The sequence below is a fragment of the Coregonus lavaretus genome, assembly GCF_964263955.1.
Source record: "Coregonus lavaretus genome assembly, chromosome: 13".
Taxonomy (NCBI): domain Eukaryota; kingdom Metazoa; phylum Chordata; class Actinopteri; order Salmoniformes; family Salmonidae; genus Coregonus; species Coregonus lavaretus.
In genome coordinates this window covers 22,313,272-22,416,353 of record NC_140000.1, presented here as the reverse complement: position 1 = coordinate 22,416,353, position 103,082 = coordinate 22,313,272, and the positions used below count along the sequence as shown (strand labels likewise).

General features: G+C 42.3%; 7 protein-coding genes across 9 annotated transcripts in view; 2 read left to right on the top strand and 5 right to left on the bottom strand.

Annotated features, from left to right (window-relative positions):
- Positions 1-13,875: 13,875 nt before the first annotated feature.
- Positions 13,876-17,166, top strand: LOC311139914 (hyaluronan and proteoglycan link protein 2-like). Its single transcript, XM_084174911.1, has 6 exons — positions 13,876-14,111; positions 14,272-14,376; positions 14,641-14,997; positions 15,177-15,293; positions 15,413-15,595; positions 16,337-17,166. The coding sequence occupies exons 2-6, from the start codon at positions 14,298-14,300 to the stop codon at positions 16,612-16,614; spliced, it is 1,014 nt and encodes a 337-aa protein (XP_084031037.1). The 5' UTR covers positions 13,876-14,111; positions 14,272-14,297; the 3' UTR covers positions 16,615-17,166.
- A 1,193-nt stretch (positions 17,167-18,359) lies between these two features.
- On the bottom strand, positions 18,360-38,739 carry LOC311139972 (neurocan core protein-like; the record flags this gene model as incomplete). The annotated part of the gene is made up of 14 exons (XM_084174959.1): positions 18,360-18,490; positions 18,644-18,826; positions 18,934-19,078; positions 19,343-19,425; positions 20,044-20,202; positions 21,935-22,042; positions 26,655-28,229; positions 29,279-30,904; positions 31,034-31,327; positions 31,416-31,543; positions 31,885-32,059; positions 32,920-33,306; positions 33,725-33,807; positions 38,723-38,739. 14 exons carry the CDS (start codon positions 38,737-38,739, stop codon positions 18,360-18,362), a joined length of 5,094 nt encoding a protein of 1,697 aa, XP_084031085.1.
- Positions 38,740-45,885: 7,146 nt separating this feature from the next.
- Positions 45,886-50,269, bottom strand: LOC311139438 (interferon-stimulated 20 kDa exonuclease-like 2). Of its 3 annotated transcripts, none has more exons than XM_084174315.1 (4): positions 50,019-50,218; positions 48,788-49,592; positions 46,682-46,882; positions 45,886-46,504 (listed from the first exon to the last, which is right to left on the bottom strand). In XM_084174315.1, the coding sequence occupies exons 2-4, from the start codon at positions 49,493-49,495 to the stop codon at positions 46,403-46,405; spliced, it is 1,011 nt and encodes a 336-aa protein (XP_084030441.1). In that variant the 5' UTR covers positions 49,496-49,592; positions 50,019-50,218; the 3' UTR covers positions 45,886-46,402. The 3 variants fall into 3 exon arrangements, with proteins under 3 accessions (XP_084030441.1, XP_084030439.1, XP_084030440.1); XM_084174314.1 differs by having other exon boundaries at positions 45,893-46,504; positions 48,788-49,681; positions 50,019-50,269; XM_084174313.1 differs by having other exon boundaries at positions 48,788-50,218.
- A 1,416-nt stretch (positions 50,270-51,685) lies between these two features.
- Positions 51,686-61,556, top strand: LOC311139197 (methyltransferase-like protein 25B; the record flags this gene model as incomplete). Its single annotated transcript, XM_084174092.1, is given in 9 exon segments — positions 51,686-51,790; positions 52,134-52,252; positions 52,350-52,566; positions 59,407-59,469; positions 59,592-59,729; positions 59,891-60,509; positions 60,512-60,794; positions 61,071-61,258; positions 61,396-61,556. Coding segments are annotated over 9 exon segments (1,848 nt in total). The 3' UTR covers positions 61,512-61,556.
- A 2,620-nt stretch (positions 61,557-64,176) lies between these two features.
- LOC311140749 (protein S100-A1) lies at positions 64,177-64,891 on the bottom strand (the record flags this gene model as incomplete). The annotated part of the gene is made up of 2 exons (XM_084175963.1): positions 64,177-64,326; positions 64,751-64,891. 2 exons carry the CDS (start codon positions 64,889-64,891, stop codon positions 64,177-64,179), a joined length of 291 nt encoding a protein of 96 aa, XP_084032089.1.
- A 7,141-nt stretch (positions 64,892-72,032) lies between these two features.
- On the bottom strand, positions 72,033-75,956 carry LOC311139150 (toll-like receptor 2 type-2; the record flags this gene model as incomplete). Its single annotated transcript, XM_084174041.1, has 3 exons — positions 72,033-73,360; positions 73,560-74,742; positions 74,962-75,956. The coding sequence occupies 3 exons, from the start codon at positions 75,954-75,956 to the stop codon at positions 72,917-72,919; spliced, it is 2,622 nt and encodes an 873-aa protein (XP_084030167.1). The 3' UTR covers positions 72,033-72,916.
- A 24,694-nt stretch (positions 75,957-100,650) lies between these two features.
- Positions 100,651-103,082, bottom strand: part of LOC311139773 (semaphorin-7A-like) — a gene marked incomplete at both ends in the record, with an annotated part of 10,111 nt that continues 7,679 nt past the window's right edge. The window contains 4 exons of the mRNA XM_084174721.1: positions 100,651-100,997; positions 101,820-101,875; positions 102,115-102,287; positions 102,458-102,573. Of these exons, the coding sequence (XP_084030847.1) occupies positions 100,651-100,997; positions 101,820-101,875; positions 102,115-102,287; positions 102,458-102,573 (692 nt within the window). The remainder of the gene's footprint in view (positions 100,998-101,819; positions 101,876-102,114; positions 102,288-102,457; positions 102,574-103,082) is intronic.

Genomic DNA, 103,082 nt, shown 5'->3' with positions numbered 1-103,082 from the left:
ATGTGAAAAACAAACTGTCCGGGATCTTAAGCACAACAAATTTGTAACATATTATACAAATTGGATCTGTAACATATCATACGAATGACAAAACATATATCTATATACAGTATATTTTCTATTAATTTTTTGGGGCAGGACCTAACATATCATACGATATGGATGATGTAGTACACAATTGAATGACGTAGTGCACAAAAAACGGGGACCTGTTTTGGCTCGTGAGCACCACTTTCAAAACTACTGGCTGAAATTATACAAAAGTTCTGGAGCATCACTTTAAAAATACTATCTGGTACTTTTGTATACTTTTTAGCCAGTAGTTCTAAAAGTAGCGCTCACTAGCCAACAGTGGCCTCCGAAAATTGCGAACTACGTCACATATGTGCAGATATGTGCCCTACGTCATTGCTCTCTCTCTTTCTCTGCTGTGTGTGCATTTTGCTAGCTGTCACTCAAATGGTGAGGGGCTGAAGCCAGTGGCGGTCAGTGCCGTTTAAGATGAGGGAGGACGATATTTTTTTTGATGAGCATGGCCTTATTTCTATTAACTGTCATTCATATTCCATTCACCCAGCTCAGTGTAGCATCGATAGGTTTAGGCTATTACATGATACTCACATTTTCTCAAACAAGAGTTTCTATTGGACAAATTTAGGTCTGTTTATCCCCGTTTCGTTCCCTTTGCTACCGTTTAAGAAACATTTTTCAACAGAATCGGCGGAATGAATACACCCCTGATCACACGCAAACACAGTTCACTTTCATAGCAGCTGGAGTTGGGAGTTATTTTCATGAAATAAACACACACAGTGATTTATTAGACATACAGTGATAATTTAAAAATAAAAATTTAAAGACTGCATGGGGACATTAACAAAATGGCATGGTAAAAAAGAGCATGGAAGCATATCTGCTCCACCTCATATAGGCCATCTGAAAACATTTGAAAAGGTCATCTACAGTACCAGTCAAAAGTTTGGACACACCTACTCATTCAAGCGTTTTTCTTTATTTTTACTATTTTCTACATTGTAGAATAACAGTGAAGACATCAACACAATGAAATAACACATATGGAATCATGTAGTAATCAAAAAAGTGTTAAACAAATCAAAATATATTTTATATTTGAGATTCTTCAAATAGCCACCCTTTGCCTTGATGACAGCTTTGCACACTCTTGGCATTCTCTCAACCAGCTTCACCTGGAATGCTTTTCCAACAGTCTTGAAGGAGTTCCCACATATGCTGAGCACTTGTTGGCTGCTTTTCCTTCACTCTGCGGTCCGACTCATCCCAAACCATCTCAATTGGGTTGAGGTCGGGGGATTGTGGAGGCCATTTTGAATTGAATAACATTGTTTGTGAACTTCAGAGCTGTAACGATTTGATACTTTGGCTTTGGTTAAAGCATGGTTTCCCAAACTCGGTCTTGGTTTTCGCTCTAGCATTACACAACTGATTCAAATAATCAACTAATCATCAAGCTTTGATCAGTTGAATCAGCTGCGTAGTTTTGGGCAAAAACAAAAACGTGCACCCCTTGGGGTCGCAAGGACTGAGTTTGCGAAACACTGGGTTAAAGGCAAGTACAAATGCATACTAGTAATAGTCCTCTCTCCTGCTCGAGAGTCTACACATTCTGGGTGATGCGAAACAACGTCATCATCTCACTGGCTTCTTCTCTGGCCAGCTCTCATTGGCTATTGCTGATCACCGTTCTCAAAACTTGTCATTGCACATCTCACACTACAAGAGCATTGCAGATTTTGTGTGCCGATAAATATCGGGACATCTGGGACTGCTCAAAGACAAGATCGGTGGACCTTAGATTGCGTCTCTGACCTGCTCACATTAAACGAGAGTCGGTGACGGCCGCACGCCCCGAGTAGGCAACGACATGAGAATTTTGTCTCCGACCTCAAAAACTTGTCTGGGACAGCTAAATCGGGGCCAAAATCGTGTAGTGTACACCCAGCTTTAGAGAAGAACACGTTAACCTCACCTCTGACACCAGGCCTGACCTATGACATCAACTGATGAGATTAAAGGAGTTTCTGGAGGTATTGATGTGCATCTCTAATTTAATTGAGTACAGGCTTAACTGAATGACAACAAAGACAGAATACAATATGGCATTTTATTGAATAGTTTGGGGTAGGCCTCGTCTCCGAGGAACGCTCCTCAGAGCCAGATGCTGATGACAGGTTGCCCTATGCTGGGCAGCTGTCATCGAACCCCCCCCCCCCCCCCCCCCCCCCCTATAAATACCGGCTATACTGATGAGGTAACGTAGACAGAATACAATATGGCATTTTATTGAATAGTTTGGGGTAGGCCTCGTCTCCGAGGAACGCTCCTCAGAGCCAGATGCTGATGACAGGTTGCCCTTTGCTGGGCAGCTGTCATCGAACCCCCCCCCCCCTATAAATACCGGCTATACTGATGAGGTAACGTGAACTTTCATAATAACATTACAAATATGCACTAGAGAGCAGCGTTTCACTGACTCACAGCACTGAGGAGTAGGTATTGATTGTGTGTCTCTTATACAAATATGCACCAGAGGGCAGCGTTTAATTGACTCACAGCAGAGAGGAGTATTTTTTTACATTCAGAAGTGATTTCAAAGAAAGGGGGGTTATGGAGCTGGTGAGACAGAGGAAAGCAACTGAGAAAGTGAGTTAGAGACAGATGATCAGGATGGCGAAAGCTCTTTCTTTTATTGATTGAGAACAACAAAAAGGAGATGGAGAGAGACGGAAATTGGAAAGAGCAAGCATAACTCCACCATGTCCAACTCTCCTACCTGCATATACCTACCTACAAATTTCGCCTGAACACCTATAATTCATTCCACGGAGGGCTGAGTGCCTGCGGGTTTTCGCTCCTCCCTTTTACCTGATTGATAAATTAAGATCACTGATTAGTTAGAAACACCCCTCAACTGGTTGTCTTAGTTGTACACTCTTAGAAAAAAGGGTTCCAAAAGGGTTCTTCGGCTGTCCCAATAGGAGAACCCTTTTGGGTTCCATATGGAAAGGGTTCTACATGGAACCAAAAATGGTTCTACCTAGAACCAAATAGGGTTTGTCAAAGGGTTCTCCTATGGGGACAGCCGAAGAACCCTTTTAGGTTCTAGAGAGCACCTTTTTTACACAAATTGTAAGGAAACAGTGGAGTGTATTCATGGATGCCAAGGGAAGCCAGACCTCCCCAAATATTTGACCAATAAAAACATATAAATTATAAAATCATTTATCTTTCGTCTCTCTCTGTGTTTTCATAATTTTCCGTCAATTCGCTTAGTGACTGAATTTCACCAGAGAAATCATCCAAGCGAGAGAAATGGTGCCCCTCTATTTCAGTGTGTGTAGCCCATATATCTGATGCTGTCTGGACAAAAATAGTATGACATGTTGCGGCCATGGCATTTGATTGATTGATGCCAGCAATCATTTGGCCTCTCTTGATAAAACAATTATAAAATAATTAGCCAATTAGCGTTGAGCTGAGCTCAACTGTGGGTTGTCCTGGTGCAGCAAAACGTCCCCAAGGGAGGCCAGTTTGGATTTGGCCTCACCCTAATCAAATCTCACACTACATTTTCGTTTCTGGTCTGCTTGTGTTGATGTCCTGCAGTAGCTATCAACCCTTTCCTAAGCCATGGATGGAGATGGGGATTTGGACTTGTGGTTTTGACTTAATTCTCTGTACAGGCCAATGATTATGACACAATTCTGATCTAACCATGAATGAATATGCTGTGCCACTGGCCTGAGATGATTGAAGTTCAATATGTAGCCTAGATGTAGCCTAGCCCTTTTAGGCTCACGTTAACTAGCTAGCTAACTTAGCTGGTTCATTTTTGCCCATGCGAGGAAGTTAGGCTAGCAAGTATTTTAGCTAGGTAGCCTATGACAACAAAAACTAAAAGCGTACTAACTGTATGACAGAGCCATAGACCATTTTGCCAGCATAAAAGAGAGGAGGAGGGCATTGGAGTTCAACTAGTCTACAATTAGGGTGAGTCAAAAAAAACGTTTTGCTTGCTCGAACACGCACTCACACACACACTCACACACACACACACACACACACACAACATTGATTGGACTAAATCATTTTTGGTATCTTTAAGTTTGTTTTCAGTGTATAAAACTAAGCATATACCGTGCATATTTCATTTATTTATTTTATATAACTTTGCAAAAATTTCTAAAAACCTGTTTGTGCTTTGTCATTATGGGGCATTGTGTGTAGATTTATGTTTTTTAAATTATTTTTTTATCCATTTTAGAATAAGGCTGTAACGTAACAAAATGTGGAAAAAGTAAAGGGGTCTGAATACTTTCCGAATGCACTGTATAGCCTTGTTGATTTGTTGATGTTTAAATGTTTATGTTGAAATGGTGCTGAAATAGTGGAGGCAGAGCTCCTGTTGTCTTTGTGCAGACTTGTGGTAACTCTGTGGTTCTAAATCATTAGTTGTTTAGTAAACTGTCAAACATTAACTTGCTTGACCATGCAGCAGGTGATATAACGGTTTGTTACATGCAATATTTGCTTTGTGGACTTCACCGGACAGATGTTGCTCTCCGGTTTTGTGATGAAACAAATGTATGTGTAGTTGAATTTATTCCGCCACTGTGTGACTCTTGTGTTTTTGTTGTCACGGCCTTGTTGTATATCACGGTGGCATATGTGGCGAGTGGCACAGTGGTATAATGCACTGCATCGCAGTGCTAGCTGTGCCACCAGAGATCCTGGTTCGAATCCAGTCTCTGTCGTAGCCGGCCGCGACCGGGAAACCCATGGGGCGGCGCACAATTGGCCCAGCGTCGTCCAGGGTAAGGGAGGGAATGGCCGGCAGGGATGTAGCTCAGTTGGTAGAGCATGGCATTTGCAACGCTAGGGTTGTGGGTTCGATTCCAGTATGAAAAAAATAAATAATAATGTATGCACTCACTAACTGTAAGTCGCTCTGGATAAGAGCGTCTGCTAAATGACTAAAATGAACAAATAGGTTATAGAGCCAACAATCCAATTATCACAACATAGTTTGTAATATGGATTTTTTACTGACTTGGCTTGGCTTCCTCAGTGATTTAACACACGCACCGCTACTGAACGGAAATAACAAAAAACAGCAAACACTCTTCGCTCCATGGAATGAGTTTGATGCTATCGTATCTGAAGATTATGCCTTTGTTAAATGTTTTTCGTGAAGAAATGGAATGTTGTTTGTGTTAGTATCAAGAGGGAATGTTTTGGGTGTGACGTCACATATGACAGACAGGAAGTGTGTTGTAGACACGGGGATTGGACAGTAGAGGGAGCCACTCACATCTTGGAAGGTTATATATAAGGGGGGAACAACGACGGAGGGGCAGAACGAGCAGCTATTCTGAGGCGTCGCTCTCCGGGTGTCATGTCACCTGTCATTTATGCTGTAACCTCGTGATTTTAATAAAAGCCTCTAACACGATGCAGCATAGACGGACTCTTTGTTGACAGCAATAATGGCCAGCATTCACCCGATACGACATAATGGCGCCCAACGTGGGGCTGGGTTTGCGTCTCTTCCTTGTTTCAGTCAACCGCCAGGCTAACTCGCTTTGAAGCATGGCCAAAAAGGGTGAGTTTTTTCTTACCGCTTCGGAGTTTGTTAGATTGGATACGACTTATGTACACTGGAGAGATGTACCATACGACCTTGCCTCGGGTGGCGTTATTGCGGTCGACTAGAGTCTGCTATAATTTATTCCATTGGAACCGGCAGATAATTGGAAGTTTTTAGAGCATTAAACTGTAGGATTTAAGTATTGAAGTGACGATTAAGGCAGATATGCGCATTCTTTAGAGCACTGTACCATTTAAGACCTCCAGGGGGGGCCATTTTAGATGTTGGGCCGGCAAATCCGTTTACACGATAGAATGGGTGGACGGTGGGTGTCTTTTTTTTAAAGAGAGCTCGGATTAATGAGGTTTATCTGATTGTGATTATGATTTGACTTTCGTCCGACGGGATGTCTGATTGGGTTTGATTTCTCGGTGTAATGCTCATTAGTCCCGGTAGCAAAAACGGTAGGATAAATATGTTTAAAATTGATAGGGCAGTGCAGGGTATGTCTCTGTGTAGTAGGCCGCAGTTAGCTAAAGGCTAAGGCTAATGTTAATGCTAAATGGGAGTGTGTTTCATGCTACATGGTACAGGGCGGCTAATGCTAAATGCTAATTGTGTGGTGTGCTACATGCTAATGTATCCTTAGAGACTCCATTGCGATGGATTAAAGTCTCTTAAACTTGTCTCTGTGTGTAAGTCAGGTTATATGTTTTGTGAGCGCTGTTAATTGTTGTTTGACTATAAGGGGGAAACGGGAGTTACAGCTGGACTGTTAATCGTCTGTTTGGGGAGAGAGTCCACGGTGAAAAAGCATGGGGTTAAATGGAGGTGCGCATGCGCTTGATTTTACGGGGCTAAAACTACGACATGCGGTCGCGCTGAGCCTACAAAACAAAATGGTGGCTTAAGGTCATAGGTCTTTGGGGTTTCCCTGCAGGGGTGAGATAGCTACAGAGAAAGGGAAGGTGGTCACGAATCTTTTAAATCGTTAAAGTAACTGTTATTCGAACGTGAAACTAGTTGTTGAGATGTAGTAAATTTATAAATTAAATATATGTTGGCGAAGTATAATGAATTGAATTAAATGACGGATTAAAATTAAATAAAAATGTTTTTGAGCGATCTATTTAGTTCTGGGTTAGTCTTAGAGGGAATAATAGAACGAAGGAATATTGAATATGGTTGAAATAACTCAGTGATTGCATTAACTACTAAAATGTGATTCTGTGTCTCTGTTTTTATGTCATATGAGTGGAGCAATACGATACGACAGGAGAGAGGAGGGGCTAACGTGTGACTGACGTGCGTCACGTGACAAGGTGTGACGAGGCAGAGTCAGACGAGAGGATCAGATATCAGGCTAGTTCACAAAAATCATCCCTTACAAAATATGTGATGTTATGACAATTTTACATAGGCTTGGCAAATGATTCATTAAAAATTGCATTTTGCAGGCTCTGTGTATCACTGGGGTTTGATTGGAATTGGGTTGGGAATCAGGTACTGACATTATTCGGCAATTAAGATACTTGGGTGCATATTAAACAATGGAATTTATAAAAATCAAAGGGTTGTAAGGTTAGAAGGCTTTGTTTATGGGTATTTTAGTTTGAAGTTGACTACTTGCATTTGATGGGTTGTGGTAAGATAGCCAACACTAATTGATAAGTTAGGATATAGAAATAAAAAATTGGTTTTAATTATTCAGGATTTTTAATTGATTTAAAAAAAAAAAATATGCTATATATATTATTATTATTATTATTATTATTATTATTATTTTTTTTGGAGTTGTTAGTTTTATATTAATAATTAGAGGGGGGGAAGCCATAGGCTATACAGTCTAAAATAAGCTAATTCATAATAAAGGAATATAAAAGAGTAGTTACAATGGGGAGAAAGGACAGCAAGGCTAGAGGAAGGTGATTACACCGATTGATATAGGGAAAAATAGTAATCCTTTAACTAAAGTAGTGTTAGAAAGTAGTGTTGGAAAAACTAATGGCAGAAGTTAGTACACCTTTCTCACATACGGATTCAGCAAAAAGTACAGCTTAGGGATGTTTATCCTCAGCTTTCAGTGATCATCCAGCAGGGTGATTGTTACATCAGAGATGAAGACGAATAATAGATAGAGGACAAGAAGAAACGACGATGAAGATGAATCCAGAACTCCAGAAGGAAGGAAATGAGATGTCTGGAAGAGAAGAGGAAGGTTAAGGAGGATGGAACTTAAAGAAGATGAGGATGATGAAGAGGTCATGGGTGGATATGACTCTGTGATCAGAAGGAAGTTGGCAAGAGGAAAAAGAAGAAGGATACACGAGATTTGATCTCTGATGGAAGTTGAAAATGAAGAAAGCGATGAAGATTTGGAGATTAAAGGTGCTTTATGTTCAAGAGGATTTTATCCTACAATGACTAGCAAAGAAGAAATAGAGATATAGACCGATGCTTATCATGCCTGGATAAAGCAAATAGTTTAGAAGTAACACAGCTGAAGATACAGAAGAGGAGAAACTGCTGAGAAAAGGATCCCAAGAATTGGAGAAGAAGAAAGAACAGGACGAAGAAGCTCTGAGAAAACTCAATCATACAACTGGTGGAGAAGATAAGGTTTGGTTATGAAGAATCAGAGTGAACCAAATCAACAATCACTGTTACAGCTTCAACTGAACAATATCAAATGCAATTGTATCAGCCACCAAGGGCGGCACCAGTTGATTCATAACCCCAGTCAATTTCTGGACAGACACAGAATGGGAGAGGAAGAGGACGAGAAGAAATAGGAGGAGGAAGATTTCAGCTACACTTTCAGCAACTTTCAGAAGACTGTTATAATTGTGGACAGATTGGGTACTTTACCTGTGATGAAAATGCGTCAGGAGGAAACAACAGAGGAAGATATAGGAGCAAGTGAAGATTACCTGTTAGTGCCTAGAAGATCCGGAAGGGGGGTATCAGCTGAGAGCATCGATGAGAGAAGAAGAGAAAATAGCTAACAATTGAAGTAAAAACAACCGACCATTAGAAGTGATAGTGAATAGGGGAAAACTTATCTGGGTTCAGCCTAAAGAGGTTAAACATCTCACTAATTGATAACTAATTAGGATAGGGATTTGAGGTAGTAAAACAGTTAATTACTCTTAAGGTACTAATATTAGAAGATACTGTTATTGCAGTGTTGGGAAGAGATGCATTGTTTAAATTGAATTGTACAATAAGATGTACACTAAACGACTGTCTATTAGACAATCTGTCTGAAAAGTTAAAAGGGGTGACTGTTTATTCTGGGTTACATTCTTACACTAAGAGGTTTCAGGCTAGGCTAAAAGGTGTTTAGTCGTTTGCCAAGTCTGTGTGTAATGAGTCAGAAGCAGGTGGGGAACTTTCCCAATCACATATTCTAAAAATTTGGTGGTAAAGGGATTTTGTGAATAAATCAGTGGAAAAAGTTTTAAATGGTATGAGAGAAAAGATTGGATTAAAATAAGTTAGGAGGACTAGGTTGAAGGAACTCTAAGACAGTAAGCTAAGTTTCAAAGTTAGTAGTGAGAGAGAGAGAGAGAACAGTAGTGAAGGACATTTTTAAGTTTAGTGGGAAGATATGGTAGGAGTTTAGATCTGTTAGGAGCCGATGCATTGATAAAAGAAGATTGAGGGTGATTGAGTATCTATAGTTACAGTTCCCAGCAGGGAGATCAAGGTAATTATAGGTGTATTTTTTATAATCAAACGTTTGAAAGTCAGGAATTAGAGATAGGACTGAGAGTGGGAAAAAGTGACACTAGTGGTGATAGATGGAAGTACAAGCAGAAACAACTTTTCTTTGGGGAAAACTAGGAGTAACTAAGGACATTAACACTTCAGTTTATTAGAACAACAGGGAGAAGCAATTTAACTCTTTCAACATTGATAGTTATTAAAGCCATAAATATATCGCATTTGGTTATAAGGGAACCAATACAGCACCAATTTTAGGGGAAAGAATACTTATTAGGGTTAGGATGGGGACGTTTCTCCCATATGGAGAGATAATTATGGAGAATAAGTATTGTTATCAGGACCAGGAGTAGAAGCTGTTGCCCCTAGTCAAAGGAGGGATAGTTTGTACAACGATATGAAGTGGAAGAGGTTAGGAGTGACTGTTCACTTATTTGGCGTAATGTTACAGAGAAAGGTCAGGAAGTGGAAGAGGTTAGGAGTGACTGTTCACTTATGTTGCGTAATGTTACAGAGAAAGGTCAGGGAGAATATATGTGTACTTATCTAGGGCAAGCATTAGAAGTTGTTCCGGTTAAGAATTATTGGTTAAAAGGCTATGTAATTCGTAAAGTGACGCTTATGATGGAAGATTTCAAATCTGTTGAAGTTTCACAGTCACCAAGGGAGTTCAGGAAGAATATGTTACAGTAGTCACTCCAACAGTAGATAATACACAGAGGATAATGGGAACTGTTGCACTAGAAGTAATTAGGGTTGATACAGCAATTAAGTCAACTACTTTAATGGTAACTTTGGAAGGGATTAGTGATACAATGGCAATAGCAAATGTAGGAAGTATGACACCGACAACAACTTTTCTGAAATTAAAGGGGGTAGCAAGAAGGACTCATGGGTTATGTTACGGATGGAGAGTGCTGTCAATGATAGTACGAATAGGGTTAAAATAGGAGTCAGATAGTAGTAGAGAGAATATAGATCCATCATGGAGGACAGGATGAGGTCTTTGATTTTAATGACAGACAAGGAGAGGTATCTGATCAGTACCGCTCGTTCTTCTGTTGTGGAAATTAGAGATAGATTAACTCATTCTGTAAGATCAGTGAGGAATCTTGAGGGTCCATGTCTGTTGAGAATTCCAGCACCAAACATGTTAGACGGTCGCGCGGCCTCTATCAGGTATGGGTCAGTCTTATGCTTTGTCATGACTGTGGTATCAGCAACAGTCATTGACAGATAAAATAATGTCGTTGTCAGAACAGTGGTTTAAGCCTAGGTTTAAGTGTTCTTGGTTAAATGAATTACCCTATGGGAATTGTTAAATGGGAAAGGAAAATCAGGTAACAACGGAACCCTGAAGTATTCAGGTGAAACATTGAGGGCTAAAAGTTGTTTTTGTTCTAATAAAACATATGGATAAGCATGACATTAAGGGTAGTAATGAGAAATATAAGGTTACTTTTTAATATACCAGGTAGTAAGAAGAGCAGGACTTTGATGGTTAAACGATTAGCTTTTGACTGACAATGTGACTATTGGGAATTTTAGAGATATTTGGTGGGTAAGACTTGGTTGCAAGATCAGTTAGGCCAGTAGGGGCAGTGATGGGTTACATTTTAATGGCAGCTTTGATAGCACTGTGAATTTGTTACTTACCTTTGAGAAAGTTATGATATTGAGATAGGTTGGAGAGTGATGCCTGGAGACAACACTCAGATGCCGGTGTTTACTGTTCCTGATCTGGAGGAAGATGGATGGACTACTGATGGATAAATATCATTTTTTTATGAGTTCATTATTTTTCAATTTTTTTCAATATTGGGGTGATGTTGGTATGATTTATGAATCAAAGGGGGGAATAGGTTTATGTGATTCATGCATCATTTATATATCAGTTTTATATTCTTAGTTGATATTCATGTTTAATTTGAAAGTGTTTGTTTTGCAAAAAGATACTGTTTGGTCGTTTCTTTTCTTTTCTTCCAGAAGCATTTGGGGGAACATGTGACTCAAACAAGGACAATATGAAGGGACAATATGAAACGACAATGACTGGAGGAGATGAAACAAGGAGGGTGTGGCCGATTCCATCAACAGTCCATTGGAAGAGGAGACTACAGGGAGATGAAGTGTAGTGGACTACATTCCAGTGTTTGCAATGGAATATAGACATGTGTAATACATAATTGTGTCATATTTTTAGGTATTAATTTTTGTAGAATGATGTTTGATGTTATTGAATACATGTGAGGATCTTAGATGTTTTTGTTTATTTCGTGAATGCTTAGGGACAGGGAATTTAGGCAGGGAGAGTTCCACTTTACGGTCCAATGGGTTGACCAGCCTTAGAGTGGATGTTTTTGGATAGGATTTTGTTTGCAGGGGCTTACATGTGTATTTAATTGCATCATACTTTCAAGTGCATTTACATGGGTTATGAGGTTATCTGGAGTACCGAAGGTGGTTGCCTGGGGCAGAGGGACCGTGAGAGAATTTTACTGTCTTGATTGATGGATGGAAGGTTGCCGGACAGTTTTTCGCTCTTACACTCCATAGAGATTTGTTCATATTTCATAGTAATGTATTCACACTTCATAAACAGTTATTTCATAGAAAGGTATTTACACTCTAGAGGAGAATGTTTTTGGTTTAATGTTAAAGATACTCAATAAGATAAATTGTTACTAGTCATAATCCTATTCTGTTTGTTTTCGAGACGTTTAGTTCGTCTCGAAGGGGGGAATATCGTATCTGAAGATTATGCCTTTGTTAAATGTTTTTCGTGAAGAAATGGAATGTTGTTTGTGTTAGTATCAAGAGGGAATGTTTTGGGTGTGACGTCACATATGACAGACAGGAAGTGTGTTGTAGACACGGGGATTGGACAGTAGAGGGAGCCACTCACATCTTGGAAGGTTATATATAAGGGGGGAACAACGACGGAGGGGCAGAACGAGCAGCTATTCTGAGGCGTCGCTCTCCGGGTGTCATGTCACCTGTCATTTATGCTGTAACCTCGTGATTTTAATAAAAGCCTCTAACACGATGCAGCATAGACGGACTCTTTGTTGACAGCAATAATGGCCACCATTCACCCGATACGACAATGCCCCTGATCTAACCTCTGCACAACTCAAATATATCAATAAGACCAACACATACAGTGTGATAGAAAATAAAGAGAGAGCTGGGGTCGAAGTACAGTGAGAGAGGGAGTGAGAGAAAGAGATAGAGTTGGATGGGAAGAGGGAGGGACAGAGAGGGGACAGTTGTCACTTAAGTGTGTCCTGATGAATACTAATTGCTGTGAACTAAAGAGCCAGAAAGAGTTCCATTGATGGCTGAGCACAATGGAGAAGGAACAGGGGAAGCAGAGGAATTATATTATTTCATTTTCCCCTTCTTCTTGTGTTTGTACGCCCGTCCGCCGCCTGTTGTCTTTGGGGGGAAAGGAGACCGTGGCTCTCACAATGCTGCCCTTGTGTCTGGGGCCACAGGGCCAGAGTAAGCCAGGGCACACACAGCTTCCAACCTCCCTGCAAGATGGCAAGGGCCTCAGCGTACAGGCAGGCTTGCCATCAATAGGGGTTTTGAGATGATAAATTGAGCTCACTGGCGTAGTGAAACCCCCTTAGACCCCATAAGGAGGGGGTCCCACGAGCTCTGGGTGCCCATTATCTCACACCTACAGTAGGTCTACATTTTATTATATTTTTAAATAAATAATTTTGACAGTAACCCTCCTTTTTAATGTCCACATGTAGCAAGGGAAGTGTTTGTGCTGTCCAATCTACATCAGGGCTGTTACATCGAAAATTCATTTTACAATCTGCAATATTTGAAATTCCCACTTTAACTGCCGAACAAGTAAATACAATATTGCCGCCAGCCATCATTCTAAATAGCAGCATTGTGACACCATAGGCCTATAGCTTTGTGAAAGATAAACATTAGGCTTAACATGAGAAAATTACGACCAAATAAAAATAAACATGAATCCATTAAATCAAAGCTATAGGCTACAACAAGCACTAGCGCCACATAATCTGATAGGCAGCCGTGTAGACGTCGCAATTTAAGAACCATGGACAGCAATCAGTAAGTAGTCTAGACTTTGTGAGTGGCTGACGCGTTTGATTTTTCTGGGGTCCAGAAAACTCTGACTTTTCTGGGGTCCAAAGAAACTGCGCTACGCCAGTGGTTGAGCTAGCAGTAGGCTACAACCTTGCTACTGAAAGTCACAGCATGGACTAGCAACATGGTTACTTCCATGGGGATATATTGCTGTTTTACCCATACACAATACCAGGCTCAAAACTAAGTATGTATAAATATCCCTTTCTCTAACTGTCTCTCTATTACATAAATACAGTAAACAGGCACATTCTAGGTTCAAACCCTTTGAAAATGGGTAACTCTTCCTCACTTCCTCTCACGTGTCCCTTATTGAGAAGTAGAGGATGGAGGCAGAGAGAGACACAATGGCAGCCTGTCACATCACATCCTCATTAACATCTGGAGCAGAAAGGGGGGGGGGAGCAAGAGAGAGAGTGAGAGAGAGAGAGAGAGAGATCTTGGGGGTCAGAGGGAGAGATCGCAGTGGCAGAAAGGGGCTCAGAGATAAAGAAAGAAGATATATTTGCTTCCGAACTATCCCACCAATGGGAAACGGTCATGTTTGACTGAACAACCCTCAAAGGTGATCAGTCACCACTGTTTTGAAGAGAAAAATAAATCTGCATCTCATTAACTGCTGCAGGTAAGAGCTTTTGGATTTTCTTTTGGTGTCTCTTGAACTGTTTTGGTCCTCCTAGAGGCAAATGTTCTATGTATAAAACTGTTCTTCGTAGTACAATCAAAAATGCCCTACCACATTATGTAAACATTCTAAATCAGATAATGTTGTTATTCTATTGCAGGGACAAGGAGGGTGACTTGTTTCATTATGAACTGTGCTGCTATTTTGATACTAACTGCAAGTTGTTTCAGTTGGACGTCTGCTATTTATATTCCAAAAAGACAAGGTATGTTTTATAATTTTCTGAGTATACAAGTTATTTCAGCTTATGACAGGAGAGTATGCAGAATTATATCCATCTATTTAATGTTAATGTATTGAATCTGGTCAATTTAGTTCATATGAAGGTCACTGACTATAGGCCAGTGACATTGCTTAATGATGACCATAAAATAATTCTAACTTAATGTAATGTATGAGACTTTCATTGTTGTATAATGGAGGACTATGGAGGAATAATCTTACAAGGAACCTATTTTAAATCCCTCAGCAACAAAGACACTGAAGTATCTGCTTGAGCCACCTGTTTATGCTGAAGTAACCAGCCCTCGGGGAGGAAATGCCACTTTGCCATGTATACTGCGATTCAAACCAAGCCATTACAAGGTGAAGTGGACAAAACTGGAACCTCTTCTTCGTGGAAGCGAGAACATTGTCATGATCACAAACGGTTATGCCCACAAACCCTATGGCCTGCTTGGGCCACGGGCCTCGCTTCGTAATGCTCATGCCATGGATGCCTCACTACGACTCAGCAACCTGGAACTAGAAGACGATGGTAGATATCGCTGTGAGCTGATCAACGGTATTGATGATGAGAGCGTCATCATTACATTGAGGATAGAAGGTAGATTATGGTGATTCTTGTAACCTTTATAAACATTTCAAATGTTGTAAAGAAACCATATTGCTTGCTATTCAGACTAAAATATATTTGGAGAATAAAAAGGCAAATCAGACAAGGTTTTTGATATGTTGTGTGACTTAACATCAACATAAGAAGAGACAACTTGTATTTACTTTTAGGGATGGTGTTTCCATATCAGAGCAAAAATGGCCGCTACAAATTCACCTACCAGGAAGCTAAGGAGGCCTGTGCTGAACAGGATGGCACATTGGCCACATTCAAGCAACTATACAGAGGTATTCAATATTCAATCAGCAAAACATTGACAGTTTACTCTGTACCTTTACTGATACCATAGAGGTTTATGTATGGCTAACTTTCACTAAGCAAACAGTAACACATTGTCATTGTGTAGCATGGACAGAGGGTCTCGATTGGTGCAACGCGGGATGGCTCATCGATGGGACAGTCCACTACCCCATCCTGCACCCACGACCAGAATGTGGGGGGGAGCTGCTGCCTGGCATTCGCAGCTATGGCCCCCGGGACAGGATCCGGGACCACTTTGATGCCTTCTGTTTCACCTCTAGAACCACAGGTCAGCTGAATGGGTTTTGGTGCTTTGTGAAGCTGTCAAATAGCAATGTCAGTATAGTATTCATGTGTCAAATTAGTTCCATCCTTTTTAATTCGGAATGCTGCTTATCGAAAATGAATAAAAGGAGTTCAATTGGATTTGGGCGATGTGGTACATTTAAAAATAGTCTGGAACCAACATATAATCAAACATTAATAAGGATGCAATTACATTATAGTATTGAAAAAAGTGTGTTCAGAACAGTGTTCAGAACAGTCTTATGTTATTCTGACTGTAAACCTTCCATAGCAACAGGGTGACTTTTGGCAATACATAGGAAGTGGGCTCGTTAAAGGTCCTGAGAGGATGGGGATGGACAATAAAGGCTGTTGTTCAGAACCACTTGTAAACAAGTCCATCTGTGGGAAACTAGTTGCCCTTTAGTGGCATTGGAACATCCACTGTAATCGGAAAATAAAAACCTCAGTGGAAATGTTAAATTATAAAGATAGTGGGTGGTTTTACCATATAGCACGGTTCCCCAAGAAGTTTAAATGTTTTATTGGAATACTTAGGAACAGATTTCCAAAATTGAAATCACTTGGAGTTGATTTGCTGGTGTTTTTACAGTATTTTATGTCCAACAATTTAAAAAAATGCTCAGAAAACTTGGGGGGCCAAATACAATTACGTGCAGGCCAAATTCGGACCACGGGTCGCCAGTTGGGAAACTGAACTTGTATTCCCCTTCCTCTCTTCCAGGCTTTGTGTTCTTCGTTGGAGGGCCACTCACATTTGGGGAGTCAGTGCAGGCGTGTAGGGGTGAGGGAGCAGAGTTAGCTCTGGTTGGCCAGCTCTATTCGGCCTGGCGTTTCCTGAGCTATGATCGCTGTGATGGAGGTTGGTTGAAGGACGGCAGTGTGCGCTTCCCTATCACCACCCCTAGAGAGCGCTGTGGCGGTATTCCCGGGGCTGGTGTGCGCACCATTGGGTACCCCAACAAGACCCTGCGTCTCTATGGTGCCTTCTGCTACAGGTAGCTTCCATGAGACCCATAGCGTGTGGAGCCTACTACCACTGACTTCATAGATCCAAGACGCAGAACCTTTGTGAAGAATACCAGTGACCCCTACAGGTTTTAGCATGCAGGGCTTGCAGATACAGGTAGTCAAAAGGCTGGGAACTGGTTCCTCAACATCGCCAAAAGATACAAGTAGCTCTGTGCTTTTCTGCAATACTACAATATGTTATTACAGGAGACCTCAAAGGCTTAATGCCTTTTTTCATGGGACACATCAACAAAAACCTGCCACTCTTATGAGCTTTACTGCTACAGGTAACAACTACATAGCTTCCTGCGTTTGTGTAACATTAGTTTTGTGATCTTTGTTATCCAAGAAGCACTATTCTAATGTAACAGGATAGTTATTACACAATGACAAGTTCATAGAATGCTGTTATCTTCTTAGATGATGTAAGGGAGTGTGTGATTAGCAGAATGGGAGAAAGTACACGCATTGAGCATAACTGTAATACAATAAAAGATCTTGAAAGTGTATTTGATCAATGGCATTAAAATATAATTGAAATGCAACCATATTCACCTGGATAATTACATTGTAATCAATTCATTTTAATAGATATTTATTTTCTACTCTCCAAAAACTCAGACTACATTACAGAATTAAGTTATATTTTTCTTCTTTTCACTTAATCCATCTCCTTTTTAATTAGTTTTACAATTACCTTTTTTTCTTTCATAACAAGTTCATTATGTAATTGTGCAGTCACAAATGGGATTAACAATTAGCATTATTTGATTACTGTTAAACACTACCAACCTACAATAGTACTTCCACTGGAACTAAGACAATGGCATCATTGATGCATGAAAACTGAAATACCATTGTGGACATTTTCACAAGTTCTTCCTAGTATCTTAGTGATTACGTTTTTATGAGAGTATAAAATAACAAACTTTGGATTCTGGCTATTTTCAAACCAGTACTTTAAAGTGGATATTGGCTTCTAATATTGGGTCCAAAGTTCGTAAGACACCTGAAAAACAAAGCACCAGATAAGAGGACATGTTGAGAAAAAGCTCTGGGTTGTGGGAATTGAGAAGATATGGATTGAGGAGATTTTCTTATACAAAAGCATACAAAAGTGGAAATCTTAATTCTGTCTTTGTGGCAGAGAGTGGGAAAGTGGCTTCAGTTAATGTCAGACCAGCTGAGGTTGAGATTTAGGTTGCACTTTACTAAAACTCTCCATCAAAATCATATTGTATACCGTCATAAACATGTCATAATATATGTTACTAGCAGTCAAATACTGTAATCCAACAGTGTGGTAGCACAGGTAGATATAAAAGTACTTCACTAGTACTTTGTCACAGTAATTCACTAGTCAACAATCACATATCATTATACAACAAACAAGCCCAATGATGGATGGGACAGCTTCGTTAAAGCTCATTCCAATGACAAACTGTACTGTGCAAATTTGGTCCAATTCCTCTAATCGTGGGCTTATGTTGGAATGTACTCTTTTTCTAAGTGTGATCGATCGGCACTAGGTCCGAGTAACATCAAGTCTGTTGATGTTCTAAATGGGTTTATTCTGGAAAGAGCTGGTGACAGGAATGTGATGACTCGTTCTCAGGGAGAACATTTATTTTACAAGGCTCCACCTTGTTGGAGGGACAAGGTTGGACAGTCTTTGAGTGGAACATAGGATACCAGGGAAGGGGGCAGAGGGAATGGGCATATTGAGTTTGATGAGCTTAGTAGTTCCACTTAATGTCCCAGAACTCTGAAGTGGCTTTCTCCGTGGCTGTGTGCACCACCTCCACCCCCTCGTTCTGATAGGGTGGCGTCGTGACCTTCTGCTCTCCCTCTGCCAAGTTGGTCAGGGCTGGAAAAACATAGCAGGTACATCATGTCATTATCACAGTAGAGCATAAAATAACTAAAGAGAGTCATACAATGATAACATTAGAGACCCATCACACACATCATACATTTATTTAGTTTTATGTCAGTCAACAGAATGAATGTCTGTCCTCACCAGGGTGACAGGTGATCAAAGCCTCCTCCCATTGGCCGTTGGATAGGCACTTAATGACGGGGTTCTGTGTCTGGAGGAATCCTTCTTCACAGTAGTAGCGCACCTTGGAGTTGGTCTCGTAGCGCAGATGCGACTTACCAAACACCTTGGCATTGGCAATGACGGGGGGCTGGCCACAGAAAGCTAAACAGAAAAATGTGGTTAGGGGTGCAAATATATTAAAACCTTACTGAGAGATTGAGGACAGCTTCTATGCTACACTACTGTGGTGGTTATGGTTGTGTACTCACACGTGCCCTTCTTGCAGGTGTAGGAGAGATGGTAGTTACAGGGCACATCACTCCAGTGCCCCCCGTCATGCCATACCATCACCACACAGTCCTCTCCAGACAGGAAGTAACTGTCAGGCTGGCCCCGGTACCAGTTCTCATACAACTGGCAGAAAAAGATGGGAAGGAGGATGAAGAAGTAGGAGAGTTTTAATACTGTTAGTTCACATATACAGTAGCTGAGAAGTAGTATGAGAAGCAGATCACATACCAGGAGGAGGTTATTTTTGCATCAGGTCTTACAAAACATAAGTGAGGATGTTCTGTATACCAACGGGATACAATCCCAGAGGCAAGTTCATGCAAATAACATTATGTTTATGGAGAACCTAGAAATATTTGATGGGAACACAGACTATGTGAGACTCACCAGAGGATTCCCGTCAGACCAGCGGAAGTCTCCCTCTATGGTTCTGTCATTCAGTCCTGTCCACTGGTACTCTCTGTACTTATCTAAAGGGAAAGAGAGAGCTCACTGTGTAAATTTGGCCCTGCAAACACTCGCTCACCAGCAAGAAGGGGCTGGTGTAAGACTACAGGCCGTGGGAAACAACTAAGGAATGCTAGATAATCATCTCCTCCATACTTCCAGACACAATACTAACACTGGCATCAAAGCCCTCCCATGTTTCATGGTAAAATGAGTGAATGGCAGGTAAGACATGAAAGAAGATGTTATGTCTTCCCTGGACCATAAAACCTTAAACAGAAAGCATTCTGTTTAAACAAATAAATAAATTAGTTTCCTAAATATTCCTCACAGATGGCACTGGGGTTACAGAGGGGTCTGAAAAATGTATGCACTCACTAACTGTAAGTCTCTCTGGATAAGAGCGTCTGCTAAATTACTTAAAATGTAAAATGTAAATTACACATTCAGTTTATGCATTTTAGGACTGTAAGTTCTGTTCACACTGAATGAAAAATTGTTACGTTAACTCATTTCCCCATTTAAATTATTGAATTACACCTTTTTAACAATCCACGGATGAGGGTTACACAGGTCAAGTTATGCAGAGCACTTGGAGCTGTCTGTTACAAGATCAAAGGACGTTTTCAGGTCTGCTGTACCATTGATGTAGTCCTGTTCCTCAGGGGTCATGACCGAGATCAGGTGACCGCCACACATACGACAGTGCTGCTCTGCCACCTCCCAGCCCTGACGCTTGGTGAAATGTTGGTAACAGAAGCCCATGAACTTCTCCCAACCCGGCTCACACACCTCCAGGTCTGACCAACATGAAGAGGAAGAGGTGAGATGCACACAGAGGAAACAAAAATATACATAAGGGGGAGAGATACACTACCGTTCAAAAGTTTGGGGTCACTTAGAAATGTCCTTGTTTTCCATGAAAACATACATGAAATGAGTTTGAAAAGGAAATATAGCAAAATGCATAGGAAATGTAGTCATTGACAAGGTTAGAAATAATGATTTTTAATAGAAATAATAATTATGTCCTTCAAACTTTGCTTTCGTCAAAGAATCCTCAATTTGCAGCAATTACAGCCTTGCAGACCTTTTGCATTGTAGTTGTCAATTTGTTGAGGTAATCTGAAGATATTTCACCCCATGCTTCCTGAAGCACCTCCCACAAGATGGATTGGCTTGATGGACACTTCTTAAGTACCATACGGTCAAGCTGCTCCCACAACAGCTCAATAGGTTGAGATCTGGTGACTGTGCTGGCCACTCCATTATAGACAGAATACCAGCTGACTGCTTCTTCCCTAAATAGTTCTTGCATAGTTTGGAGTTGTGCTTTGGGTCATTGTCCTGTTGTAGGAGGAAATTGGCTCTAATCAAGCGCGGTCCACAGGGTATGGCATGGCGTTGCAAAATGGAGTGATAGCCTTCCTTCTTCAAGATCCCTTTTACCCTGTACAAATCTCTCACTTTACCACCACCAAAGCACCCCCCAGACCATCACATTGTCTCCACCATGCTTGACAGATGGCATCAAGCACTCCTCCAGCATCTTTTCATTTGGTCTGCGTCTCACAAATGTTCTTCTTTGTGATCCGAACACCTCAAACTTCGATTCGTCTGTCAATAACACTTTTTCCCAATCTTCCTCTGTCCAGTGTCTGTGTTCTTTTGCCCATCTTAATCTTTTATTTTTATTGGCCAGTCTGAGATATGGCTTTTTCTTTGCAACTCTGCCTAGAAGGTCAGCATCCCAGAGTCACCTCTTCACTGTTGACGTTGAGACTGGTGTTTTGCGTGTACTATTTAATGAAGCTGCCAGTTGAGGACCTGTGAGGCGTCTGTTTCTCAAACTAGATACTCTAATGTATTTGTCCTCTTGCTCAGTTGTGCACCGGGGCCTCCCACTCCTCTTTCTATTCTGGTTAGAGCCAGTTTGCACTGTTCTGTGAAGGGAGTAGTACACAGCGTTGTACAAGATCTTCAGTTTCTTGACAATTTCTCGCATGGAATAGCCTTCATTTCTCAGAACAAGAATAGACTGACGAGTTTCAGAAGAAAGTTTTTTGTTTCTGGCCATTTTTATTCTGTAATCGAACCCACAATTGCTGATGCTCCAGATACTCAACTAGTCTCAAGAAGGTCTGTTTTATTTAACAGTTTTCAGCTGTGCTAACATAATTGCAAAAGGGTTTTCTAATGATCAATTAGCCTTTTAAAATGATAAACTTGGATTAGCAAACACAATGTGCCATTGGAACACAGGACTGATGGTTGCTGATAATGGGCCTCTGTACGCCTATGTAGATATTCCATTAAAAATCAGTTGTTTCCAGCTACAATAGCCATTTACAACATTAACAATGTCTAAACTGTATTTCTGATCAATTTGATGTTATTTTAATGGACAAAAAAAATGCTTTTCTTTCGAAAACAAGGACATTTCTAAGTGACCCCAACCTTTTGAACGGTAGTGTATGTTCATTATTTTAACATTATCTTTGAGAAAACAAAATATGAAATCTGTTACTGTACCTGTCTGGCACATGTCTCCTCCATAGGTGGGCAAGCAAAGGCACTTGGTTGAAGACCCACTGTCGACACATGTTCCCCCGTTGGAACAAGGGTTCTCTAGGCAGACATCTGAGACACAAAGGTAGGAGAGGGCAAGCATTGGCACCAATGTACATTTATTTATTTAGATTTATTTAACCTTTATTTAACTAGGTAAGTCAGTAAAGAACCAATTCTTATTTACAATGCCGGCCTATGCAGTAAATCCAGTAACAACATATCTAAAATATATTTTTGTGTGTGTGTTCCATTTTTGAATCCACTCTTTAGTGTCAATGTAAAGGACAGATACTACGTGATCACTTTGTTGATTTACATGGGAATTTATTTGAAAGCCACTGGAGGGAGCCATTATACTAGCAGTACTCACCATCACTGACTGACAAAAGGCCTACAGTGGAATGAGAGGTCAGCTTATAGAAAATATATTTTACCTATTCAAGCCCCTGTGCTGAGGACATTTTTGACATACACTACCAGTCAAAAGTTTGGACACACCTACTCATTCAAGGGTTTTTCTTTATTTTTACTATTTTTTACATTGTAGAATAAAAGTGAAGACATCAAAACTATGAAATAACACATATGAAATCATGTAGTAACCAAAAAAGTGTTAAACAAATCAAAATATATTTGAGATTTGAGATTTTTCAAATAGCCACCATTTGCCTTGATGACAGCTTTGCACACTCTTGGCATTATCTCAACCAGCTTCATGAGGTAGTCACCTGGAATGCATTTCAATGAACAGGTGTGCCTTCTTAAAAGTTAATTTGTGGAATTTTTTTCCTTCTTAATGCGTTTGAGCCAATCAGTTGTGTTGTGACAAGATGGGGAGTGGGGGGTATACAAAAGATAGCCCTATTCGGTAAAAGACCAAGTCCATATTATGGCAAGAACAGCTCAAAAAAGCAAAGAGAAACAACAGTACATCATTCCGGGGGTTTCTTCGGATGGGGCCACAGTGTCTCCGGACCGCTCCTGTCTCAGCCTCCAGTATTTATGCTGCAGTAGTTTATGTGTCGGGGGGCTGGGGTTAGTTGGTTATACCTGGAGTACTTCTCCTGTCTTATCCAGTGTCCTGTGTGAATTTAAGTATGCTCTCTCTAATTCTCTCGTTCTCTCTTTCTCTCTGAGAACCTGAGCCCTAGGACCATACGTCAGGACTACCGGGCATGATGACACCTTGCTGTCCCCAGTCCGCCTGGCCTTGCTGCTATTCCAGTTTCAACTGTTCTGCCTGCGGCTACGAAACCCCTACCTGTCCCAGACCTGCTGTTTTCAACTCTTAATGATCGGCTATGAAAAGCCAACTGAGAGACCTGAGCCCTAGGACCATACGTCGGGACTACCGGCCGTGGTGACTCCTTGCTGTCCCCAGTCCGCCTGGCCTTGCTGCTATTCCAGTTTAAACTGTTCTGCCTGCGGTTATGGAACCCCTACCTGTCCCAGACCTGCTGTTTTCAACTCTTAATGATCGGCTATGAAAAGCCAACTGAGATTTATTCCTGATTATTATTTGACCATGCTTGTCACTTATGAACATTTTTGAACATCTTGGCATGGTTCTGTTATAATCTCCACCCGGCACAGCCAGAAGAGGACTGGCCACCCCTCATAGCCTGGTTCCTCTCTAGGTTTCTTCCTAGGTTTTCGCCTTTCTAGGGAGTTTTTCCTAGCCACCGTGCTTCTACACCTGCATTACTAGCTGTTTGGGGTTTTAGGCTGGGTTTCTGTACAGCACTTCGAGATATTAGCTGATGTAAGAAGGGCTATATAAAATAAAATTGATTGAAAATTGATTGATTACTTTAAGACATGAAGCTCAGTCAATACGGAAAAAGTCAAGAACTTTTAAAGTTTCTTCAAGTGCAGTCGCAAAAACCATCAAGCGCTATGATGAAACTGTCTCTCATGAGGACCGCCACAGGAATGGAAGACCCAAAGTTACCTCTGCTGCAGATGATAATTTCATTAGAGTTACCAGCCTCAGAAATTGCAGCCCAAATAAATGCATCACAGAGTTCAAGTAACAGACACATCTCAACATCAACTGTTCTTAGGAGACTGTGTGAATCAGGCCTTCATGGTCGAATTGCTGCAAAGAATCCACTACTAAAGGACACCAATAATAAGAAGAGACTTGCTTGGGCCAAGAAACACAAGCAATGGACATTAGACCGGTGGAGATTTGTCCTTTGGTCTGGAGTCCAAATTGGAGATTTTTGGTTCCAACCGGTGTGTCTTTGTGAGACGCGGTGTGGATGAACGGATGATCTCCACATGTGTATTTCCCACCGTAAAGTATGGAGGAGGAGGTGTTATGGTGTGGGGGTGCTTTGCTGGTGACACTGTCTGTGATTTATTTAGAATTCAAGGCACACTTAACCAGCATGGCTACCACAGCATTCTGCAGCGATACTCCATTCCTTCTGGTTTGTGCTTAGTGGGACTATAATTTGTTTTTCAACAGGACAATGACCCAACACACCTCCAGGCTGTGTAAGGGTTATTTTTAAGGAGAGTGATGCATTAGATGACTTGGCCTCCACAATCCCCCGACCTCAACTAAATTGAGATGGTTTGGGATGAGTCAGACCGCAGAGTGAAGGAAAAGCAGCCAACAAGTGCTCAGCATATGTGGGAACTCCTTCAAGACTGTTGGAAAAGCATTCCAGGTGAAGCTGGTTGAGAGAATACCAAGAGTGTGCAAAGCTGTCATCAAGGCAAAGGGTGGCTATTTGAAGAATCTCAAATATAAAATATATTTTGTTTAACACTTTTTTGGTTACTACATGATTCCATATGTGTTATTTCATAGTGTTGATGTCTTCACTGTTATTCTACAATGTAGAAAATAGTAAAAATAAAGAAAAACCCTTGAATGAGTAGGTGTGTCCAAACTTTTGACTGGTACTGTAGATGACCTTTTCAAATGTTTTCAGATGGCATATATGAGGTGGAGCAGATATGCTTCCATGCTCTTTTTTACCATGCCATTTTGTTAATGCCCCCATGCAGTCTTTTTAATTTTATTTTTTAATTATCACTGTATGTCTAATAAATCACTGTCTGTGTTTATTTCATGAAAATAACTCCCATAGTCTCCTTTTGCCATTGAAATGATCAATATGGGCGGCAGGTAGCTTAGTAGTTAAGAGCGTTGTGCCAGTAACCGAAAGGTCGCTGGTTCTGAGCCGACTAGGTGAAAAATCTGTCGATGTGCCCTTGAGCAAGGCACTTAACCCTAATTGCTCCTGTAAGTCGCTCTGGATAAGAGCGTCTGGTAAATGACCAAACATAAACATAATATGATCGTGTGGGCATGTTGATACAAATCAAAATATATTTACATATACAGTCCTGCTTGGCGGATAGGATTGTCTAGACTCCAGAGCCCCATCAAAATAAGAGGATACATATGCAAATAAAAGATGGCTGGTCATTGGTCAGAATAATCAGATCAGATTGTGATGTCATGCTGTGGGCCAAAAACACCCTCCCACCTGAACAGGCTGAAATTCCAGGTATAATTTTTTTCTTATTCAAAAAGCTTTTTCCACTAAAAGGGAATTATCATAATTTTTACAATTTCATAGTGTTATTTTGACCTCATAGTGTGGAAATATCCTTTTTTATTATTTTTTTAAAGGAAAATCATGTTTGACTGCACTGACGCTTTATTTATTTTTGTTTTGGCTCTGTACTCAAGCACTTTGAAATGATACAATGACTATGAGGTTAAAGTGCAGACTGTCAGCTTTAATGTAAGGGTATTTTCATCCATATTGGGTGAATTTACAGCACTTTTTGTAGATAGTCCCCCCATTTTAGGGAACCAAAATTATTTGGACAAATTCACTTATATGTGTATTAAAGTAGTTGAAAGTTTAGTATTTGGTCCCATATTCCTAGCACGCAATGACTAAATACTGTTTGTTTTGGTTGTGTTTCAAATTATTTTGTGCCCAAATCAAATTAATGGTAAATCATGTATTGTGTCATTTTGGAGTCACTTTTATTGTAAATAAGAATAGAATATGTTTCAGAACACTTCTACATTAATGTCGATGCTACCATGATTATGGATAATCCTGAGTTTATTGTGAATAATGATCATTGAGAAAGTTATAGAGAAGCAAAGGTTATACCCCCAAGACATGGTAACCTCTCTTTTTGGGGGGGGGGGGTATGTTATCTATGCCTCTGTAACTTTCTGAGTCATCATTATTCACAATTCATTCATGGTTATCCGTAATCAAGGTAGCATCCACTTTAATGTAGAAGTGTTTAGAATTTCATAGTCATGGTATCATTTCAAATCCAAAGTGCTGGAGTACGGAGCCAAAACAAAAACAAAAATGGTCAATGTCCAAATACTTTTGGAACTCACTGTATATTATGTTCCCAATCCTTTGCTGCTATGAACAGAGACAGCACCTCCTGCTGTGTGTTTACCTCCAACAGAAACAATGATAATCCCCTTATTTTGCTGAGTCAGCTGTTTACTCTGACTGCCATGTGAATGCTATTTTTTTCTGATGACTAAGCAGAATGGGGGAAATACAAGAGTCAAGTGGGTAATTTAAGGTGAGGTATATGGTAGAAAGTATGCAATTATGTTTTGCATTAACACATACATTCAAATAATTGTAATGGTTTGAGTTGCATTGAACATTACCTGAAATGTTCCCAAATCTTTCTCTTGGAGTGGTAGGAGTGGTAATCAGTTTCTCCTCATCAACGTCCTCTTGATATAGGGGTGTCGTCATCGTAGTCTGGTCATCGTAGTCCTCTGTGGTGAGCGTCGGGCTGGGGGTCTCCTCAGGCTCCTCAGTGGGTGGAGTGATGGAGTAAGGGTCCTCAGTGACTGAGGTCTCCCCACTGTACTCCAGATCTGCATCGGCCCGGGACTCCTGGGGTACGGTGGGGGAGGGCAGGGGGGTCTGGAACAAGTCAGGGAGCAGCGTGATCTCCATATCAGTAGAGGGCGCATCTGTGCTCGACTCAGGCTCGCTTTCGTCTGTGTCATTGACAGTTGTGCCATTGATGGGTGTAACAGTTTCATTCATGTTTGGGACTTCTGGTTCAAGGATCCCTGAGCTTTCTCCTGAAGACTCTCCTGTTCCTTCGGCGGATTCAGAGTGCTCCTCGCCTGATCCTGATACTGAGCCTGACTCCACTCCCTCTTGGCCACTCACTTCCTGGTCACTGTCCTCGTTTCCACTCTCCTCATCTCCACTCGCCTCCTGACCACTCTCCTTGTCTCCACTCACCTCCTGACCACTCTCCTTGTCTCCACTCACCTCCTGACCACTCTCCTTGTCTCCACTCGCCTCCTGACCACTCTCATTGTCTCCACTCACCTCCTGACCACTCTCCTTGTCTCCACTCGCCTCCTGACCACTCTCCTTGTCTCCACTCGCCTCCTGACCACTCTCCTTGTCTCCACTCACCTCCTGACCACTCTCCTTGTCTCCACTCGCCTCCTGACCACTCTCCTTGTCTCCACTCGCCTCCTGACCACTCTCCTTGTCTCCACTCGCCTCCTGACCACTCTCCTCTTCTCCACTCACCTCCTGACCACTCTCCTTTTCTCCATTCACCTCCTGACCACTCTCCTTGTCTCCACTCGCCTCTTGACCACTCTCCTTGTCTCCACTCGCCTCCTGACCACTCTCCTTGTCTCCACTCGCCTCCTGACCACTCTCCTTGTCTCCACTCACCTCCTGACCACTCTCCTCTTCTCCACTCACCTCCTGACCATTCTCCTCATCTCCACTCCCCTCCTCACCAGAAGCTGTCTCTGGGGTAGTAGTCTCGACTACTTCTGGGATTTCACCCAACCCCTCTTGCTCCACCTTCTCCAGCCCTTCCTCCAGGGGATCAAACCCAGATGGAACGCTGGATTCGGGGATGAAGGTTATGAAGTCACCTGGGGAGCTGGCCTCTGCTTCCACAGATCGCTGGGTCGGGGGGGAATAGGTTATAGGTATGGGGGATGTCAAGAGGGTAACATCAAGCATTCCCTCGTGGACCCCAGAGGCTTCACTGGAGCCAGTGTCATAAGTAACTGTGAGGACTTTGTCAGTTGGAACTGAACCCAGGTCAGTGTGCTCATCCTGGTCAGTGGAGCCCATGGAAACCTTTGGTAATGAGTCCACTGAGGTGCCTCCTGCATCCTGCTCCACATGGTCATCTGGGGTAGAGGAGTTGGGTGACGTGACACCAGACTGCTCCTGAGTGTCGTCATAAGCTGCCAGGAAACAAAAAACAAACATTATTCAAGCCTACAGTTAGTGTAACCCTGTCCACACTTGAGTGTTCAGTTCTTAAAAAAAAAAAATATCACACATTACATATGCACAGATGTTTTTATGTAATTTAATAAAGAGAGTCGCACACTCTATACACTGTACAAGCTGGGTAAACCACCAACGTTTCGTTATCACTGTGCCTTCTTCAAGGTGAAGTGATGAATGCTTGAACCAGGTTATGTAGACATCACGTTCTAGCGTTCATGACATTACCCTGAAGAAGGCACAGTGATGCTGATGTATTGGTGGTTTATCCAATAAATTACTGGGAGCTTGTATGTAGAGTGTGCGACTCTCTCTTTGAAAAATGTTTTTATTGCCTACAATTGTATAGCCTTTTATAGCATACCACCCTGCATCCCACTGCTGGCTTGGCTCTGAAGCTAAGCAGGGTTGGTCCTGGTCAGTCCCTGGATGGGAGACCAGATGCTGCTGGAAGTGGTGTTGGAGGGCCAGTAGGAGGCACTCTTTCCTCTGGTCAAAAAAAATATCCCAATGCCCCAGGGCAGTGATTGGGGACATTGCCCTGTGTAGGGACGTTAAACGGGTGTCTTGACTCTCTGTGGTCACTAAAGCTCCCATGACACTTATCTTAAGAGTATGGGTGTTAACCCCGGTGGCTAAATTCCCAATCTGGCCCTCATACCATCATGGGCACCTAATCATCCCCAGCTTCCAATTGGCTCATTCATCCCCCTCCTCTCCCCTGTAACTATTCCCCAGGTCGTTGCTGTAAATGAGAATGTGCTCTCAGTCAACTTATCTGGTAAAATAAGGGTTAGCTAAAAATAAATAATTAAATAAATACAATTTACTCTCCGTTAGTCAGCACCTCTACCACCTTTTTTGGGTGTGTGCCAGCTCATGCTTTTTATGTCATTTAATACCATTAAATACACATCTGAATATTTACTGCACTAAATCTTCAGTACATGACATAAATAAAAGTGTTTAAAAAATGCACAGAAAGGCTTCTCTATGGACTCACCATATTCAGAGGTAGGGATCAGTTCATAGGGGTCCATCTCCACTGGGCTTAGGGTAACCAGGTCTCCTGACTCAGCAGTAGCAGAGCCACTGTTCTCCCCTGTCTGGATGACCAATGAGTCCAGTGATGTGGTATGCTCCTCAGAGAGAAGGACACTGGCACTGTGGTCCACAGAGTTGGTTAGGCGATATTCAGTTGTTTTCTCAAAGTATGGAGGCTGAGTGGTGGACTGGTCAGGGAAGAGCTCTGTTTCCTCGTGTGGTGAAGTGGAAGATACAGATGTCTCCTCGACACCCCCAGCGATGGCTCCCTCAGGCCTGATGGACCCTCCTGAGAGGTCGTAAGAGGTGCTTGGGTAGCCCAAGTCTGTGTCTGTGACATGCTCCACCTGGATGACACGCTCATCTCCGGAGTCGTCCTCCTCAGGTGTGGGCAGCCCACTTTCCAGTTGCTCCTCTGGAGAGCTGTCATACCTAGTAGTGGCTTCAACTCCGGATACATTGTAACCTGCAGCCTCAGAGGTAAAAGTGTAGTGTTCGATCTCCTGGGTGATCTCTGTTTGCAGATGGCTTTCCTCTGAAATACCATACTGAGATTCTGTTGGCTCACCACTCTTAGGGGTTGTGCCAGGCATGGGCTGTGGATCACTGGACCCATCCACCTCCTCATACCCTGTGGTGGGCACGGGGGCCTCCAGAGAAGTCCCTGGTACACCCTCTACAGAGGGCTCTCCTGATTCCACGTTTGACTCTGACGAGGGCTGGTAGGGATTGGGGCTACCAATGTTGTCTTCATGAGCAGTTGTAAGATCACCTGATTCATCATTTGTCTCGGGAGAAGGTGGATACAGTGTTGGGTTTGCATTTAGCTCATCATAGGTTGTGACTCGGTAGTTTGAGTCTAAGTTTGCCTCAGGGGCAGGCTGATATGATTCTGGGTTGCTGACCTCTTGCACCGGCTGCCAGGTGTCCTCTGTGGGCTCCAGGTCTTGGGAGATGGATGTGGGGGTGAATGGGTCTTGGGGTTCAACCGGAAAGGGTAGCTCCTTGTGATAGACAACAGTAGGGCCCTGGCCATCGACAGCCCCCTGCTCCTCTCCAGGCTTGTCTGGGTACTGCTCCCCAGGAACAACCCCCTGTTCCTCTCCGTGCTCCTCAGGCACAGCCCCCTGCTCCTCTCCATCCTCCTTTGTGTATGCCTCCTCAGTTACAGCCCCCTGCTCCTCTCCATGTTCTCCAGGAACAACCCCCTGTTCCTCTCCGTGCTCCCCAGGGACAGCCACCTGCTCTGGGTACTGCTCCCCAGGGACAGCCCCCTGCTCTGGGTACTGCTCCCCAGGGACAGCCACCTGCTCTGGGTACTGCTCCCCAGGGACAGCCACCTGCTCTGGGTACTGCTCCCCAGCCACAGCCCCCTGCTCCTCTATATGCTCTGATGGGTACTGCTCCTCTGGAACAGGGATGGCAGTCAAGGATCCCTGAGCTTCTTCACTCCCCACCTGCTCCGTCACCTGACCCAGGCTGAATTCCTCCAGAGGCTCAGACAGCGTCACAATGTCCTGGCCGATGTCCTCTGGCTCTGTTGCCAGGTAATCATGGGGAGATTCGGTGTGAGTGTTGCTGTTGCCTGTCAGACGCAAGGGCAATGAATCAAAGTTAGGCCAGAGGATAACTTAGAATACAGTAGGAACCGTGTTGGGATGCCACTACTGAACCCCAGTATAACTTAAATATCTATGCTTTCAAAAGCTCTTACCTCGGAAGCAGTAAGTGTCGTGGCGAGTGTGTGCCTCTGGAAAGCCTGTCTGGTTCAAATGGCGATAGACAGTCCTGACCCCAGGCTCCCCTCCACCACAACGCTCCCTGGGAGTGACAATGGGGTAGCGTACACTCCCATCAGCCAACCACCCCGGGCTGCAGGCGTTCAGTCCGTCATTCCAGGCTGCATACAGCTGACCTGTGGTAGCCAGCTCCGCTCCCTGAGCCAGACAATAGGCCTTAGCTTCCCATAGGGTGAAACTTCGGGGGGCAGAGCCATGGAACACTTCCCCTGTAGATATGGAGGAAGAAGTCAGGTTGTGATAATCTGCACTTGATCAAATTCATGGAATATTCCAATAAATAACATATTTTCTTACCCTCTATGTTCTCCACATAACAGTATACATCGTACAGCTCATCAGGTTCCAGCAGCCCATAGTTCCTAACTCCAGGATGCCCCTCCATGTCTCCAAAACATCCCTCTCGTGGCATCTGGATGGGATATCTGTGGAGAAGAGTGTTGATACTACATTTTTACATTTACATTTTAGTCATTTAGCAGACGCTCTTATCCAGAGCGACTTACAGGAGCAATTAGGGTTAAGTGCCTTGCTTAAGGGCACATCGACAGATTTTTCACCTAGTCGGCTCGGGGATTAGAACCAGCGACCTTTCGGTTACTGTCACAACGCTCTTACCCACTAAGCTACCTGCCGCCCTACATAGTGTTATACAACTGTTATAACAGGGGGGACATCTATTGAAGTGGATGAAAGCATCTCTCTATCTGTGTCCACTTGATATGAGAGAACATTTACAGTGGTCTTTTATCTGCCTGGCCCTTACCTCACTGAGTGGTCTGAGAGCCAGCCTGCATCACACTGCTCATAGCCACTGTGGTAGGCTGCCAAGAGCTGCTCTGGGGTGGCGATGTGAGCCCCGATCTCCTCACAGGCGTCCCGGGCCTGCACAAAAGTAAAGGCATAGCGACTGGAAGCATCCCGGTAGTGGAACACTACCCCTGTTGAAGGTCCACAGTCTTGGCGTTATTTCAGATTCAGTATTTTGTGTGAACTACAGCTACATTCACAAGCGTAGGCTATATCTGATGTATTAGGTTACAAACTGCTCTGGTCAGGTAATCCATAATCTATTACTGGCTGGGTGCATAGGGTGGGACTACCAATTCATCTCAGCAGATTTTTTATGACATTATAAAGGTACAGAAGTGTATAATAAGTATACAAAACATTAAGATCACCTTGCAAATATTGAGTTGCACCCCCTTTTGACCTCAGAACAGCCTCAGTTCGTCAGGCCATGGACTCTACAAGGTGTCAAAAGCGTTCCACAGGGGTTCTGGCCCACGTACACATGGGAAACTGTTGAGCTTGAAAAACTCAGCAGTGTTGCCGTTCTTTACACAAACCGGTGCCTCTGGTACCAGTTCAAAGACACTTAAATCTTTTGTCTTGCCCATTCACAATCTGAATGGCACACGTACACAATCCATGTCTCATTTGTATCAGGCTTAAAAATCCTTCTTTAACCTGTCTCCTCCCTTTCATCTACACTGATTGAAGTGGATTTAACAAGTGACATCATTAAGGGATCATAGCTTTCACCTGGATTCACCTGGTCAGTCTATGTCATGGAAAGAGCAGGTGTTCTTAATGTTTTGTACACTCAGTGTAAGTGGTAATGTACAGTCAGTGTCTATGCTGTGTTTTGTAGGACATTCTCTGTTTCTCCTAGAGCCTGTGACTTACACTTCTGACTGGCTCACTTCCTGCTGAGACACAAGCCTTGACACACGCACTTCTGAGTTGTTAGGAACTCTGACTTATCCCCTACATCTATGACATCAACCCCTGGCCTCACCTTTGACCTTGACCTGAGCCACATCGTCTGCATCCTCCAGGCCCTGCTGCACCTCACAGCGGTAGAAGCCAGAGTCGTTGTACTGCAGACCCTCCAGCCTCAGGGTGAGGTCGGCTGGGGAGGAGGCGTAATGGAGCAGGGAAGCTCGGTCCTTGTAGGCCTCACTGACCTTCACCCTGTCCCCTCGGGCCACCAGGATCTCAGTCTCGTGCCCCTGGGACAGCATGCTCCACTTGACCCTGGGTAGGGAGAGGACGGCGTGGCGGCCATTCGTGTTGGGGGGCGGGTGGGACAGTGACACCAGGCAAGGTAGGGTAAGAGAGCCCCCCAAGACGGCAGATAAGGGAGGGGTCGTAGGGATGGTCACCTGTAGGAGTCTGGAGTCATCTGGAGAGTGCAGAATGAAGGGGTTAAATTGCTGACTTTATACAGTTAAAAAGTTCACAGCTTAAAAACAATTGGGGAGGGGTTGGCGGTGTATTGGGGGTGTGTCTGAGGTTGCAGTTGACGGTATTTGTTAAAGTCTGGAACCCATTTAAAAGTCTTGTCAGTTGCCACTTGCCGTCATGGTGTTGTTGACACAAATACCGGATGAGACACTTCCTCTGTACACCTGGGCACATCAGTTAACCTTGATTTCTGCTGTTAAAGTCACACCTAAAATAGTTTTCAGTGTGTGTGTCAGCGAAAACTATGAATGATCGGGGAGTGATTAAAAAGTGCCCCTCTACCCTTAGAAATCAAAGGTCATAGATAGTTGAATGGATGTCAGTATAGTCGGGGCTGACAGGGGGTAGTCACGCACCTGAGGCTTGGCTGGGGGTAGAGGAGGACGGTAGGATGAGCAGACAGATGGCACACAGCAGCAAAGACGGGAGCATCTCCAATCTGCAATAGAGAGGGAGAGAGAGAGGGGGGGGGGGGGGGGGGGGGAGAGAGACACAAAGAGAGAAAGACATTATCATAGTGAAAGCTTAATAGTAATAAAGTAGAGAAAGTGAGGAAGAGGCAAAAAGGTAGGGATGACTCCCTCAATATCTCTCAGGGCCCTGCGCCATCTTCAGACACCTGGAGACAAAAATATACAAGTATTGATTCATGCTTACAGCCATTCATCAACCTCAGAGTAGATTACTAGACAGTGGCAAGTGGTCAGCTTTCACCAACCACCTCAGCCTCTAGGACCGTAAAATAAAAGCCATGGCTAAGACATCAGCGCTGTCATTTAGCAGAGACCTTGAGAATGGATAGGATGGTGTGTCAATCCATCACATGATCAACCTGAAGACCTTTTGAAATCACAAATTAACAGATATTCAATCTTCATTTTGACAAATTGATTTGTATGTACAGTGTGAGGGATTGTTCTTTAGTTCTGCAGAATTTTGTTGAGCTTCCAATAAGTTAATTGATGAGTCTATGTGTTTGTCTTTGTGGGGTTTTGTGTTTTCACATGTGTATATAAATGTATTTATGTCCGGGAGTGTCATTAGTCAGATTGTGTGTGTGTGTGTGTGTGTGTGTGTGCGTGTGTGTGTGTGTGAATAAAGTAACTGTGTACTGTATGTGCCTTTTTGCATCTGTCAATTAGTGTGTGTTAGAGAGTGACTGTCTGTGTGGCCTTGCTGTTATCCAGCTGGCATGAGTAACTTTGGGAGCTCTCGAGTGTGAGCAGAATTCTGATGTCCCCCAAATTCCCCCAGGATGGCATGGCAAAAAGCCTTTTCTCCAACTCAACTGCTTTATCATCATTACATCCCTTTCAGCAACCTAAATGTTAAATCCAAACCACCCCCACCCCATCAACATTACCCATGCACCAAAGACACACAGACACAGCTACACATTTTCCCGACTGACTCGATAGGACCGCAACATTACCCATTCTGAGCAGGCCAGTGTATTCAAATAAGCAGTGCGATTCTTAGAGGGTGCAAAAATGTATAAGTGAATAGAGTCCCCCACTGGATGTGTTGGTGAATGGAGAATGAACTGTGCAGTCATGCTACAAACCCAGTGCACTGGGCGCTTTAGTGATCACTTTCTCACAGAGAATCTACACTGAGCGGACAAAAAATTAAGAACACCTTCCTATTATTGATCAGAACCCTTTTGCACTCAGAACAGCCTCAATTCGTCGGGGCATGGACTCGACAAGGTGTCGAAAGCGTTCCACAGGAATGCTGGCTCATTTTGACTCCAATGCTTCCCACAGTTTTGTCAAGTTGGCTGGATGTCCTTTGGGTGGTGGACCATTCTTGATACTTACGGGAAACTGTTGAACGTGAAAAACCCAGCAGCGTTGCCGTTTTTGACACAAACTGGCGCGCCTGGCACCTACTACCATACCCTGTTCAAAGGCACCTAAATATTTTGTCTTGCCCATTCACCCTCTGAATGGCACACATACACAATCCATGTCTTTTCTCGAGGCTTAAAAATCCTTCTTTAACTTGTCTCCTCCCCTTCATCTACACTGATTGAAGTGGATTTAACAAGTGACATCAATAGTACGTTTTGTTTATTCCATATGTAACTCTGTGTTGTTGTTGTTTTTATCGCACTGCTTTGCTTTATCTTGGCCAGGTCGCAGTTGTAAATGAGAACTTGTTCTCAACTGGCTTACCTGGTTAAATAAAGGTGAAAAAAATAAATAATAGCTTTCACCTGGATTCACCTGGTCAGTCTATGTCATGGCCAGAGCAGGTGTTCTTAATGTTTTCTATACTCAGTGTACAGTACATTGCCTTTATTCAAATGCAAGTCTAACTTCGGGTGTGTAGTCAATGTGAATTCTTTATTCAACCTAAACTATCTAGTATTGTAGGTGGCATTCATTTATCATTGGGCCAATTATCTTTATAATGACTATTCTATCTGCAGATATAATTCAAATGTCTTGATGTCCTAAAGTCTGTCTTAGGAGGAAGTGATGATTCCGCTAAATGGAGAAGCAGGAGGAAATGTCTACTGACAGCCTACGGTAGATTAAGCCGAATAACTGTAAAAGTTACATCCAGACCCTTTCATCTTTTTTACAAGCTATTTTACAAGCAACCAGTGGTTAGAGGAAGAGAATCTCAACCTATACACTACACTGCCTGTCTGGATTGTTGCTTCACTTTTATACAGAATCCTGATATTGTGGAAAATCACATCAGGCACTGGAATTAGGTCAAGAAGAACTAAATTAACTGGAAATAAAGGCAGAAATTAATGTTGGTTTTGTAGTAATCCGACTGCGCTTAATGATAAATTACCCAATGTTCCCATGTAATACTCTATTTTCATAGTTTGAAGTACAGTGACCTATTGCATAACATAAACTGTAAATCCATTTGTAAACATGGTGATTGTTAGAGTGTGATCTCTGCAAATACATTAGAGGAGTAGTGCTGGAAATGTGTAATGGTGGGTAAATTGCACATGATCAAAACTGTCTCGATTCTGTGAAGAAAATAATTGGGTAAATCATCAACATCATAACTGGCGGTTGAAAAATAGGAAATTGAAAAATGAAATTGGGGAGCTGATAGAGTATATCCGTGGCAGTCTCCATAACAGTAGATGGAGAGAACGTGGACAAACAAATTAACCGTCACACTGGCAGCCTTCCCTCTCCTACTTGTCTAAGCTCCGGTTTCTAGGAAAATCAAGTATTTTTTGTCCAGTTCCTCAATTACCCTCCATTCAATCTTCCTCAAGCCTATGACTGTTAATTAAGTATATAAGCAGACATCATTGATATGTATTCCTTTCCCCCATCACCCCAAACATCACCACCCACCCCCAATATCCATACACACACACACTAGAGCTGGGACAATAAACCCCAAAATAATAGATACTGACTGAACCAACCATTTATCGAGGGCAATGTGAAGTTTGAAATGAAACGGGACAATGGTAGCCACAACATTCAAAGTGGTAGAAGTCGTTTTAAGTGTAATATAAAAAAGTAACTGGTGCACACAAACTTATCGTTCAACTTATCATTATCATGATAATTCAGTAAATGTATCATGATATGGATTTTTATTCATATCGCCAAACTCAAACACACACACACAGTAGTTTTCTTCCCTGCTGTGTTGGGCGCATGGCCCTTAGCCACAACTACATTTCCATACTCCAAGGAGAGAGAGGGAGAGGGCTTCCTCTGGGGAGAGAGAGAGGAGGACACATCCCAGGCAACCTCAGATGTGCTTAGACATGCATCACAAGTGGCTGGAATAACCAATGACTTCACCTTGGTCTGACAAGAAAGGTAATTTCAGGCTGATGGACTGCAGTATATAGTGTTGTTGATGGGCATGATGGTGGTGGGAAGGGGGAAGTGTGTGCATGTGGAAGTACCTCTGTGGTTGAAGTAATGGTATGATACGTCATTCTCTATGGTCAAATAGAATACTGTGAACACGAACACACACACACCTGGCCCACACAGCCTCTCTCTTCTGTAGCTTATCAAACACCAGCTGTCCTAGTCATTATTTTCGTCTTGTTCCCGAATCTGATTGACTCCCCCTCCTTTCATGGAAATGACACCCACCACCACTGCTGCCAGTCTGCCACCCTCCATTACCCGGCCTCGTTCCACCCCACCACCACGCCCACCCTCCAATCCTGCCTCGCGTTGCCTCGATTTACTCCATCTGCCCATCTCTAAGGGCAACCCATACCCCCTCACAGGCCCAGGCTGGCAGGAAGCATAAGGGGGGGGGGGGGGGGTGAGAATGACAAAGAAAGGGGCTATGAGAGAGAGATTGGGGGGCCAAAACTGTACAGAGTGCACTGAGTGCAGTGAGAGAGGAAAGAGAGAGAGAGAAAGAGAGAGAGAAAGTCAGCAGGAAGGAAGCTTTAGTGTGATTCAACAGTCCCCCTCCGGCAGGGCAGGACACAACAGAAGGTCCAGCTGAGGAGTGACATTAGCCATATTGCTATTAGAGTTAGCCATTAGCCACTCCAGCCAAAGGGACTGACTCATGGAGGTGGATGGGGGGGGCGGGGGCCTTGGCCCATTTGTAGCCTGTGCCACAGGCTGATTAGGCAGAAATGCAGGGCTTCTGAGCACTTTAAGGGCTTATGGGAGACTGTCAAGGCAAACTGTGGCAACTCTCACAGCAGTACACCAAATCAGTCCACTCTCATCAGTCAACAACACGAAGATGGTGCAATGACCTATTTAGAAACCAGTGATCTCATATTTGCACTGGACAGTCATATTTGCAAGGTTAGTCAAACTGAGAAGGATAACTCAGGTTCAAAGCATCTGTCTTGACAGTCAGGCTGCAAGGAGGATATAGCTACTTGATTGTACATAGGAACATGATTAAGAGACCAGTAACGTCAGGCTGACAGCTAGGGCAGTATCAGGCCCTGTTAAAACTCAGCTAAGTAGCATCAAAGTGCACCTTATTCTTATATGCCTCTACTTTCTTTATGGAAGAGATAATGGTCCTGTGAGGCTCAGTTGGTAGAGCATGGTGCTTGCAAAGCCAAGGTTTGTGGGTTTGATTCCCGCTGGGGCCACACATACGAAAATACAGTATATGCTTGCATGACTGTAAGTCGCTTTGAATAAAAGTGTCTGCAAAACTGTATATATTATTATGATACAGACCTTATCATTTATCCGGTGACTGGTTGGCTGAATATTCAAATATAAAAGTTTCAAGCTGACAAACAAAAGTTAATTATTCTCTCTTTCTTGGACAGCAGAGTGATATTGTGCACTCCCCCTGCCCTCTCTCTCTGCTACCACTCCATACAGTAGGCCATGCATGTCACTTCCTCTGCTCACCTCACACCCCTCTTCATATTTCAGGGAGCTCCTCATGGCTGTCCCTACCTGAGGCCAGAGTGATGAGTACATCCAAGGGCGAGACTGGGCTTGGGGGTTCTCTCACACGCAAACGCAAATCTCTGATTCTAAGACTTTTACAGTTCCACTTCTCCACGTAAAAGTACAAGGCTTGAGGACATACGTACTGTATCAGGCAAGTCCTGATTGGGGCCATAGTACTAAACTAGGTCAATGTACTGTATGGGTCCATGTTAGCTCTTTTAAAATGACAACATCAACCAGAAACAGAAGTGTTGATAAATTGACAATGAGAGTTCATGTGTGCAACCCATCGCTTGAAATAGCCTATACATTGTAAGTGCCCCTTACTATCAAGAAAACTAGCCAAATATGTATGCTTACTGAGAGGTGTAGAGCAATTAGCTAGCTACCTGTTCCAACATAACTATCACTTACCATTTCACAAAACATCTATGTTAGTCCACTCAAATATCAACAGTCTCTTCCATTCTGTGTCCAAGCCTTTGATGCCCAGTTCAGAGATATCTATGTCTTAATCAATATGTTTAAACAAAGCCACTGTTATTAATGTCAATACAGTAGTTGGTTGGGGGAAATAAACTGTATTCCCTGTCACAGAATGTCCATATGTAGCCAATTTGGAGTACGGTACAACTTGTATTTCTATAGGTACAAGTAGGCCTATAAAAACAGTGTGCATTGCCCAATATGTTATACTTCATCAAATCAGTTTGATCATAAAATCAGTTTGGAGTGAATCATTACACAGCACTGTAGCAGGTGCAATCTGTCTGGATCGTGCTTAACTGTGCTCAGCAAACAATACATGAGAAAAATGTTATTTTAGCTTTATATACCATACATTAATAATTGAGATTGTGGGTTCCTGGTATTTAAATCAAAACAACTTTATATCAAAATAAACTTCCATAAAATTGTCATTTGGATGTACAGAATAGCAATAACAGTAGGCTAAAACAGGTGGTAGAAAATATTTATTCATTTCTGACAAAAAAATATAGGCTATATTGTTTAAAACGTTTTTCGAAAATGTCTCTAATTTGCTCTAATTATGGCAAAATGTATTGAGTATTTTATGTTTGATTTATACAACGAAAAAACATTTGTTGGCTAATTCATGACCAAAACTTGTTATTCTGCGACAGAAATGTATTCTAATATTTATCAAGGACATGCCAAAAATATTTGACTTACAAATCCATCACCTACCTCGTTTAAACGACGCTCTCGAATTGTCCTTTGTGTGTACCTTTGTCTTTTGAATCAGACTCGACAGGTGCAACTTCTAATAATTATTTTTCCAACAAACTTGAATTAAATTAGACAATGTATTGTCAGGTACGAGGATCCCCCACGTTGAATTGAAAAGCGTAAAGAACTACTTGAGCTCCGTCCGCCAGCGAAGGAAGCAAGATAAAGAGGGATTGGAATAGGGGGCAGAGAATTATGCACTGCAAAATCTTGAACAGCCCACTTTCTTCCTCCGACCAAGAACACTTTCCCATTTGCGGGATGATGGAGAAAGGGGGATGTGTGACAGAGATGCTCAGGAGACTACGATCGAAATAACGAAACGGACAAATCAATCACACACAAGGATTCAGGTTGAAGGAATCACTTCAGGGGGAAATAATATCAGAAGTCAATAGCCTGAATTCAACGCTGCAAGTCAGTGTGTCAAAGCAGGACTCAAGATGCTGTGTGGTCCTATAAGCGACACGTGAAGGGCATGATCCCACACCATCTCGCAGCAGAGGGTACCACTGAGGATGCTGAAGTGGGACTACAATAGAGCCCTATAGGCTACCAGCAGCGCCCATTCACATACTCCAGTTATCTATACTACAATTAAAAGAAAACAACACTTCAGTCTGCTGGTTTTTCAATATTTCAATTGTTCAATTTAGAGCAATCATGCATAAATGTTTAATTTGACCAACCATACTTGTAAAACACTGAAATTATTTGTTTCCATGCTCCAAATTCAGTGAGAAGAGAACACATCATGGTAATTTGATTAGGCCTATTCATTGCCTGTCATTAAGAATATGACCAGTTATGACCATTGCTGATCACGCATAATTAGAAGAGGGAATCTTCATTAAAATCCTCCTCCTACAAGCTCCCCTGAAATATTGCAAGGCTCTCAAGAAATTAACAATACATCCAAGACTGAGGGTTAACAGCTAATGGTGAACAATCTAAAATTATCCTCATTATGTGCCCCTGCACAAAGGGATTAATTGAGGGTTAGTAATCTGGGATAATCTTGACTAACATGTGGATGACAGCAGATGTTTTTGCTCAACCTGTCGACAACATGAAACGCCAAACAAAGGTCAAGCGTCACAATCACATTGCTTTGAGTTCCATTTGGATGCTTATGTAATTTCAGTTCCCAACTAAACAACATCTCTATGGGATTCATCAAGACCTGTATTGGATTACTTGCACAACAATATGAGTGTGTGGAGGAACTATTTGTCCTTTCACAGCCATCAGAGTTAACCCAGTTTCCTACAAAAGTCAAACATGACACAGGTTGAAAGGACGTGGGAAACGATCATGTACAGATTTCCGACTAGACACAAAGCAGGACCTTGCTTTCTCGTGGACAGGCTGCAGAGTCAGAGTCACCACTTGTGGACAGAGGGTGGATGCTGGCCACCCACAGAGGTTTTAATGGTCCAAAAGGTATAAACAGACAGAAGTTAGAGAAGTGGGTGTGCCATAGTAGTAGTGCTGAGCAAGAGCTCTTGGTAAGAGGGGAGGGTGAATACGGCTTTGTTCATAGCCTTGCTCAGCTGAGTCGTGGCTGAGTGGCGGGCTGTGGAGGAATTTAACATATAGGCATGGTGCGGGACGGTCAACATGAGTGCTGGGAAGCCAGTGGGACGGACGCCGCTGTTGGACTGCAGGCCCAGAGGCATGGATATGATGGCAGGCTGGCTGGGAGAGAGTCGCCCCATATTCATGTCTGCTTCCTTTTTTTCGCCATGAACTTCCCACCCCCAGTCAAGTTCATTCTTGGTTATTGTGACCATCCATGTCAATGTGTCACGCCCTGGCTCTGGGGACTCTCGTATGTTGAGCCAGGGTGTTAATTTCTAGGTTTTGTAATTCTATGTTGGCCAGGGTGGCTCCCAATCAGAGACGGCTGTAGCTCGTTGTCTCTGATTGGGAGCCATACTTAGGTAGACGTTAGGCATTCTTTTGGTGTGGTTTCTTGTTCCGTATGGTTTATATTGTAGCCAAGGACTTCATGTTTCGTTATCGTTTGTTGTTTTGTTTGTGTGATCATAATAATTAAAGGATGTTCACATTCCACGCTGCGCCTTGGTCCTCTCTTCCCGACGATCGTGACAGAAGAAACCACCATAACTGGACCAAGCAGCGTGTCCAGGAGCCAACGCCAGAGAGGACTTGGAAGCAGAAGAGCGAGAGTTGGGCGAGAACTATGGAGGCCTGGTCCACGAGGAGGAGAGACACCCAGAAATTTTTTAGGGGGGGGCTCACGCTGTGGACGACGGGGCAGCAGGAGGCCGCGATAGAGCGGTTAGTAGAGGAGGCCGCCAGGTTACTGGGGCCACTGGTCACAAAAGGGGAGGAAAGTGTAGAGGCACGGCGAGAGGTACTGGGGTGTGTTACCAGTCCGGTCCGGCCCGTTCCTGATCCCCGCGTAGGGCCAGTGGTGTGTGTCCCCAGTACGGTCCGGCCTGTTCCTGTCCCTCGTACCGAGCCTGTGGTGCGTGTTGCCAGCCCGGTCCGGCCTGCTCCTGCTCCCCGCACCCAGCCAGTGGTGCGCTGCGTTAGCCCAGCTCGGCCCGTTCCTGCTCGCCGCACCAAGTCAGTGGTGCGCTTCGTCAGCCCGGTCCGGCCCGCTCCTGCTCCCCGCACCAAGTCAGTGGTGCGTTTCGTCAGCCCAGCTCGGCCCGTTCCTGCTCCCCGCACCAAGTCAGTGGTGCGCTTCGTCAGCCCGGCTCGGCCCGTTCCTGCTCCCCGCACCAAGTCAGTGGTGCGCCTCGTCAGCCCGGTCCGGCCCGCTCCTGCTCCCCGCACCAACCCAGTGGTGCGTTTCGTCAGCCCGGCTCGGCCCGTTCCTGCTCCCCACACTAAGCCAGTAGTGTGCGTCGTCAGTACGGCACAGCCCGTGCCTGTTCCACCGGTGCCTGGGTCAGCACGGGTCAGCTGCGTCACGCCGGAGCTAGAGCAATCCGCTCCACCAGTGTTCAGTTCAGCTCCGGTCAGCAGGGCCAGACCAGACCAGGGGTACTTTGGGGGGTTAGAGAAGGAGTGGGGGTCATGTCCGGAGCCGGATCCGCCGCCGAGGTGGAGTGCCCACCCGGTCCCTCCCCTGTTGTGTTTGGTTGGCGCGGTCGGAGTCCGCGCCTTTGGGGGGGGGTACTGTCACGCCCTGGCTCTGGGGACTCTCGTATGTTGAGCCAGGGTGTTAATTTCTAGGTTTTGTAATTCTATGTTGGCCAGGGTGGCTCCCAATCAGAGACGGCTGTAGCTCGTTGTCTCTGATTGGGAGCCATACTTAGGTAGACGTTAGGCATTCTTTTGGTGTGGTTTCTTGTTCCGTATGGTTTATATTGTAGCCAAGGACTTCATGTTTCGTTATCGTTTGTTGTTTTGTTTGTGTGATCATAATAATTAAAGGATGTTCACATTCCACGCTGCGCCTTGGTCCTCTCTTCCCGACGATCGTGACACAATGTTATAATTGATAATGTGAGGGCCAAAACATAATTGCAGAAAATAAATGTTACATTTCAAATAGGTCTGTGAAAGGGGCCTATAACTTTGACAACTCTAATAACTTGCTCAGGGGATACTCATTCCAGGCAACGTTTCCCAATTCATTCAGCTATATCCGTTCATGGCACAAATACATGCATTCCACCTGGGATTAAATCTGATCACTGACCTGATTGTTCCACTGCTGTAATACTTTACTGCCTTCAATATTAATGAGAACCTGTTTGGCTCATCTCACAGATGGCATCCTTCTTCAGCTGTGTCACTGATGAATGCGTTGGTAGAAAGTCATTTCTCAACCTTTTGCGATGACTTCTCTGCACGGCGCCTGCAGGCATTTTGTGGCAGAATTTTGAGCTCAAGCTTCTCTGGCATTTGTAAATGTCCACTCTGCGGTGCCTACACCAGTGGGAGTGGAGTTAAAAGAGAATATGCATGAGACACAATTTATTCCTTGACATGAAATGGTAAAAACCATTTGACAAGAGGAAACATTGGAACTACACGGGAGGATCTTGTCAATGATCTCAAGGCAGCTGGGATCATAGTCACCAAGAAAACAATTGGTAACACACTACGCCGTGAAGGACTGAAATCCTGCAGCGCCCGCAAGGTCCCCCTGCTCAAGAAAGCACATATACAGGCCCATCTGAAGTTTGCCAATGAACATCTGAATGATTCAGAGGAGAACTGGGTGAAAGTGTTGTGGTCAGATGAGACCAAAATAGAGCTCTTTGGCATCAACTCAACTCGCCGTGTTTGGAGGAGGAGGAATGCTGCCTATGACCCCAAGAACACCATCCCCACCGTCAAACATGGAGGTGGAAACATTATGCTTTGGGGGTGTTTTTCTGCTAAGGGGACTGGACAACTTCACCGCATCAAAGGGACGATGGACAGGGCCATGTACCGTCAAATCTTGGGTGAGAACCTCCTTCCCTCAGCCAGGCCATTGAAAATGGGTCGTGGATGGGTATTCCAGCATGACAATGACCCAAAACACGGCCAAGGCAACAAAGGAGTGGCTCAAGAAGAAGCACATTAAGGTCCTGGAGTGGCCTAGCCAGTCTCCAGACCTTAATCCCATAGAAAATCTGCGGAGGGAGCTGAAGGTTCGAGTTGCCAAATGTCAGCCTCGAAACCTTAATGACTTGGACTTGGAGAAGATCTGCAAAGAGTGGGACAAAATCCTTCCTGAGATGTGTGCAAACCTGGTGGCCAACTACAAGAAACATCTGACCTCTGTGATTGCCAACAAGGGTTTTGCCACCAAGTACTAAGTCATGTTTTGCAGAGGGGTCAAATACTTATTTCCCTCATTAAAATGCAAATCAATTTATAACATTTTTGACATGCGTTTTTCTGAATTGTTTTGTTCTTATTCTGTCTCTCACTGTTCAAATAAACCTACCATTAAAATTATAGACTGATCATGTCTTTGTCAGTGGGCAAACGTACAAAATCAGCAGGGGATCAAATACTTTTTTCACTCACTGTATGCATACACCACTTTTCCGTATTTTTATTTATTTCACTTCACCAATTTGGACTATTTTGTGTATGTCCATTACATGAAATCCAAATAGAAATCCATTTAAATTACACGTTGTAATGCAACAAAATAGGAAAAACGCCAAGGGGGATGAATACTTTTGCAAGGGACTGTAGAGTGGCATGCCTTCTCAGAATCACTGGTATATTCTGGCGAGAAGGTGTAATGTCCTGGATTTAGCCACCAGGAGCTCTGGCACCGGCGGTGGCGATTACGTGGTTTTCAGTTGCCTGCTCGGTCAATAGAGGTAGGCCAAGGCTGACATGAGAAGAACGGAAAGGTTCTCTGTGAAGACCTAGCATAGGTCTTCGCAGAGGGAGGGGGGGAAACAGAACAGCCAAAGGCAGTAGCACACGGTTCACACCCTGACCTGGGCAGGAGATGGTACAACAGGGGCCTCTCTCTATGGGTCCCGCAGCACTGAAGTATAGGTCTACAGTCAGCTCCAGCAGATAATGTCTACAACAGCAACATGAATCAATGTGATTTCTAGTTTTGACACAAATACTTTTAATTGAGTATTGCCGTTGAGCTAATGCGTCGCTACATTATCCACTGAAAAGAAACAACTGGACGACATAATACATTAGGTTTGTTTAATGACTACTGGGGCCATAGTCTACCCACACCGGTCTGGCACATTTGTGTTGAATGGTGTCTTGGTAACAGTTGTGAGTCAATAGGACCACAATCTACTTCCACAAGAACCCTTTTGGAAAGATTCTGGAAACCCCTGTTCAATCTCAAGTCCCTGGACAGACATACAATTGCCTCTGATAATAACCATTACACAATAAGTAATGTAGGCTTGAAAGTTTGCAACAGTCATTTATTTCTTTATTTTTTCCATGTTTGCCATTACAATGCTTGTTTAAAATCTATTTGTTCATTATACTGCAATATCAGTTGTATTAAAATCGATTTTACTTTCTCCCTTAAATGAACATGGTGTACTGAGATACTGTATGTTAAGAATTTAATATATAAAATAGAAATGTCTGAACAAATAACTCTAGACAATTCAAAGCATTTTTTTTCTTCACAGTACTGTGTTAGGAATTCGTTAATCAAACCGAGGAAATAGACTGCACCCTTGTGGCAGAGGACTGCCATCTTGTGGCATAGGTTATCCACCACAAAATAAACAACTGCAACCCTGAAGGCAACTCTTCTTTTTTTTTTTTTACGGAAGTAGAAAAAGAGACAGAAGTAGCTGAGGTGAGAAGTGGAAGACCCGATAGTGATTTCTGAATGTTCAAATTATGTGAAACCTGATACATCCACACCACCTCTCAACCCTTTCACCACTTTCACTGGCTTTGTTATTTGGAGGCTAAGGTCCTCTCCCACTCCACCTCCACAACTTTGTACAGTTCCATGGTGGCTTTGGCATCCTCCACAGACGAGTGCCCCTTCTTCCCAGTCTGAGAACACAAGGAGAATTCCTTTTAACTACAAAATAACATAACCTACACAATAACAGGTTTATTAGAGGTTTATTAGCTTACTACTTTTGTTGAGACTAGAAACAATAACAACCTCGACAATCACTGCAGACTATATTCAAATCAATCCCCTTTCAATCAGAAGTCTCTTCTCACCTGGATGTTGCGGTTGAACAGGGCCTTGGTGAGTCTTTTCAGTGAGGCAACATCTTTCTCTGGAAAGCCAGCCTTCTGGTTGAGGAGAGGGATGCGGGAGGTGTCCCGCGTTAAGACAGAAGGGTGACTGTAACTCAGGGACTTGAAGTCATTGTGGACAGCATGCCCTATTACCACCTTCCCTGCAAGGATCTTCAGTATCTACAGGAGGAAATACAAATAAGAGATCAAATTATTTCATGGTCATGTTCAAAGTAAAAATTGTATTTAGTAAATATTTTCTTAACCAACAATGCAGTTCAAGAAATATAGTTAAGGGCTTGTAAGTAAGCATTTCACAGTAAGGTTGTATTCGGCGCATGTGACAAATAACATTTGATTTGATTTTAAAGTGAAAGTCCAAATAGAATAGGTTAAGGGGCAATTCCACGGTAACGGATTTACACTTTGACTCAGTTTTTTCACTTGAAAATGTATGCCAAACAAAATGTAACAAACCAATGTTCCCTCAAAATGTTTTTTATCACTGAGCATATTTCAGGTCTGCTGAGCACAAACTTGAATGTTGTGAAAATTCTGTGTAACTTCTGGCGCGTTTACTGTGAACACTGAGGCTGTACACGCTTTAAGATAGTTTTAACAGTGGCCAAGTAGGCTACTGTGGCTATTAGATCATAATGTAGGCCTACCATAGTGGCTTACCATAAAAAACAATGGCAAAAATGCATCCCATAACATTTTAACATGGAAATAGCTGTTCTATCGTTCAGCCTACAGTAGCAGCCAATGTGTGGTGTTAAACGTAGGCCTACATTACATGAGACTTTTGAAAAAAAACATGCAGGACTTGACATTAACCTGTTTATCCACTTGTCCTTCAGACAAGGAGGTGACTGAAAATGTTGTTGTGGTGTTTGATGCAAGAAACCACGTTACAAAATAAAATGCATCATTATTCCCATCAAATTATTACAGAGAATCAGACAAATTATTCTACCCTCTGCCTATTGGCTACTTTGCTTATTCAAGCCTGTCTCAAAATACAACACTGCCCCTTTAAGACAAAAAAAAGCTCTTTACCTGACTCGCTTTTCAAAGATGTCTAGAAATGCACACGTTTTGAGCTCTTGTAGGACGCAATCAATCCCCCATTGCTGATTACAAATTATATATAACTGGGCTAATAACTCACTAACTAGCAAAGGATCTGAACAAATGTACACGTCCCTACATGTAGCTCTCGCTTTGATCTCAAAACAAGCGCATCTACTCACAACCGCTCATGCTGTAAAAACAGTCCAGTTCAAAGTGAATTGCACAGATCCATAGAGAGAGAGACTTGTCCAGACTGTTTTAACACTCTTGATTTGACCACCAATCAACAGAAAGAAAACAGTTATGAGCTGAACATAACAGTATGCCAGTGGATGGGAGGACAGTAGCAGGTAACCCAACTGTGGTTTGTGACTATTATGATTTCCAATTGTAGCCAACTCAGTTGAGGTAATTCCGTAACTGATTATTTTGGTAATTCCGTTAGCCATTTGGTAACAGAATTACAAGTTTGAATAACTGAATAATTGATGTCAGTAAAATCACTATAACTTATTGGTAGGTCAACCACTACTTGTTACTTCGGTGAACTTTCATTATCCTCATGAGGGAGAGAAGTAAAAAAATATTTTAAAGATGTGGGCTTTTGGTAGTGGAATTACAAGGCACAAGTCAATATCTCTTAAACTTACAGAAGGTAAACAATTTACCCAAAACTAAATATAAGTGTTGATATTAGTTGGCAGGGGTCTTTACTTTAACATTACTGTGTTTTGATGTATTTCTGATACGTTTTCAGACTTTCTGGTATATGTTTTCAAAGACCCCTTTTCCATCTGTTTATCCAGAAATCAAAGCCTTTGCTAATACCACATTTTTAAGATGGAAAAATGGTTGAGAAATGTATATATGCCTTAATTTCCCCAAAATATAGACTATTAGCTTTCATTTGATACCCAATTTGATATGCTCTTGGGTCCTTTTCGATTGAAAAAGGTTAAATGGATAAATGTTCCTCGTCCTTCGAACATTCTCCTCCGGGAGCCTTCTTACCTCCTTCCTGGCATGTTGAAATGGCATGGCTTTGACCAGTTGATGCCAGGAGATGCCACTCCAACGGGTCCGGTAGTCAGTGACTGGGTTGGTGGGCTTGATGTACCTGTCATACACCACATCTCCGTCATAGGAGACAATACTGCATCGTGCCAGCTCACTGTTGCGACCCTTGGGGCCTGTGCCGACCATCTCACAGTCCATGGCAAGGTACTTCAGGGGGTTACAAAGGGGGGCTGACCCACCTGGGACAAGGGCGCAGTGGGCAACGGTCCTGGGAGGTGGGGGTTGGTGCCCCGGGGTGGTAGTCGAAGTGGATTGCTCAGGATTGGTGGAATTATTCACAGTGATGGTCAAGGATGTTGAGCTGCTTGTGGATGATGCAGGCTTGGAAGTGAAGTTTCTGGCATGCTCTGAACTGGGTATGTGATATGAAGTTTTACTGTGAGTATTCTGCGTGTGAGCAGAGGTTTTGTTGTGTGCAGCATTGGGTTGAGATGGCCAATTGGCCCCATTGTGCCAGGGAGGTGGCCCCTGATGTTTATTCCCCTGTCTGTGATTGTGCTGGTTCTGCTTCTTGTTGAGGTAACCCTTTTTCTCCAAGAGTCGCCGCCTTTTGATGAACGCCTTGTGTTTGTTGCTTCCCGATGAGTCTTTACAGGGTCCACTGCTGCCAGAACAGTCCAGGTTTAACATCATGTCCGACATCTTGGAGGGGAATCTTCCTCAGCTGGAGCTGGGTTTGTTCTTGGACTAAAACGGTTGACGTCCCACTCCCTTCAACAGGACATGAAGGCCTTCACTGCTGTGTAAGATTAGGGTCAAATATTTGTTTTAATCAAATGTCATTCTGACCCAATTGTCATGACATCAATTGAAGCAGTATTGTGATACCTGGACAAAAATAAAATTGACTTATGTTAACAAAGCAGCTGGTATGTCTGAAATAGTGGGAAACCATTCTAGTCACAAACAAAGAAGCTAGCTAGCCATCTGTTTGATATCATCTAGTTCGTTTAGTACTAGCTTAGCATGGAACACATGAGCCCACGTAGCTAGCTAGCCACAATTAACGTTAGCTGGGTATTTTCGAAAAGTATGTGTATTCCGTGTAGTGCAAACGTTAGCGTGCTAGATAGCTGTCAGGATGATATTAGAATAGAAAATACGGCTTCGGCGAGCTAGCATTGGGTCCTTGGCTAGCTAGCTAACTAGCTACAGTAATACTCACTAGCTAGCTCTGATGCTAAGCTTCCCGAGACAGCGACTCGAACATTAGCCAGCTGGGATTTAAACTCTATTCTCCAGACAGACTAATTTTCCTGTATCATGCTCAAATCAGATTTATACAACAAATTACACATATACGCCGACGTATAAACAAAGCACCATGCTCCTATTTCCTTAGCAGCTACTTTCTTCTTCTTCTGTGGGTTTTATTACGGCTACATCCAAAAGTTGTATTGCCGCCACCAACTGGACGGTTTGAAACCAAAAATAAAATTAATAAATCCATACTTAATAGTGATACTAACAATCCACCCTAATAAAACAAGTACATTGCCAAAACAAACAAAACTACACTTCTTCCAGTTCTCCATATCTTCCTTCTCAGGCTCTAGGACCTGTAGCTCAGTTGGTAGAGCATGGCGCTTGCAACGCCAGGGTTGTGGGTTCGTTTCCCACGGGGGGCAGTATGAAAATATATGCACTCACTAACTGTAAGTCGCTCTGGATAAGAGCGTCTGCTAAATGACTTAAATGTCAAATGTAAGGTCATACTGCTTTTGCTAATATTCCATGTAACTCCTTTGCTGTGAAATCTTTCACCCCCCGGAACCGCTCCGCCGCAATCTCAATTATGTATATCTTCCTAGATCTTTTCTCCACCTTGGCAGTGCCATTTATCACCATTGCGATAAAGGCCAACGTCCACCTTTTTAACCTTTCAAATGTCAGGATCCTCTTGGTGTAAGACAACCCCTGCAGCCTGCAGTAAAGGCCTATCCACTACCATGGACTCTTCTGGTACAACATTCAAACCCTCAACCCTTTTCACAGCTTCTGCATATGACATGCTCTGTACAACCCTGACTTTGGCCACCTCATTCTCTTTTACATTTGTGGGGCATTCAGAATACGTGGCTTCATGATTCCCACTGCAATTAACATTTTCTTCACTTTTATAACACATTATATGATATTTTCCACATCTTGTACATCTCGGCTTCTCCCTTCTGCAAACACTTTCTACATGACCAAAAGCTTTACAATGTTCACACTGCATTGGTCATGGGATAAACGTTCTAACTCTGTAATTAATATACCTTAACCGCACTTCATTAGGGAGAGAATCCATTTAAAAAAACTAAAGAACAGATAAACACATTTTCCTTATTCACCACACGATTCATCCGACGTGCTTCAATCACTCCAGCAATATTTTTCATCTCTTCCACCTCAACTTCCCACGAAACGCCAGAAATAACCCCATTGACGGGTGCCCTGTTCCGAAGAGACACAACACTTGAACTTATCAAATCGATTAAGACAAAATGCACGTTCCTTCTGATCCGCAGAATCACAAAAAAAATCAGATCCTTCACTTTACCCAGCACTCTCTCCACCAGTTTGGATAACTCAACTGGTTTCTTCAAGATTGGTACTCTGCTCAGCTGCTCCGTATTAACAAACCGTACTCCTACTAGATACGAAGGATCATTCTCATCACTGTACCCTACTTTGCTCCGTTTTCCATTCTTTTGAACAATATTCAAATTCTCCTTGATTCTACCGCCATTGTAAAAAATATTATTTCATTCAGAATAGCGTATTGTTGGAATGTTCACAGTTCATAACCGGTTGTTGTAGGCATCCAGTTGCCGATGCGACGGTCGAATGATGTGCTCACCGACACTTTCAGCAAAGCAGCAAAGAGAGTTGGCAAGAAATCTTACCCATTTTCTGTCGACATACAAACACATCTCCGATTCCTTCATAATTGTACGTACAAGCAACTCATTATATTTCTATGTTTTTTAAGTTAAGCTTCTGCACGTTTTTATGAGGTTATACGATGATCACGTGATATATTGCTATCAAGTCTAGAGTCCACCGCTCCAGGTTGAAGTTTCCCCTACAGATCTAGGATCAGCTTCCCCTCCATCAATCCTGACCTAAACCATTATTGGGAAAAATTCTAAACTGACCAAAGGCCAGCGTGTAGAGGCAATTTCACCCTACACGCTCCCATGAAGCTTCATCCCTGGCTCAAATAGCCCCTGAATAGGTTTCTCTAGCTACTCTTCAATTCATGTGTTATTGATAATGTTTTCTACTGCCTTAGGAATTCTTCAGTGAGGATCTATGGGCTACATTGCCTACCAGATGGCAACAGGTCCTCTGTGACCTGTCACCCCCACAAATAGCTGACCTCCTATTGGACAGATTAAATGTGAATAGAAGGTTTTCAGTCATACCAGTGTATTCATTCAATTTGAATTGGATTCTATATCATAAAACAGTTTGTAATAACTTATACAATGTTCCTTTTTTATTTCAGCTACTCTTGTATATGGCCTCTTTCACAATTGGCTTTCCGGGCCACAGCTCATGCCCTGACGTTCCCCAGGACACCCCAGGGCAAGCGGGGACATGAAGTGGGCATGCTGAAGCCCGAGGAGTTCCTGGAGAACAGGAGTCAGAGCTCACTGCTGGGAAACATATTCAGGAAACATGTGAAACCTAAGAAGCAGCATGAGATCCGGAGTCTGGGCACGGTAAAGATGTGCATACTACTTTTCATATAAATGGATGTGCATACTACTTTTTCATACACACACACACACACACACACACACACACACATACACACACACACACACACACACAGTACCAGTCAAAAGTTAGGACACATTAATTCAAGGGTTTTTCTTTAATTTTTACTATTTTCTACATTGTAGAATAATAGTGAAGACATCAAAGCTATGAAATAACACATGGAATCATGTAGTAACCAAAAAAGTGTTAAACAAATCAAAATATATTTTATATTTGAGATTCTTCAAAGTAGCCACCGTTTGCCTTGATGACAGCTTTGCACACTCTTGGCATTCTCTCAACCAGCTTCATGAGGTAGTCTCCTCAAATGCATTTCAATTAACAGGTGTGCCTTGTTCAAAGTTCATTTGTGGAATTTCTTTCCTTCCTAATGCGTTTGAGCCAATCAGTTGTCTTGTGACAAGGTAGGGGTGGTATACAGAAGATAGCCCTATTTGGTAAAATACCAAGTCCATATTATGGTAAGAACAGCTCAAATAAGCAAAGAGAAACTACAGTCCATCATTACTTGAAGATATGAAGGTCAGTCAATCCCGAAAATGTCAAGAACGGAAAGTTTCTTCAAGTGCAGTCACAAAACCCATCAAGCACTATGATGAAACTGGCTCTCATGAGGACCGCCACAGGAAAGGAAGTCCCAGAGTTACCTCTGCTGCAGAGGATAAGTTCATTAGAGTTAACTGCAGCTCAGATTGCAGCCCAAATAAATGCTTCACAGAGTTCAAGTAACAGACACATCTCAACATCAACTGTTCAGAGGAGACTGTGTGGGGCGGCAGGTAGCTTAGTGGGTAAGAGCGTTGTGCCAGTAACCGAAAGGTCGCTGGTTCTAATCCCCGAGCTGACTAGGTGAAAAATCTGTCGATGTGCCCTTAAGCAAGGCACTTAACCCTAATTGCTCATGTAAGTCGCTCTGGATAAGAGCGTCTGCTAAATGACTAAAATGTAAATGTAAAATGAATCAGGCCTTCATGGTCAAATTGCTGCAAAGAAACCACTACTAAAAGGACACCAATAATAAGAAGAGACTTGCTTGGGCCAAGAAACACGAGCAATGGACATTAGACCGGTGGAAATCTGTCCTTTGGTCTGATGAGTCCAAATTAGAGATTTTTCTTTTCAACCGCTGTGTCTTTGTGAGACGCAGAGTAGGTGAACGGATGATCTCTGCATGTGTGGTTCCCACCGTGAAGCATGGAGGAGGAGGTGTGATGGTGTGGGGGTGCTTTTCCGGTGACACTGTTAGTGATTTATTTTGAATTCAAGGCACACTTAACCAGCATGGCTACCACAGCATTCTGCAGCGATATGCCATCCCATCTGGTTTGCGCTTAATGGGACTATAATTCGTTTTTCAACAGGACAATAACCCATCACATCACCAGGCTGTGCAAGGGCTATTTGACCAAGAAGGAGAGTGATGGAGTGCTGCATCAGATGACCTGGCCTCCACAATCACCCGACCTCAACCCATTTGAGATGGTTTGGGATGAGTTGGACTGCTGAGTGAAGGAAAAGCAGCCAACAAGTGCTCAGCATATGTGGGAACTCCTTCAAGACTGTTGGAAAAGCATTCCAGGTGAAGCTTCTTGAGAGAATGCCAAAAGTGTTCAAAGCTGTCATCAAGGCAAATGGTGGCTACTTTGAAGAACCTAAAATATAAAATATATTTTGATTTGTTTAACACTTTTCTGGTTACTACATGATTCCATATGTGTTATTTCATAGTTTTGAGGTCTTCACTATTATTCTACAATGTAGAAAATAGTAAAAATAAAGAAAAACCCTAGAATGAGTAGGTATGTTCAAACTTTTGACTGGTACTGTGTGTGTGTATATATACAGAGAGGGAAAAAAGTATTTGATCCCCTGGTGATTTTGTACGTTTGCCCACTGACAAAGACATGATCAGTCTATAATTTTAAATGGTAGGTTTATTTAAACAGTGAGAGACGGAATAACAACAAAAAAAATACAGAAAAACACATGTAAAAAATGTTATATATTGATTTGCATTTTAATGAGGGAAATAAGTATTTGACCCCTCTGCAAAACATGACTTAGTACTTGGTGGCAAAACCCTTGTTGGCAATCACAGAGGTCAGACGTTTCTTGTAGTTGGCCACCAGGTTTGCACACATCTCAGGAGGGATTTTGTTCCACTCCTCTTTGGAGATCTTCTCCAAGTCATTAAGGTTGAGGCTGACGTTTGGCAACTCGAACCTTCAGCTCCCTCCACAGATTTGATATGGGATTAAGGTCTGGAGACTGGCTAGGCCACTCCAGGACCATAATGTGCTTCTTCTTGAGCCACTCCTTTGTTGCTTTGGCCGTGCGTTTTGGGTCATTGTCATGCTGGTATACCCATCCACGACCCATTTTCAATGCTCTGGCTGAGGGAAGGAGTTTCTCACCCAAGATTTGACGGTACATGGCCCCGTCCATCGTCCCTTTGATGCGGTGAAGTTGTCCTGTCCCCTTAGCATAAAAACACCCCCAAAGCATAATGTTTCCACCTCCATGTTTGACGGTAGGGATGGTGTTCTTGGGGTCATAGGCAGCATTCCTCCTCCTCCAAACACGGCGAGTTGAGTTGATGCCAAAGAGCTCGATTTTGGTCTCATCTGACCACAACACTTTCACCCAGTTCTCATCTGAATCATTCAGATGTTCATTGGCAAACTTCAGACGGCCATGTTTATGTACTTTCTTGAGCAGGGGGACCTTGCGGGCGCTGCAGGATTTCAGTCCTTCACGGCGTACTGTGTTACCAATTGTTTTCTTGGTGACTATGGTCCCAGCTGCCTTGAGATCATTGATAAGATCCTCCCGTGTAGTTCTGGGCTGATTCCTCACCGTTCACATGATCATTGCAACTCCACGAGGTGAGATCTTGCATGGAGCCCCAGGCCGAGGGTGATGAACAGTTATTTTGTGTTTCTTCTATTTGCGAATAATCGCACCAACTGTTGTCACCTTCTCACCAAGCTGCTTGGCGATGGTCTTGTAGCCCATTCCAGCCTTGTGTAGGTCTACAATCTTGTCCCTGACATCCTTGGAGAGCTCTTTGGTCTTGGCCATGGTGGAGAGTTTGGAATCTGATTGATTGATTGCTTCTGTAGACAGGTGTTTTTTATACAGGTAACAAACTGAGATTAGGAGCACTCGCTTTAAGAGTGTGCACATAATCTCAGCTCATAACCTGTACAAAAGACACCTGGGAGCCAGAAATCTTTCTGATTGAGAGGGGGTCAAATACTTATTTCCCTCATTAAAATGCAAATCAATTTATAAAATTTTTGACATGTGTTTTTCTGGATTATTTTGTTGTTATTCTGTCTCTCACTGTTTAAATAAACCTACCATTAAAATTATAGACTGATCATTTCTTTGTCAGTGGGCAAATGTACAAAATCAGCAGGGGATCAAATACTTTTTTCCCCTCACTGTATATATACACATACATACATACATATATACATATATACAACACATACAGTTGAAGTCGGAAGTTTAAATACACTTAGGTTGGAGATATTAAAACTAGTTTTTCAACCACTCTACAAATTTCTTGTTAACAAACTATAGTTTTGGCAAGTCGGTTAGGACATCTACTTTGTGCATGACACAAGTAGTTTTTCCAACAATTGTTTACAGACAGATTATTTCACTTAAAATTCACTCTATCACAATTCCAGTGGGTCAGAAGTGTACATACACTAAGTTGACTGTGCCTTTAAACAGCTTGGAATATTCCAGAAAATGATGTCATGGCTTTAGAAGCTTCTGATAGGCTAATTTAAATTATTTTAGTCAATTGGAGGTGTACCTGTGGATGTATTTCAAGGCCTACCGTCAAACTCAGTGCCTCTTACCTTGACATCATGGGAAAATCAAAAGAAATCAGCCAAGACCTCAGAAAATAAATTGTAGACCTCCACAAGTCTGGTTCATCCTTAGGAGCAATTTCCAAACGCCTGAAGGTACCACGTTCATCTGTATAAACAATAGTAAGCAAGTATAAACACCATGGGACAAAGCAGCCGTCATACCGCTCAGGAAGGAGACACGTTCTGTCTCCTAGAGATGAACGTACTTTGGTGCAAAAAGTGCAAATCAATCCCAGAACAACAGCAAAGGACCTTGTGAAGATGCTGGAGGAAACAGGTACAAAAGTATCTATATCCACAATAAAACAAGTCCTATATCGACATAACCTGAAAGGCCGCCCAGCAAGGAAGAAGCCACTGCTCCAAAACCGCCATAAAAAAGCCAGACTACGGTTTGCAACTGCACATGGGGACAAAGATCATACTTTTTGGAGAAATGTCCTCTGGTCTGATGAAAAAAAATAGAACTGTTTGGTCATAATGACCATAGGCATGTTTGGAGGAAAAAGGGGGTTGCTTGCAAGCCGAAGAACACCATCCCAACCGTGAAGCACGGGGGTGGCAGCATCATGCTGTGGGGTGCTTTGCTGCAGGAGGGACTGGTGCACTTAAAAAAATTGATGGCATCATGAGGAAGGAAAATTATGTGGATATATTGAAGCAACATCTCAAGACATCAGTCAGGAAGTTAAAGCTTGGTCGCAAATGGGTCTTCCAAATGGACAATGACCCCAAGCATACTTCCAAAGTTGTGGCAAAATGGCTTAAGGACAACAAAGTCAAGGTATTGGAGTGGCCATCACAAAGCCCTGACCTCAAGCCTATAGAAAATGTGTGGGCAGAACTGAAAAAGCGTGTGCAAGCAAGGAGGCCTATAAACCTATAAACAGTTACACCAGCTATGTCAGGAGGAATGGGCCAAAATTTACCCAACTTATTATGGGAAGCTTGTGGAAGGCTACCGAAACGTTTGACCCAAGTTAAACAATAAAAAGGCATTACCCTCACTTAGTATTTGGTAACATGTAAACTTCTGACCCACTGGGAATGTGATGAAAGAAATAAAAGCTGAAAGAAATCATTCTCTCTACTATTATTCTGACATTTCACATTTTTTAAATAAAGTGGTGATGCTAACTGACCTAAAACAGGGAATTTTTACTAGGATTAAATGTCAGGAATTGTGAAAAACTGAGTTTAAATGTATTTGGCTAAGGTGTATGTAAACTTCCAACTTCAACTGTATTTACATACAAATTCACACACACACAGTGCCTTCGGAAAGTATTCAGACCCCTAGAATTTTTCCACATTTTGGTACGTTACAGCCTTATTCTGAAATTGATAGTTTTTTTCCCCCTCATCAATTTACACAAAATACCCCATAATGACAAAGCAGAAACAGGTTTAGAAATGTTTGCTAATATTTTTTTATTTTTATGAATGCATTTTTACATTTACAAAAGTATGCAGACCCTTTACTCAGTACTTTGTTGAAGCACCTTTGGCAGTGACTAAAGCCTCGACTCTGGATATGACGCTACAAGCTTGGCACACCTGTATTTGGGAAGTTTCTCCCATTATTCTCTGCAGATCCTCTCAAGCTCTGTCGGGTAGATGGGGAGCGTTGTTGCACAGCTATTTTCAGGTCTCTCCAGAGATGTTCGATCGGGTTCAAGTCCAGGCTCGGCCACTCATGGACATTCAGAGACTTGTCCCGAAGCCACTCCTGCGTTGTCTTGGCTGTGTGCTTAGGGTCGTTGTCCTGTTGGAAAGTGAACCTTCGCCCCACTCTGAGGTCCTGAGGGCTCTGGAGCAGGTTTTCATCAAGGATCTCTCTGTACTTTGCTGTACTCTGTTCATCTTTGTCTCAATCCTGACTAGTCTCCCAGTCCCTGCCACTGAGAAACATCCCCACAGCATGATGCTGCTACCACCATGCTTCACTGTACGGATGGTGCCAGGATTCCTCCAGATGTGAAGCTTGGCATTCAGGCCAAAGAGTTCAATCTTGGTTTCATCAGACCAGAGAATCTTGTTTCTCATGGTCTGAGAGTCTTTAGGTGCCTTTTGGCAAACTCCAAGCAGGCTGTCAAGTGCCTTTTACTGAGGAGTGGCTTTCGTCTGGCCACTGTACCATAAAGGCCTGATTGGTGGAGTGCTGCATAGATGGTTGTCCTTCTGGAAGGTTCTCCCATCTCCAAAGAGGAACTCTAGAGCTCTGTCAGAGTGACCATTGGGTTCTTGGCCACCTCCCTGACCAAGGCCCTTCTCCTACGATTGCTCAGTTTGGTGAGTCTTGGTGGTTCCAAAGTTCTTCCATTTAAGAATGATTGAGGGCATGGTGTTCTTGGGGACTTTCAATACTGCAGACATTTTTTGGTACCCTTCCCCAGATCTGTGCCTTAACACAATCCTGTCTTGGAGCTCTACCGACAATTCCTTCGACCTCATGGCTTGGTTTTTGCTGTGACATGCACTGTCAACTGTGGGACCTTATATAGACAGTTGTGTGCGTTTCCAAATCATGTCCAATCAATGAAATTTACCACAGGTGGACTCCAAGTTGTAGAAACATCTCAAGGATGATCAATGGAAACAGGATTCACCTGAGCTCAATTTCAAGTCTCATAGCAATGGGTCTGAATACTTCTATTTTTAATACATTTGGTAAAATGTATAAAAACCTGTTTTCGCTTTGTCATTATGGAGTATTGTGTGTAGATTTTAGGATTTTTATTTATTTAATCCATTTTAGAATAAGGCTGTAACGTAACAAAATGTGTAAAAAGTCAAGGGGTCTGAATACTTTCCGTAAGCACTGTGTATTATATATATATATTGCATTTCAGTCGTTGTTGATACTGATCTGTTCATGTCTCTCCACAGTTGGTGAAGCAGCTTTGTGACCTGACAGACTGCAATAGTGTGGTAGATGTGGGTTCTGGACAGGTAACCTAATATTCAGTCTTGTTATTAGACCTAGGAATCACACAATAAAAACATTTGTTATCTGCCTAACAATGAGATTTGTCACAGTACATGATGTTGTGTATCCCTACTGGTCTCCCTGGGGCCATTTGACTCGTTTCTTGTCGTTTGGGCTTGGTCTGTCTGTGACTGGAATTGAGGCCGATCCCACTCTAGTTTCCATGGCATCCAAATATGATGGACAGCTTCTGTGGACGCTGGAGAAGGAGCGGCAGAGGAAGGTAATGCACCACAACACTCAGTAGTAAAGTGCAAGAAAGGCCCAGTTGATTGGCTCAGACTAGGCATTTTTTGTAAAACCAGTTATTAAGCAATTTGGTGAATATTGCTAATTAGCAATGTAATGAAGAATTAAATATTTATACTGCTCTGACTCTTTCAGAATGGACCTCAGCTCTCTACATCTGGCCCCTCACCCTGCCATGTGGCTGGCTGGGTCAACCCCAAAGCATCATGGGAAGACTTTGTCAAGCAGGTAGGAAACGGTAAATGTGTCTGTGAGGATCAGACTGCTCCGGCTGGACCCAGTAAGAAGAGACAGTGGGGGTCCATATCAGAAGCTGATCAGCAACATGGGTACGGAGACCAGCCTGTGTTGACTGCAGAATCAGAATGCCTGGGTTGGTCAGACAATGGCCAGCCTGCATCCCCACTCAAGAATAATGACAATGCATGTACAAACTCTTTTACTGGTGTAAAATATGAACCCCGGTCTAGCTCACTCTCATTTCCAAAATGGCTCTGCAAGACTGAAGCCGGGCAAGGCCCATATGTCCACCCACTCTGCCAAGAGATTTCATCCATGGAAGTGGTTGTCTGCCCTGTGGAAGAGGGGCAGAAATGTCCAGATTTCATCCTAACAGGCCTCCATGCCTGCGGGGACCTCAGTGCCACCCTCCTTCGCCACTTTTCCAGCTGCCCTCACGTTCGTGGCATCACCTCAGTGGCATGCTGCTACATGAAGATCACCACCAGCGAGAACCCCAACCCCCCTGGCCTCATAGCCCCTCCCCTTTGCCCACCAATGAGACATCTCACTCAGAGTTCGGCTACCCAATGAGTTCCTGGGTGCAGGAGTTGCCGGGACACCAGTTGTCCTATAAGGCGCGGGAGGGGGCATGTCACGCCATGGAGGACTACATGCACAGGCTGCGGGAGGAGAGTGGGTTGCTAAGGATGCACTGTTATCGGGCAACCCTGGAGACAGTTATCAGGGAGGCGAAGCCGGAGCTGCGCAGGCCAGGAGTCCAGGCGATAAAGAAAGCACATCTACTACCCTTTACAGAGTGAGTGTTTACACCAGTTTGTATCCATACCTCTTCAGTCTGTACCATTAGGCAGCAGCTTTCACTGTATGTTAGGATGAAAACCTAAGAAATCCATCCTTGCATATGTCTCAGAAAAACCTTTACTATTAGGTGTTATCCTTGTGTATAATGATAATCATTTTGATGATCACATTTAGGAATTCAATAGCTACATTCTCTCTATATTGCCTTTTGGTCAAACATGATCACCTATCTTATATGTACCCCTGACCCCCTCTCCACATGTACCCACAGGTATGCCCGTTTGGGTCTGCCCCGCCGCGTTGGCCTGCCCCCTGACCTGCCCCTGGACACCTGCAGAGTGGAGGCCATGCTAAGGCAGGAGGGCCGTGTGGTGGTCTACTTCAGCCTGGCTCTGCTACTGGCACCGGTGGTGGAGACACTGGTGCTGCTGGACAGGATGCTATACCTGCAGGAGAAAGGTGAGGAAATGTACAGAGACTGTGTTTTATCAGATCTTGATGTATACTGATGTTGTATCCGGATTCCATACATATTTTTTGTGGGCCAAGTGCTAACAGTAAAGGTGTTATTTGTTATTGCTTGATTGTTGGTGTAGGTATAAAGGGTCAGCTGGTGCCCCTCTTTGACCCTGCCTTCTCTCCCCGAAACCTGGTACTGGTGGCTTTGAAGCAGCCAACAAGGGACAAAGAGACTGTGTGCACCCTTCCATAACCAAGGACTCCTCTAAAACCGAGTGTTGTGTTCAGAGTTTACTCCCTTACTCATTGGTGCTCAAGGATTTTGGAGTGGAAGTTTAGAAGTGAGTAGCTGTGTCCGAATACTCATACTAGCGTACTACATACTTAAACTGCATACTATGTACTCATTGTCGCAAATAATTTTGCACTACCGTTTAGTAAAAGGTATGCAGTATGCCAGGGCCGCATATTTAGTGAAACCAAAGTGCATATATAAATTAAATCAAATAGCCTAGTGTACACACACACACACACACACCAAAACATTTCAAATGTTCAAATCAATAGGCTATTGTACAGAAAAGCGTAAACAGTCAGGTGCATCGCAAATTCAAAACCGCTGGACAGCAACATAAAACTAAAGCACTGATAGTTGGGAACGAGATCAGAATGACTGCTAAGGCTTGATACATAAATTAAATAAATAGGTAGCCTACAAAACTAAAACAATCCATATGTTCAAATCAAAAGGCCTGATTAACATGACATCAATAACGCAGCCACATCCCGAGTCCCCGTTGCTGACACATTCAGAAATCAAAAGATGGTTTCGTTTAAAAGCTCTGACGAACACCACTGTAATGAGAACAGAAATCCACTTTGGGTTTAATTTTGTTTGGCTACTTGAAGAGAGCTAGGTCAGATCACTCGCAGCCCACCTTTTCCAATACATTGTGGAAAAGTGTGCATCGAATTCTACTAGATGAAGACCCGAAATGAGTAACATCCTGGCATTTAAACCACACTAAACATTTTTCAATTCACATCCTATAAAACTATATTTTTCGCATACTGAGAATGCGTCATGCACAATTGCATTATTTCGCATTCTTGGTTAATTTTAGTAGCACATCCCCATATCTGGTTGTCAAGGCTGAAATGAGTATGACATCCAGGCATTTAAAGTATACTTGATTTTCAAAATGTCACATACCTTAAAACTTTTTTTGCATACTCAAAATGGCCTACTATTTAGGACGCAAGTATGGGTATTCGGACACGGCCAGGAGAGTCAAATTACTATTTCATCACATAGAATGTGGAAAGAAGTGGAGGACACTCAACCAACTTGAGTCAATACACATGTAATGCAATTCCTTTTTCATATTCATGTCTGGACAAAATTGCTTTTGAAAGGGAGAGAATGTGCACCTTTTCTGGCAAAATTGTATAATGAATAAAGAATAGTATTTAGTTTTCACCTGATGAATCCTTAGTTATTTTCCAAAGCCTGTTTCCAGTGGTCATTAATTGTTAATGCATTTTCTCAGGGATTGACACATCACTGACACTCAAATCGACCTGTACAGTAGTTTTGAAGGCTGCTATCGAAGGATTAGTCTACCTTTTGGACAGTCTATTTTACACAGCAGAAGTCATCCATGAAACCATGACGTCTTTGCTCTGGGCACGCTCATATTTTAAGCCAGCAAGCTCTAGACGTCATAACCTTTTCCACAGACCTACTTTGATGGTACAGGGTGGTGCCATTGTTCGATTTAATCAACCCACTAGAGTTGCACCAAGTCCTCTGCATCAGTATATCATCAAGCAAGAACAGTTGCAACATACCATTGGTCGTATCCTACTTTGGTGTCCATGACTAATGACCATTACAATTTGCTTTCTAGACAGTCTCTTGATGCACCTCCGACTCAAACCATTGAACCACATCAAATGGTTTGAGTTTTACAGTCTGCACCACGTGACATCAGTTTGTGTTACAGGGAGTGTTTAATGCAAATGACTGAAGCATCCAGACTTTGGCCACAGACTCCAGTATTAAGTTGCCAGACTGCATTGTGTTCTGTTGCTTCCAACACATTGTCACACAGGATCTAAAGCAGTTTCTCTTGTGCATGTTGGATTTCATTAAGATTGGCTGGCTGCATTCTAATCCATTTGTCTGCTTCGTGGGCACTTGTGCCCCCCCCCCCCCAATCTTTCTGGAGACATGTATAGTACACACCAATAATCCTCATGCATTAATGTCATGAGAGGAAGTCATTTTGGAAATTGGTTTAGAACTGGGTTTGGCTAAAAGGTGTGTATTTCAGTATAAATCCTCCATTAAAATTATGTTGGGTGCAGTTTGCCATGTTTAAACATATGAAGAGTCTTAGTACAAGTGCTGTTCTAGAATCAAGTCCCTCCTGTCCATGTAATCTTATTCACTGTGATCAAAAAGGCAAAACTGATCCTAAATCAGCACTCCTACTCAAGAGACAATTGATTCATACGGTCCCAGATTTCACATGCAGAAGACATGTACCAGTAATGTGCATTCAAGTCTACCAGCTGATTCAGTCACAATGAGCTGAGTTTAACATATTTAGACAGACGGCAATGATTACCTTTATTGATCCGAGCAGAACCTAAACTACTAGTGTAATGACAGTGATCTTACACTGAAACTACCCAGTCCATTGCAGTATTCTCTACAGCAGCAATCATTTTACAACAGTCAAGAGCCTTTGTTAGAAATAACCATTATGTGCCAACAATCCTGAAACCGTCCCCTGTTTCTGTCAACAAGTATCAAAATGATAGTTCTCTCAATCAAATTAAACCATACATGTTTATGTTTTATTAACAAGGAATAATGAGTAGAAAGGTGAGGTCACAGATTGTTTCCAAACTCATTCATTCAGGCTCTCTACAAAGAACTCGTTACAGGCCACCGTCAGCGCAGCAACCAAGATGACAAACTCCTGAAAGTCCACTTCGCCATCTTTGTTTTCATCCAGATCACTCATGATCTTCTCTACTACCATAGGGTCCTTACTTGCCTGAGGGAGAGGAGTAGAAATGGTTCATGCATTGAAATGTAGGCCCAGACCAGAAGCAGCCGCATGACTCTGAACATTTGTAGATATGAAAGAATTGGAATAGGCAATACGCAGAAAATTGCACAAAGAAAAATCAGATGGAAAGATCGATCTCCTGCCATATTGTTATACCCATCAAATCATTTCAGATCTATGAAATGCCTAGGTGATAAGCGTAGTTTCTAGGCCAGGCCATAGTACAATATGTCTTGAAGGTGATGGGTCCCACAACTGTTCAATAAATCAAGACTGCTCCAATGCTTGCCTTTATGAATTGCTTTGGGGCAGTTTTCATTTTGTTTATGTACATAAAAATAGAATTGAACAAAATATAATATTGAAACCACATATCCCTCCCCTGGACAGCACTAAGAATCAAACTCACCGCCAGGAAGTCACTCAGTTCGCCCTGCAACAGATTCTTCAGCTCAACTTTGCTCAGCTTGTACTTGTCCCCTTCTTTTGAGGAGTACGAGTGGAACACTCGAATTAGCCCCTCCATTGCACTCTCAAGTTTGGAACCCATTTTACAGTGCTGTGAATACCTAAAAAAAAAAAAAAAAAAAAGGGTTAGGGATAGGTCAATCCATGAGTGGACAATTAATAGATTTTACTGTAAATTAAGTGAAGTTGCATGAAGTTAACTCATTGGTTCCTGTTTATTTGGATATAATCTTAACATTTGTCAGTGTATAGAATATTGTAAACTCTATGCAACAGCCACTGGGGACAGTTTCAGAGCATTTCATCCAGTTTCAAAATGATCATGTGGGTTAAATTCCATCCCCCTTTCAAATTGTCTCTGAAAAACTAATTAAATTCTCAATTATGATCTAGACAGGCATCCGATAACTAGCAACCCATGAATTAAAAGCTTTAAATAATACATTGACTCCAGCAGCAACTAGAATTGAAAAATATTGATAAAAGGAGAATGAGACATTGCCATTGGTTGCTCAGGTGGGTACACGTCACCAATACTGCCCTGGTGGGCCTACACAGAGGAAACAGTCAGACCTTGCTGTTCTCAGGGGTCCAGGATAAACCTAAATGATCGGGTGTCTCAGAAAGGTGATAGATGGTTTGGCAAGCTATAGATTGTCATCCCCAGAGACACATAAATAATGTAGCCCATTCTTGTGTGTGTGTGGGGGGGGATGAGTGTAGCTATCCTAGTAATTCAAGCTCTGAAGTGGGTAGGCCTAATGTCTGATGCATCTAAAGCACACCATACCCCCGAATCAAGCTTAAAACAATCAGGCATTTGATCAGTTTAGATTGTGGGGTTCTTTCCTTACAAATATGATATCAGCTATATGAAAACACCCTCAAGGACATGTGATTACATGAACTCTAAGGGCTGTTGAGGCAATTTGACTGAAAGTACACGGTGTACAAAACATTAGGAATGGCTCTTTCCATGACAGACTGACCAGATGAACGCTATGATCCCTTAGATGTAATTTGTTAAATATACTTCAAAATCAGGTAGCCTATATGGCACAGAAATGTACATATGCTCAACAAGAAATATGCATGCAGGTAAAAAAAAAAAATCTATTGAACACAAACACGTTCCCTACTCACCTCAACGCTGATGACAAACGAAGGAGAAGTGGCGTCTACCCTCATCTCACCTGTTTTATGCATTTCACCTGTGAGCCTACATTTAAATCAGGCGCCTCCCACCGGTGAAATCTGCAATATCACAGATGCAAATGGCACAGGAAGGCCTAATTAATTTGACCATGTAAGGTAACCTTACATAATTATTATTATACAGAATGTATTAGCCTACCGCAGAATCAATACAGTATCAGTAGACTATTGTATTGGATGTTTTTAACAACGACGTCTTCAAACCTATGATAGGACCTATTGGCTTAAAGCAACTAAAATTACGGAAATTCCATTCCGAGTTTATTAGCAGGGGTGTATTCATTACGTCTTGAGGTCGCAATGGAAATCGTTTACCGTTAAAGAACCAAACGGATGCAAACAGAGGAAACGGGGAGGGACCTACCGAAATTTGTCCAATAGAAACTCTTGCTAAACATTTTCCGTTTGGAGTAGGCTAAACGGTTTCTTTTGCAAAACAGACTAAACGTTTTGCAACAGAATCGGCGTAATGAATGAATACACGATTCCATTGCGTTTCATGAGCCATTGGACGTACCCTGTAGCCTTGTGAGGGAAATACCCTGACGCTTCGAAGCTTCCCAAATGCTCTGTCTAAACGCAAATAGGCCTACGCCTTGCACGAACAGATACCGTTTTGGAAACATTTGGACTTTCACATCAGTGAGAAAGAATTTTGGGGAAAAAAAACAAAAGGTTAAATGACTACACACCTTTTTAGGATTAGGGTTCCAATGCCGTGCGGCCATATTTCCATGTTAGAGCGCTTGTTTAGGCCTACGGAAGACAGAGGCGACCGTGAGAAGTGTGCAGGAGGGCATGAGACAAAGGAATGTGTAGTATTGGCGGAAACAGTTGTGTGTAGCTTAGTTGGTAGAGCATGACGTTTGCTACGCCAGGGTTGTGGGTTCGTTTCCCACGGGGGACCAGTATGAAAAAAAAAAATGTATGTACTCACTAACTGTAAGTCGCTCTGGATAAGTGCGTCTGCTAAAATTATTAAAATGTAAAAATGTGTTAACTGTAGGGGCACCCATGGTGCTGAAGTTCAGAAGTGTCCAGTGACAGGCAGGCTGAGGTTGCCCGGATCAGAGTAGTACAGAAGGTGTGGTATGCTGAGGCAGTGAAGAAAGAAGTAGAGGAAGATGTGTACAGGTTGAGGGATCTTGAGAGGATCCCTGTGAGGAGGCTGAGGCCAATAGAGAGTGAGGCATAGCCATGGGTATCAACTGTACCACAGAAATGGAACCTAAATCACAGAAAATAGAAGTTGTGGTGGCAGCTGCAGAGAAGTACTTGGGTGTACGAGATTTTACTTCAGAAGAGTTACAAGGTGTGTTGAACGACAGTGTCCCCCCCTGGTGTAGGATCAAATAGGGCCAAGGAGTGGAATAGTGGTGATGTTTTTAATGGGTGTAGGGTTAGTTGGTCCCTTTTCCCCATCCTTTTCCCTTCCCTTTTTGTGTTACAGTGTAATGAATTCACACTCCAGAATAGTAGGCGGAAACACAGGGCTAGATAAGAGAAATAGATTAATAGGGATGCTGTGACCGGCCTCATACTCCAGTACAGTTGGTGGCGGTGTATGCACCTTTCAGTTTGTTGCGATCCTCCAACACAAATTTGAAGAAGAAGACGACAGAGACGAACACCTGTTCTAATTAGCTATCAAAGCATCTCCTAACACTGTGCAATAGTGTTGTAACTGAAAAATACTGTTGGTTGCAACTGTGTTAAAACCGGTTAAAACAGTGTACAGTAAGTGTTTATTTTGCATTTGTGAATAATCTTGAATGGAAAGTGGAAGGCTTTATGTTTCCAAAACCGTATCACACGGGAGGATTATTAACGTTTCTAAATGTTAAAACAGAGCATCGGGATTGTAGTTCACATAGAGCCAGCTGTCTTCCATACCATCTGCTGAGAACCCAAGACAGGGACCAGCTGGAAGCAGAGAGGAATAGGCGAAGCAAGAGGTTTTACTCCTCCCTAAATCTATCCACAAAAAAATAAGGCCACGAATTTCTGCACAAACTGTCAGAAACTGTCTCAAGGAAGCTCATCTGCATGCTCGTCGTCCTCACCAGGGTATTGACCTGACTGCAGTTTGGCGTCGTAACCGACTTCAGTGGGCCACTGGCACGCTGGAGAAGTGTGCTCTACACGGATGAATCCCGGTTTCAACTGTACCGGGCAGACGGCGTGTATGGCGTTGTGTGGGCGACCGGTTTGCTGATGTCAACGTTGTGAGCAGTGTGCCCCATGGTGGCGGTGGGGTTATGGTATGGGCAGGCATAAGCTTCGGACAACTAACACAATTGCATTTTATCTATGGCAATTTGAATACACAGAGATACTGTGACGAGATCCTGAGGCCCATTGCCGCCTCCATCACCTCAAGTTTCAGCATGATAATGCACAGCCCCATGTTGTAAGGATCTGTACACAATTCCTGGAAGCTAAAAATGTCCCAGTTCTCCCATGGCCTGAATTCATGTCACTCATTGAGCATGTTTCGGATGCTCTGGATCGACGTGTATGACAGCGTGTTCCAGTTCCTGCCAATATCCAGCATCTTCGCACAGCCATTGAAGAGGAGTGGGACAACATTCCACAGGCCACAATCAACAGCCTGATCAACTCTATGCGAAGGAGATGTGTCGCGCTGCATGAGGCAAATGGTGGTCACACCAGATACTGACTGGTTTTCCACGCCCCTACCTTTTCTTTAAGGTATCTGTGACCAACAGATGCATATCTATATTCCCAGTCATGTGAAATTACATAGATTAGGGCATAGTTTGTTTATTTAAATTGACTGATTTCCTTATATGAACTGTAACTCGGTAAAATCTTTGAAACTGTTGCATGTTGTGTTTATATTTTTGTTCAGTGTAATTTGAATCATAATTTAGGGAATAGGCCTACATTAGCCATGGGATGTCACAGCAGCAGGTCAGATACGTGTAGGCCTACTACAGTCGCTCTCTCTCACCATTGTCCCTTGCTAGGCACCCAAAATGGCTTGCCAGCATTTATCACCTCAAATGACATCACATGGAAATAATCTCCCTCTGTATGCTCCTGCACTCATATCAGATGCTAACTGCCAATTCAAATCAGCTGTAGCCGATGAATGAGCCATCTTTCATCACACATGCTCTATTCTATGAGATTATAATTCGTTCAATGTCCATGTTGACATACAGCATCTGTCCTTCTGTCCTTTTTCAAGATTACATGCTTTTATGCTATGACTATGGTAGATTAGACAAACACATGCAATAAAACTAACACTAATTGAAATGTATATTTGCAGAATACAAAACCAAGGGGTCAATTAAGTGATAATGCCTGAGAAGCCGTGGTTTATAGGATATCCTGGCAAAGGTGTTAGGCCTGATATGTGGTAACTATCCATGTGGTCAGAATAAAGACCTCTGTCATAAGTATTTACATGTCATATACTTTGCGTATTACTTTGTAGGCTATACTTAACTTAACCTTCCAAGATTAGACAGCTCCAGGACAAATACTGTAAATCTGGTGGAAGTCATTCATCGAGGCTTGGCCATGTCAAGGCCACAAAAGCCCACTCTGCGGAGTGCGTTTCCGAGGTGATCTCACTTAAGTAGATGTCAACCTGAGTGACCCAGAAAAAGAGCACTCACCTTTCCCTTTTGTGTGGGAAACTAAAGCCGCCATCTCGCATTACTGTGCAGAGAAGCATCAGGACCAACTGTTAGAATCTCTTACAGCCTGTGCAATCTTCAACTTAATCGTACCTTCAATTATCTTGTTGATGAACACAGTTCACACTTATTATTCAAGAATACTGGAAATACATGGAGCAATGATAATGCATATGGGATTGAAAAATGCATGCAGTTATAACATGTTTTCTTCTTATGTTCTGTGCTCACATGGCAATTTCTGTAAATAACCAGCACATAATACATTTTGATTTCGTCTGGGTAGTGATTTTCTCATTTAACAATTGGAAAAACACAAAAGGAGACATACTAGAATAGGAACAACCATATTTAATACTGTACATCAAGTCAACCTTCAAATATTCAGATATTGAATCTGGCAGCATTGCAAGATATCAAAATACTTTTGAAATATATACACCCAGATAGTAATAGAGCATGCGAAAGGATCTCAGCATTTTCTTCCCAGAATCATGATTAAAATCAATCTGAACTCTGTGACCCCTGTGGCATTATGTTTGTTGTCTTGCTGGGCAAATAACTACAGGCAGATGCTGTTTGTTATATCATGTCTAACATCTGCCAGTTTCTGTGATATAAGTCTGATCTCTTCCTGAAAAAAAACACACACACACACACACACACACACACACACACACACACACACACACAAACTAAATGTGACTTCCAGAAAATGTAAAAGGGTGTCATCTATTGGTCAGTTGTAAATATTGCCAGGTTTCACAAAGTAGCCCTTCACACTGATATTGTAAAACAGAATTACACTGCATTTTAACACATCCCTATTTCTAAATACCCAACTAAACAGTCAAGTATATAACACAACATTGTTTTATTAGAGTTTAAGGGTTAAATTCATTTACATTAGGCAATCAATGTAATGATAAGCAATGAACTCATTTGTTATTTACTTAATTAGTAAATAACATTCATATTAACAATAACATTCACATGTACATTAAAGCATTTAAAGAGTGTAGAAAAGTAAAATATTTAGAAAACTATATTTCATTATTATATTGTATTTATATTGTTTTGAATATTTGGATCATCACATTTTTTCTCAATATTACTGGACATGAATACATTGCATAAGTTACATTTTTAATTCTAAACAACAGTCATATTTAACATGCAGTCCCCACTGGTTCCCCCTTTTCAAATGAGATCTGTGGCTTGCATGCTCTTTGACATGGCAGAGCAGATTCTACATGGCATGTGTATGTGTACGTGCACGTAAAATGTAAGTTGCTTTGGATAAAAGTGTCTGCTAAATGGCACACATTATGTGTTACAGTAATTGTGTTCAGTGGCCGAGTGGTGGGAGTGTAACCATGCTGCATGACACCTGTCACCACATCTCCCTGGCACCTCGCTTGTTATCTCAAGTGTGACACAGGAGATCCCATTTGAGCTGTTGAGTTTGTGGTCTTTCAACACCTGTCAGCAGGGCCCTTGGCCTGGGTTGCTTAGAGAGCACATGGGGCAGAGAGCACCCCCTCTGCGCCAAGGCTTACAGTGCCTATACAAAGTCTACACCCCCCTTGGATTTCTTCACAAAATTGATTTAATTGTCTTTTTTTGTCAACGATCTACGCAAAATGCTCTGTCAAAGTGGAAACATTATTGAAAAATAAAACACTAATATACCTTGATTAGATAAGTATTCACCCCCCTGAGTCAATACATGTTAGAAACACCTTTGGCAATGATTACAGCTGTGAGTATTCTTGGGTAAGTCTTATAAGATCTTTGCACACCTGTATTGAGCAATATTTGCCCATTATTCTTTTCACAATTCTTCAAGCTCTGGCCCTACATTTTCAAGCAGATTTAAGTAAACTGTAACTTGGCCACTCAGGAACATTCACTGTCTTCTTGGTAAACAACTCCAGTGTAGATTTGGCCTTGTGTTGTAGGTTATTGTCCTGCTGAAAGGTGAATTCCTCTCCCAGTGTCTGGTGTAAAGCAGACTAAAGCAGGTTTTCCTCTAGGATTTTGCCTGTGCTTAGCTCCATGACGTTTCTTTTTATCCTGAACATTTCACCAGTCTTTGCCGATGTCAAGCATTCCCATACCATGATGCAGCCACCACCATGTTTGAATATAAGGAGGCAGTTACTCAGTGATGTGGTGTGTTGGATTTGCCCCAAACATAAGGCTTTGCATTTAGGCCAAAAAGTGTATTCCTTTGCCGTGTTATTTTTTTTCAGTATTACTTTAGTGCCTTGTTGCATACATATGCATGTTTTGAAATATTTTTTATTCTGTATATTTGTATTATTATTTTTCTCTGTCATTTAGGTCATAATTGTGCAGTCACTACAATGTTGTTGATCCATCCTCAGTTTTCTCCCATCACAGCCATTGAACTCTGTAGCGGTTTTTAAATCAGCAATGGCCGCATGGTGAAATCCCTAAGCAGTTTCCTTCCTATCCTGCAGCTCAGTTCAGAAGGACGACTGCATCTTTGATGTGTCTGGGTTGTTTGATAAATTATCAACAGCATACTTATTAACTTGACCATGCTTAAAGATATAATCAATGTCTGATTTGTTTTTGTTACCCATCTACTAATCACTGCCCTTCTTTCGAAAATCTCCTTGGTCTTTATAGTTTAATCTTGACTGAGGGAGCTTACAGATATTGTATATGTATGGGGGACAGAGGAAGGGGTAGTCATTCAAAAATCATATCAACCCCTATTATTTCACACAGAGTGAGTCCATATCACTTATTATGTGATTTGTTAAGACGATTTTTACTTCTGAACTAAAGGGGATGAATACTTATGCAACTACTATATTTTAGTTATTTAATTTGTATTCATTTGAAAACATTTATAGAACTTTTTTTCACTTTGACATTTTGGAGTATTTTGTGTAGATCAATTACAAAAAAACAAACAAGTACATCTATTTCAATCCCACTTTGTAACACAACAAAATGTGAAGCGTTCAAGGGGGAGTAGGCACTGTACATGTCAGAAGGGTGGGTGGCAGACAGATCATTTTAGCCACTGTCATCATTATGAAACATTTGCTAATGATACCAGCAGCTTGGCAAACACATTATCTGCCACAGCATGGCCAAGAAGTCACTCAAGCTCAGCACTTCAGAGAGAGATTGGTCTTGGGACACTATACACATTACAAGTTACATGCTTGGTTTATTTTGGCTCATGCCACAGCTACAGGGATTGGTCTTTGCCCAACTACTTGGTGGAGCTCTGCTTTTCTGTCTAACTTTGGCATAGATATCGCCAGCTTCCCATCCTCTAGAGGGAGCTCTATCATAGGCACAGCGCCCACTGAGGATACACTGCTGCTCCTACCACTAAGAGCCTGCTCTCTAGTCAGTGTGGGCTTGCCCAGGACACTCTTAAGTTGAGCCCAGAAGAAGGTCTGTTGCTTGGCTTGCTGGGGCCACTCTAGGTACGTTTTGGTGTTCAGCATCTTCTTGAGCTTACAATACTTGCTGGGCAGAGATTCAGGGTCGATGGGCTCTTTAACCACCAGAATAACATCGCTGAAGGTCTTGCCGATGGCTCGTTGCTGGGCAAAGTAGAGCTCGTAGTTGCACCAATCGCTGTTCACAAAGTGGCGTGACAACACAAATATGATCTGGATTTGTAAACAAAAAAATCAGAGGATAGGGTGTATTAATTTAGGCAAATGCACAGTGCGGGAATCAGGATACAAACCTAAACAAAACATACATTTTACATTTTGGGTTTTTCAATTGACCTTTTATATTCAAAAGTATATTACTATTTACTTGTTAAAACACCTCTAACTTGTCTTGGGTGGTCCTCACCCTTACCTTTTCGCTGCTCTCAATATTTTCAATGATGTTGTCAATGATCCACTTTCCTGGCATGAAGTCTCTCTCATGGATACAGAGTCGGTAGGGGGGCTTGCTGTTCTCCAAGCAGGGCAACAACTGGTCCCTGACCCAGTCTGCATCTGGGTGGCTGTAGGAGATGAAGGCGTGGTAAGCATAGATCTGTGATTTTCCAGAGGCTCCTTCCTGATGAGCCCTGTATTTGGCTCTGAGGATCTGATATGTGGCTTTGGTGTACCAGGGAACATTGAATATGTAGCATATAAGCATCAACACTAAAACCACAGCTGCAGTAGTAGCCACAGAGATGATGATGACCAGTCTGACATCGCAGGCAACGTGACCCGGGAAGAAAACTGCCACAGCGGTATTGAGCAAAGCCTCTGGATGGTAACACTTGTAGTTCTCTGGCCAGTCAGTGATGTTGACCTTCCCCTTTGAAATTGTGTCCTGGATGAAGGCGTGGAGGTCGCAGGTGCAGTGGTATGGGTTGTTCCCTGCCGTCAGTCGAGACAGCTGGGGCATGTCCTGGAAGGAGCCCATGCTGATGAGCCCAAAGGAGTTCCCATCCAGAGCCAGTGACTGCAAGGAGTGACTTCTCCAACCAGAAGGGATGAACTTGATCTTGTTCCCATTGAGCAGGAGCTCCTTGAGGCTGGTGGTTTGTTGGAAGTATACCATGTCCAGCTGGTCCAGGTCACAGTACGAGAGGTCCAGGAATTGTACTGTGGTGGGCAGACACTGGAGGGCACCACTTTCAAATCGGTTGTGGTGAGCGATCACCTGGGTGATGTTCTGCATCCAGTTACAGTTGTGACTCTTCTCAGCAGAGCCCAGCATGTTGTGGCTAACATCCATGACCTTCAACTGTTTGAACTCCTTGGTCAGGGAGGCTAAGTCCTGAAGGCTGGTCAGTTGGTTGGTGCTGACATTGAAGGATCGAAGAGCCGGCATGGTGCCCCTGTAGTTGCATCTCTGGTTGAAGAGGATGTTGTCCTGCAGGCGGTTGTTTGAGATGTCCAAAACCTCCATGCCTTCCATATTAAGCCAGGCGTCGCAAGGCACAGAGTTGAAGTTCACATTCTGAATGGACAGCAGTTGGACTTTGTTGAACCATGTGAAGCGCCAGTCGAAACGCAAAATGTCTGGATTACTGATATGCCTGAGGAGTAATGGAGACAAAAAATGTAAGCATGAAAAAAACATGTGTGGTCAAGATGATAACATAATTGGTACTTTCACACTACATAGATATGGAAACAGATTTAAATTGATGAAAAAATACACTTGTGACTAGGAACCTGTATTTGCTTTTGCATCTTCTGGGTAGAAATGTCTGCAAAGTGCTTTTGTAATTTAACAGAGTAGAAGATATGCTTACCACAGATGGAGTCTACTCAGTGCAAGGTTTTTGATACTGGAGCCCAAGCCATTATCCACAAAGTTGGGCGAGCGAGCAAAGTCAATGTATTGAAGTGTCAGATGTTTAAGGGGGGTGACCTGTAGATTAAACAGAGCCATCCTCATAAGGTTCTCATTGAATTTTCCACGGTGAAAGATGAGCGAATCTACTTTGATGTCTTGCAAGCCTCTGAAAATATCCTCATCTCCCATGTAATACATGAACTCAAAGAGGTTCCTGAATTGGATGAGACTGAAAGTCTTGTTGGCCAAGTCTCGAAGAATCAAAGGTAGGAAATTTGGCTTCTGATCTATGGCCATGTCAAAACCCATTCTCCATGTCTGGATTACCTTCAGACTACCCGGTTCATAGTAACTGATATTGGATGAAGTTTTAATGGCAAACTCCTGTAACTGAATGTTCCTCAATGCCTGGAAGTCCCCTTTCCTTAGACCCTTGACCAAGGGGCCGCCCATGGACAGGGCCTTGAGGTGGGTCAATCTGGAGAAAACGTCAGCTGCCAATGTGGCCTGGGTGTAAAGGTTATTCGACATAAGGAGTTCCCTTAGATTAAAGAGGTCCTGCAAGGCGTTGGCAGGGATTTCCTCTAGGGAGTTGTTAAAGATGTTAAGATGCTCCAGGAGGGGGTTGTTGTGGAAGGCACGGTCCTCAATCACAGAGATGTTGTTGAACTGCAGCTCAAGGACACGAAGATGAGGTAGGCGAGAAAAGTAATTAACACGAATGGCATTAAGTTCATTGTAGGAGAGATCTATACTTTCAAGCGTGGAAGGGAGGTGCTTCCATGGAACATGATCCAGTCGCTGACCAAGGCAGTTTGCGGAGCGACCAGAGTTGTAGATTTGACAGGGGCCTCTCTCATCATTCGAAGCAGGGGTTGGTGAGGCAAGGACCACAAGAAGTGGCAGACTAAACCACACAATATCAAGTAGAATCATTGTGTGCATGTACATTTTGGATCTGTAAAGGAATGTAAAAAATCTGTCAAGTCTAACAAATTACAAGATTGACAAGATTGTTAACAAACATCTATTGCATTCTCTAGGTCTTTGTCATTTCAGTCTCCTTTATACATCCTTTAATCATCAATTGCAACTAGAGGAAATAGGGAGGGAGGAAATGGATTTCAGTCTGATGTTACCCAGTATTTATGTGTCTGTGCCCAACATTACCCACACATTTCTGTTTCAAAGCCAAAAGAAGTGATTTGTGAAATGTCGCCATGACACTCTTATCTGTGGTTACACGTTTACATCCATGTTTACCATCACTGTCTTGATTTTTACAGGTTGAATAGTAACATGCTTGCAGTGAAGAATGGTCCAACAGTGTGCATCTTTCAAGTTAGGCTTTAGTGTAGAAGTCAGAAAAGTATTGATAATGTGGGGAAAAAAAAGTTTTTAGTCAGCCACCAATTGTACAAGTTCTCCCACTTAAAAAGATGAGAGAGGCCTGTAATTTTCATCATAGGTACACGTCAACTATGACAGACAAAATGAGATTAAAAAAAATCCAGAAAATCACATTGTAGGATTTTTAATGAATTTATTTGCAAATGATGGTGGAAAATAAGTATTTGGTCAATAACAAAAGTTTCTCAATACTTTGTTATATACCCTTTGTTGGCAATGACACAGGTCAAACGTTTTCTGTAAGTCTTCACAAGGTTTTCACACACTGTTGCTGGTATTTTGGCCCATTCCTCCATGCAGATCTCCTCTAGAGCAGTGATGTTTTGGGGCTGTCGCTGGGCAACACGGACTTTCAACTCCCTCCAAAGATTTTCTATGGGGTTGAGATCTGGAGACTGGCTAGGCCACTCCAGGACCTTGAAATGCTTCTTATGAAGCCACTCCTTCGTTGCCCGGGCGGTGTGTTTGGGATCATTGTCATGCTGAAAGACCCAGCCACGTTTCATCTTCAATGCCCTTGCTGATGGAAGGAGGTTTTCACTCAAAATCTCACGATACATGGCCCCATTCATTCTTTCCTTTACACGGATCAGTCGTCCTGGTCCCTTTGCAGAAAAACAGCTCCAAAGCATGATGTTTCCACCCCCATGCTTCACAGTAGGTATGGTGTTCTTTGGATGCAACTCAGCATTCTTTGTCCTCCAAACACGACGAGTTGAGTTTTTTTACCAAAAAGTTCTATTTTGGTTTCATCTGACCATTTGACATTCTCCCAATCCTCTTCTGGATCATCCAAATGCACTCTAGCAAACTTCAGACGGGCCTGGACATGCACTGGCTTAAGCAGGGGGACACGTCTGGCACTGCAGGATTTGAGTCCCTGGCGGCGTAGTGTGTTACTGATGGTAGGCTTTGTTACTTTGGTCCCAGCTCTCTGCAGGTCATTCACTAGGTCCCCCCGTGTGGTTCTGGGATTTTTGCTCACCGTTCTTGTGATCATTTTGACCCCACGGGGTGAGATCTTGCGTGGAGCCCCAGATCGAGGGAGATTATCAGTGGTCTTGTATGTCTTCCATTTCCTAATAATTGCTCCCACAGTTGATTTCTTCAAACCAAGCTGCTTACCTATTGCAGATTCAGTCTTCCCAGCCTGGTGCAGGTCTACAATGTTGTTTCTGGTGTCCTTTGACAACTCTTTGGTCTTGGCCATAGTGGAGTTTGGAGTGTGACTTTATGAGGTTGTGGACAGGTGTCTTTTATACTGATAACAAGTTCAAACAGGTGCCATTAATACAGGTAGCGAGTGGAGGACAGAGGAGACTCTTAAAGAAGAAGTTACAGGTCTGTGAGAGCCAGAAATCTTGCTTGTTTGTAGGTGACCAAATACTTATTTTCCACCGTAATTTGCAAATAAATTCATTAAAAATCCTACAATGTGATTTTATGGATATTATTTCCTCAATTTGTCTGTCATAGTTGACGTGTACCTATGATGAAAATTACAGGCCTCTCTCATCTTTTTAAGTGGGAGAACTTGCACAATTGGTGGCTGACTAAATACTTTTTTTCCCCACTGTAGGCAAAAAGCAACCAGATCAAGATTACCAACAACCAATAATTTCCTGCCCATTATGCATAGTTCTCGCTTTGTGGGCAATAAAATGAGGAAATGGCAACTGAACGTGAGATTTCTCAACACGGACCGTATGTTCAGTTCTGGCATGCACACCACCTGATCTATTGACTTGGTTCAGACTACTGTTGTCGTGTTGGGAAGCGAAATGCTCAAATTTCCATAGCAAAACAGGATATATGCAATTCTAAGGGGACTGTTTCCAGGACCCAGATTAAACCTATTTCTACGCTAAAATGCATGATCAATGGAGAACCTTTAAAGTATTCCTGTGATTAATAAATTTAAAGATGCATCTTTTAAAAACATGTAACTGTACCTGTTAGTGGAGGTGATGCTGTTATCTGTTCAAGACCAGCTGATGTGTTGATATGCCTTACAAAAGGGAGTGAACTGCTTCATCATCCTTGACGGAAATTAAAATTCCTCTTGCAGACTAATTCTCATGGCTGAATGTTTCTACTAACCCTCATAAGACACAGTACTCTGCTCACGGCTGTTAGTTACAATCCCCCAAATCCTCATAATCCTTTCCTTTATCTATACTACAAACCAAGGGTAACTCACTGTTTTGGCATTACCTTCACGTCAGCAATATGTCAAGTTTTATTACCATGTAGAATAAGCAGTTTTAGTAAAATTGTATCCAGTGAGTGACAAGAAGGGAGTAAACATTTATGTCATGAACAAATATGCTGGCTGCAGAATTATTGCTTTATTATATTTACACCTGACTTATTGGCCAACACTTTCTTCACCAATATTTAAGAAAATAACTGATTTTCATGGATGACATATTCTAACATCTCATCAAATATGTCAGTGAACCCTTTGATTGCTGTCCTATAGCCCAGTGGTTCCCAAACTGTGGGGCGCGCCCCCTAGGGAGAACTCAGTCCGGCTTTAAACGTACTCTTGAAAGTTATAATAATAGAATGCACAAGGTGCATTTTCAAAATTGAGTAGTGCATCATCAGTTCCTCTTTTAATGTTAGTCATTGCATACCTTAGAGAGCTATTTATAACAGGAAGGTCCAGATCAACTAGTCCATGTCAGCTAACGTTTTTATTTATTTAGGTTTTTTAGCCCATAGATATTGTTGTAATTTTTTTGTCACTCAAATATCAGATGAATACACAGTAGACATGGCAAAATATATAGAATTGCAAGACAATTAGCTTTAAAACTGCAAAATGTTCTTTGCACCCCATGACAAAATGTGTAGAATTGCAGGAAATAAGCTTTATACCTGCAAAATTCTCTCTCCCAACAAGACGGCTGTGAACAGTTTGTGTCATGAACAGTGCTTGTGCCCATAGAAATAGACGTGACGTGGGATGTTCCCCAATGCTGGACGGGGGGCCCAGAATAAACAAGTTTGGGAACCCCTGCTATAGCCTACAGTATGTTTGGTATTCTAGCAATGTTTTATGATATTTTGAATAATACCAACTGATTAAACGTTTAACGAAAACATTTTATTTTCAGAAGCCGTTGCTTTTCTCAATAAAGATTCAGGATTTTTTTTTTTCATCTGTGGCATATTGTATTTTCTGATACCAAAATGTCTAAGGTATTCAATGAGCCTCGACTTTGTTTACTGTATACATTGGGTATCAAATACTTAGGCTATGGAATACTTCCTGGAGACAATTAAGACTGACCCTTTCAAACTTCAGATTGGAGTTCTGCTCTTGATATAGAAGTAAATATTTAGATAATGAATGCCTTCTTTCTGCTGGAAGGGTCCATTTGTGATGTTTATAATTCATTGGGCAGTGTGTTAGACTGCTGTCTTTATCTTGATCTCTTTTTCTGACGTGCATCCCCACCACTGACATTCATATCTACAGGTCCTTACTATGTGGGGTTGTTTCGTAATTTAACATAGAGGAAATATGCCATTCCTTGTTTCTATGCTACGTAGCATCTGCATGTAAAAAAAAAATCTCTTAGCTTTATTGCACAATGATACCTACTGCACTGGTAGTTTAGAGAAGCTTATCAGTTCTCTAGCCAGCACTGATAGCTATTCCTAAAAAATTAAGAAAATATAACAACGTTTCAATAATATTGATTCAGTAAAATGCCTCACATGAATATAAACGCATCATAAAAGAATAACCCAGAATAATGACCACCATAAAGCATAGGCCAATCATGAAATGGTTCAATATAAGTATTTATCAATCTTATTATTATTGTACCAGGAACCTAGGACAATATGGTCTTCCTCCTTTAAAAACTGCTTAGATTAACACTAGACCTTGCAAAGTGATTAAATCAATATCAGACAACTATAACTGGGTGATGGATTAATGCCCCACGGACCAATGTCAGACCACATGGTAACTCGTAAATATGACACAATAAGTGGCTGATGTGAAGGGGATAATTTTTTACAGGAAAGTAGGAGGAGCTTCCTTCTAAAGCCGGTCTCTATTTACTTAATGTTACTACTTACCACCAGGTCAGAGCAGTCAACCCTGAGCTGTATGCCTCTAACCTACATGTTTAGAGTATAAATAAGCTACATTAACTCTGTTAGTTAGCCTGGTTAGCCATTAACTCACTGGTTGTGTGCTTCTGAATGTTCTCGCTTTGTTGGCAATAAAATGAGGAAATGCCAACTGAACGTGAGAGTTCTGGCATGCACACCACCTGATCTATTGACTTGGTTCAGACTACTGTTGTGGTGTTGGGAAGTGAAATGCTCAAATTTCCATAGCGAAACAAAAAAAGGATATATCCAATTCTAAGTGGGCTGTTTCCAGGACCCAGATTAAACCTATTTCTTGCCTAAAATGATTGCTCAATGGAGAACCTTTAAAGTATTCCTGTGACTAGTACATATAAAAATACATATTTTAGAAATGTCTAAATGTGCTTGTTAGTGGAGGTGATGCTGTTATCTGTTCAAGACCAGCTGATGTGTTGATATACCATACACAAGGGAGTGAACTGCTTCATCCTCCTTGACTAAAATAAAAATCCCTTCTATAGACTAATTCTCATAGCTAAATGTTTCTACTAACCCTCATAAGACAAAGTACTCTGCTCACGGCTCTTAGGTACAATCCCCCAAGTCCTCATAAACCTTTCCTTTATGTATTGTACAAACCAAGGGTAATTCACTGTTTTGGCATGATCTTCACTTGGGCAATATGTCAAATCTTATTACCATGTAGAACAAACAGTTTTAGCAAAATTGTATCCAGTGAGTGACAGGAAGGGACTGGCTGCAGACATAATAATATATATTTTTAAATAATGATAATTCCATCTATATATACAGTACCAGTCAAAAGTTTGGCACACCTACTAATTCAAGGGTTTTTCTTTATTTTTACTATTTCCTACATTGTAGAATAATAGTGAAGACTTCAAAACTATGACATAACACATATGGAATCAAGAAGTAACCAAAAAAGTGTTAAACAAATCAAAATATATTTTATATTTTAGATTCTTCAAAGTAGCCACCCTTTGTCTTGATGACAGCTTTGCACACTCTTGGCATTCTCTCAACAAGCTTTACCTGGAAAGCTTTTCCAACAGTCTTGAAGGAGTTCCCACATATGCTGAGCACTTATTGGCTGCTTTTCCTTCACTCTGCGGTCCAACTCATCCCAAACCATCTAAATTTGGTTGAGGTCGGTTGATTGTGGAGGTCAGGTCATTTGATGCAGCACTCCATCACTCTCCTTCTTGGTAAAATAGCTCTTACACAGCCTGGAGGTGTGTTGGGTCATTGTCCTGTTGAAAAACAAATGATAGTCCCACTAAGCGCAAACCAGATGGGATGGCGTATTGCTGCAGAATGCTGTGGTAGCCATGCTGGTTAAGTGTGCCTTGAATTCTAAATAAATCACTGACAGTGTCACCAACACAGCACCCCCACATCATCACACCTCCTCCTCCATGCTTCACGGTGGGAACCACACATGCAGAGATAATCCGTTCACCTACTCTGCGTTTCTGCAGCAGAGGTAACTCTGGGTCTTCCATTCCTGTGGAGGTCCTCATGAGAGCCAGTTTCATCATAGCACTTGATGGATTTTGCGACTGCACTTTCTTGAAATGTTCCGTATTGACTTACCTTTTTCTGGTATTTTACCAAATAGGGCTATCTTCTGTATACCACCCCTACCTTGTAACAACACAACTGATTGGCTCAAACGCATTAAGAAGGAAATAAATTCCACAAATTAACTTTTAAGAAGGCACACCTGTTAATTGAAATGTATTCCAGGTGACTACCTCATGAAGCTGGTTGATAGAATGTCAAGAGTGTGCAAAGCTGTCATCAAGGCAAAGGGTGGCTACTTTGAAGAATCTCAAATATATAAAATATATTTTTGATTTGTTTAACACTTTTTTGGTTACTACATGATTCCACATGTGTTATTTCATAGTTTTGATGTCTTCACTATTATTCTACAATGTATAGAATAGTAAAAATAAAGAAAAACCCTGGTACTGTATATATACAGTGGGGGAAAAAAGTATTTAGTCAGCCACCAATTGTGCAAGTTCTCCCACTTAAAAAGATGAGAGAGGCCTGTAATTTTCATCATAGGTACACGTCAACTATGACAGACAAAATTAGATTTTAAAAAATCCAGAAAATCACATTGTAGGATTTTTAATGAATTTATTTGCAAATGATGGTGGAAAATAAGTATTTGGTCAATAACAACAGTTTCTCAATACTTTACTATACCCTTTGTTGGCAATGACACAGGTCAAACGTTTTCTGTAAGTCTTCACAAGGTTTTCACACACTGTTGCTGGTATTTTGGCCCATTCCTCCATGCAGATCTCCTCTAGAGCAGTTATGTTTTGGGGCTGTCGCTGGGCAACACAGACTTTCAACTCCCTCCAAAGATTTTCTATGGGGTTGAGATCTGGAGACTGGCTAGGCCACTCCAGGACCTTGAAATGCTTCTTACGAAGCCACTCCTTCGTTGCCCGGGCGGTGTGTTTGGGATCAATGTCATGCTGAAAGACCCAGCCACGTTTCATCTTCAATGCCCTTGCTGATGGAAGGAGGTTTTCACTCAAAATCTCACGATACATGGCCCCATTCATTCTTTCCTTTACACGGATCAGTCGTCCTGGTCCCTTTGCAGAAAAACAGCCCCAAAGCATGATGTTTCCACCCCCATGCTTCACAGTAGATATGGGGTTCTTTGGATGCAACTCAGCATTCTTTGTCCTCCAAACACGACGAGTTGAGTTTTTACCAAAAAGTTCTATTTTGGTTTCATCTGACCATATGACATTCTCACAATCCTCTTCTGGATCATCCAAATGCACTCTAGCAAACTTCAGACGGGCCTGGACATGTACTGGCTTAAGCAGGGGGACACGTCTGGCACTGCAGGATTTGAGTCCCTGGCGGCGAAGTGTGTTACTGATGGTAGGCTTTGTTACTTTGGTCCCAGCTCTCTGCAGGTCATTCACTAGGTCCCCCCGTGTGGTTCTGGGATTTTTGCTCACCGTTCTTGTGATCATTTTGACCCCACGGGGTGAGATCTTGCGTGGAGCCCCAGATCGAGGGAGATTATCAGTGGTCTTGTATGTCTTCCATTTCCTAATAATTGCTCCCACAGTTGATTTCTTCAAACCAAGCTGCTTACCTATTGCAGATTCAGTCTTCCCAGCCTGGTGCAGGTCTACAATTTTGTTTCAGGTGTCCTTTAACAGCTCTTTGGTCTTGGCCAAAGTGGAGTTTGGAGTGTGACTTTTTGAGGTTGTGGACAGGTGTCTTTTATACTGATAACAAGTTCAAACAGGTGCCATTAATACAGGTAACGAGTGGAGGACAGAGGAGCCTCTTAAAGAAGAAGTTACAGGTCTGTGAGAGCCAGAAATCTTGCTTGTTTGTAGGTGACCAAATACTTATTTTCCACCATCATTTGCAAATAAATTCATAAAAAATTCTACAATGTGATTTTCTGGATTTTTTTCTCTCAATTTGTCTGTCATAGTTGACGTGTACCTATGATGAAAATTACAGGCCTCTCTCATCTTTTTACGTGGGAGAACTTGCACAATTGGTGGCTGACTAAATACATTTTTCCCCCACTGTATATATATATATATATTATAATTATATATATTTTTTTATAGGAACTCAGTCCAGCTTTAAACTTACTCTTGAAAGTTGTAATAGTAGAATGCACAAGGTAACGTTTCGAAATTGGGTGGTGCATCATCAGTTTTCCTCTTGTCATGTCAGTCATTGCATACCTTAGAGAGCTATTTATAACTTGTCAGAAATGTCCAGATCAACTAGCCCATGTCAGCTAAAGTTTTTTTTATTTAGTTTTTTTAGCCCATAGATATTGTTGTAATTTTTTTGTCACTCAAATAACACTTGAATAGACATTAGACATGGCAAAATATATAGAATTGCAAGAACATTTGCTTTAAAACTACAAAATGTTCTCCACCAACAAGAGGGGTGTGAACAGTTTGTGTCATGAACAGTGCTTGTGCCCATAGAAATAGACGTGGTGCCTGCACGCGTGTGCAGGTGGGGTGCGGGATGTTCCCCAATGGTGGAAGGGGGGCCCCAGATGAAAAGTTTGGGAACCAATAGCCTACAGTAAGTTTGGTATTCTAGCAATGTTTTATGATATTTTGAATATAACCAAGGGATGAAACATTTAACGGAAACATTTTATTTTCCGAAGCCGTTGCTTTTTCAATAATTTTTTCAAATCTGAGGAATTTTGTATTTTCTGATACCAAAATGTCTAAGGTACAGTGAGGGAAAAAAGTATTTAGTCAGCCACCAATTGTGCAAGTTCTCCCACTTAAAAAGATAAGAGAGGCCTGTAATTTTCATCATAGGTACACGTCAACTATGACAGACAAAATTAGAAAAAAAAATCCAGAAAATCACATTGTAGGATTTTTAATGAATTTATTTGCAAATGATGGTGGAAAATAAGTATTTGGTCAATAACAAAAGTTTCTCAATACTTTGTTATATACCCTTTGTTTGCAATGACACAGGTCAAACGTTTTCTGTAAGTCTTCACAAGGTTTTCACACACTGTTGCTGGTTTTTTGGCCCATTCCTCCATGCAGATCTCCTCTAGAGCAGTGATGTTTTGGAGCTGTCGCTGGGCAACACGGACTTTCAACTCCCTCCAAAGATTTTCTATGGGGTTGAGATCTGGAGACTGGCTAGGCCACTCCAGGACCTTGAAATGCTTCTTACGAAGGCACTCCTTCGTTGCCCGGGCGGTGTGTGTGGGATCATTGTCATGCTGAAAGACCCAGCCACATTTCATCTTCAATGCCCTTGCTGATGGAAGGAGGTTTTCACTCAAAATCTCACGATACATGGCCCCATTCATTCTTTCCTTTACACGGATCAGTCGTCCTGGTCCCTTTGCAGAAAAACAGCCCCAAAGCATGATGTTTCCACCCCCATGCTTCACAGTAGGTATGGTGTTCTTTGGATGCAACTCAGCATTCTTTGTCCTCTAAACACGACGAGTTGAGTTTTTACCAAAAAGTTCTATTTTGGTTTCATCTGACCATATGACATTCTCCCAATCCTCTTCTGGATCATCCAAATGCACTCTAGCAAACTTCAGACGGGCCTGGACGTGTACTGGCTTAAGCAGGGGGACACGTCTGGCACTGCAGGATTTGGGTCCCTGGCGGCGTAGTGTGTTACTGATGGTAGGCTTTGTTACTTTGGTCCCAGCTCACTGCAGGTCATTCACTAGGTCCCCCTGTGTGGTTCTGGGATTTTTGCTCACCGTTCTTGTGATCATTTTGACCCCACGGGGTGAGATCTTGCGTGGAGCCCCAGATCGAGGGAGATTATCAGTGGTCTTGTATGTCTTCCATTTCCTAATAATTGCTCCCACAGTTGATTTCTTCAAACCAAGCTGCTTACCTATTGCAGATTCAGTCTTCCCAGCCTGGTGCAGGTCTACAATTTTGTTTCTGGTGTCCTTTGACAGCTCTTTGGTCTTGGCCATAGTGGAGTTTGGAGTGTGACTGTTTGAGGTTGTGGACAGGTGTCTTTTATACTGATAACAAGTTCAAACAGGTGCCATTAATACAGGTAACGAGTGGAGGACAGATGAGCCTCTTAAAGAAGAAGTTACAGGTCTGTGAGAGCCAGAAATCTTGCTTGTTTGTAGGTGACCAAATACTTATTTTCCACCATAATTTGCAAATAAATTCATAAAAAATCCTACAATGTGATTTTCTGTTGTTTTTTTTCTCAACTTGTCTGTCATAGTTGACGGGTACCTATGATGAAAATTACAGGCCTCTCTCATCTTTTTAAGTGGGAGAACTTGCACAATTGGTGGCTGACTAAATACTTTTTTTCCCCACTGTATTCAATGAGCCTCCACTTTGTTTACTGTATACAATTGGGTAGCATTTACAGTTAGTGAGTGCATACATTTTCATACTGGCCCCCCGTGGGAATCGAACCCACAACCCTGGCGTTGTAAGCGCCATGCTCTACCAACTTAGCTACACGGGGCTACAGTGCATACAGTGCATTCGGAAAGTATTCAGACCCCTTTACTTTTTCCACATTTTGTTACGTTACAGCCTTATTCTAAAATTGACTTAATTGTTTTTCCCCCTCATCAATCTACACACAATACCCCATATTGACAAAGGAAAGACAGGTTTTTAGAAAATGTTGGTAATTTTTTACAAATAAGAAAATTGAATTTTACATTTACATAAGTATTCAGACCCTTTACTCAGTACTTTGTTGAAGCACCTTTGGCAGAGATTAAAGCATTGAGTCTTCTTGGGTATGATGCTACAAGCTTGGCACACCTGTATTTGTGGAGTTTCTCCCATTATTCTCTGCAGATCCTCTCATTCTCTGTCAGGTTGGATGGGCAGCGTCGATAGACAGCTATTTTCAGGTCTCTCCAAAGATGTTCGATTGGGTTCAAGTCCGGGCTCTAGCTGGGCCACTCAAGGACATTCAGAGACTTGTCCTGAAGCCACTCCTGCATTTTCTTGGCTGTGTGCTTAATGTCGTTGTCCTGTTGGAAGGTGAACCTTCGCCCCCAGTCTTTGGAGCAGGTTTTCATCAAGGATCTCACTGTACTTTGCTACATTCATCATTCCCTCGATCCTGACTAGTCTCCCAGTCCCTGCCAGTGAAAAACATCCCCACAGCATGATGCTGCCACCTACATGCTTCACCATAGGGATGGTGCCAGGTTTCCTCCAGATGTGACGCTTGGCATTCAGGCCAAAGAGTTCAATCTTGGTTTCATCAGACCATAGAATCTTGTTTCTCATGGTCTTTCCTTTAGGTGCCTTTTGGCAAACTCCAAGCGGGCTGTCATGTGCCTTTTACTGAGGAGTGGATTCCGTCTGGCCACTCTACCATAAAGGCCTGATTGGCAGAGTGCTGCAGAGATGGTTGTTCTTCTGGAAGGTTCTCCCATCTCCTCAGAGGAACTCTGGAGCTCTGTCAGAGTGACTGACCAAGGCCAGCTCTAGGAAGAGTCTTGGTGGTTCCAAACTTCTTCCATTTAAGAATGATGGAGGCCACAGTGTTCTTGAGGACCTTCAATGCTGCAGAAATGTTTTGGTACTCTTCTCCAGATCTGTGCCTTGACACAATCATGTCTTGGAGCGCTACGGACAATTCCTTCGACCTCATGGCTTGGTTTTTGCTCTGACATGCACTGTCAACTGTGGGACCTTATATAGACAGGTGTGTGCCTTTCCAAATCATGTCCAATCAATTGAATTTAGCACTGATGGACTCCAATCAAGTTGTAGAAACATCTCAAGGATGATCAATGGAAACAGGATGCACCTGAGCTCAATTTCGAGTCTCATAGCAAAGGGGCTGAATACTTATGTAAACAAGGTATTTCTGTTTTTGATTTTTATACATTTGCAAAAAAAATTTTACAACTGTTTTCGCTTTGTCATTATAGGGTATTGCTTGTAGATTGATTAATTTAAACAAATATTAAATCCATTTTAGAATAAGGCTGTAACGTAACAAAATGTGGAAAAAGTCAAGGGGTCTGAATACTTTCCGAATGCACTGTATACTTAGGCTACGGAATACTTCCTGGAGACCAGCAATTAAGACTGACCCTTTTAAACTTCAGATTGGAGTTCTGCTCTTGATATAGAGGTAAATATTTAGATAATGAATGCCTTCTTTCTACTGGAAGGGTCCATTTATGATGTTTATAATTCATTGGGCAGTGTGTTACACTGCTGTCTTTATCTTGATCTCTTTTTCTGACGTGCATCCCCACCACTGACATTCATATCTGGCAGGGTTCCTTGACTCGTACCAGGAACCTAGGACAATATGGTCTTCCTCCTTTAAAAACTGCTTAGATTAACACTAGACCTTGCAAAATGATTAAATCAATCAGCCCATTATAACTGGGTGATTGATTAATGTCCCACGGACCAATATCACACCACCTGGTAACTGATAAGTATGACACAATAAGTGGCTGATGTGAAGGAGATCATTTTTTACAGGAAAGTAGGAGGAGCTTCCTTCTAAAGCCGGTCTCTATTTACTTAATGTTACTACTTACCACCAGGTCAGAGCAGTCAACCCTGAGCTATGTGCCTCTAACCTACATGTTTAGAGTATAGATAGGCTACATTAACTCTGTTAGTTAGCCTGGTTAGCCATTAACTCACTGGTTGTGTGCTTCTGAATGTCTAATATTGGGATCAGACGACTTGCCTATCAAAATTGGTCACCCAAATAAGTGTGATTTACACTACAAATACAAGACTTCACTTTTGATAGGCTAATTATTATCTAAAAATTAGTGACATACAGTGAGGGAAAAAAGTATTTGATCCCCTGCTGATTTTGTACGTTTGCCCACTGACAAAACATAACAAAAAGATCCAGAAAAACGCATGTCAAAAATGTTATAAATTGATTTGAATTTTAATGAGGGAAATAAGTATTTGACCCCTCTGCAAAACATGACTTCGTACTTGGTGGCAAAACCCTTGTTGGCAATCACAGAGGTCAGACGTTTCTTGTAGTTGGCCACCAGGTTTGCACACATCTCAGGAGGGATTTTGTCCCACTCCTCTTTGCAGATCTTCTCCAAGTCATTAAGGTTTCGAGGCTGACGTTTGGCAACTCGAACCTTCAGCTCCCTCCACAGATTTTCTATGGGATTAAGGTCTGGAGATTGGCTAGGCCACTCCAGGACCTTAATGTGCTTCTTCTTGAGCCACTCCTTTGTTGCCTTGGCCGTGTGTTTTGGGTCATTGTCATGCTGGTATACCCATCCACGACCCATTTTCAATGCCCTGGCTGAGGGAAGGAGGTTCTCACCCAAGATTTGACGGTACATGGCCCCATCCATTGTCCCTTTGATGCGGTGTTGTCCTGTCCCCTTAGCAGAAAAACACCCCCAAAGCATAATGTTTCCACCTCCATGTTTGATGGTGGGGATGGTGTTCTTGGGGTCATAGGCAGCATTGCTCCTCCTCCAAACACGGCGAGTTCAGTTGATGCCAAAGAGCTCCATTTTGGTCTCATCTGACCACAACACTTTCACCCAGTTCTCCTCTGAATCATTCAGATGTTAATTGGCAAACTTCAGACGGGCCTGTATATGTGCTTTCTTGAGCAGGGGGACCTTGCGGGCGCTGCAGGATTTCAGTCCTTCACGGCGTAGTGTGTTACCAATTGTTTTCTTGGTGACTATGGTCCCAGCTGCCTTGAGATCATTGACAAGATCCTCCCGTGTAGTTCTGGGCAGATTCTTGCATGGCGCCCCAGGCCGAGGGAGATTGACAGTTATTTTGTGTTTCTTCCATTTGCGAATAATCGCACCAACTGTTGTCACCTTCTCACCAAGCTGCTTGGCGATGGTCTTGTAGCCCATTCCAGCCTTGTGTAGGTCTACAATCTTGTCCCTGACATCCTTGGAGAGCTCTTTGGTCTTGGCCATGGTGGAGAGTTTGGAATCTGATTGATTGATTGCTTCTGTGGACAGGTGTCTTTTATACAGGTAACAAGCTGAGATTAGGAGCACTCCCTTTAAGAGTGTGCTCCTAATCTCAGATCGTATAAAAGACACCTGGGAGCCAGAAATCTTTCTGATTGAGAGGGGGTCAAATACTTATTTCCCTCATTAAAATGCAAATCAATTTATAACATTTTTGACATGCGTTTTTCTGGATTTTTTGTTGTTATTCTTTCTCTCACTGTTAAAATAAACCTACCATTAAAATTATAAAATTATAGACTGATCATTTCTTTGTCAGTGGGCAAACGTAAAAAAATCAGCAGGGGATCAAATACTTTTTTCCCTCACTGTACATGCATGGAATCTTGTGTTCTATGCTGTGACCTGAGGATGGACATTTACTTGAATTTCTGTAGATGTGTTAAGACTGCATTTAAGTAGCAGGATCTAGTTCATTATTTGTAAATATCCATATCACCACCGATGACAAGAATAACTTAATTAAATTGTGGCACATAGTACATGTACAGTGTCAACAACATTGTAAAGCTGAAGTACTATTGACTATTGGCTCATAGATTTAGGCGCTGAAACTCAATACCTGTTACAGCTATACATTTATGTTTGAAAACGATGGGACCCACCAGGATCAAAGCAGAAGTACAGTGGGGAGAACAAGTATTTGATACACTGCCGATTTTGCAGGTTTTCCTACTTACAAAGCATGTAAAGGTCTGTAATTTTTATCATAGGTACACTTCAACTGTGAGAGACGGAAACTAAAACAAAAATCCAGAAATTCACATTGTATGATTTTTAAGTAATTAATTTGCATTTTATTGCATGACATAAGTATCAGAAAAGCAGAACTTAATATTTGGTACAGAAACCTTTGTTTGCAAATACAGAGATCATACGTTTCCTGTAGGTCTTGACCAGGTTTGCATACACTGCAGCAGGGATTTTGGCCCACTCCTCCATACAGACCTTCTCCAGATCCTTCAGGTTTCGGGGCTGTCGCTGGGCAATACGGACTTTCAGCTCCCTCCAAAGATTTTCTATTGGGTTCAGGTCTGGAGACTGGCTAGGCCACTCCAGGACCTTGAGATGCTTCTTACGGAGCCACTCCTTAGTTGCCCTGGCTGGGTGTTTCGGGTCATTGTCATGCTGAAAGACCCAGCCATGACCCATCTTCAATGCTCTTACTGTTGTTGGCCAAGATCTCGCGATACATGGCCCCATCCATCCTCCCCTCAATACGGTGCAGTCGTCCTGTCCCATTTGCAGAAAAGCATCCCCAAAGAATGATGTTTCCACCTCCATGCTTCACGGTTGGGATGGTGTTCTTGGGGTTGTACTCATCCTTCTTCTTCCTCCAAACACGGCGAGTGGAGTTTAGACCAAAAAGCTCTATTTTTGTCTCATCAGACCACATGACCTTCTCCCATTCCTCCTCTGGATCATCCAGATGGTCATTGGCAAACTTCAGACGGGCCTGGACATGCGCTGGCTTGAGCAGGGGGACCTTGCGTGCGCTGCAGGATTTTAATCCATGACGGCGTAGTGTGTTACTAATGGTTTTCTTTGAGACTGTGGTCCCAGCTCTCTTCAGGTCATTGACCAGGTCCTGCCGTGTAGTTCTGGGCTGATCCCTCACATTCCTCATGATCACTGATTCCCCACGAGGTGAGATCTTGCATGGAGCCCCAGACCGAGGGTGATTGACCGTCATCTTGAACTTCCTCCATTTTCTAATAATTGCGCCAACAGTTGTTGCCTTCTCACCAAGCTGCTTGCCTATTGTCCTGTAGCCCATCCCAGCCTTGTGCAGGTCTACAATTTTATCCCTGATGTCCTTACACAGCTCTCTGGTCTTGTCCATTCTGGAGAGGTTGGAGTCTGTTTGATTGAGTGTGTGGACAGGTGTCTTTTATACAGGTAACAAGTTCAAACAGGTGCAGTTAATACAGGTAATGAGTGGAGAACAGGAGGGCTTCTTAAAGAAAAACTAACAGGTCTGTGAGAGCCGGAATTCTTACTGGTTGGTAGGTGATCAAATACTTATATCATGCAATAAAATGCAAATTAATTACTTAAAAATCATACAATGTGATTTTCTGGATTTTTGTTGTAGATTCCGTCTCTCACAGTTGAAGTGTACCTATGATAAAAATTACAGACCTCTACATGCTTTGTAAGTAGGAAAACCTGCAAAATCGGCAGTGTATCAAAAACTTGTTCTCCCCACTGTATATAGCTTCAGGGAAATGAACCTCTTCATAGCCAGCTAAGCAGTTTATTTAGACAAGCCAGGAGAAATGTAAGGCTAAGTTTAGTGCCCAGAAAGCATGTTCAAAGAACTTATATTGACCCATAAAACATATAAACCTATTATAAACCTAGGACTCACCCGCTTCGAGACACATCCAAATAAAACTGAGACATAACAACTTCTGATGAAAATATAGCATCATATATTCCACTGATAACATTTTCCCAGTAAACATTTCCTCATACTTGCTTTATTGCCAATTAGCTATATTGTCTTCAAAGAAACTCCCAAGTTCAACACGTGAAGAGAAAGAATATCTGTTAACGGTATCTGCTAAAGATAGCTTTCTATATCATGTCTACTGTATGTCATCTCAGGGATCTACAGTAAATGGAATGAATGACAGTGGGACCTACGTCAATAGAATGACAGTGGAGACAATGCAGTGAATAGAGGTCTCACTGGTTCCATTTTGTCAATGATTCCTTTAAGTTTGTCCTCCTGTCTTTGCATAATGACAGCTTCCTAGTGATGTAGGCCTACAGAACACGCTTATCGTCAAAACGTCTTTGTATTGGAATTACACTGATAAGCATCAGTCCATCTCTGTAGCAAATGCTATTCCACTTTTCAGTGAGCAACAATCTTCAGGAGTGGCCATGCCTTGGCACAGAATCACAATGTAAGGCATTTCCCGTAAAACTTTCACTGCAAGGGCACAATTAGCCTTATTGTTCAAAAGACTGCATGTGAAAAATAGTTGAACGTTTTCACTTCTGCTTACATATTTCCTTTCTCATATGATGTTGCCCTTAGCCTGAATTTCATGCTATATGTGTAATGTAGACAATATGTTGTGTCCCTGCTCCATGTCCCCCCATCCCCCATGACAATTTTGCCTATGGAGCTGGGACAAGAAGCAATTATTTTACAACCACAACTCTGATCAGCTTTTAGTACATTGGTAAGAAATGGCACTTCTGTAGCTAATTATCGAATTAATTTTTTTGAGGGGGTTGTTAAGCATTAAATGACTGGGTATGATGGTGCATTGATCAGTTATACAGTTTAAAGCTGCTGTTTTTGCCCAAAGGTGACCTTTTAAAGTAACTGTCCGGTGTTTCCAGAATTCTATGAAATATGACCTATAGCTAATTAATTACAATGAGTGAAATCGTTTTCCTTAAAAAAATAAGAAAAAAATAAGAAAGGTAATTAAGTATGTTAAAACATATTTTCTGTGTTGGAATGGTGTCATATGCCGGTCATTACAAATATTAATGCGAGGAGACCGCTGATTGGCTAGCTCATCCTCCTCAAGAGGGTGATATCATAGCAAGCATTTCTTTTGAGGTGGGTTATTAATTTTATTTATACTTCGTCCACAAATACTAGGATAGGATGAGTCAACAACATTTGGGTATGAGTTAAAAGTTCATATTGTTAAAAGTGATTTTCACTGAACAGTTTAAAAATGCAAAACATTTTCTCTTAAGCTCATGGCAAAATGTGACAAATGGCATGATGAGCTAAAACGTGTAGAATTGCAGGAAATTAGCTTTAAAACTGCTCCAAGGTAATGACTTGCCCCAAACTAGTCTGTCATGGTAATGGACATAGTGTGTTTGCCTGACACGCATACTGTAAAGGTATGAGTTTGACTTGAGCTATAGTATTTAAAAATATTTTTATTTATACAGGTTAGTCTCATTGACAGAATCTGTTTTTCAAGAGACCTTGTCACATTAACATTAACATTAAAGCCATATGTGATATAATGTCTCAATTGCACGGACTGCACAAAACCATGGCTCGCACATGAGTCCGTCAGTTAGTTAGCACAACATTAATGGAGTCAAACGCACCCTCATCCACCTGGCAGATCACTGTGTTCCTGGACTTGAGGGAAACATTTGACAGAGCAAAGCTCATGATGGTGACTCATTCTATAATCAGTGTGTGGTTCTATAATTGTCTGATACAGCCTGTCTAGGACTGCTTACTTTAACTCGTTGATTTCTCAGTCACTTAAACAGTTCACGTTTGCATATCTAGATTTTTTAAAATAGTTTTCCCTTGATGCCCAACTGTTTGGTATATGTGAACTCATCCAGTAGCCTAATAATAGTTACTGCTAACATATTTGAGGTAATTTGACTAATATCTAAATTAGTGAAAATGGCTGGTGTTATCACATCTACCTACTGTGAATATCTTCATACTGTTAAAATGATCAACATTTTAGATAAAGTAGTCAGACAAACTCTCAGAACTCACCTGAAGATGAAAGATTATTGAACCAATTCAGCCGTTCAGTTACCAGTTTTCAACAACACACTAGCATGTGTTGTCAGTGACTTATCACGCTTCTGAGAAATGAAGGCCAGCCCTTTTATGTCTTATTTTCCCCATTGCTCTGTTGGTGCTCAGGAATGTGGAATGTGGGGGATGAAGCCTTTCCCTTTCCTGCAGGGCTGTGCTTGATTTGGGCAGGAGCTCACCGGAGCGGAGTACCGGCACCTCAAATGTTCTACTGCTTGAGCTCCTGCACCTCTTATAGAATATTAGCTAAAAAGTATTGTAGAGCTCCTGCACCTAAATATAAACAGTACTGGCACCCAAAATGAGTAGCGGCACCTATTTCAGTCCAAGTCAAGCACTGCTGCAGGGGTTTGCAACCTTTAATGTCACACAATGTATTTTGAGGGGACTGTGGGGAAAATAAGATATGGGGCCATCTTGTGCAATAGTACATTGAAATAGCTTTCTCTGTTATTATTCCACCCTGGGTATTCTAACACATAAAAAGAAAATGCTAGGTCAGAACCTTCAACATTCATAGTTAAAACCTCTCTGACAATCAAATTGATTTAGTGAGTCGTGTCATTAGATATACTCGTATTGTGGTTGTCTTTGCACAGAGAAGAAAGCGAGAGCCTAATAAAATGGATGATTAATATACTGTTTGTATGTAGCAGGTGTTTTGATTTTGCTTTGTGTAGCTATCTCTGGTAGTCAATAAGTAAGCCTGTCAGTTATTGAATAAGATTAGTTGTTTCTCTTCATTCCAAATAGGAAACTAGCTTAATGAGAAATTGATAGAAACTCTCTTAATAGAAAAGAGAGAGGGGGATGGGTTTTGTTATTGGTTGTATTTTGGGAGAAATAATTATGTTCTTCATTATGTTTGCCTCAGTTTGTTGGTGGGTGTTCACATAAAGTGAATGACAACCAATAACAAATGCAAGCTATCTTGTAAGATCTTGTTATTAATCATTAGTGATCCATCACCATGTCAAGTCAAGTTTCCGATGGGGGCAAAAAGCAGGAAATGGTGGGTAGAAAATGAGCTGACAGTGAGTTGGCAAAAATACATTGTCTCTATCGTGTTTAGCAATATCACATCTCTGACAATGGAGTATGTCCTGGAATAGGCATTCACCAGTATTAATAGGGTTCACCTGTCTTTTTAATGGTTTAAATGATGTTTCTATTTTATTTTACTCTTATGAAGATCACGTGTGCAGCGTTGACACTGAACTGTCATACAATTCTACACCAGTAGATGGTGCAACATTTTCAACATAATTTACTCAATGTAGAATCAACCATTTTGTGGTTCTCTAGCATGCATTTAACACAATCAGCTACAATTAAAAGTAATCCAACTTTCCACTGTGCCGCAAACGGTGCCATGCTCACTGCTCATGTGTTATACCGTTAAGCATGTATCGGCCTTTCTCACTCTCCTTGTCTCCCTTCTTTTCTCTCTCTTTCCTCTCCTCTTTTGATATGCTCGTCCACATCCCTCCCTCTGCCCCGCCTCTCTCTCTCATCACAGACTAAAATATAATAATTGGGCTATCCTGAATAAATAAAAGTGAATAAAAAATACTGTAATTGATTACTTTATTGATTTTCACTGCACATGTTCAGTAAAGGGAAACATATGGAGTTACAGATTTGTTACATGGACATGTATTACCACTTCATATAGACAGACATCTGTCCTTTAAAAAAAGACATGTTATGGTGAGGCATTAATGAGCATGATACCAGTACAATCTCCTCTTCAATCGAGTTTGGTAAGCTGATTTCCAATAAAACACAACAAACTGGTTTAAATCTTTCTCTTGCTCTGGAGGAGATCTGCCTTGAAGTGGCCACACTGAGTAATGTAGAATGAGCATACTGTTACCTATTTAATAAAGGATAACGATAATCACCAGCATGCGATATATCCACTGTTTATGTCCACGTCAAAGGCAGGGACTCCTGGCTATGAAGGTGGTCATTAAATAAAGTGCTCCAGAGAAAAGACACAAGCTCCCATATCAGTGCTGCCCCTTGGAAATCCATGAAAGGCCAAATACAATCAACTTTGCACAGGCACGATTCATTGACCGTTTTTAACAATACCCACTGACAGTAGGCCAGCTGTCTTGGTAAAAGAGCTTTTCTCTGCAGTGAGCGAGACAGGTTCAGTTGCCTAATTAGTGTTGGCTAGTGTATGAGTGGCTTCTGTTCACTGTTTACAGAGACACACAAGCTTCATGCTCAAAATACAATGAAACAGATAAGCAACAGTAAATACTGGAGTAAAGGGAATGAGATTGAAGTGAGTGATTGGTAAACAAGAGTTGTGTGTGTGAGCGCGCACCTACATGCCTGTGTGTATATGTGACATATATAAGAATGTGTGTGAGTTTGAGAAAGAGATTTGGGAAACCAATTACTCAAAGTGCTATGTGATTGAGAAGCGGCAGGCAGCGGATGAGGCGGCTCAACACAGCTTATGTTTGGCACAGTAAATAGACCGCATCAGTGCAATGCCGCAAGCAGATCCTCCTGAGACCTCGAGACAAACTTACAGCCACCCCCAGAGAGAAAGATGGAACCTATAGAATTATGGCTAAAACCGTTCGAAGAACAACATTATATAGCCTGTTTTCTACCAATATTTACAGGCGAGAGTGGTTTGTTGCCATTTCAACATTTTCCACAAGGGCTAATTCAATTGCTAAACCCAGTGGCACAGTTCAAAACCCAGTAGTGGTTGTAAGGTGGTACTTTAGCACTGCGATACTACAATCAATAAATGGGGACAATAGACTTCCATTTTGTTGCAACTACATTCATATTACTATGTTACATTCAACATTTGCTTTGAGTAAACCACTCCCTCCAAGCAAACATTCTCTGCCTCCAATAAAGCACATACTATTATTATTTGAGGTCAGGTGCTAAAATAAAAAAAAAACGTATATTGCTTAAAGAGGAATGTTGTTCCATATCTTCAAAAAATGTCAATCATTAATTTCAGTCTTTCTCCCCAGAGTATGGTGGCTGCTCAAAGTGTTCTACTTCACAAAAGGATCCTTTCAAATTATGTCATGCCTTTTGTCACAGCATACAGATACAAGTATGAAAATAACCCCTTTGAGTATTATGCACTGGATTTTCCCCTTGGGAATAGGTTAGTTAAAGCAGTCAATGAGTAACGTCATTGTATAACCACAGTATTACAGAAGTCCAGACAGGACATATTAATAAAAAAAAATAGTTCCCTCGTTATGTCGAGATCCAAGACATATTTATCTCATAACAAAAGTTGTTTTGTCGAGATCACAAGATAATCAGAAGTACCACGCATCACGCAGTATGAAAATGTATGCACTCACTAAAAAACTGTAAGTCGCTCTGGATAAGAGCGTCTGCTAAATGACTAAAATGTAAAAAAAAATGTAATCATCCATTAATTTGTTCAGATGCATGATAACCACTTAATCATGGAGCTCTGTGGTTGTGTTGATGCAATGCGGGCTATTTAAGCCCTGAACAATGCCTGACAGGCAGCACAGTCTCCCAGGCTGTCCGCCGCCCCCAAGACCACAGTAAATCGCATGCAAGGAACAATGCAGCTAACCAGGCTAGTCTTGTGAGCTATCTAGTTAGCTAGGTAGTCTTGTTAGCTATCTAGCTAGCAAGCTAGCTAGCTTGTTATCTATGCTGGTGGTTAGCTTGCATAACTGATATGTGTATAAATTATAAGTGACACCATTTACAGTATTTGAGCTCCATTTCTGACAGGCTGATCAGATTCAATTTCAGCCTCAGAGGCTGATAAGTCAGGATGCTGCCTTGTAGGTTGTTTTATAGGTAAGGGTCCTTGCAGGCAGATTAGCTGTCAAAGTGCTTCATAGGCAGATGCACATCTCATCCAGGGGGTGAGCTCTATTCCTGACAGGCTGATCAGATTCAATAGCAGCCTCAGAGGCTGATGTCAGGAGCCTTTAAGCAATAGAGCGCACCCATTTCTTGATCATATACATAATGCACAGACTGCTAATCTGCCTGCAAGGAGAGTTACCTATGAAACAACCTACAAGGTGGAATCCTTATTTATCAGCCTCTGAGACTGCTATTGAATCTGATCAAGCTCTGAGGATAAAATGTAATCTTATCAGCCTGTCAGGAATTGAGCTCACCCACTCTGTACATTTTAATAGTATCCATAAAACATGAGGTGCCCCTTACAATTATACACATATCAGTTATGCAAGCTAACAACCAGCATATATACAAGCTAGCTAGCTAACAAGACTACCTAGCTAACTAGCTAGCTAGCTTGCGCACTCACAAGACTAGCCAAGTTAGCTGCATTGTTGCTTGCATGCGATTGGCTGTGGTCTTGGGGGTGGCATTCAGCCTGGGAGACAGGTTTGCCTGTCAGGCATCTTTCAGGGCTCAAATGCCCCACAAAGGCTTAGATGCCCCAAGAGCTCTTAGCTCAAGGTAAGGGACATTTAGCTTGCTAACATTCTAATTTATAAACTGACAATGAGCGACAAACACAAATGAAAGGATGATGTTAGCATGAAATGTACCATCCCTTAGCGTAGCAATCAATAAAAACATATGTGCTGATCCACCGTGGGCTTTACTGCCTCAGCCATACTGTCAATCTATCATCAATGCGTCTACTCCTATTTATAGAGTTAATTTCGTGATCTCGACAAAACAACTTTTGTTATGTCGCGACCATGAGAACAGTCTCGTGATCTTGAATAAACAACTTTTGTTATGTCGTGATCATGAGATAAAGAAGTTGTGATCTCGATATAACGAGGACATATTTTTTTTATTAATATGTCCTCTCTGGACTTCCGTACAGTATAAAACCTTGAACCATCAAGAATAACTTTCATATACATAGGCAGCAATGGTGGAAATCGGCATTTGCGGAGCAATAAAATACTTAACACACGGTACTCATATAATCACAAACGTTTTCTTGTACAGCAAGCTACAAAATGCAACTCTACATGTCATCTACTCATTTCTAATTTGGCCTCACCTGCCACTGAATGATGTTTACTTTACTTACTGTATGTTTATTGAAAATGAAGTAGCTTAATATGAATGTCTGATACTATCAAATAAAACGATGCAAAAACTGCCTTTACTGCAGAGGACTTGCCCAGACACAGTGATGTTCGAGGATGAGCTCACACTCTTCTATCTACTTCCTGTCAAAAAGATGACTTCCTGTCAAAATGATGACACTTCCTCCCAGCATCAAAGTAAGGCTTGGCCACCTCATTCACAGAGCCAAGTCAACCCAATTGAGCAGTTTTGCTTCCACTACAAATTGTGCTTAGGGGGTATGTCCCAGAATTGTTAAGGCTTTTTTAAACACTCAATACCAGACATTTTCTAAATACTAGACTATACTTATGACTTTCAACAGGATGTCTGGATGTTAGAGCAGTATTCAAGCTTAAAATATTCACAAAGTAGCACAATCATGTTTCAAAATAAGTTGAGAAACCATAAAGAGAAATTGGCCTGGTATTGTATTTAACCCAACTCATGAGATGTCATCTCTTGGTGGAACAGGCAAGGTTCGCAAAGCACATCTTGTGGTTTGAATCTGTATTTAAAATTCAGAATAAGACATGATAATATAGTTTGTCTTTCCATACAACCCTTATTGATGTTAATATATGAATGATGTTTAAATGTTAGGTATTTTAAATTTGTTATAGGTATTGTTTTTGTTTAAACAGTTCAGTATTAGTTAGTATTGTAGGCCCATATATCATTAAAAAATAAATGGCTTCATTTATTTTCAGGCATTTTCTGAACAATGTAAATTAAATAAAATAAAAAACGTTTTATGAAAACAGTCTCTGTGGGCAACACTGATCGCATTACCCAACCATTAATATCAATGCTCTGCGAACCTAACCTGGGTATGGTGGCCCCTCCTCTCCTGTCTGTCAGAGAGAGGGCCTTTGAGGCTAAGGGGTTAGCTTTAGCATTTGCAATGGTTACAGGAGCCAGAGGGTGGCTGCAGCAAGCAGGAGGGAGGGCCCCAGGGTGGAGGCCAGGGAGGCAGGCAGAGGCCCACTGTTGATCACCAGCCTGTAGGAGACCACCTCCACCTTGTAGCCGTTCTCCGTGGCCATGCAGCGGAACACCCCCTGCTTAAGGGGCAGGTCAGGGGTGGGTGCCAGCACACAGGAGTCTCCAGTGATGAAGCAGGGATAGTGCAGGATACAGTTGTCCTTCTCCCAGCGGTAGGTGGCGTGAAAGGAGCGCACGGGGCAGGGGAGGTTGACGGGGCCGTCCGAGTCAATCAACACCTGTTTGGGGTTTGTCCTGTGGGTCTTCAGTGCTGTGGGGGTTCAGAGGGCACAACCTGGTTGACAATGATCTCACCCAAATTAAATACTTACTTATGGGCTCCCTAGACTAGAGAGTAGGCTATGGTTTCATAACTATGGATTGTTTATGTATCTACGGTAACAATCATTGATGAGTTCAAAATGGGAATGACAGGACAGGATTGGCAGGACAACTTCATTATGTGAGAAATGTGTGGGTGAGAGGCCACACTCATGTTTGTGAAAAAATATACAGGTTATTGTAAATGATAACTTTCCTGTCAGTTACTAGGACAATTGTGACTCAATGCCCAGTAAACCTAAAACCAGACTAACGTGTACAAGCTGACACAGAGATACATTAAATAGTGTTTTATTTAATTCTGTGGCCTGTTACTTCCTCTGGAAAAATATCTGCTAAAATGAGAGATAAAAATATCTTTATATATGATATTGCATCATCTTTCATTCTCCACTCCCTAGGATTAAATCGCAATGTTCCAGGAATGGAAGAGCAGAAACAGTCAAGAGATATGCATAACAGCTGCACTGAGACTGCGACCAAGAGAAGTAATGGAAAAAAGAGATAGCTAACAAAGACAGTGCATATCCCATGAACGGGGAGAATTTGTTAGGATTATTAGAGGTTAATATGGCTGAAGCTATTGGGCTTTGAAGTGAGGGCAAACTTTGATATTAAACCGCCCAATGGGTTTGAGCCTCCGCTCAATTATATGATATCATCTTCTGAGTTAGGCTGTGGAAAAAAGTTCCTTATTTCAGCTAATGAAGATACAGAGGGAGAGTCAGAGAGGAGGCGGAATGGCACTCACCAGCAGCTTCACCACAGATAGAGGCATTGGAATGGTCCAGACTCTGAGTGAGTGCCCTATGGTATGAAACAAATAATTGAAGGAACATCAAATTACCATGTACCATTTTGAACTATCAACCATTTTATGTAAATTAACCAATTATCATAAAACCTAGAATAGTAATTGGAACCTCGACACTCCTCTGTGAGAGATGATATGTTATGGCTGGTATTGACTGTCATTTTTGGTACTCTGCATGTTTTCCATAGGTATCTAAACTGTATTCAAGGAGTGACATCATCACATCTCATACCCAGTGCTGATGTTGTATCCAGCTGGGATGGGTGTGCACCTCCTCCTGGCTGCGTCCCAACCACAATACGGATCCCGAGACAGAATGCACTCCCGGCAACTGTCTCCATAGCGACCGCAGTCAGCCAATGGTATGCGCTGGACCTCCATTGCTGTGCCCACATAAAGGTGGCCCTGGTAGAGAAGGCAGGGAGTAATACATGAGCGACAGGAAGAAACATACAGTGGTTATCACTAGAAGTGCATTGTTGAAATGGATTGGACTGCAGCTACATCGTAAACAAATTCATCTACGGATATTAGAGCTAGCTGCTAAGGAGTGTTCGCTGATGGTCTCACAGTACCTTCTTAGAGTCAATGGCCATGCTTAGAACAGGACCCTCGTTGTGGAAGAGGGAGTACTGGGATATGATAAAGGCATCCTCGATAGTGTGCAGAACCTTGAGCACTTTCCCCTGTTCTATCACCAGAAAGAGAGAGAGAACATTACCAGAGGAGAGAGAGACACCATGGTCACACCCTATTCTTTTTCATGTACCCCAGAAACCCAGTACCATTTTGGATTGAATATGGCCCCAGGTTTATAATAGCACAGGCTGCCTTTTTTCTCTACTGGTCAATTCATCAGTGGGTGACTTACAGAGAAGAGCAGGCCTGTCCTACAGCTTGTCCTCTCTTATCTCCTCCCCAGATTGAGAGGCTATTACTTCCCACAGAAGACTAACTGCTCTAGTTTCTTATTAAGCCACCTCAGAGACCCATGGCTCTGTTCACAGCTCTATCACTACTTTCCCTGTGGTAGTGACTGTCTTCTTTATCAGAGCACGTTGATTAGGCTGTAGCCATTTAGCTGGGATTCATGCCAAACATGCACTCTTATAATAAGCCCCAACTCATGCCTGCGTTGAGCAAACAACTTTTTAATTTACTTTGTCAAGGAGACTATGTCTTCTAAAAAATAACTTTTAA

Bases quoted from the DNA above. Each gene is read 5' to 3' on its own strand.
- LOC311139914 (XM_084174911.1), top strand. From the start codon at position 14,298: ATGAACTGTGCTGCTATTTTGATACTAACTGCAAGTTGTTTCAGTTGG. The intron at 15,294-15,412 runs GTATTCAATATT...GTCATTGTGTAG, and splicing joins ATTCAAGCAACTATACAGAG to CATGGACAGAGGGTCTCGAT. The intron at 15,596-16,336 runs GTCAGCTGAATG...CCTCTCTTCCAG, and splicing joins TTTCACCTCTAGAACCACAG to GCTTTGTGTTCTTCGTTGGA.
- LOC311139438 (XM_084174314.1), bottom strand. From the start codon at position 49,495: ATGTCGGACATGATGTTAAACCTGGACTGTTCTGGCAGCAGTGGACCC. The intron at 46,883-48,787 runs GTAAGAAGGCTC...TTCCTCCTGTAG, and splicing joins TTCAACATGCCAGGAAGGAG to ATACTGAAGATCCTTGCAGG. The intron at 46,505-46,681 runs GTGAGAAGAGAC...TTGTGTTCTCAG, and splicing joins TGTTCAACCGCAACATCCAG to ACTGGGAAGAAGGGGCACTC.